This window comes from Accipiter gentilis, chromosome 28, assembly GCF_929443795.1.
Source record: "Accipiter gentilis chromosome 28, bAccGen1.1, whole genome shotgun sequence".
In the NCBI taxonomy this organism is placed as follows: Eukaryota; Metazoa; Chordata; class Aves; order Accipitriformes; family Accipitridae; genus Astur; species Astur gentilis.
The window spans coordinates 4695234-4828356 of record NC_064907.1 but is presented as its reverse complement, the minus strand read 5'-3'; the positions used below and the strand labels follow the sequence as shown (position 1 = coordinate 4828356).

At 42.3% G+C, this 133123-nt stretch overlaps 4 protein-coding genes and 1 pseudogene across 4 annotated transcripts; 3 read left to right on the top strand and 2 right to left on the bottom strand.

Moving 5' to 3' along the window:
• Nucleotides 1–13521: 13521 nt before the first annotated feature.
• LOC126051515 (protein ELYS-like) lies at nucleotides 13522–37022 on the bottom strand. Its single transcript, XM_049830831.1, has 24 exons — nucleotides 36902–37022; nucleotides 34803–35056; nucleotides 33700–33877; nucleotides 32721–32928; nucleotides 31279–31395; nucleotides 30250–30334; nucleotides 28033–28183; nucleotides 25372–25504; nucleotides 25103–25284; nucleotides 24564–24625; nucleotides 23519–23647; nucleotides 21320–21410; nucleotides 21143–21232; nucleotides 20840–20980; nucleotides 19958–20062; nucleotides 19114–19207; nucleotides 17469–17592; nucleotides 17300–17356; nucleotides 16379–16525; nucleotides 15455–15642; nucleotides 15138–15282; nucleotides 14913–15044; nucleotides 13756–13903; nucleotides 13522–13667 (listed from the first exon to the last, which is right to left on the bottom strand). Exons 1-24 carry the CDS (start codon nucleotides 37020–37022, stop codon nucleotides 13522–13524), a joined length of 3228 nt encoding a protein of 1075 aa, XP_049686788.1.
• A 3165-nt stretch (nucleotides 37023–40187) lies between these two features.
• LOC126051523 (translation initiation factor IF-2-like) lies at nucleotides 40188–45645 on the top strand. Its single transcript, XM_049830848.1, is given in 6 exon segments — nucleotides 40188–40423; nucleotides 40425–40583; nucleotides 40585–40857; nucleotides 40859–41839; nucleotides 42609–42898; nucleotides 45565–45645. Coding segments are annotated over 4 exon segments (1137 nt in total). The 5' UTR covers nucleotides 40188–40396; the 3' UTR covers nucleotides 41537–41839; nucleotides 42609–42898; nucleotides 45565–45645.
• Nucleotides 45646–49164: 3519 nt separating this feature from the next.
• On the top strand, nucleotides 49165–66575 carry LOC126051803 (saccharopine dehydrogenase-like oxidoreductase). Its single transcript, XM_049831494.1, has 10 exons — nucleotides 49165–49438; nucleotides 51023–51157; nucleotides 51408–51572; nucleotides 56206–56286; nucleotides 58008–58137; nucleotides 59695–59744; nucleotides 61360–61490; nucleotides 62036–62153; nucleotides 63532–63588; nucleotides 66561–66575. Exons 3-10 carry the CDS (start codon nucleotides 51531–51533, stop codon nucleotides 66573–66575), a joined length of 624 nt encoding a protein of 207 aa, XP_049687451.1. The 5' UTR covers nucleotides 49165–49438; nucleotides 51023–51157; nucleotides 51408–51530.
• A 179-nt stretch (nucleotides 66576–66754) lies between these two features.
• LOC126051802 (protein ELYS-like) lies at nucleotides 66755–111803 on the bottom strand (annotated as a pseudogene).
• An 11862-nt stretch (nucleotides 111804–123665) lies between these two features.
• On the top strand, nucleotides 123666–131166 carry LOC126051801 (saccharopine dehydrogenase-like oxidoreductase). Its single transcript, XM_049831493.1, has 7 exons — nucleotides 123666–123703; nucleotides 127062–127236; nucleotides 128398–128517; nucleotides 128615–128671; nucleotides 129213–129324; nucleotides 130162–130243; nucleotides 130975–131166. The coding sequence occupies exons 1-7, from the start codon at nucleotides 123666–123668 to the stop codon at nucleotides 131078–131080; spliced, it is 690 nt and encodes a 229-aa protein (XP_049687450.1). The 3' UTR covers nucleotides 131081–131166.
• The last annotated feature ends 1957 nt before the right edge of the window (nucleotides 131167–133123 follow it).

Sequence of the window (133123 nt, the reverse complement as noted above, 5' to 3'; positions counted from 1 at the left end):
CTTCCCCTCTTCAAGACTGTTCCCAACGTCCTGCTTCCAAAAGGATTCTACATATGCTTGTGCTGTTGGTGCTCATAGAAATCGCACACCTACCTCCTCACCTTTCTCTCTCTGTGTATTGAAGTTGCAGTCGTAGTACCAAAATACAAGCAATCAGTCATTCACTAAGAATTCACGATTTAGGCTGGATTGAAACCAAGTTCAACAGCAACGCGCACCACACCAATGACTGCTGTGGGATAAGCCTGCTCTTGGACCTTGCCAGGTCAGAGTCACAGCCAAGGAGTGAGTGACCTGAACGAACAAGCCACATCAGTGACTGTAACTTGCATTTTTCCCACTACCTCACAGATTGGTCATCCACACAGCACAGTGCATTGGAAAATGCATTGCATTTTAGGAACAGCTTTAATTCAAAAGGAACTGCAGTACATTTATCTCCAGGCATATCAAAGAGACTCATGATCTTGAATGCTTTGGTGAAAAAAAGCGTTCCTGGAATGGAAACCTGGAAGTTTTGCATAGAAGGCAAAAGTACAAAGAGAATAGGAAACAAATGCTGTCTTATTACTTGAAATCCTATTCTCTCTTTGTATTTTCAGATTGGCCTAGACTAATAGGTTACAAGGATTGCCTAACAACTCACAAGAAACTATGGACTGGTTTCTGCCTGTAACTTGTTTTTTTCCCCGCCAGAAATCAACACCTAGGCTATTTCTGATTAGTTACATGGGAACCGATGAAATTCCAGGAAATAAATGTATTGCACTGACAACCCTGAGAGTTATCTGCGCCTTTATTTACACACTAGGCATGTTCTTGTAATACGATCCATTACAGATCTTAATATTGCAGCACATTTTGATGGGTTTCACTCTTCAAGAATCATAGGACTGCCACCAGGTCTTTGGGGGAAGGCCTCCTCCCTGTGCTCTCCTGCAGTACTAATCATCTCTTTCTGCCCCGACGCCCTGTTCCTACTGTAGTCGTGGGTGTGCTTGATTCCTGGTTTGGCTGGGCAGCTCTTTGCTCAGGAGCATCCGTTTTTTTCTAGTTTAGCAGGTGGGACTCCTCTTATTCTCCTCTTAGGAGTATCAAGGATTCCCACTTTCCCACCTGCACACATGTCTTCCTGAGCAGAGAGAGATTCTGTGTCTGCCAGGAGATTTTGTGCCCACTTCCTGGCCCTTCTTCTCGGAGTGATGGGAAGTTTGAATTCTGTTTGAGGAAGCGATGATTTAGACAGATCAAGGTCAGAATTTTCTGAATCTTCTGATGAACTCATCTTTCTTCTTCTGCCTCTTTTAGCTGGCACCGGTAAAAGGAGTTGGGCACTAGGCTGCACCTCTTGATCTTTGACAATATTTTGCATAAATTGTAAATTAACGCTTTTCAGTTTTCTTGCACTTCTGCTGGGACTGACTGACGTTTTTATCTTATGACCAGTGTCAGTCTGGCCAGTTTCTTGACCTCCTGCTGAACTTTTCCCTCCTCTAGTCCTTTGGGAAGTAGCAGAAGCGATAATGCTACCTTCAGCAAGAGAAGTTTCCTCGTTAGCCTCTCCCAAGAGTTCAGCTGCAGCTTCCTTCGCTCTCCTTGATCTTCTTCTTGGAGTAGCGGCTACAGACTGTGTAGGGAGGGACAATGTTCGTCCATCAGAAAGACTGCTTTCTACTTTTTCTGCACTACTTGGTTTAGGCTTCCTGCCTTTCCTAGGAGTAACAGGCATCACAAGCATTTGCTCCTCTTGAGCATTTTCTTCTGTTTGAAGACTAGAAGTCTCAGGTGCTTCTTTTGTTCGCCTGGTACTTCTCCTAGGAGACAGTGCAAACAGACCTGGTTTGCCTGTCTTCAGTAGCTGCTGAGTGCCTGCCGATGGAGTACTTAGACTTCTACTCAGCTGTCCCCTTGCACGTGTTCTAGGAGCGATGCCGTACTCTACTTGACGTACGCTGGTTTCGTCTTCCACTCCTTCTGGCACAGTTCTTAAGGGAGCTTTTGCCTTCTGGAATCCAGTTACCTTTTTACCTGTGGTTTCATGAATAGATTGTTCTACAACTTCAGATGTAAATTCTTTACTTCTTGTGTCTTTGATTGCATCCAGTAAGTTCTCAGCAATAGCTGCCTTAATGGGTTCAGGCACATACGGGAGCGGCTCTGCAATATTTTGAGATGCCCGATCACTAGTTACAGTGGACACTGAGTTGGTAACATGCTCTTGGGTTTCAGTATTTCCTAAACTGTTGACAGGTTTTTCCTCTGTTGTTGTGCCAGCTGCTTTAGAAGCATCTACTAATGTAGGGTCTCCCACCTCTGCTTCACCTTCTTCTCCTTCCAAGACTAAAGTAGAATTACTCTGAGATGGAAAAAGCTCTCCATCTCCCTCAGCTGCATCACATTCACCATCTCTGTTATCAGGCAAATGACACGCAAGCTGTTGCTCTGTCGTATCATAGCTGTACTGAAGATTGCCTGAGGGATGTAGTTCACTATATGGTGATGTTTCAGGTGCTGCTTCCGAGGCTTGTGCCTTAACCGCACCATCTTCAATAACCTGAAGTTAAAAAATGTCTCTTAATGCATTATCAGTTACCAAACAGACTAACTTCAGGCTGAGCTAGATGAAGCTGAGGACAGTGAAATGCTGCTTTTCCTTTCAGATCGCCACCAAATGTAAAGTTAGAAACATACAAGGTACTCTCTACTACAGATAAAAGTTTATGCGTTTAAGGGACAGAGAACAGAGTATTCCGTGTATGGAATCACATGCTCCATTTCTGATACTTCTGTTCATGACTAATGATTTGCCACCACCCGTGAACAAAGTGAGCAGTTTTACAATACAAGCTGTATACCCAGCTGGCAGTAATCATCACATTGCAGTACTTTCCGGACTGACTACAAATCCACACAGAGTGACCGACCCTGCATCTAACGGGGTAAAGTACAATGATGTCCCCCAAGCTTAAAGTTTCGGTCATCATAGTTGTCACCGCAACACTTAGTCAAACTGGCCAGGTATCACATCGCACAACTCAACACCGCACTTTAAGGAATCACTTGGATTGCAGGAGACAACACATAGATTCTAAGTACCTCCCTCTCAGCCTTTGTAGCTCCCCATACTGAGCAATTATTCTCTCCTGCTAGAGCCACATGAGACACTCAAGCTTTTATGTTGAGAACAAAAGTAGTCTCTGTTATGTATTTCAAGTGACTCAGATGGCCAAGATAATTTAATCAACGCGTGAAGACCTTTGCCCAACCCTCTAAGTTACAGTGCTAGCCGAAGAGGGCAGAAGGAAGAAGCCACTCAGCGGGAGCCTCCATAGAATCTGCTTATTTTCTTGCCTCCTGCCTTGTCAAAAGTTGCTAAAGCATCATCTTTTATCGTATTCTTAAACAGTTGTTCAACCCTAAACAAGACCCGAACGACATGCAGGAGACCTCGCATAGGACCATGCTGGTTTCAGCAGCCCAAGGATATGCAAATTTTCAAAGTCCTCAAACACTATTGTAATTAGCCTGGCAGAGAAGGGGAAGATGCGGGCAGATTTCTCCTCCCTAGGCTGGCTCCCCAAGGAGAAAAGGTAAACAGTGTAATCATTAACAGTCTCCAGGCGATGGCACCCCAAGTACGGAGATGCCCCCCATAGGCGGGCTCGCCGAGGAAAAAAGCTAAAAGCTGTAATTACTAATAGTTTCCGATGGATGGCTCCCGAAGTATGAAGGTGACGGCAATACCGAGTACAAATACCAGACTAGTTTCACGACCACCAGCAATTCTACCCTGTCATAAGCCGGCGTTACGAAGTACAACAGGGTAACTCCAGCCCGGTTCCCACCGGCCATTAACAGCACGGCAGGGAGCACAGACCGCAAGCGAGGTATTAGCGCAAATTTGAGAACAAGTGCATGTAGTTGTGCAACACGCATCTAGCAACGTGCCACGCTTCAAAGCTAAATTCGAGAAACACTAGTCATAGAATTGTAGAATCGTAGAATCATTTAGGTTGGAAAAGACCTTCAAGATCATCGAGTCCAACCATTAACCATGCCCACTAAACCATGTCCTGAAGTACCCTGTCCACTCGCTTTTTGAATATCTCCAGGGATGGTGACTCAACCACTTCCCTGGGCAGCACATTTCAATGTTTGACAACCCTCTCAGTCTGCATAAACTTTCCTTTTATGCTTATAAATCTACGACCAAGACAGTAGGAAGTAGTTTGTCCTAAATTCAGTGAAGGTAGACAAGCCAAAAAGACACCTTTACGTATAGCTCAGTAAGAACCAGTCATAACGAAAACAGGAAAACCTTCACTCTACTGTTACAGGAATGGCTGCAGCAGCTTTGTGACCGTCTCACATGCCGGCTCCCTTCTTCCCATCACAAATTTTCCATTTACTCCCATAAGTGCGTGATTTATGTATTCCCAAGTCTATAATCATCTTCTCTAGAGCATTGTCCTAAACCCCAAAGCCGAGACGAGCTACGCAAGCGACTGCCTATTCAAGTTCATCTGAAATCTGGGACACCGAAAAGCATCTTCTGTTGCTTGAGACCAATCTAGTTGTGCTACGCCTACCTTTCAGTTTGTATTTCACTCTAACTATTACTAATTCCTGTGAGAACAACCCTACAGGAAATCGACAGCATACTCTATATGCTACTTAGAGGACATCCACAATGAATCCAAATCACTCCTCGGCCCCAGCAGAAGTGAGAACAATGGGGACAACCTGCGACAACTGAGGAATCTCTGGCTCTGATTTTCAGCCCTTGTGAACAACCTTTTAAAATTCATATTTTACAAAGTTGAGATATTAAAACCCCCACATTTTCACACACACACAAAAAGAGTTTTAGGTAGCTGGAAATATCTTGACACTGAAATTAACTCATTACTGGGAATTCTCTTTATGTTAATAAGGAACAAATAGCAAAGAACCTAAGCACCCAAATCATTCTGAAAATGAGTTTGGTTCCCACGTCATTTTGTCATTTGGTAAACGGCCTCCGGTATTGAAAAGCTGCGCTCCCCAACTTTTCTTATTGTCTTCAACATTAAAACTATTTCTTTTTTTAAGTCAAATAAGAAACATTTACAGTCTAGCAAACCAAATGACGGCACGGTGATTTTAAAGAATATTTAGGTGGGGTTTGGCACTCCTACAGCTCTCAAAGGCCCAAGTCTTGGCAGGTTCTATTCTGTGTTCTAGGTACAGCAAATGCATAGGAGAAAAACCTATCTGCCCTTACCCAACGAGGTTTGGACTTGTGTTACCCAGCTAAAGAAACTGAGACGGTTTTGCGTGCCTTCTAATTGTCAGTTAGACAGGACTGTCCTCAATTTGCAAGGTGTTTTCTCTTTTGTAGAAAATGGGAAAATAGTTTACTTACATTAATTTCCTCAGTTTTAGGAAGATTGTTACAAACAGTTACTTCTTCCTGTGGAAGAGGAACGTTTCCTTCATCTTCAGCTGCTTCTGGGTTACGTTCTTCAGGTAAATCCACACACTTCCCCTCAAGGCAATTTTCTGAATGAGTACTGACCACATCCTCGCTGTCAAGGGTACGTATCACAGCTGGAAGAGATTTATATGATTTTAACTTAACTGCTCTACAAATGAGATGCGTTTAAGCAACAGGAAGTAACAGAGGGAGCAGGAGCCAAGAATACAGTTCTCCATCCTGCCACATACATCGGGCTTTCCCCAAACGCTAGAAACCAGAACCATCTACCTGGCAGCTAGTTATTCTTCACAGCCTGAATACTGAGGCATGCATCATCTTTCAAAATAGTAACTCAAGCAGCAGATCCCATAGCACACAAGTTAGTAGTGGTGTACAACACCGAAATAAATACTGATCTCTCCTTCTAATATTTTACATTCTACCAGTTTTCTCAGTACCTTTATCCAGAACAGGAACATTGGCTATGCATTTTCTACAAGGACTTTCTCTGAGGAGGGTATTCTTCCCTCTACGGTTTAATGAAAGGTAGCAGTAACATGCTAGTACTACTTCAGTCTGAGACGCCTGTAGCGCTATGGCAAACTGCACGTTTTACTTGAGGCGTTCAGCTACCTTAACTCACATAACATCTCCCACATACTGTTACGTACATTCACCCTCTGCCTGCAGGGATTCAGAAAGCTGTGGGTTTGTTGCAACTGGTATGGCTTTTTCTGCTGATGAAGAGGACATTTTGGACTCCTGCTGGTTTGCTTCACTGCATGAACAGAAAGAGAGAAATCCATCATAAAGCTTCAAAACAAACCTTGAAGAGCTTTACAAATTACTTTCTCACTGTAAAGTCTTCAAGTTTCCAAACAGAAAAAAATTAAGAAAAATTAGAAATTCCTTTACCAACACATCGACATTCAATTCCCGACTCATCTTGTGCAACGAATCAAGTACTTAACATTCTTCCCAGCTATCTCACACTGGATAATAACATAACAACAGAGTTGTATTAAAGAATAATATATTATTTGTCTTCTGTAGAAAGAGTGCAGCTGCCATACTCGAGGTCTAGAAGCAACTGAACAAAAGTTTGTGCCACTGTAAGTTACCACGTGAAATTAAGGGTTATTTCATCGCTAACGTCTCTCACTAAGCAGTTGCAGCTTTTCAAGTACCTGGTGAGAAAACTGCTTCCCTTTCCAGAAACAAATAGATGCTAATTGACCACACACAGAAAATAGAAATTAAGTGTATAAAATACTGCCAGAAAGTATTCAAGCCCCACAATAAACCCACTAAAGTTACAGGAATCTCAGGTGTAATTTTCACCGACATAACATTCAGACAAAAGCAGGGCTTCTTTTCACAGTATCTGCTTAGTAGCCCCCTCAAACTGTAGAAAGGTGCGTACAGCCTGCTGAATGAAGTCCTCAGCCCACTACTTTGGGGTCTGCAATGATTTGAGAAAAAAGGCTCAAAGTGACAGCTCATCAACTTGACTTCTATTCATGCCACGTTAGTTCTGTCCACAGACAGAAAGGGACAGGAAACCTGTTGTATTTAAGAACACAGGAGAGAACCAATACCAGCTCAAAAATCATAGTTTTCAAACACAGGAAAGCCAGCAGTCACATGTTGTGTGAACCTAAAGGTGTTATCTATTTCCTAAACTTACCCTTCACTTGCAGTCCCAGAAGTAGCAGCCTCAGCAGCTTGAAACAACCATTTACCATCCTCAGGAAGGGTAAGACGTTCAGCATTTGATTCTTCCACAAATCCTACAAAAACAGACAGATGGGTGACTTCCCTGTTGCACTTAACATCATTTCTTTTAAAATGCTCATATGATTTTCAAGAGAGCTGTAACGCATTTCACCTAGGATGGTGACCTAACAAAACAACGCTACCAAGACTTCAAATGCACAGAAGGTCTGAATTCTTCTTTCCAGTAAAAGAAGAAGTCTGACGCATAATTTCCGTCAACAAAACAGCATGGCCATTGACATTCTGTTTACAAACTCAACTTGATATGTTACTGACCTAATACATGAAAACCTCACGAAACATCCCTCCTTCTTAAAATTGGGTCATAAGTTTTTCTTATTTCTTTTTGGAAAATCCCAGCAATGCTTCTTTCCTCTCTTGATTTCGTTTGCCCTCTTCTACAAGAATGCATCTAAGGTCGTCTCCTGTTCTTTTCTCTAGCGATTGACTGGTGCTGTTGAAACCCAACTGCTTGCTAGCCTGTTTTTCTCTCAACAGGCCAAATTTTAGAAACACCCTCCTCCTTTTCTTCTTTGTTTCTGCCGTCTGCTTCCTCCAGATCCAACAATTACCTTTGCAGACAGTACGCAGGACTGGGATAATTTTGCTAGCTCAGGCCAAACAAGAGCTATACTGACTGCCCTCTAACGCTTCCAGAGTACTGAAATTGTACAGAACTCTTTGTACCGTAGTCCGGCAATGACAAACTTTCTTCATAAGGTTATTCTTTAATGATTAGGACCTCATCACTGTTTTTAAGGAAAAGCACCCTTGATTTCTTGTCCAAACACAGGGCAGCTAAAATCAGACAGGCAAATGTTTTGACCTATCTTACTAGAAACACTCAGACCTGGAGAACCCCAGGTCTGAATTCCCATGTACACGGAGCCCCTGTCTGGGCACTCCTCTTATTGAAAAAGAAGAGGAGCTGAGGAACTTCAGTAGCAGCAGTCACTCTCCAGGATCCTCCAGAATCATCTCGGGCTTAGGACTGAATCAGGCTGCATATGATGCACTGATACCGGAGTACACGCTCCCCACTACAAACTGTTTCGAGACCTCGGACGCAGAACTCCGACACTTGCATACCTCTCCCAGGAATAGCAAACTTTTGTTATAAGGAGCTGAGCGGACTGAGCTCTGTTTGTCCAATCCTGACTGTAGCTGTGTTTACACATCTTCTCCCTGTTCCTGCACTACTGTCATTCCCAGCTCTTCATCACTGCTCACCACCTAGTGAGTGACATCTCTTCTAACCTGCCAGCAGACCTGCTCATATGAACACATCCTCAGCAGCCGCACTGGCTTGAATGAGTTGAATGGAGCTGAATTACCAAAGACCAGCTGAAATAGGTTTGGAAAAGGCTGCATAAGCTGTTGAGCCAGCAAAAGGAGCAAGCATAGCTGTAATGAGAAGCAGATACACAAGCAGACTCACTTCCCAAAGAAAACTATTTAACTGAGCACTAACGAGGGGGGTAGAAAACCAAAAGAACAACAAAAGATGACCTATCTAGTCAAAGCACACCATACGCTAAACGTGCTGTAAAAAAACCTGCAGCCTACAGAAGCACCCCTAAAACAGAACCAGAAGCCTAAGTTTTCAACTTGTACCCCTCTCAAAACTCCCACGACTCATTGCTGCCTCTCCGCTGCAATTACACACAAGAAATGCCAGCCAAAAGCAGTATACATTCAGAATGTCCACGAGACCTAAAAAAGGACTCAAAACACAGTGGCAATTTTAAAAGCCTAGGACAAGGAAGTGCCTCGGACATTTGTGAATGCTCATCACGGACTGTTGCACCCATCCGTAATTTAGACTTTTGAAGACATCTGAAAAATGCAGAAGCTTAGGTTATCGTAGCAGGAAACATACCAGCTGCTTTTCTTAGTTCTGAGGAATCTGGTTGTCCCATCGGGAAGGGTTTCTCTTCAGCTATTTCACTGTCTTCCTCCTTCTCCAGTTCTTCAAAATCGGCAGTTTCTTCAGTGGAAGAATTAGCTGGATTAGCAGCTATAAAGATGACTTCATCTTCAAAATCGCCAGGTGATTTTGCATCATGATACTCCAAAGCAGCTTGGTCCGACCTGGCAGAGAAGTTACTGTTTTCTTTGCTGACACCCTTTTTCTCCAAACCATCTCCACAGTCTTCCACTTCAGCACCATCTTCCTCGGGATTGCTCAGAGGAAACAGAGTTGGTTCATCTCTACTTTCAGACCAAGCATCCTCCACCACTCTGTGATGATGCTCAGATGAAACTCCAGATGGTGCTTTATTATCTTCCGTTACCTTTATTTTTTAAAAAGAAAGTTCACAATCAAGATCACACATATGCTTTTTGTCAAAGCAAGACAAAAAAAAAGAACAAATATATACCGATATTTGTCAGTTTTCCTTAAGCAGGGCGCTACAAAATTAGTTCTCATTCGAGCACTATCTTAGCTTTTAAAGCAGAGTGTAAAAACCAGTCACACTGTTGACTGCTTATTGAGTTTCCACAACCTTGGGGAATTAAGATGAAGTGGGCCTTGCAAGTGCTTGCTTACCCTGTCATCTCAAGGCTGTTCATTGGGTTCACTACTGTGTTTTCAAGAAGAGGGAGCTTTGCATACCTAAAATCGTAACTCCAAGATTTCTCTTTTTTTATGCTTGCCTTTTCAGCTTGTATGCACTACTAACATATTTTAGCGTTCACTATGCCTGTGGCGTGGAACAAGGAAATTAATCCGGCCACGCTGCACTATTACTAAGAACTTCCTACAGGAGAGAGAGCCTCTTCTTACAGTTGAGTAGCTCTTTCTAACAGGCAATAACAGGTACGATAAAAACAGGTTAAGACAGGAAAGCTCCTACAGGTAGATACTAGCACATGCCCCCATCCGTTTGGTACGTTACTTTGGCAACCGCATGACGAGCTGAATCAGGGAAGCCACCTGACAGAACAAAAGGAGGAGCAGAAGGGGGCAACTTCCAGGTGGACAGACTTCATTTGACAACTATACGAATGCTATCGCTGGTGCAAGGCAAGAAGCAAAACCGAGAACTTTAGGGCTAGAGAAGAGACAGCCATACAGCTCTCTTCATCGGCAGTCTATTTTTACCATAACTTAAGGAAACCCAGTCCTTGCAAAAAGAGAGACTGAAAGTAAATGCGGCTCATGACTTTTGCTGCTTTCAGAGGTGTTTCCTTCACAAAGCTTAACGAACCCAAACAACTGACTCAATCTGTATTCCTTACCTTCCTGCCATACCACCATTTCAAAAGGTATAGCGGGAAGCTGCACACATGCAATTTGGAACAACCACAGTGCCTAGCGATGCTGGAGTAAAAACCACCAAGGTCCCTGGTATTTGTTATGAATATGTTCCTGCAGGCAGGTGATGTTACAGAAGGTCTAACATAACCTTTTTTGACCAAATTCAAGTCTGCCGTTCTGATTTGCTATTCCAGTTCTCAATATAAGGAGTTTTGGAAAACTTGAAAAACACTAAATCAAATCACAGTCTCTAAAGCCTTTAACTATAAAGATCACTAACTACAGGCCAGCTTACCCCAACAGTCCATTTTGCATTCAAGTTCTCTTCCCTGAAAGATATTCTGTGCTCCTTTGCTTGTAGAGGAGGAGTAACTGATTGTCCTGGAGATGCAGAAGGAGTTGCTAGGGGTGTAGTGTGAAGGCTGGATCTGAGCATAGACTGAGGAGTAAACGCAGGAAAACCAGAAGCAGCTGTGGCCAAAACTTTAGCTCCCTATGAAAAAAAAATAATAATTTAAGACCTGCTAAATCTTCAAAAGAGAAGACTTCACTTGTCAAAAGTATTAGTTCAAATTAAACTGACTTTGTACCAGCAGAGAGGACAAAGATTAGCCTCTGCACTGCTCTTTTTCCAAAGGGACAAAAAACTTAATGGTATAAAAACCATGCGTTTTATGTTTCTTATGACTCTTTTGGCTTCTTTCTTCTTTTTTTTTTTCTTTTTTGTTAATGCAACATAAAATGTTAGTGTTCAAATTAATTTCCTGAAGAAACAAGAATATGGCATCTTGTCGTCTGCAATGCTATCTCCCATCCCAGTAATTTTTGCCATAGCTACACTGCTCTTCTGCAAGGCATACAACTTCAAATGCTACCCCAGATACAGCAACTGAAAACACTGCCATGAGAAATGGCAATTGGCAAAGCAACAGCGATACCTTCTTTCTTCTCTGATTAATCAATCCACGCACTGGACTGAATGAAGTGACACTGCTGTAAACATACCTACACATCTTCATCTAGAAGCATTCAGGTCTCCTTACCTCAGCTCAGAAAAGATTTTACAGTATTGAATGGGTTTAAAAGGAAGAGAATGAAACCAGCTTAACGATATGGACAATAGTTAGTAAGAAGAAAAAGGTTATAATTCAGAGAGATCACTACTATTCTGTTCAGGTAGGCAAAGGCAAAAAGAGCAGCACCAAGAAGATTGATTGGTCAGTTGTTATTTCCTTACATGAGGAGAGTTTGATGGCGGTGAATGGAAAGAGAGTTTAACACAAGCATCAATACGTAGAATCCCTGCAAAAAGCCATCACTGAATTTGACAGAGACTGACATCGCTTAACTGGCATCCCTTACGTTTTCATTCCCTTAAGTGGATTAAGAAACGGAAGCATATACATTCTTGCTTGTAGGCATGCAAGTCAAACTCCACAGAGCTATTGAGCACTTAAACAATGAGATGGTTAAGCTACAAATTGCATCTCTAAGGATCTATGTGTACTGAGAAGTCCAATTTATAACCTACACTCGTTTTTATTGCATGGAGCAAAGTATTTCACGAAGCTATGGGACAATGTGCGTACGGCAGTTAACTTAGAACTAAACTTTCCCTCTTCAAGACTGTTCCCAACTTTGTCCTGCTTCCAAAAGGATTCTACGTCCAATAACCACACGCATGCTGAAAATATTCAACAGTCTGAATCCAACCGGGTTTGTGTTAAATACTGTGGTGGTTTCAGGTTAAACAAAGCTTACAGGCTTTTGGTTCGGTTGGTTGATCCTGTTTTTTAAAACACAAACCTTAACCACAAGAGGTGTCTCCAGTAAATTCAGCTCCGATGCTCTTGAAAAATTCTTTTGTGAGATGGAACCAAGCATATTTGATTTCAGTGGGCTGGGTGCCATGAATGAAGTAGAAGCGCTGCATGGTGACTGCCAGCTACCACCCTGTGCTGCAGAACTTGAAGGAACAGGATAAACCAGCGAATCCAGCAATCTGTGAAGATACACAATTGAAAATATCAACATATAATAAAATAAATGAAATAAAATCACGCTGCGCTCAAGACATCTGAGGTGATACATAACAAAAACATTCAAGGAACAAGAAATACAGGTGAACCCTCACTGCTGGGCTGATGTATCAGGCCCATGAACAAGTTACAGGCCTTCTCTTGTTTTTTCATTATTTCGTGACATGTCACACTGAATTTCCTAAATCCCTGCCATCTGAGGCAAGAGTAATGCAATTTTACATGGCACAAGTGATGTAATTCTCATGTCAGAAGAAAATTCCTCTGCATTTCACTGCTGGGGCCACTTCAAATTCTCCACTTAGTTGTGTCCCCAAGCCGACCTTTTCTTTAACAGGTACAAAGCTAAATTTTGTTAACGGGTGTCCCAACAAATGCATCGGGCAGCTCTGCATCAGGGAGAGGACGTGCTATGACTGGTATGACTAGGCCTAGAATTGAAAGGAAAATGTAACTGACTTTCACTCTCCTCAAGTCCAAACGTACACGAATTCAAGTTTCACCTTGAATATACCACCTCTAGGAAAATCATCTGACAACTGCTAGCTTCTTTTTTGCTCTTTATAATTCTGCCTGGTTTTGAGTAAAAACAACCCAAAATGGCAGAAACGAAGCAGAAACTGGGCACAAAGTGGTAAAAGATTACTATTTGATCACACAATCAAGTCTACCAAAACCTGTACTCCAATAGCTTGTTGGCAATCACAGTTTTCATTTCAGCTACCTTAAATTCTGTAAACACATTTACTGTAATGTAAATAGACGTATTTGCACAAATGAGATTATCATAGCAGAAGAACTCTCGCTCCAAGTATTACTTACGATGAATTGATTCTTAAATGTTATATCTTGTAGGTGCAAAAAGGCCAAAGAAAGCTTTATTCAGGTGCCCCTTCCCTCCAAATCACTAACATAATTCAAGTGGATTTCTCTCTCACCCCCCCTCCAAACACGCAGCTCAAGACTAAACTTTGTTAAAAGGCTGCTTACCTATCACGGCGTGAGCAACTGGTTTTCTGCTCACTTCCTACCCCTACTTCTCTAATTTTTGCCAATACATTACTGATGAACGTATGCACATTTCCTGCACATGCTTGTTTTGTTACTGTTGATAATGGCTTTGGTCCTGCGACTGTAAAGCAAGAGAGGAAAAAATATCAGCCTTGTGTGATCAAAGTTGTGGTCAGTTGTCCATTGTATTTCCCTCCCCTAAAAATTACCTTCTCTTGAGACCGATGAAGGCAAGTGGTAAGGCTTGGCTCTCCCTACGGCCAGCTTCCTTTGAACTCTAGGAAGGATCTTGCCATATTGGTCCAATGTAGAATTTCTGGCAACTGCTCCCTCTCTCAAGCGAGGCTCACCATCATTCTGATGAACAAAAAGCATAAAGCAAGAAGGTAACTGATTACAAGAAGTTCATTGCACACAACTATCTCTGCTATTTTTAATTAGTGAGTACATTTCCTCCACAGATACTGTACAATACCGCCACTGCACAGAGGAGCAGCAAGTTCTACTCCTCGGCACACACCATTTCCACCCGGTAATTTCAGCAAAGGGCACGGCAGACTAGGATAAGAACAGAACCTACAACTTCAAGTTGAAACAATTCTGGCACTCGGCAGAACCTTACTCCGATCCTCTTGTTCTCACCTGCAATTTTCAAATGGCTTACGAAATAGCAGGCTTTCCCTTGTCTTTTTCCTGAAACACCAATGTCCGAGATGACTGAATACACAGGGCAACTGCAAATTAAGGCAGACGCAATGATGTGAATATTAAAACAAGTAAGAAAAGGCTACCTACACACACCTTCTGGCCGAAGGAAAGTTTTCAAATGCAGGACCTAAATCTTCCAAGACCACCTTATAAGCGCGATTCACTAGAAAACTATGTTTCCGGAAAACAGAAAACGTATCACAGATTCATAATAGAAGTTTGCAAAACGCAAAATTTAATCTGGCTGTTCTGAGAACACAGATTTTACCTGTGGATTGGCATCCAGACTGCTCTCAGCTAGAAAAATAAAGTTGTGTGCAAGATTCAAGAGATGACATACAACATACTCTTCAGGCCACAGAAAGGAGTGACACAAACAGCGTTCAGCATTCTAAACCATTATTCCTTAGATGCAAACAAACTATTCTAAGTGGAGTCGACAATGGTCTGCAACACTTAATTTATAACTTCACACAGTAGCTTTGGAGTAGTGAAATATTTTGTTCAACTTTTAGGTTCAGCTGTAACAGAAACTTATTCCTAGTATTTCAAAGAATGGTACAAAAACCAAAGCATTGATTTTTATTTTATTTACTACCAAAAATGGTCAGTAACACCCAACAGAAACCTGCACACTTGACAGAACTTTCATGCTTACCGTAAGATTAACGTTCATTGAACGATTCGACTGCAGCACTGGGATATAGTTGGCACGCTGCACATGGTGGTCTAAAGGAAATCTAGGATTCCGAACAGCAGCGTCGCTCTGTAAAATCTTCTCCAAATACTCCTATGCGAAATAACACATTTCAAAAATCTGTTATGATTCTGCCTCTTCTCTTTTCAAAGAGACCATTAAGATTTTTGTCGTGTCCACACTTACTTGTTCAGTGCCTGTGAAAGGTAGCTTCAGTAAGTCTTCCATTAGTCCCATCTCCTGACAGATTTCATACACGTGTTTTAACAGCTCTTCGATGTTTAACCTGGTGGCATGTTGCTGCAACAGACCCCAAGCCTCCACCACACACCTGTAATTAAATTTTTTGAGACGTAAAGGCTTACTAATAGTATAAACAAAAAGATGCCCCCAAACTACTGTCTTCAGAGTTTAAAGGGAAGTTAGGGGATGGTGATTCGTATTATTTGTTCTCCACCTTTCACAATATTTGAATGCCAAAACGGTGGGACAGGTTTCTTTACCTATTGGACAACAACACAGTGAGGAAAAGTCGCACTTCACTGCTGCTTGGCATTGCTGGCTTCATCATCTGTATGTATCTGAGGGCTCGCCTATGCTCTCCTTGGCACATCAGGGATTGAATAATTCTCCTGTGCTGCCATGACACAGTTTTGATTGTAGCTGGATGAAAGAGCAGGGCCAGTGAATTCTGTAGAGGTTAAAGGTCAGGTGTATTACGATATGCACATGCACGCACGCCACAAGAACATTCAAAAGTATCTTAAGTAAGGGTGGACGTGTCTTAAATAAACTTAGATGACTAACTACTGTAAATAAAAATTCTCAAGTATTTGCAAAAAAAAAATCCAGTTAGCCGTACAGAACAAAGTGAGTGTTTTAAAAGGAGTAATTCACACTTTTCCAGAGTAACCAAATCTCTGTGTACAAACACCACTTTTTATAAATACATTACCAAATAATAAGCTATTCTCCCAGACAAACAGATATATTAACTTCGTGACAGGCAAAGAACAACCTTCAGCATCAGAAAGAACATGAATTAGGTTGAACAGTCACTTCTGCAGTCTTCTGCCTCAAACCTTGCTGCTATGATCATCGTTTTAGTATTTAAAGTACCTAAAACACTGTCTTTGAGAAAGCGCTCCATCGGTCTGCTGAAAACAACCTAAATGGATGGCTTTGAAAATTCAAGTATCAAGCATTATTAAAGTTGATTTCTTCTTTGTTTTAATCAATTTCCTGTCAAAGTGGCTAAAAGAAAATTTCAGATTATAACTTATTGCTGAACATGTCGTAGCAGTATGACAAAAGGGCTTCTAATGTTGTAGCACCTGTTATCAGCTAAGCACCGATTTTTTAAAATCATTTTACAGATTACAGCTTTGGACTGTAAGGGATGTCTAACTGAACTGTAACGTACTTACTTCGTAATCATTGTGATCTAGAAGCCAAAAGCCTTCAACAAGCTTAACAAGTCCCCAAGGGATAGCAAAGGCAGTTGGGAAGGAGTTGACTGATGTCTCTGTTTTATTCGGAAAGGAATGCGTGATATCTAGCAGCAAGTAAATTGTCTGACATCAAGTATCTAGTTAAGGCTAACAAATTTGGAAGACCAAACATTTATCACATCACGTTTCGAAAAACACAGTGAAATCAGAATATACAAGTGGTAGGAAGCAGAAAATACTGCTGTATTAGTCTTGCCATTTTGAGCTATACAGAATTAAATGCAGTTTTGTGGTTAGGACCTGAGGACGGTCAGGTCCTAACCACAAAACTGCATGTAATTCTGTATATTTCAGCAGCTTAAAAAATAAGTTTCTGCCCAATGACTTTTCTCTTCTCTCTCTTTCTTATTCCGTGTGCCTGCACTTCTAACAGAACAAAAGCAAGCACTGCTATCTGGGCTGGAAGACGGAAGAATTGGGCAAAAATCAGGTACCGGTTAGAAATCCTTCTGCTCTCAAGCAGCACGTATTACTGCATCATCCTAGTAAGCGGCCATTTGCTACAGATACGGGTGCTTTAAAAAATTAAAAACTGTGCTAAGTTTTCAGAAAAACCAAGGGAGATTTTTATCTTTAACATTTCTTAGTAAACCTGTTTTCGCATGTCAGAAAAGACTTTGCAACAAAACATTAAAAAAAAAAAAAACATCAAGAATCCACAGTACAAAGAAATAAAACAATGCTCCTGTCCACATCTCCATTCTAAACTAAATGTTTTCACTTGCACTGTGTTGGAAGCATAAATTCAAAAACGTTATTAAACACGCAGGTGACAAACATTTAAGAACATTTATGTGCGTATACTGAAGGTGTAGTAAAAATAACGAGAAAGGATACAATTGCATGTTTGTAGCTTTCTTCAATGCCTTCTAGCAAATAGAGATCCAGCAGTGCCTGAAAATGAAAAATCAAAAGTTTTTTAAAAACTCCTGTCTTTCATCAATCATTGGCTTTTGGGTGGGGCTTTGGGGGGTTCGTTGCTGTTTTCAGTGAACATAACACTCACGTGTAAACTAGCAGGTGGGTATTTCCCAGTTCCTCCTTCATCTCTCCGCCACAACTTCTCAACTTGGTCTCCTAACTGGGAAACCATTCCATCAATCATCAAGCAGTCAGAATCCCATTTTCCTCTGGAACAAAAGGTAGCAAGGATTTGGAGAGTCAAACACTGATTCCAGCCTCTCAGTGTAACAGATCTCCTCCAGTCAAACCAAACAAAAAAAAGCTCCCACGAGGCAAAGAAAGTGACAAACACACAAAGGCATGATTATGACTTGAAACGGCACATGAAAGGAATGTCTGAGTCAGATGAAAGATCTTTGTTAGATCATACTGAATTATTAGAGGAATTCCAAATAGACATCCTGGAAAGCTCCCCTACTAAGGGACCTTTTCGTTTTCAGGTTTTCTCTTTTGTTGTCTTGTAGTACAAAGGAAGTGTGAACTAAGTTTTTTATGTGCCAGAAATAACCACTCTCCTACTGTCTAACAGAGGAAACGCGACAGTGTCAAAATACCAGGACTATTCTTTAACGCAAGTCTAATGCCTCCCGTTGGAGTGTTCCAATACACAGCTGTGAGAAGAAGACAACACCACGGAAAGTTCAGATTTTGTTCTCAGCATCTCACTTTTGTTACTGAAAAAAAGTTGTTTTCAGAAAGCTGAGCATACAGGTGAAGTTTAGTGTCATCTTAAGCAGCATTTATGTTTCTATGCACATCCCCATTATGTTTCTATGCACAGACCATTACAACCACGGATGGGTGAACCTTTAAAAATTGCTTTCTTCACAAGTCCATCGCAATCATTGGCTGACTGGGACACTACCCTTTCATTTCCCCATCATAAGAAGCAGAAAGAGCACACTGGAGCTTGTATGCTTCTAAGGAACACCTGAGCCGGTATGTAAGTTACTTGAGAAGTAAGCTAAGTAAGATGAACTTTAAAGTCAATAGCTACTACACCGCAGCTTGCACCTTAACTCATCTTGCAGCATCCTCTTCTTGTTTGCAGTGCCATAGCCTAAGCTTCTTTAGCTCTTTATTTAGTTTTCAGCACAATTTCCAAAGAAAAATCTATTATCGTCTAATCCAAGGCATATCACCTATATGCTAGTGAGCTAGCGCAGCAAAGAGACTTCACGTTCAGCAAGTGACTTTTATCCAACAGCCAGTAGAATGCTAGGTGTGCCAACTACATCGAACTCTATCTCATTAAATCACACAAATGTACTTGTGAATTAGGCCAATACAGTTATTAGCCTTGCTCACTAGTCAATAAACGAGATGAGGTTTGTTTTGTTTTTAAAACTTGCTTTCTTCTCTGTCCAAAGCACCTGTTCTGTGAATGCCGTGCTTTGCTGAACGGGAGATCGCTGACCCTATCCTGAACACATGACCTTTTTCAGTAGTACCAAATGATACAGATTGGCCGCTGGATTAAGTACGCTACCAAGAAACAAGGATGCCAACAAGTGGTACTAAGCAGAGGTATATACAAATATTGTAACACAGGAAAGTAACCTCTGTGTTCAAGAGAACGCATGCATCGCTGAAGTGAAGAGCAAATACCAACTGTCGATAGCAAAGCCACTCACTGCCACTTCTGATTTCACAGTGGAAGTGTTCTCGAGTTCTCCTGTAAGGCTTACCTTGATAAACGCTCAAGTTTCTGTCGATGACCAGTGTAGTAGCTCTGAATCAGAGGGTAATTGTAGAAAGGTCTACCCAAACGCGCATCATCATCTACAGGCAATAAAGTAAAAGCAAGTTAAAGAAGCAATATCACATTTTGAAACTGAAACGTTTGACTAAAAAGACAGACGATCATATGAGCTAAGCATCAAGAAGCACACAGGCAAGCCTCCAACTTTGAAAGAAGCCAATCCTCTTTCTGCCTTTGCTAAACGAGCGGTAAGACACAAGACTCAATTCCCTCTTCTGTCAAGTGCCATTTCAAGTTTACAATTGAGGTAGCATTCAGAACACGTACTGTAAGCGCAAGCTCACTACCGAAAGGACAATTCTCAAAGGGAATGGTTTCTTAAACATGTCCTGTGAGCATTTGTGAGACAATGAAGGCTGACAATAGACTTTATAATCCACCCAAATAAAGAAGTCTTGCTGAGGTGTATTTTTTTCCTCAAGCAATGAATAAAACGTTCCAAACACGCAGGTAATGCCTTTGCTGTAAAAACAAGCATTCCCGTATTTGTTGTGTAATAGTAATTTGTTTAAAATCCCAAGTCTTTCAAGCTGTGGACACAAGCAACTCCTTCAAGTCAGAGGCTTATTGCTCTTTCTAAGGAACATCCAAGAAAGAAACTGCTTGCATTATTCTACATTATGCATTTGAAAAAAACAGGAGAATCTCCGTTTCACCAACAGAACTTCAGCACTGGCAAAACATTTACAAAAACACGGCTAAGCATGTGTTCATTGGAATCACTTACTGGATAGTCTCCCGGTTACAAATGTATTACAGGTTATGCTTACCTAAACCCTCTGGAAGGAGACTGGATCGACAGAACCAGATGACCACTCGTGCATACAAAGAAAGGAGGCCAGTTACCACCTGCTTGTTTGTCAAGTCAGCAAAACCTGAAAAAAAGGCGTAAGATGATTTTTGTTATCCAATTCCTTTCATTTTTACAAAACCCCCTTCATCATCCCAAATAGAAAGTGTAAAAGCAACGCGGTAGAAATCGTGGTCTTTGCATTTCGCGCTCTGTAGCACCTTCTTATTTGAAGAAAAAAAACACATTCACCACCAAAACAAAAAAGCAACCCCTACAAAGAACCAGATTCGCTAAAGGTTAAAAGAAAAAAAACCTAAAGCTGGAACTATTAAATACACTCACGAATAAGACACTTGTTTTTCACATAGCGGGAATTTTTACCGTAGCAAAGGGACAGTCTTCTTTTCCCCTCAATATGCCAAGGACAAGTGATAACATAAAAAGCTACAGAAACTCAAGTAACTTATTTCACGAGTTACTCATTTGTGCTTCCTTTGTATTTTCTAGCAATTTGCAATACAATATTCGCATGCAATGCTAGCTAAGAATTAAAAGGAATCATTTGCAGCGCTACCACATCCGGTTGCTGGAATCTCCACCCAGCTGCTTACACAGCTTCTTGCTGAATGTAGCCTCCCCTACCCACTTGCATGAACTCCACAACCAACTATTTCCCTGAAATCAACGCATATTAAGTGGTAGTCCCAACTTCTCAGATTTAAGCCCCTTCTCCCAGCTAAATTTGGCTGTCTTCCAATCATCAAAACCAACAGAAGCTCATCTTTCCACACTTACAACTCAAGCATAATTCCAAATCTGAGTAAAACATACCAAAGATTTCATAGATACGATTACAAACCTTTTCCAGTAAGCTCTTGTGCTTCTGATAGAAAACAGGTTAAGACCGTGCTAAGGCTGCTCAAAAGCAACTGGCAGCGCTGAAGAGACTGTAACGTCTGCGGGTCAACAAATCTGCGAGAGCCATCAAACAGCGGAACACCTTTTCAAGAATAAATATTACATCATTAGCCTGCAGAGCAATTTCAGAGTTTCAAAGTACGCTTAAAGAACCCCGTGCAGTACCATATACCGCCACATTCCTGAATAAGCTCAATTAGAAAGAACCATTTTATGTTTGCAGAATGACTACACTAGTACTCACATATTTGGTCAAACTCATCTTTTGCATAGATCACTTTCTTCCATGTCCACTCAAGAACAAACTGTAAACTAGCAGCAGAACTTGGCTGCGCTTTAAAAAAAGAAAACAAAAAAGAAATGAATCGACAATTGCAAACTAGAAAAATAGATAACATAAGAACAACATAAGAAATATTACCTTCAGATGCCCAATGTTTAATGCATCCAGTCAGAAGTTCCGAAGAACCTGTCTGGACAGCAGCTGACAATACCGCTTCTAACCGCTCCTCCTAAACGTAACCGACAAAATAAACTGAGAATCTTACATGTTTTCAATATCTGAACCAGCAACAGCAAGCGTTTGTTTCTAACTGTACACTCATTCAGGCATCACACAGTCCGCTAGTACACACGCAGCTAATTCCACGTTCCTTTTCTTAACTCTAGCCACAGGCTGCACTGCTTGTTGGTCTGAGAAACACGTTAAACTTTTCCTCTAACATTGCAACTTACTGAAGGCTGATTCTAACCTTTATTTGCATGCCTCTGCAGTATAGTCTCAGTTTACCGAGTTCCAATTAACTGTTTCCGGTAACATCCTCTGCTAATACCCGTCACGCATTTTGCACGTAGAAGTTTGCCATCAGGAATGCGTGAAGGGGACAGAGCAAAGACAACGGTGCAACGCTTGCACGGAAACAGTGAAGCTAAGGTCAAGCAGCTTCCTAGACTCTGAAGACATGAAGCAGTTCAGACACCCAAAACTTTATCATTTTCTAAAATGACAGAAAAAGACGTGAAACATTTAAATTCTAATAGGTTTAAATTTTAGGCTGCTCAAATACTGTATTATAATGCAGTGGTAATCCTTGAGCAGGATAATGCACAGCTATGCACAGACGTGCGATTATTAAGTAGCAGCTAATTTCAGCTGGTGTTGTGATACTTCTTTCAGGTGAAATGACCCTTCATAAAATTTTACTTTTTTCTTTTTGTTTTTTTCTTTGTTTGTTTTTTTTTTTAATGTGTTTTTTAAAGACATTCAAAAGTAGCTTTCCCTTCTAGGCAAAATCATTACATTCAAAGCAATTTCCACCCATTAGAATACACATATGATATGTCCATCTTTTTCTGAAAATGGGTTTCACACGAGGAAACACACCAGATACTACTTATGGTGGCAAACAAAACTCCAAACCCAGCTTCTTGACCCTAACTCTGAAATTTGTTTTAGTAACTTTCAAAAGAAATCCCTGCTCAAATGCATAACAAGTCTCTGAATGATATGGCCACAATTCAGCAAAGGTTATTAAAACGCGTCTTGATTTCCCAAGCGATTTCCAGACCGGAGCTGACATCAGAACATCCCATTTGAATGCAAGAGTCTACGTCAGGCTTGCAAAATAAGCAGTCTGTGGGCTAGGGCAGCTTGCCAAGAAACTTATTTTAGCTACCACACTGTGCAGAAGTGTTATTTGCCTTAACGCATTTCCACAAATCTGGTGAACAATCCAGTAGACAGGAAGATGAGGGCAGTGAGAAGACCGCTCTCCCCTTCCTACCAATGGCTCCACTGTGTGACGACCAGCTAGCTAATCGTTTAGCTTGGATCCTGCCTGGGTGAAGAGGGGCTGTTCATCACAAAGGCTCCGTCTCTCATGAAACTCTTCAGATGAGAGAGAAAGGTTGGTGCACTGCAAATGGAAAACCTGTGACGAGGGGGGTGGAGTCCCTATGGGGGGACAAAGCAGAGAGAAGATAGTGGGTGTCATGAGATAAAGGCGATGCAGGTGTTGCAGCAACAAGGGGGCACTCTAAGCAGAGTAAATTGGGCTACGAGGCTACAGAGGTGAAGATCTGCTTTGAGAGGCTGCAGGAAAGCCTACTGATGAAGGGAAGATGAGGGGGAGCGGTGATGAAGTTGTCGGGCAGAGCTGACAAGAGTAATTGTTTACCACAGCCCAATTCCTTGGAAGCAAGTGATCACGTCTAGTGCAGCAAGCTGATGTTTGCAACAGCTCGCATCCGAGTGAGACACCCCCATAGTCAGCTACTGCATGAACATAATGCTTTGAGAAACCGATGGGGTGAAGGTTGTTGTGAGGGAAAGATGCTTTATGTTGCGCATGACCAGCACTGCCTGCACGCTTCCTTGTGCCCATCTGTGGCACGGAATTAAGAGATGGGTCTCTCAACGCAGATCTCTTAGGGCTGCCCCCACTCAAACTCGGTAGTTTGGATTGAAGAATACTGTAACTTCTGCTAACTCAAGTCAACACCTGCATTTCAATGCAACTTGCGAATAATAGGAAAATCAGATTATCATGTCTTGTAGCCTCTACAGCCCTGTCAGACAAGATGGATGTATTTCCCCCTTGATTCCCTGATACGCACTCACCTGACTCAAACTGGATGGCTGGACATCAACGCATCTTGGAGGCAGCAAGCCAGCTACAAGACACCTCTTGTAGCTATCATGAATGGCTTCACTTCTTAAAGGACCACATTTCTTTAAAAAATTCAAGGCCTGAAACATTAATCAAAAACTACGGATTAAGACAGCAGTGTTATCCAGTCACTAAGGTTCTGAATAATCGCTAAGAGAAATAATACAAATGTTCGCTTAAATTGTTAGAAAGCTTGCATCGGTAAGCACTACTACGTAGAGTCTTAAAGACGGCAGCCAAACTAACCGCTACGATTTATAAAAAATATCCTGTAAAACAAAAGGTCAGCCCTTGCAATGCTTAATTAAGTATTCTCTAGCTTCTCTGTCAATACACAGACCTTTTTTGACCCTGAACACTGACACAAAATATATTCTGTATAAGCTAAAGCTAGCACACAACTCCAAATCACGCTTTGGAAGACCCTTTCTGTGATTGTTTGTGCACAAGTCGATTTATGTTGGAAACACTTAGTGAGCTGAAATTTAATTCAAAATTATTTGTCACAAGCTGTGCAGTGGCTTGGAAGTTTTAATTCGGCCAAGTGTGGGAGAAAAAAAAAAAAATCATTTCTTCTCAAACAGTTAAGTAATATTTCATTTTCTCCATTCTGCCCTCCTTTTTCAAGTTAATCAGGCATCAAAACCCTAACTGAAGACTATGGACGCAGTTCCACTGATGGGTAATGCAGAAGTAACAGCTTTCCCCAACTTCCACAACATTTTTGTTCTTGCTCCTACAACAGCAACGTTGTATTCCGCTCTAGACATTCAATCCCTCAGCGTGCTTCAACAGGAGACAGTGGTAGTTTTACAGTCCCAAGAGTGGACCTAAAATGTTACCATTTGCATAAAACTGGCAGGACACAATTGCCGTCATGCGTGTGGATGGGCAGGATGGGCATAAAATGATCTCCGACACTGAAAGCAGTGCAATAGAAAACAGAGGAAAGGTTCATCTCTTGCCATTCTCAATAAAGATACAGTAAAAGATCACCTCCTTCTGGAAGCCGATGCAAGTCATATGAACAACTCCGGAGTTCAGCAAGCACGTACCACCTGCAGAGACAATGAACGTTTGACAGCCTTCCATACTCTCGCACTTAGCTTATGACCAGTTTACGTTTTGTAAATAGCAGTATCTGGAAAGCTGTAACTGAGTACCCATTTTCTTCGTCAGATCACTTCCAAACTTATTTTTTTGAAAATAATTACTGCGTGTAGAAATTTTATCTCTAGTGCTAGCGAGGTGCTCTGCTCTGAGCTTCAGTTCAACGTCATTTCATTTGATGACCATCACCACTTCACAGGCTACATTACAAAAGCACCAAAACCCAAACCTCAGCAGACTGTCAGGTATGTGTCACAGCATTAAACACCTTGTTAGTACAACGTAATCAAGGGTTGAGCTTGTGAGGGTTTGGGGCTTTTTGGTTTCGGATGGGTTTTGAGTGACAAACAATGAACAGGAGAACCAATAAATGGCATTTGACCTCACTTTAAGCTTATCACTATCAAAAGCAGTGAAATACCTACCAAAATTGTAGGAGCTTGGATGAAAAAACTGCTCAGGTAGTGGATGAGAAAGAGGAACTCCCCAACTTAGACTCCGCTCGTGTACCAGAATATCCAAAAGGGGGTTTGAAGAAGTCATGCTTATTACAGTATCCAGTGACCACAACGCAAAATAGGGGCAATGATGAAGGAGTTCTTCTGGCCTGAAAGCAAGCAAGTGCATGAGCTAAACACCGACTTTCAAATGATTGATTTGTAGGGATATTGAAAACAACTTAATAAAAATATACCTTAGTGAATCTGGCATGTGAGCATGATACCAGCAATTAATGTCAAATACACCCAAGTAAGCAGATGGTTTTCCCTGACCACATGTATTCACTTGCCAGCTGAAGATTGATACACTGGTGTCAGGCGATACTACTGTAAAAGACAAGACATTGTTTCTTGTTTGTAGAAAATAACGCTATAGCTGATATGTTTAAAACACCACTTCCTATTTTGGCTTAATTCTGTTATATCACTCACGAAGCACAACACTCACTGAGAATAACAAAAAAATGTACGGAATAGCAAACATCTCTGTGACAGGTTTCAGTCATACTGCCCCCTCTTCTTGTATCACTCAGCAGGCACTACTAATTTCCAGATTGGACTCAATTACAGGTTTTAAGAATAGCTCCTTTCCAGCACATTCAGAATGAACGAACACAATTATCACACAAAACAAATACAAAAACCCCAAACCCAACAAACGGGAAATTGGAATAAAGATTTTAACATAAAACATTCACAATGTTATACTCCACTTCTCTCAATAAGTGGAATGGTTTGTCTTCTCTGGGGAGAACGCATTCTCCAGATGGAAGCAAAGGATGTGGTATATCATTTACCCTAGTAGAGTAAGGAAGGGGGCGACAGTTTGTTTGGCAAAATGTTTCTCTGTTCTCTGCTGAATTCATCATTACGTTTAGGGATCCTCACACACTTTACTACGTTTCATTGTGAACACCTGTGCCGCTTCCGTTTTGTAGCTGCTGCAAGTGCCTTTGAAGATACCAATTAATTTCATAATTCAGAAGACAGCTTCGTTGCTAGCCTCAACCCACATCCAACAGCAGCTCCTGTGTGCCTAGAACTTCACTCAAACAGATTCTGAATAAGAGCTAATTAGAAACCATCAGAGAAATTACAGGTATTTCTCCATGCCTCATGCTTCATAAAAAGGAGACAGAAAGGGGCTTTGTTGTTCTTATTTTGGTTTGCGTTTTTTTTTGTCGGGTGTGGTGGAGTGGTGGTGTGTGTTTGTTTTTAACAAGCTTTTAGGAGGCACTCTCCTCAGAAACGTGACACGAGTGGAGAAAATCCAAAGGGGTTTTTGTTAGATTTGGACACACTGTTGACAGAGGGTGGCATCACAAAAGAGATGCAAGTTGCCGCTTCAGGACTAAGTCAAAGATGATAAACAGAAGTAGCCTAGAAAGATCATGCAAGTGTCTTCTTTGTAAACATCATACATCAGTAAAGGCCAGTAAGAAGAGAGGGAAGGTGAATAACGCAGTCAAAACAAAGGGCCATGAAAGTTATCACTGCAGCGGGCTCAAAAATATGGTCAGAGCATAAGAGAAGTTGTAAACCCAGAGACGGACATTTAATTATTGCAAGATAATGAAAGACGTCGTAGGAGTTTTAACTGTGCATATGGACAAGGAAAGCTATTGCTTTAAGAACTTGCAGGTGTAGGAACCTATTAGATTTAGAGAGGAAGAAATGGACAGGCAGATCATAGAATCATAGAGTTGCTTAGGTTGGAAAAGACCTTTATGCTCATTGAGCCCAACCCTAAACCCAACTGCCAAGTCCGCCACCAAACCACGTCCCTAAGCGCCACGTCTCCCTGTCTTTTACATACCTCCAGGGATGGCGACTCACCCCCGGGCAGCCTGTTCCAATGCTTCGTAACCCAGTCAGTGAAGAAATTTTTCCTAATATCCAACCTGAACCTCCCCAGGCGCAACTTGAGGCCATTTCCTCTCGTCCTATCACTTGCTACCTGGGAGAAGAGACCAACACTACACCTCGCTACAACCTCCTTTCAGGTACTCGTAGGGAGCGGTAAGGTCTCCCCTCAGCCTCCTCTTCTCCAGGCTAAACAACCCCAGTTGCCTCAGCTGCCCCCCGTAAGACTTGTTCTCCAGACCCTTCACCAGCTCTGTTGCCCTTCTTTGGATGCACTCCAGCACCTCAATGTCTTTCTTGTAGCGAGGGGCCCAAAGCCAGGCAGCTTTCCAGCCACTCCTTCCCAAGCCTGTAGTGTTGCATGGGGTTCTTGTGACCCAAGAGCAGGACCTGGCACTTAGCCTTGATGAACCTCATACAGTTGGCCTTGGCCCATTGAGCCAGCCTGTCCAGATCCCTCCACAGAGCCTCTGTAGACCCTCAAGCAGATCAACACTCCCACCCAACTTGGTGTCATCTGCAAACTTACTGAGGGTGCACTCAATCCCCTCGTCCAGATCATTGACAGAGATATTAAACAGAACTGGCCCCAATACCCAGCCCTGGGGAACACCACTTGTGACCGGCCACCAGCTGGATGCAGATGCAGACATAGGTTGGAACAGGGAAAGAAAAATTCAGGTAACACTCCTAAGCAATGGGGAGCATCATCTTATTGTTCAAAGATGACAGCTGGAGGAATAAAACGACTGGCAAGCATCATGCAGGTGACTCCACCATACATTGCTATAGCATGTCAGCAAGCATAAAATACAACTTATTTTTTCCTTTGAAGAAGTCCCATATAACTTAAGCACCCATTTTAAATAAGCCCAACAAGCTAGTCTGTAAAGGTATTCAAGACTCACAGACTGGGGTACAGAACAGCATTCATTGCTTAGATTCCAAAACTACTTATTTTAGAATAACCAAACAGGGACATTAGAACAAACCTGCATTAACGCTATCCTCTCTGTCGACACGTTTGGTAAGTTTTTCTACAGTCTGACAGCTAAGTAATTTAATATCGCTGGCCCGCCCGCTCAAGGGAAAGACTCCACCTGTGAGACCTAAACTGTATCTTTCGACACAGTATTCCAGACCCTGGGGAAAAAATAAAAGGAGAGAGAAAAGGTCATTTTGAGATAAAAACATACATTACAGCTAAATATGAAAGAATGTGGATATGTATAATATAATATGCCTATTGTACTGTATATTTCCCATGAGCTTATTTCTGATGGCAAATAGAAACTACACCTGACATGCAAGAGAATGAAGCGTCAAATAGTAACGGGCTTTGCACACTTTCAAAATTTAGCATTTCCCTAGCTAAAATTTGCTCTGAAGTATGCACAGTTCCTTCTCCTTTATCAAGTAACTTTGGAAATAACAGACATGTGCAGAGTAGATAGGAAAAATCTAAACCATCTCTTCGAAAAACTAGCATGAAGCCTAAGCAAAGAATCCCATTTTTATTGCAGAAGGAATAATCACCAAACACAGTTTATCATAAAAGATGTCCTGAACAGGTCCACCATGCCAAAAGACCCTTTCGTCGGATAAAGTACTACAACTCCATCAACCTCTTGGAGACGAATTTTAACCGCTAGAAATTTCAACTTTTATTCATCTAGGAAGAGCCAGTCCCCCCCAAAGTTAGGGCTGAGGGGAAGGGAAAAAAGATATCAAACCATTCCTGCCTAAGACAACTTCTGAAGCAAAACAGTGTATTTTAAGCTCTCCACTGGGGCAAGCAAATCTAAGTTAAGGAACTCCACTGCGTGGAAGATGTCAAATAATGACTTTATTGACCTGTAAAATCTGAAGACAGTTTTCAAATGAGATGCACTCGTCAGACTCTGATGTGGAAGTGGAGGCTGTATACTCTATCCACCTGCAAGCATCACGTAGGACAAACGTAAAGGTGCGCTCCACGACCGTGCCTGGATGCACTAGATTTCAAGCTTTCTTTCAAGCCTCTGTGCACCCTCTTCAACGAACAAGGGTCAACAGGAGATTCCTCCTCCTTTACTCAAATTTGGCCTGGCAACTGGGAACAACTCTGAAATTTTCTGCCACGGAAGACGGACAAGAAACTTGACTCAGCCAGTCACGCAGGCAGACAGTCACGTAGTACTGACCAATCTGTGACTACAGGGAAGTATTCCGACACTCCAAGTGTCCTCTGTAGAACACAGATCCTGTACTAATGCTTCTTTTGTTGTTTTTTTTTTCCAGGGGGGGAGTTGTTTGGGGCGGGGTTTGGCAGTAGGTGTTAGCAAGACTTGGTATGAAGCTACATGTGTTAAGTGGCTCATCTGGAAGCTAGCTGAAGAACCTGACTTTTCCCCCCAGAGGTCCAGCTGTTTAGTTCTCTCTTCAACTACCTTGTGAGATTGGTTCCTGTTTCAACCTTGCACAACGCTCATCACAGGAACGCAGGAACAGCAGGGGAGTAAAATATCTCAAAGCCAGAAACTGGTGCCTGACACCTCTTAGAAGCCTGTGAATGTATTACTGGTTGCACCGTCTGTAGAGGGTTAAAAGTCTTACACTAACGACACCACAGCCTTCTCAGGTCACAAACGCAAACCACATAATTTAATCACTTTGTGTGCTTTTTTTAAAACTGGAGTTTTTAGTAGACCCATTTTTCAAAGCTGCTGAAACATTTCAACCCTCTGAGGTGAAATCTGACACTCGTCACACCTTATTCAGGAAAATAAGATGACCGAGACAAAGCATTGCCAAATAGTAAAAGGTCCCCCATTTTAACATTAAAGCCTTGAGACAGAACAAAGTAGCCACGTGAGGAATGGCTATCGACGTCTGGGTTTTCTTCCAAAGCAGCACACAGGACAAGGTATTGTCTTTGCCACTGCTAAGACTGTAGCTACAAATAACTTTTACAAGAGGATAAAGCAAAGCAGAAGTTCAAAAGTGAAACTGGAGAACGATTAAAGCATCTTTCTCCAGTCGACCTGCCCAAGTGCTTAGAGCACTACAAGAGATGCAGCAGTATAAAACATGCCCAAGAAGACTCAGCAAAAGATTGGGTTTTCAGTCACCGCTGAATTTTGATGGTAAAAATCACCCCTGACAACTTAACTGATACTCACATAGACAAAATCACTATTTTCATCTTTTCACATACATGCACGCCTTACCTCATACATGACTTGTCCTGGGGCCAAGCGTTTTCTGTCACCAAATGCTAACTGCAACAGACGTAAACTCACAACGTCACCTTCACTGAAAAAGGTAGAAATTATGACATTTGATTACAAAGCTGCTTCAGAGGCCTTGTTATCATTTTATTAGATCTAGACTGGTGTTTTCTTGCTGAAAAGAAAAACACCACTTCCCAAACCATCAGATAACTGGTCATGTGTAGCCGCTATAACACCAAGGAGGACATTTGGACACTAACAGCTTCAGGGGCAAATGCTAACCACACAATCTGAAAGCTTTAATATGTTGTATGGACTACAAATTGCTGCTTTAAAGTCAAACTTAAGAAGACTGCCACTCTGTGAACAGCTGAGCTGATTAAATAGCTTGCTGATGCTGAAAGAGAGAGATCTTTCTCCCCTTCCCTTCCCTTCCCACCAAAGTTCCAGCCCCTCTCTTGCATACACACACTGCACCCTTCCACATACGGATTTGGGTCATTAGCCCAGCAGGAAACCATTGACTTTGCTGCTGAACAGTGATCGGTCTCTGCCAGGTGAGCTGACCTGGCTCACAAAGGCTCCAAAGACCGCGCAAGTTGGCACAAGGTAATCCGCAATACTGTCACCTCCCTCCTTTAGGGGCAGCCGGCTGTCACATTGGCACGTTTAGCGCTCGGGATCTGCAGCCCCAACTACTTGTAATGGTATTTTAATCCCATGGTGCGAGTACCAAACAAATCGTGAAGCAGTCCTCAAGAAACAAAGGAAATCGTTTCAGAATGCAAGCACAAAAATATAGCCACTGTTGCTCTGCCTTCTTTCAGAAGGTAGGCACTAGTAGGTCCCTCTTCACATCTGTTAAATCCTTTAAAAATTGCATTGTAAGCTTAACACCTTCCATACCTGAGAGAATCTCCTGCACAGCTACATAAACAAAACAAATATACATGTATCAACTGTATGTGAACAAAGATACAAAAAAATTTAAATGCATTCCGTGGCTTATCGTAACTTTTTATTCACCTTTCTTGTGTAGACTGAACAGCCCACAAGTAGCAACAATGGCGAGGATCATTCTCAGGCTCCTGAAAAGTAACAGCATAGACAGGAATCCTTCCTCCTTCAAGCTGAGAGTGGTGCCTACGTGTTTGGGGGGGGCGGGGGGGGGGGGGAAGAAGAAAGAAAAAAAATGAAAAAAAGAAAAAGGAAAAGGGGAAAAGGTAGGAAATAAAACCCCTGTGAGCCTACGATGGGCCCTAACTGTTTGTGGAAGGGTAGAAGCATCTTCTGAGAAAAGAGCTTATCCTTCCATGCTTATCCTCAAAGTACAGAAGGTCACACTTCCATCTCAGACAAGTGAGTCAGGGAAGCGACTGCTTTTTATGCAACAGTCAAGAGCTGAGGAAATTACTGTCCATCAAGTGCAATAACCTGGGTTTATATCCTCCTCTGCCTAGGGAGGAAGAACATAAATGATTACTTCAGCTGCCAGGCAAAAGACTGTTCCTCCTGTTCCGGCCGACTTCAATATTGAACTTAAAATGCAGCCTATCTTCTGAACAAATCTAGGACAGTGCCAAACACAAGTACTTTCTCATTTCTTCACTCGGATGCTACGTAAAGCATTTTTCCTCCAGACTTCTGAACCTTACGTGTGTCTTCACATTCTATTCTTGCCACCCAATTAGTCCTCCACTGTCTATTTATGCATCCAACAGTTTCTGGTGAGTCACTGCACGTTTGCTTAAGCCAATCCCTATCTGAATTTGGTCACATATTTCACGTGCGATTGCTCTTTGGCAGATATAAAATCGTCTCTTAATTTTTCTATTGCTTATAGATTTACATGCCCCTTATCCTCATCGTGTTCCAAGCAAATTTTCATTCACACACAATGTTGCCTCCTAGTTTGGACAAGGCTGACATGTAGGAAAGAATATCTTGTCAGGCACAGATCAGCTATTGATATTTCGTGTCTCACTAGTTTCATCCTGGACACTTTAAAGAATATTACCACCAAACCCACATTATTAACATACTTAAGCTTCACAATGTATGCCCTAATTGCAGTAACTGGTTCTGCAAAATCATTCCTAAAACCTGGTTCATCAAAATACACACATTTCCTGGCTTCCCTGAACACTACTGATCGGACAAAGCGTCTTAGAAAAATGAGCTCTACCGCATCCTAAACTGCTTGACGTAACCCAAAGAAGCATGCTTTCCACAATCCCTCGAGCCACAGGCACAAGAAGGAAAACAATCCCAGCCCACTGGGGAGAAGGCGGTCCACTTAATCCATGTTTGACTTTTCATAGTCATTTCAGAAGAGGATTTCTAAACATTCCAAGATTATACCCAAAATTTCAGTCCCTAAAATGTTCTCTTTCGTGAACATGCTTCCGTAAGCAAACAATTGAGACCCCTGCACCTCCAGGCATGGCCAGGTGTAAAGGCCTACTTACTCCCTCTTCAAAGTTTTCATATTCCACAGTGACAGGCAGCCATCTGAAAAACCCACAACGAGCTGATTGCTTCTGCTTATGTAGTACAGGGTTGATATTGCTGTTCCTGAAGGATTTTGTAGTTGAAAGCAGAGATGTCTCCCTTCTCTGGTCACAGCTTCTCTTCTTTGTGGAACTTCAGCAGGAATTCTAGTGGCAACTTCTAGACCTACACACACAAAACCACGCCATGAATTAATGTGTTAGGCCATTTAGGCTGCATTTTGAACACTGATGTGACAACACATCTCATCCAATTCTACCGCCCCGGGCAAAATACCCATTTATGCAACGCTTTCTTTTGCATGTTTCCAAAGAACAGAGGAACTCTCTGATCGGACAGGTATTCTCAATCGTATTATAAAACCAGGTAAAAGCGTAACCTTCGTAGACAAATTCTTCCTGGACTCTATAATAATCACGCGTTTGGGCCTCATGATGAAGCTGTCTGAAGCGACACCAACTCCTGAAGCCACTCTTGTAATAGCCAAAACAGCGCATGCAATCCGAATATGCAAATTAGAGAATCCCGTCATCCAAAGGCACGATTTTTGACAAGTCGGATTCATTTTAACAAGCAAGCCTAAAATTTGCCCCAAGTCAATTCACAGAAGCAGAAGAACATTCCCAAGAAATAGGGCGCCTCTGACACCACTTCCTCTCAGGCAGCTGCATTGACAAAACGTGGTAAAATTCCTACACCTCACCGGCAAGCATCATAGTGACATACGGATCTTGGTGGCAGGGGGGCATTTATCACATTAGAAGGAGTATTAAGTCACTCCCGTTTTTAAGCAGGTCAGGACTACACCAAGTCAAACCGCCACCTGTAATCAGCAGTCAGAAATGCCTGCACACTAGTGTCTTCCAAGTGGGATGCATATTGTTTATACACAAGTTTTCTCACTCTCAAATTCAAGTTTAAAAACTGCAGGCTTACCCGAGGCTTGTGTTTCATTCTGATTGCAAGAGAAATCCAAACAAAGGTCCACCAGAAGTAGATGACCAACATCTGTAGCCACTGCTGCCACTCCAAAGAACCATCGCAGACTCTGATGTAGGTGCCGAGTGCTCACGCTGGGTCCTCCGTGATTAGTTATGGGTTCTATAGCAGTTACCTACAGGAAAACTGCAAGCTAGCATTTAAGCTCTTTGACAAGCTAAACAGAAATCATTCAAAAGTGAAGCCAGAATTAGCACATCAGAAACAAGAAAGTAACTACAGAGGACCATAAGACTTAAAACCAAAGCATTGTTTCCAGTTATATCAAGAAAAAAACAATATAGTGAATCTTGATGTTCTATTAACTTGCACTGATCCTTGTTTACATTCAGATAATGAGACTAGGGGACATTACATCATTGGACTTCCTGGGTTATAGAAGACAGAAAAAAAGGAGTAACATTCCACCAGCCTCTCCCATCTACACAAACACAATATTCAATAAGCAGAGATTCAAGGACTGCAAGCTGAAAGTCAATCTTTCGACAGTCCATCAGTAACTCCCTAACGGCTCTTCTTTCCTATCCTAAGTCAACATAAAAATCTGTTCTGCTCTAAAGCCACCTGCTTGCTAGTCCGAGATTCTGGGGAATGTGTCTAAGTCATTTACAGCACAACTATGGAAGTTTCAGATATTTTAAAGACACTATTTCTATCATATATAGAAATCAAGCATTTAGGAAATGTATGTTACAGACACTGGGAACAGGGGGTTTTGGTTTTTTTCTTTTTCACTCTGGCCAAAAAAAGATAGTTCTCAATGCCTTTTTGTGGCAGTGGAGAATTAGGTAACTATGTGCTCTACCATAAACCCAGAAAACTTGTTTTACCATCAGTAAGCTCAAAAGATAATGGTATCGTTAAGCCCAAGAGTTCGCACCAAGGCTCTCTCGACTGGATACTCTCAAGTGACAGTCTGCACTAATGCAAGATAGAAGAAAAACCGCCTGCAAAGAGACGCTCCAAAGCTTCTCCTGAAACAGGATTACGCAGCACCTGACAACGCAAAAGCTTCGTTCCTCCGATTAAAGAGTACGTACCCTTCCTGGGAGAACAACTGCTTTAACCACTCTCGATATTCCAAGGTCGTACAGACAGAGAACACTTCCCTCTGCTTCTTCCAACCCAACCAGCAGTCCCGTTCTCTTCTGCCAGGAAAAATCCTTCACCACACGAATGGTGGGAGGCTCTTTCTTTACTCCACGGAAACGGTAAGCAGAGCGCCGCTCTCCCGTCACATAGTTCACTACCTCCAGTTGAGGACCACACGCCAACCATGCCAAGCCACTTCTCCCTGTAAGAGAAAAGAAAGCTAACTAAAGCAAATTTCCAACACAAGATTGCAAACAACGGAAAAATTGCAGCCACTGCCCCTTTCCTTCAATTAAAGTACCCCAAAGGGAAGACCGACTTCCCTAGTTGTGGTCAATTATTTAAAATCACCCATGGAGATCCGCCAGCACTACCTCTTAATGTTAACAACCTCATTATTTTGCACTTCTACTTGTCATTCCCGCACTGAAGGATTTTGACTGTTCGGGATGAAGATGACAACATATTGATCTAGAGTCTTCATCCCATATTCGGCTTGTTTTGGCTAGAAATCGTCTAAATACATACGGGAATACGAGTCTTAAAGCATACTTCAAAGATAACAAATCTAAACCAATTCATTTCTAGTTTATTAATTTTACTTGACACACGCCTGCTTGGGGCAGGGATTTGGACGGCAGCAAGAAATTATTGTAAAATGGGCACTGCATGAGTAAATCTAATCTTTTACATGGGCTGATGACAGAAAGAATTTAACACATTTTCTTTCACTGAACAAACTCAGAGGAAGTATTAACTCAATTACTGCACTTTCAGTCAGGTAGATGGATTCTACCTGGTCTAACAGAAGCCTAGTGTCGTGGTTTAACCCAGCCAGCAATTAAGCACCACGCAGCCGCTCACTCACTCCCCCCCTTCCAGTGGGATGGGGGAGGAAATCGGGAAAAAAGTAAAACTCCTGGGCTGAGATAAGAATGGTTTAATAGAACAGAAGAGAAGACACTAATAATGATAATGATAACACCAATAAAATGACAACAGTAGTAATAAAAGGATTGGAATGCACAAATGATGCACAGGGCAATTGCTCACCACCCGCCGACCGACACCCCGCCAGTCCCCGAGCGGCGATTTCCTGCCCCCCCACTTCCCAGTTCCTAAACTAGATGGGATGTCACATGGTATGGAATACACCGTTGGCCAGTTTGGGTCAGGTGCCTTGGTTGTGTCCTGTGTCAACTTCTTGTGTCCTGGCTGGGCATGAGAAGCTGAAAAATCCTTGACATTAGTCTAAACACTACTGAGCAACAACTGAAAACATCAGTGTTATTAATATTCTTCGCATGCTGAACTCAAAACATAGCACTGTACCAGCTATTAGGAAGACAGTTAGCTCTATCCCAGCTGAAACCAGGACACCTAGACAACCAGACAGGTACCCAGCTAGCTCTACTTGCGGATCGCCTAGAAAGTCAACTACCTAATCTGCTTAGCCACTTTCAGCAGCTCTCCCTGGGTACTCATCTGCACCCTGTTAAATACGTTGGAAATATGGCTGCAGCGCTTAACAGTCTTATCCTCTTCCTTTGCTGTTTGTATTCACATTAGGAAAAGAAAAAGCCTCTGTAACGGGGGGGTGCCTCTGTAACGGGGGGGTGCCTCTGTAACGTTGTAGAAGAACTAGTTCAGCATGTGGTGTTATGATGGTCATAGAGCTGGAGCTGGTACAAATAAATAGGGCCCAAAACAACACTATTACTTTTTTGAAAACTGCCTTTTATTTAATTAAAAATTGAGTGACCACGACATTGAGGAAGGCCTGCTGACTCAGCATGCTTAAGTAAATTATTTGAATAGCACAAGACTGGTGAAGGTTGCTGTAATTTCAAAGTTTAACTCTACTAGTTGTAAAGTTTTAACATTAGCATTTTTAATAGTTAAAACTTCCTTCCTTTCTGTTCTCTCGAAACCTGATGCATCTTAATGGCACCAGCCTGACACAGTCGATACTGTGACCCTGTGCTTCAGGTAACCTCCAGGCAACAAGAACTTCAGACCGAGACCAAATTTAAAGGAGAATGCTCACCTCCAGAAAACTTCCCACGCAGCACAGAACCTAGGGTTATCTCATCTTCCCCAAGTGCCTGAGTAGTCACCTCTGGAAACTGCAGCAGACTGCTCGTTACCTGAGCAGACAGGTGTTGCATTCTTCACTGTAAATAAAGAAAAAAATGCAAAAATAGACTCATGTCAGCCATAACTGAGATTTGCTTTCTGAGATTGACAGAAGTTTCATCAGTATGCCGCAAATAATCCCTATACAGCTCCTGTAGCTCTTTTCCTTCAAAAAATGGCACTCAGGACAGTTTTTGATCTCACAGCAGAGCAAAAGGACAATGCTTTTACTTTTCTAATGCCTATGAGATCACCAACAAAAAGTGACACAGGGGTATTGATAAGGTCAATAACAGGAAAAAAAACAATACACCGAGTTCAAGTCTACTCAGACATGTAAGTCTGTAGTAAGATGCGGTCCGAGAAAAAGCGTATTTCAATTAGCGCTGCAGTAAGAGGTATCAGGTTCCATTTGTCCTTGCTCTTGATTTTGTACTTCATTATTTATTGCCAATTGTCTTCTAGTAGATTTCAGGCATCATTTGTGTCTTGTTCACTTCTTGTGTGTTTATTTTGCACTTTAAGGAATACTAAGTCCTTAACTACCTTCACTCTCAAACTCTTCCAGATAATGTACTGTTGATGTTTCCACATCACAAGCAATACAGACTTTCATAGCTCATCAGCTGGAAAGTAGTTTTCCGTACACTTATCACCTGAACGTAACACAGCACCTTAAAACATGGATTCTTTTCTACACTTAAATCCCCATATTCCTTATTCCAGTCCTTTCCTTCCTATTGCCAGTCCTTATCACATCTCTGCAGTATTTTACAAAAACTTCGAGGCCTTTCAGTTTCCACACCTCTATCGGTGCTCCACAGACAGTTCACATTTCACCATGTCAAGACAGATTTGGGGGGGACACACACACTTAAAAGCTCAGGTGACTTACAAGATTGAATAGGAGGCTAAAGAAGAGATATGCCACACACGTGGAAATACAAACTACTTTAGCTCACTACGTCTTGCAAGTTCTATGGGTTATCGAAAAAGCCTCCGGAAGACAAGACAGGTTCAAGCATCTCTTCAAATAGCACTGCTTTCTCCATGGAGTCTCAGAAGGAAGATATTCTACGTAGCTCGCTGTTCCTGGGTGTTACACATGCCGACCAATTCGGGCATCAAACAGAACCCTTACCCTATGCCACAAACCAGTACAGCCAGCCACTTCAATGGGCACACAAAGCCCACTGCATTAACTGTAGCACACATGTTCTCCCGCAAACAAAGTTTTATGGTTGCTCCTTGCAGCGTGCACTAATAACCTATTTTCCTTACGGCATAGGAGGTTACAGCTAGTTCTGAAGACCAGACTCTGGGAGCAACACAGTTATTCAAGGGAAACGCTTATAAACAATACCATTTACACAAATTGTACTTCTGTGGAGAAAGGTTATGCTCTAAAGCCTGGGCACTGGAATCTACTATATTTCAGGCCACAAGCACTCTACCTGAGAACACGTTCCAGTATCTTCTGCCAGCATGAAAACAACGAGCGCGTGAAATACAGGCAGTGTGAGCCAGGGTCCCGCACTAAGTGCAAGTCAACCCTCGGAAAAAAAGGTTGCCGATGGCAAAGCCAGTATCGCAGGGTGCTGCTGCAGCCAGCCAGCCTGACCGCCCTGCCAGCATTCACAACTAGCACAGGTCAAGTTCCAAGTGGGACAACTCATTTGCAGCACTTTTCTCGCGTTTGCTTTTTGGTACTTGTCATCCTTCCACAGTGACAGCCGGATGAACTTTTGCACTGCATCCAGGGGCTCCAGAGAGTAAAAAGCCCCACAGTTTGACCAGCCTTCTGGCTCAGTTTAATTGTAATGATTTAATCAATATGGTTTATGAGTAACCCATAATACCAAATACAAATACAGATCTATTGGGGTGGTGAATAGCATCTCTCAAAGGCCTTCAACGTCCAACTGTTTTGATAGGTGCCTTCAGCAATACCGTGATGCTGAATAAGAAAGGAGGAATGACCAGAGAAGATTATCACGGGAAGAAATTTCAGAAGAGGAAGAACAAGAGTCACCCTGCGTCACCCTGCCTTTGCCACTGCCTACCTGGACAGGCCAAGAGCACAGAACCTTGCGTGGCCAAATTGCACATCAAATTTTAAGATACTCTACTGGGGAGAGTTGAGCGTAAAAACAAACTACTCGCCACCCCAAACTCCCCACCAAATCAGAAAGAATTCTTCTCTGGTGGAAAGCTCGCACCTTGACACAGTGTACTCCTGCCTACAGTACACATCAAATGTGCTTATCAGGCCCATACCACCGCTAAGAACCACCAAATATGTAGCACTCCAACGCCCAGACCATTCATGGAACTTTAAATCTAATTCCGCCGCAGTTATTAACTGCGTAGAAAAGCACGTGAAAACGCTACACCATCAGGCATGCCCAGGTTTCCTCCAGTATGCCAATGGGCATTTGAAACATTTTGTTCCTAGGCATCTGGCTTGGCAATATGGAACTAGGAAGATAAACTCCATAATAAAGCCTGAACTGTATATACAGTGACCTGGCTATTAGGATGTTTGACTTGCATCATTCTGCTAAGTTAAACCAAGGATTACTGGCAAATCCACACAGTGGGAAAATAGTTAGAACCAGGTTAAAAGCATGAAGCCTCTCCTTTAAGAGAGATATCCAACGCTAACTGCACTTCTGCTCCTTCTGCGGCCTTGCTGCCGCCTCCCATCTCTCCATCTGCTCCTTTGTTCTCCTGCTGTATTCCTGTGGCTTACCTTGCACTGACTTGAGCACTTTTTAGAGCACTTTACGAGCCAGGTTAACTGCCTAAGCAGACGGGAAACGAACCCAGAAGAGGAGCTAGTTTTCCACCAGCTTAGAGAGTTAAACTGGCTGGCAGAGAGAACGAGCAAGCATGAAAGTTGGCACAAGGAAGGAGGCAGGACAGCGCGCTGGGAAGAAGGAGAGGGAATTCGTCCGTCTCCATTTGGTGGCAGTAAGCCGTTATGCTAGCTCATACACGTGCGAAACTACGCACGCAGTTTGCAAGGAGAGCTGCAGAACCCTTTCCTTTTAGAAAGGACACCACCCGAGACACAGCCAGTCAACTTTTAACTCCCTCGTGCGCGTAGAGACTCACTGTCTCACTGAGAAAGGCTGCAGCTGACAGGCGTCATTCTTTCATTCAGCCAGATGTGGAAGCTAAAGCGATTTCAGGGAAGTGCTACCTGGCGATCAGAGAACGGACAACACAAATATTTCCTGTAGTTCGGGGGGCAACAGAGTATTTCATTTTACTTCTGGGTAATTAAGGTAATTTTGATTAGTAACAGCCCTCGGTTCATCTCTACTACCTATGCTGAAATGCTTACGGCAGCAGCGAGCTGTGCTCTTCAGGAGAAAGAGTGTCTGCTGTGGGACCAGTGAGGATGGCCTCTCCCTACAAACCGTTGTTGCCTATGCTGCTGGGCTCCAAAGCCTCTCGGCCGTATCGTGGTATACTTTTAGTCGTTCACGGTACGCCAAAGGTCCCGTGAGAGAGAGCACCTCTCCCTCCTTCCTAGCTGCTGCAACGAGACCAAAGGTTACCTCTCCCCCGGCGGGGGCCGAGGGCTGAGCCCCCGCTGTCACCGGCGCTACGCGGCAGCGGCCGACTGCCTGCCTCGGGAGCGGGGCAGGGCTGGGCGCCGCCGGGGCCCGGCAGGCCCGGAGCCCGGCCCGCCGCTCGGCACCGCAAGCCCCAGCCGCCGCAAGGGCCGTAACGCCCGCCCCGCGGGCCGGCCTCCCGTCCCGCCCCCGCCGGCAACGGGCGCGGACCTGGGCGGGACGGCGCGATACCGGCCGCTGCCTGGCGCCGGCAGGCAGCGCGGCGGTCGCTCTCCTCACGGCGGCCGGCGGCCGGCGGCGGCGGCGGCGGCGGCGGCGGGGCGCCCGAGCGGCCCGACGAGCTGGTGGTGTTCGGGGCCTCGGGCTTCACCGGCCAGGTCGTGGTGGAGGAGGTGGCGCGGGCGGCGGCCGGCGGGGAGCTGCGCGGCGCCCTGCGCTGGGCCGTGGCCGGGCGCAGCCGGGAGAAGCTGCAGGCGGTGCTCGAGCGGGCGGCCGAGAGGCTGGGTACGGGCCGCGGCGGGGGGGGTCGTGCTGGCGCCGCGCCGCCGCCCGGCCCCCGTGCCCCGGCCCCCTCCGTGGGGAGCCGCCGGCGGGCGGCTGCGAAGGGAAGGGCTGAGGGGGCGACGCGGGGCGAGCCCCCCCGCCCCCGCCCCCTGCCGATTTTTTTCTTTTGGGCAGTGTATTCCCCAGAACTGCCTTGTTTGTTGCACCATTTCCCAAGGCACTTGCACTCAGCCGATTATCTTTCTGCAGGGGTGAGCAAGATCAAGGCTAAACGGGTCTTCAGAGCTCATGCAGTAATCTCTACAGCTAGCATGTTCCATCAGGGACAAAAGAGTTCACAGCCCTTTTCCTTGCCTCCTGCTTTGGCTCTGGCCAATTTCAGCTATTATTTAGACTTGTGCTTCAATCTGATCGTAACCGTATCACCAGAGATATTTTGCAGGCATATATTCTTGTAGGGTTGACGCGTGAGCACGTGATATAGTTACGTACAGATGCAGAGGATGAGGTGTATTTGTTGTGTTAAGATACTCAAGAACATTTTGAGAACAGCGAGCAGTGTTCTGTGACTGGCAAATTGAGGTCTTGCTGTCATTCTTGCAAGACTGATTATCCTGTGTTGGGAAGAGAAGAAAATCCAGTCCCCTTCCAATGTGTTCAGGTGATAGAAGAGAGGGAAAAACTGAAGAACGAGCGAGAAGCACGGCAGAAGCAGCTTTACTCTCTCAGGACTGAGTTGGACAGGCTTCGTAGACAGCAAGGTATGGTGCGTGTCCCCCCCCCCCCGCTTTTTTTTTTTTCCCCACTGGGGTGTTTCTCAAGTCCTAGTACCTGCTAGGAGAAGTGAATACCAAAATATTAATAATAGTCTGTAGTTTAATATTGTCATACTCCGGGCAATGCAGAACTCTTGAGAAAGCAGTGACCTAATTACTATATTAAAATTAATTATGTCAAAATTTGGCTGTTACACTGAAGCAAATAGTAGCTTTTGCATCTTCTTCGGCAGCTTGATAAGTTAAATGAATTGTACTTCATGTGTTTTAGCACTTCTTTCGAAGAAGTGAGAAATAGTGACTGAAGACAAGTCATCGTGCCTTTTAATTTTTCATTAATCTTATTTGGAGAAGGAAAAGTCCTCTCTAGACAGAGCTAACTTTTTTTATTTTTAAAACTTCTGTTTGGTCCAAGTAAATACTAATTTCCCTCACCTTTGGAAAGTGATACTTTCAGGGTAGAACGTACGATTAACTCTTGCTTGTTTGGTCACACAGGGAAATAGTGATTATTAAATTGATTCTCTCTCTTGAGGATTATGGTGCCTCTGTTAGGGGTGTATATTAAGGCGATCCTTATAGAGGTGGATCGTGCAGATTTAGCGATGCTGTACCTGAGAGTCAGGTCTGTCTTTACAAATCCCTAGTCAAGATATAGCTGTAGTATTTTATATTAGTATTTTACTTGTTGCTGGAATAGTTGTACAGATCTTAAGACAATTTTCCAACTCCTCTACTTCCTTGATTGGCTCAGGAGAGATGTTGAGGAAAAAAGCGTCGTGAGAAGGATGGACACAAAGACCCCATACTGGGGTTGAGGTGAACAGATTACAAGAGAATATTATGAAGGAGATTTCAGAGCTGCATAAAGAATCTGATGCAGCTGACAAGAAGCAGTCTGAGCTTGACAAAGTGGCACAAATCCTGGGGACTAACATATTTGAAAAACCCTGGAAACCAGCCGTGGAAACAAAAGATTCCTTGGAAAAGAACAGCGAGTCAGCAAATGCAAAAGGTCTGGAGAAAACATCTTCCTCCAACAAGGTAAAGTCTTCTGGCTTCTATGCTAATGATTTTCCCACTAAGAGAAGAGGGCACTGGGGAGGCAGCTGCTCCCAAACCTTTACTAGAAGATCATTTGATGTCATTTGTTATCACATCTCATATGCTGGTTTTGATCGTGCATGCAGGTGAGAGTCAATGCATCCGTGCTTATAATTTATCTCAAGGTTTGTGCAGTTCAATACCACTTACTGGTTTTGATCTTGGTTTTGCTGAGGTGTTGGATTGAACAGTATCATGAGTGTTTGCAGCTGTTTGGTCTCAGTGCCATACCAGGAGGACAGACTTTTTTTCTCTACAACATTTCTGGCGTGGCCTATCAGGGAGGAATGTTTGTAGCAGCAAAGCTCTCTGCAAGTTTGGAGCATGTTGGTCTTCTCACTGGGTGAATATACTAACAAATCGCAAGACTTGCATATGATTGTAAGCTTAAAATGATTATTATGTACATGCTATGTGTTTTCTCTTAAGAAATGTCAGTATGCATCGGTATGGTCTCTCTGACGTGGTCTATACTACTGAGTGCTGGATATACTAACGCAGGTTTATTGCATTCCAGAAGATAGTTTTTGCTTTGGAAGTAGTGTATGATAGTAATGTCTGAAGGGTTATGCATGTATTCAGAAGATTAATTATTCTGCTTTTCAGATGTTTATTCAAATATTTAACAGAAATAGCTGATGGGAGATGGTAGATGCTTTTTTGTGTAGACCTTACTGTATATTTTTTGCAGAGAGGGAAATGTTAGTAGGATAAGAGGTATAAACTACAAGGTCACTCGGATCAGTGTATCCTGTAAACTTTTCCTTATGCTTCATCCCGGTCTGGTTCAGAGAACTCATTAGGTGCCGTTCATTTTAAGACTTGCTTTTGCGTTTTGTTTTTTACTGTTTCTTGAAACATCACTGAAGTTTAGTATCCACTTAATTTTACAAATCATTTGCTTCAGTCACCACATTGTAAAGCTAAAGTAGGTAACAATGTCTGTTAAATCCTACGTTGCAGTGTTATATTGCTTTCTTTTCTTGCAATATGGTGTGTGTGAATATATTTTTCATTATTTTAACTTCCATTGTTTGTATTGTCCAAGCCCATAATGACTTGATCCCCTTTTCATAGTTCCGTATTTTAACATGGAAAATTCTGAGTTCTAGCCAGGAACATTTAATAATTTCAGATATCTGTAGACACGTAGGACACTGCCTTTAGTCTCTAAGATTCACCTTGTAATTCTGATTGTTAACTTTTTTTTTTTAATGAAGAGAAAGATGGTGCGGGCCTATTGACACTGAGGTTGGTTGACTGCCAACCTAAGGGCAGAAACGTGTGCCTTTCTGCTGATTTGCAAGCTCCTTTGTAGTCCCTTGCTGCTGAACCTGTGTCTGTGTATTGCAGTTACATAGTCGTTGCAGAGGTGAGCCTTGTTGTACTAAACAGACAGATTGTCCCTTGTGGGCTCTGAAGAGCAGCCAATTATAAAGGCATCTTTGAGCTGGGGTTAAGCACAAACTGGGTTTAAGAGTTGGCTATCACCTATCTATGTGAGAAGCATTGTCTTTTTAAAGTTCTGATTGAGATAGTATTTTTATAGGATATGTTGGGTGGGTGTATGTCTGTAAATAACACAAACAGTGACACTTCTCAGACATCATGAACATCCTTCCATGCACCTCCTGCAGATTGTAAGTTGATCTTCTCATTGTTTAAGAGAATGTCAGCTTTGTGGTGTTCTTGCAGACAGAATATATGCAACTATTTACTTGGTCACTTCCTACTCTGCTATCAAGAACTAGGTTGTATTGGGATAGTGCTATCTGTGGGGTGCATGGTAGCCTGGGTGTCTCTTCATTGTTTGATTTACAATGTATGTTGTGTGGGTTGGTGTTAATAGGAGAGAATCTATCCCTGATTATCAAATGGAATTTCAAGTAAGGCAGATGCTATTTAATAGTTTTGAATCTGCTTAAGTAAATTTGTTCAACACCAGTAGTGAATAACTTGGAAATCATGCAACCAACTCGGGTCTAAGTTAATATGCTATTCTTTCCAGACTGCCATGCAGATTAGAAATGATAACATAATGGGCTTTCAGCCATTGAAAATGTAACTCAAAACTCAAAATACATCTAGTACTATTGTAATCTAAATTAGCAGGGCTCATTCAGATCTGTTTCAGGGATTATTTGTTTTGCTACTCTGCAGTGTTAGTATAGTATTAATTTTGGCTAGAGTCCTGAAATGTATGATGTCTTTCTGTACAACTCAATGTAAGTGCAAATATCACATGCTTAAATCACAAGATGCTTCACCTTATATACTTAGGTAGTTAACAAAACACCATCTTTCTATTAATGCTAAGCAACGAGTCTCCTGGAGAATTCAGGAACTCTCAAATAATCTGATAAATCTGAGTTAAATACATTTAGTCACCTAATTCTTACTTCTTTTTTCATTCTGCTTTCATCCAAGCTACTTTACAGTAATTTCTGAACGCTTCCAGGGGAACCATTTTAGGTCTTCTGGGCACTGTTTGGCTAGTATGGTAAATTGGAACTATTCAGATCTTTATGTGAAACCCATAAAGTGGGAAGGGTGCATGCCATAGGGAATTTGTTCATTTGCTTCCTTGATTACCTACAACCATCCAGCCATTACATCTGGGAACCTTATTGGAAGCTCTTCACTGAGGCCATGCAGCGTCTTAGTTGGCAATACCAGCTCTCTGAAACAGTGGAATTAGCCTGGGTGCTGAAAAGCAGGTGATAAATTTTTTTTTTTTTTTTTTTTTTTTTTTTTTTTTTTTGGCGTGTGTGGCTACTGCTGGAGGCAGGTTCTGATTTCTAGAGCATTATGTCTGTCCTGCCTTGTCTTAGAGAAGTGTTTCCTTCTGTTCAATTTAGGAATCAAAACCTGCTAATGAAAAATCCAGAGGTAGAAGCCCGAAGCCAGCAGAATCCTCTTCACAGTCCTCCAAACATCCTTTCCAGTTGGCCAATATTTATGAGTATTATGATGCAGGGAACCACTGGTGCAAAGACTGCAATACCATCTGCGGGACCACATTTGACTTTTTCACACACACGCATGATAAGAAACACAGACAGGTATGTTGCAGGCTTCCTTCACTAAGTGCATTTCATATCGCTATAAACGTTAACACCAAAATACACATCACAGAACTACATTTTACAAGCGAACCTGAAGTAATAATGAACCCAAGAAGTTGCTTGTCAAATTCTTTTTCCCTAATGTTGGACTTGAGCAGTTTGTACAGGTACCGGTGTGTTCTGACTAGTGTAAATGGGGCCTGTGTCCAGTTCACTCGGAAACTAGCATTTGATATTTGTGTTTCTTATGTTTACCTGTTCTTTGCTATCATTTACATTTTACCCTTTTCACAGGTTATTTTCTCCTTATAAATTGCAAAATGGGAGGGGAAGGAGAGGAAAACATAGTTCCTGTAAATATTTGCAAGTTGATTCTGATGTTCAGTGTTCTGAAAGGATGTTAAAAAGGAAAAAGACAAGTGTACTTGCCTTGCTAGTGTAATATATGAGCCTGTATACCTCTGTCACTGTGCAAATAGACCCTGGATCCTTACAACAGACCTTGGGCTTCGAAGACCCAGAGTGAGACCAAACAAGACTCCATAAAACGCATCGATAACTGTTCCTGCCAAAGGTACGTTAATTTTTTTTAGCTTGGGTGTCATCTCCCTTTGCCCTCCAGCAGGTTCCAGTTGCTCAGAGAAAGGAATTTCAAAACTTTACCTTGTTAGAGGAACACATATAGATGCTGTATTATTAGGTAAAAGACAAATAATTTAATTTCCTGGTTGTTCTTGTGGAAAAAGGTCATGAAGCAAGAATGCAGGAAAACATAGTGTGGTTCCTTCTCTTCTTTTTAGAGTTTAGTTTTTTCTTTTGCATACCACATGACTTTTTCTTTCTCCAGTATAGTTCTGAAGTGATTTTTGCTAACATATTAGAATTCAGAACACGACCACAAGAGCTTGCTGTGTTTGGGCAGAACTTGTGCAATACTCCACACAGTCTTGCAACAGACTCTTCCATTCAATACATTTTTAGTAGATGTGTCCTTGAAAAGTCACTGATAAGTACTTGGTTGTTTCGGAGGATCCACAGGGGACATCACACACAGACCAATGTGATCAAGTGAAGCCCATTTACTACAACTTTTAGCCCAGTTATATACCTTATGCGCTTGTGCATGTGCCTTATACAATACTCTAATGGGTACAATACCCTGTCTCACGCGACGCTATCTTATCCTCTGTTGGCTGTGCAAGCTTCTTCACGAGGTGTCCAGCAGTTACTTATCTCGTTCTTCGGCATCCAGGAGTTGTTTGTCAGGCTCTTCTTATCTTCCTTTTTCCCAGCGTACAAGGACACAGCGTCCTTGTCGGCTTCAGCACTTTGTAAACTTATGCTTCGTTCCCAGCTAACGGCTGGATTGCTCACGTGCCCTCGCCCAGCCAAGAAATCCTCAACAGGGAGATACTAAGGTAAAACGTGAATGCTTCAGCATCCGTACAGCTGGACATTTAAATAAGAGTACGGAAGAAGTCTCAAAACTAGAAACTATTGCATCCATTAGGTTGGAGTCCAATAAACTTAAGAAGATGGGCATTGAAAAAACAGTGGATAAAACAGAGATTACTGATTTTGCTACATGGACTTCTGGTAGTCAGGAAGATAAATTTTGCACACGGATTTCTCAAAAAGATATGCCACAGCTTGGATTGCAGTCCTCAAATGCCTTGTAAGTCAGTCTGTTGAACTATTGAAAAAGTAAACAAACTGGAGATCATAATGTTACCAAAAGAGAAGTGTAGCTCTAGAACATGTGCCATTGGCAGGAATGGAAGGAAAAAGCTACTTGCAGCCAGGAATCTGCAAGTTGGATTACGGGCCAGGTAGATGTGTAGCTGAAGTCATAATTATCAGAGATAACACAGTAAAGATGTCATATCTGTCAAAGAAAAATTCTAGAAAAGGGGCCTCTGATGTGACCAGTGACTTAAATCCAGATCCTGCCAAAGCAAAAGGCTTGTCATCGCTTCCTTTCTACTTTGATCTATAACTGGATGTTTCTATTCCGAGTCCCAGATGTTCCTATACAAGTGTAGGTCTGAAACATCTGTGGGGTAGGACTTAGGCTTGCTCTAATTAGCCTGTTGGACTTGTCTAGCCTACTGTGGTAATATAGTAGGGTTGTAATACATCAAATTACAGTTTCCCACCAGCTGCTAGTAGATGAACTCTGTGTGGCTAATTGAGCTGCTCTGTGAGGTAAAAGTTATTTTTGAGTGTGGCTTCTTCATTTTGGTTGGATGGAGTAACAGGCTGTTACAGTAAAGACCAAATCCTTTATACGTGATGTTAAGCACAAGAACAAAGTATGGGGATTAACATATTAATTTGCTCTTTGAGAGATTTTTTTTTTTTTTTTTTTTAAATTCTGAGGTTTGCCAAGAGTTGACTGGACTGACTGGGTTGCTGTGACATAGCGGGTGACTATACCTGGAAGTTCAAAAGAGGGAGTTCAGTCTTTCTGTTTTGGGTGCAGTGTATCAAAATAATACTGTGCATTTTTTCTTAAATACTCTGGCAAGCTCTGACTTTGTGCTTCTACCTGGTTAATAAGGCAGCCTTCTCCCTACTATTCCTCCTCCCCCTGACAGAGTATCAGTACACAGATGTCCTGAAAACTGTGTCTACTAAGACCTGATCTGTAGACTCATGCTTTCTTACACTAGGCCTGATCTTGGCTTGTTTACAGAAAGAGCTAATTCTGGTTTTTTTTCTTGTGCCCGCTTAAGAAGGTAATTTTTCAAGAGAGGATATTGTTTTGCAGATCACTTTTGTAACATTTGTATCGAAGGCTTTGTTTTGTGTGGCAACCTTTTGATACGAGATAAGAAATGACAGAAAAGATGCACTAGTTCAGCAGTAATTATTCAATGTACTGTAAAGCAGTGCTCAAGAATGATACTTTGAAACTGCAGTTGCTCTAGATAGCTATATTGTAAGTAACATATTAAGGAGATAGACGCAGAGAATTTGCCACTGCATGTGATAACATTCTCCAGGATGAAACCTTTGATGATGATATTTTGTGACACAGTCTCTTTGTCAGTAAGCTAATGTGCATGGAAATGCTGATTTCACTCAGATGTTTTCAGTGTGCTTTTCCTTACAGTTCAGTGCGGGAATCTTATCAGTTTAGATGTTCAGCATTGCAGATGTGATGAGGGTGTGTTTCTCAATATGCACACAGCATAAAGTAAATCTATCGCAGGACATCAGTCATAGCAAAAGTTAATAAACTGTGCTTTTGTTTTACTTGTCAGTTACAAAGGTCCATTGTTAGATGACGGAGCGCTGGCTCAGGCAGTCTCTCGTGGAGCCAGTTCCCCTGAATTCACCAAACTCTGTGCTTGGTTGGTATCTGAGTTACGGCTATTCTGTAAACTAGAGGAAAATGTGCAGGCAACTAACAGTAAGTAGCCATAACTCTAGCACAAACGTGCACTTAATGTATGTTCTTGCATGCCATAAAGATTTGGGCTGACAATTGCCAAATTTGTTGTACCAGGGAGCACTGTCTGTGCGCTGTCAGATTTTGGTTATTTTCCACCTGAAACTTGCCTCATGAACAGCCAGTAGAGATTGAAATAATAGTGAGGCTCAAACAGTCTTTGTTCTGAAATTAGCTTTTTCTTTTAATTGTTCAACCATAGAACTTTTTTTTAAAATTCTTGGATGGATTTAACAAAACATTAGGTTTTTTGGGTTTTTTTAATTAGATCATGAGAATACTTGTATTTCAATGCTCCTGTTTGTAATTTTGATGTAAGAAATACCTACTACTGTTCAAGGAAATGTTCTCATGACTACAGTAACGATATTTTCTTTTTATTTTTGGTTACCTTAACTCTGTGATTACTATGTATTTTTCCCCCTTTATGAAATACTCTGGGAGAAGGAGCCTGAAAATGTTCGTTTGTTTATTATTTTGGCGGAGGAAGCAAACCTTAGTTTTCAAAAAATGTTGGTTTTGGTCAACTGGTCATGACATTCTACAGATTAAATTGGTGTGATAACCTGTACTTCTGAGTATCTAATGTATTAACTTGTAATGCTTTTATGAACTTAACTTTCAGTCTACTCGATGGCCAAAGATTGCTGCATTTCACCTCAATATCTGTTCTTTTCCTCTTTCTCTCTGTTTTTGACATGTCCATCCTTTCTTATTTGAGTGTATTTGACTCCCTAGCTCTGTAACAATACAGCATTTCACCTCTTCTAGCAGTATAAGGTTCCTACTATGTTTTGTGTAAAAATACAATCCAGAAGTACTCTAGCACCTATTTCAAATTCTTTAAACGCAGTGATAGAAACATTTTATCTGTAGTACCATCAAGCCCTACCTTCATTTTGTGGGACTTGAGTTTATAAATAACAGACATTTTGGGTTGAAGTCCCTTTTAAAATGAAGGAAAACTGTTACCTCTCATTGATCGCTATTTTTTGCATAACTTGGCTTAACAAATTCAGATTAGTTTCACTAATTTCTGACACAAATATCAGTCTAAGCTTTGATTTACATGACCTGATTATGAAGTAAGATCATTTGACAAATGTGAGCTTACAGGGAGAAGTGGTAAAAGCGTGAGAGCTCATAAACCATGTTATTTGTGACTTTGTCAGAACTACCTAATACATTTGTAGTGGGAAAAGTTAGTTGATACTTAAAATACCCCTGTAAAATTTGCGATGTTTTTAATGTCACTTCATTGTAGAAGTTGCCAGTGGCTCTCTGTTGTAGCTGGGGAAAGCTGCCAGTGAAACATAATTTTACAATAATGAGGAATATCATGGCTCCAAGTAGGTTGTGCTGTGTCTTTGAGAAACTCAAAGAACACATTTGGCTTCCATTAAAAGCAGGGTTTTAATGTTAAATAGCAACTGGAGCAAAGCATAATTTTTTATAATTTTTTTTTTTAAGTATCCAATTCATTCTACTCACAGCCAGAGATATATGTATTAGGTGTAAAGAAATTACTATTCTTTTCCTTCTAAGGTCCAAATGAAGCAGAAGAATTTCAACTCGAAATGAGTGGGTTGCTGGCTGAAATGAACTGTCCATATGCATCATTAACATCAGGAGATGTGACAAAACGCCTTCATAATCAAAAGAACTGTCTCCTGCTGCTTAGTAAGTTAAAGGGGTGCTTGCAAGCAAATCTGTTTTTGTGCAAGAATCATAGTATTGTTTCTTATACTTAATGATATACTGTTTTGTTTACCACAATGTATAAACAGTTACCTAAAATGATGAATTATTTCCCCCTGTAATTTATACTGTCAGAATGTTATACTTTTGGGTGTAATAAACTTACCAGTCATTCTGTAGCCAGTATAGGATGGAAGATACTCTGAATATTAACATTTTTCACATTCACTAGCAACAGGCCTGTCCTGTTACTTCTCAGGAGGTACTCTGAAGAGGGAATAATTTGAAGACTTCTGCCAGGATTTAGCCACTGAACTTTGTTTAGAAGGGTTGTAAAAAAGACAGCTAACACCAGATGCATCATCGTTTTGGAGTCCCCACCATGATGACTTGCAAGGTGCAATAAGACTTGCATTTTCCTACACTCCGACAACAACTGGAATTGTTGTGAAGAAGAGAAAATGTTTTATCCCAACTCCTAGTTCTTTTGATCATCTCCCTGAGTAAATAGCTTCAATGTTGCTTTCTGCTGATTGAAAATAAATTAGCAGTAGCAATGGTGATGTCTTCCCTTTACTTTTCCACCCAGCAGATCTCAATACCTAAATTGGTTTTATTCCTGCTTAGGAAATGTTAGAGGAGAAGAAATAGTACTTCAGTTTGGAAAAAGTGTGTGATGTTGATTCACATTTAAAAAAAAATAATAAAATTTACAAGTGTCAGAGTTAGAAATTGTAATACTAATTTTAATCTGATCTTAAATTCAACATAATGTTTTATTTGCTTCCTCAGTTGCTGCCAGTTCTTTTAACTTTTCAAAACAGAAATTTAGTTCTGCCCTCAGCTGCGATGTAAGAAATTAATTACAGAGTAGGTTCTAGTATTTCAACAGTAGGAGAGAGATGAGTAGTAAGACTTAATCTGAATTTGTTTTGATAGCATGTTCAAAAATGTCAGGTGAAGTGAGGTAATAATTGCGTTTAAAATATTTTGTAGCTCCAACAGTCTGCCCTTCAGCTTATTCTCTGTAAGCCAAGCCATTTAGTAAATTTGGCTTGCCTGTGACACACAGTTTATTCCAGAGGTCCTCTGTGATGTACATTTTGGTAATAAAAGGCCTTGTCCAGAAGCTGGCAGGAACACTGTGTTTACTGTCAAATATGGAATTGAAATAGATGCCAAACTCCTTTTATGTGTACTGTGATAGTTGCATAGCTTGCTTTACCTACATTAAGCTAACTTATTAGGTATCCTGTTGTACGGGAACCATAAACCCAGATTTTTTTCAGAAGAAACAGAATAACCCTCTTTAATTGAATGCCAGGTTATTTTATATTTTAACAAAATGCAGCACAGTTTATGTCAGTTGGAAGATGTAACAGTATTGCTGCGAGAGGAAAGCGCCAAATAAACATAAATAGTTAGATTGCCTTGGTGTTCAGCATCACTAGAATACAATATTAAGTACTGGCATCAGCAAAAATAAAAAGTACAAGAGTTTCAGGTTGGTTCAGAAAAGGTCTGCAAAAAAGAATCACTATCTGGAGAACATCTGTGTCTTACAGTGATACACTTAAAAATTTCAGTGTTTGTCAGAGGAGGTTGAAGGTAGCTTGAATATAGTCTCTGAATTCTTGAAACAAAATGCTGCTGCTAGTTTCTTTTTCAGGAGGTCCTAATGGGGTGTAAATAATTGAAAGTTGAATATAAGAAAAATCTATATAAAGTACCATTGAAAGAACTTAGAAAGGATTCTTCACTGCTTTGCATATTAAGAATGTTATAATTCATAAGGTGTTCTGTGTCTTTAGCAGAAGACATTCTAGAGATCTAGAAGAAATTCTAGAGATCATTAAAATGCTTTGTTCTTTTCTTAATCTTTTGATCTGTCCCAATTTCATAGGTGGCAAGCTGCTTTTGTATAGCCATGGGTTTATAGCCCTGCTCACAAGTCTGCCTTTATCAGTGCAGTATCTATTTTTCAATCCTTATTTTTAGAAATAATTATTTACGTTACTGTTATGGTCACACAGTATGATTCATGATAAAAGTGTTGTTAAACCTGTGCATTTCTTTCAGTTCAGACCTTGAAGTTGTGACAATCACAAGCAAAGGCTGTGTGCTAAGTTTATATATCACTGTAACCAACACCTAATGCTGAAATTTTGGGTGTGTACCGTGTTCAGAAATTGTCATTTTAATATTTTTTGTTTGTTTGATAAAGGAGTTCTAATGTGGTGGTAGGCTCTTGCAGTTCTGATATTGAAGAGCCCTGCAGGCATTCTAGCTTTTATTTCATCAGTTACTGCCTTCCTTTCTGGAATTATTATAAACCTGAATTCTCAATAGTACTTTTAAAAGCGGGGGGGTTTTTCCACTCTGCATCTTGCCTGGTGAAGTAGAGGAGATTCATCCAACACTTCACTTCTCTCTACTCATTTCCTTGCTTTGTTTCCTAGAGCCTCAAGGAGTGCTTGCTTGTCTAGCTTAAAGTGCACATCCAAGTCTCTCATCCTGCTTACTTCCATGTTCCTAGTCTCCTGTCTTTGCTGGGCGAAGCCCGAGGAAAAGAGCTGTGCTCTGTTGAACTTTGTGATTAATACCGGTTGGAATCATAAGGATTTTTTCCAGGATTTAATTGGTTGTATTAAACCTTTCCCCTGTTTGTTGTGTTCCTAGCATTGAGCTCAGTGCTTGTTAGAAATAGGAGCGTTCTGTGGATACCAAAATTGTAGCCCTGACTCTTTCTAAAACAGTCCATTTGCACACTCATTGGTTGTAAGCGCTTGAGTTCTCGCTGGTTCTAAAATAATTCTAACTCGGCTGTATCTGATGCCAAAATCTAGTTTTTCTTGCCCAGCATACCTCACCTCAGACCTGGAAGCTGCCGGAATGCTGTGTGTGAATGCCCCTCCTTAAAAAGCACAGGAAGGAGGTGGCAGTGAAGTCTTTCAGGAGCTAAAAGGCGTAAGTATTGCTTTAGGCACGTCCAAGCCTCCAGCCAACATAACGATGTTCCAGTTCTTCAGTGGAATTGGAAAAAAAAAGATCCAGAGGAACAAAACTAGAATATTTATGATGTTACTGTTTTGATGGAAAATAGTTCTGCTACCAGGGAGATAGTTACCTCTTGCGAAACTCCAGTGTTTGAACTGTGAAGGAGGGTTAACGTGCTTTACTGAGTATGCCAAGAGTCAGGATCCTGAAAATGCGTTTAAAGGCTTTTTCCATGCCAAGGCACGAGGTCAGGGACTACTGCTATCATTGTGCCTTACGGGGTGAGGTATTTCTTACTCTGCTGTAGGTTTTAATGTCATCCCCTGTTGCAGAAGACACGGAAGCTGCTGCGCTTAAGCCTCAGGAAGAACATTAAGGAGAAACACATTCCAAGAAATACACCTAAACAAATTTTTACAGGAACCTACTGTTTTAAAAATGTTTAGGTTAACAGCTGTTGTAGCTCAAGTCAAGTTTACACCTTTTCCCTAAGGCTTCTTTGGTTCTGTTTATTTTTGTTCCTTTACATATATGTGTTCTCTAGGTTGTTGTGGGGGTTTTTAAAAGACATTTACTTCTGTCTGAGTAATTTTTATAAAACAGAAAATTGAAGTGTAACGGACTGTCCAGTGCACAGACCAAAGGTGGAGGACAGAAAGTTTTTAAGTTAAGTAAGTTAACTTGCAGAGTAGAGGAGAGAGAAGAGAACCTTTGTGGACTTTAAAGAACAGATATGATTACAAAGCTCCCCAAAATATTTCAGAGAGTTTTTTTGACTAACCTTTTAGTTGCATTGTACTTAAATAAATCCAAGCCACTGAAACTAGTGCTTCACTTCTTTGCAAGAAATCGGTTTGGATTGACTTGTTTAAGAAGAGGAGGATGGTCTTCCAGCAGAAGTCCAACGAGTAGAATGGAAGCAGTTTGTTTTCTGATTTTGGCATTGTCATGGGCATCAAATAGTTAGATAAGAAAACTGTGCTTCCATTTTCTAGAAAAGGTAGAAAATATACATAACAGTGAACAATGCTAGCAAGGTTCGCTGGTGAAAGAGACTCTATAAAAATACAGACTACAAAGTAGATCAAGATCTTTTTAGTCTGGGAATTCTGTTATGCTTTACTAATTGACTTTTACACTGTCTTGCTTTAAAGTCGAATTTGCGTACACCTTGCAAAATCGTTAAGGTTAAATTACCGTTACCTCATTGCTTTATATCCATAGGTGGTTATACTAAAAAAACCCAACTGAACAGTCCTTATAGCATAATAAAATACATCAGCAATTTCTAACCTACAGGGTTTTTTAGAAATCATATATAGCTGTGGTGCTTGCAGTCTGAACACTTCAGATGTTGGTAGTATCTGAGAAGGAAAAAGAAAATCTGACAACTGAAAAACTTAATTTACTTTGAAGTGAAAGTACATCACAAAGTCGAGCAAAATGTGAAAAATAACATAGAGTGAAAATTTTACTTGACTGTAAGATGGTCCAAGCTTTTGTCACTGCTACTCCATTTCTTCCCCCTGAAGTCCTCAGAAATTTTAAGATGGGAAAGATAACCTAAGTTGTGCCCAAACTTTTAAAATGCAAGTTAAATTTAAATTTTCATATTGAAGATTTTCTCCTTTGGATTGTAAAGAGGGGTCCTTCTTTAGATTGTGTTACATTTCACATAGTCTTAGTCCCTTTTTGATACAAGTGTGGGGTGTTTTTCTGAACTAAAGAGATGACGTGTAGAATAATACTGCTGTCTTCAAGGGGAGCTGTACCTCATGGAATCTGTCTATTTTAACTGTAGATCTACTCTATAGCCCCTTCTCTTAAATAATTATAACTGAGACTCCCAGAAATATAAAAATACTTGCCTTCCAAAAGAAGTGTGCTTGGTTCTCTGTCCCAGAGAAAACAACTTGATATTGGAGGTTGCTCTGTCAAGGCTGTGATCGTCCAAGAGTCCTCTTCTGTAATTTCAATCTTGAAAAGCTTATTTTTTTTAGCCAATGCTTATATTTTGATACGTCTCCTAACAGCTGAAGGAAGCCCTAGCAAAGGTTCCACCTAATCACGTTGGAAAACCTTTACTGAAGAAACAACTGGGACCAGCTCACTGGGTCAGTAGTTGCAGGTGTTAGAGCCCGTTTCCCTTTTTCAGGTACATAAAAGTATTGATCTTGATTCTGTGTGTAATGTTGCAAGATGATTTTTCTCATCTCTTTCTGAAGATAAGACAATTTCTTGCAGTATTTTACCTATATGTTGGTACAGTAAGTGTTCAGCAACTGACAAGATCTTGGGTTCGTTAATCTGTATGTCCAGATGCAGGCAAAAGTTTTCCAAAATAAAGGAGATTTACGGTGGTGGTGCTGACCTGCATGCTTGTGCAGTAGCTTAAGCCTTCCTCTCCTGCTCCTTGCCAGCACTGTCTGTGTGACCTAGCCTTGCTGAGATGGTGTCACATCCCCTCCTGTGGCTTCTTTCCAGCTAACCTGTGGGTCTCCCCATTGGTTCCTCGTCTCTTTCTGTCCTGCTGGAGTAGCCTGCTTCCTTCATAGCCTCTTCTCCAAGAAGCAGTGAGTGTGCAGGTGGAAGGGGGAGAGGCTGTACACCCAGGTGGCAGAGGCACAATCATCTCCAGCTGGGTTTTGTCACCTGCTCTTCTAGAATGATGGTGCCTGGGTTAGATACTGCTGCTGCACCAGCACAAAGCTATGGCTACTGCTGTGAGACTGCGAGTCTCTCTTGTGTCTCTTGCTTAAGGTTGAAGCTCTTCTGCTCCCAACAGTCGGCTTCCTTCAGTGCTTGTATTGAGGCTGAAAGTGGGCCCTGTTCTAAGTTCTTGGCCCCTTTAAAACTTTCGGTGGCGATACTTGCAGCGCGCTTGGAGGGGATCAAAGTACAAGAGCTGGAAGTTGGGTCGTGACGACGTCTTGGAAATTGGGGGTACTTAAGTAGAGAATATGCTGATAACAGGAGCGCAAAAAGCATACCTTGAGATTAGACACGTTGAGTTGGCCTTGGTGGTCTTACCTTTGGAGAGAAACAGGGTGCAGCAGTCTGTGCAGCAAACTGCATCATCAGTGATGAAGGTTGTTGTGCTGCTCCTTCTCCCGAGCCCCCCAAAACCCACAAGTACTATTACATTTTGGCCCCACGTAGCAAACCCAGTACCCACCAAGGGCTTACTTCTCTTGTGGGTGGCTCTGTCAGATGAAGCACGCTGGGTGAGTTGTGGTGGGTGGGTTTTATTTTTTGTAACGTGGGGTGGTCTTTCCTTCTATAGTGTAGATTCTTTGGAGAGCCTGTGGTAGAAGCTGGTGTTGAAAACGGTGCGAGCCGCATTGACGTCTGTGGAGAACCCCAGGTACGTGACCGTAGAAAAATGCTACCTTCTATCAAAGAGCTGTTAAAGGGGTATTTGTGTAGTATTTTTTCTGCTAACGTTGCTGAGCGTGAAGACAAATTTTGCCTCCTGCTCTGCTGGTTTACGATGCATTACTTGTTTTTAAGTACATTAATGTGTATTAGTTGGATAGTTTTCTTACTTGGAGACAAGAGCCTCTCGGGTTCTCTCTGGAAATCCAAAATGCTTGAGTTCTGCTTCGAGTCTGGGTTGTGATTCTACATGGGAATTTTGTGCAGGCCACCTTTCTTTGCACTGCTGTGATACTTTCATGCCGTAAAACAGGAGTAGTATGTATCTGTCTTAAAGATGCTTGTAAGTGTTTTGAAGTATGCGGGGTGCTGTGATAAGACAGTAAAGCGCTGATGGCTCATATTGGGTGTGGCCGAGTACAGAGTTCTGCTTAAAATACTTGTTCTGACTGTGTTTTAGTTTCTGGAAGGAATGTGCCTGAAATACAATGAAAAAGCTGCGGAAAAGGGAGCGTATGTCATTGGAAGCTGTGGCTTTGACTCTATACCAGCTGATATGGGAGTACTGTGCACCAGAGACAAGTTGAAAGGTGACTTATTTAAGTGTGACCTTATGCGGAAAAAGAAGTGCAGACCATGCTTTCATCTGGCTTCCCAAAGCAGCAATGCTTATGTGGAGACTCCTTCAGTCTCTCTTTTTGCCTGCCTTTACCAGCTGATCAGTTTCGACCAAACCTGGTAAATAAAAATTGAGAAGTAAATCATATTCCCATTAGCTTGGAGAAGATTGGTCATTAGGTGAAGGAGGGATTCAAGGTAATGCTGCTCGCTGAGAGAACAGAACCTGCAGCTGTCAGCAGCAGGCTGTTGAGCCAGGCTGTGGACATCCCTAGGCAAGGCTCAGCGCACTGCCCCTTGTGCAGTGCGGATCTTGTAGGGAAAAGACAGTGGGGACAGGAAGGCTGCGGGAGAGGGATTGGAAATTAGTGGGTGATCCGGTTTCCTAGGTTTTCTTTCTCTACTGGAAGCCCTGAGAAGCCATTGTCTGAGTGTAAGTAGACAGCCAGTGCCGTGCCGTGCCTTTGTCTTAAAGAGCAGCCAGACAGTAACTGAAAGAGGATAAATATATTTGAGGGAAGATGCGAGATGATTCCATTCTGTGCAAATAGTACTTGCTCCCAATCTCAAATGCGGATACTTCGTTCGTCAGGTCTGACTTGCAGTTGGAAGGGCTGATGAAAGCATCCGAATGTTTTGCTTTTATGTACCGTTAGAAGTGCTATGAAGTGGGATTGCTTTACGTTGGAGCGTGTCATCAGCTTTCAGTTTAATAAAACTCAATCTGGATCTGATTGAAGGGAGAGGAGAGGCGTGGAAATGAGGATCTGGTTGTTCGCGGGGTTATAATTTGATGTCGGATACTTGATTTGAAGAAAGATGTCTTTTATATCTTCCTGTTTGGCCTTTAGGGTATTACCAACTGTCTGTCCAGTTGCTTGCTATATTGACATTTGCCCCCACAAGTACAGTCTTAATGCTCTCAGAAGGAACTGAGCAAAGCAAAACAAAGCGGAATTTGGAGGAGTTGTTTTGTTTTGCTATTCATCACAACTAAGCATGCTTTGCAAAACACAAGCTATGCTAAACTTAAAGGTTTTAGGCTATCTTGTGTGTTTGGAGGTTTGGGGGAGGGGGTTGGGGGGGTGGTTTGTTTGGTTTGGGTTTTTTTGTAGTTAAGGTCTACCAAAATCTGTAAGTCCATCTCAGTTTTCACAGCCTACGTCATCCTTAATTTTGAAACTTGGAGGAAAACTGAATATGGCTCTTAATATTCCTTTCCTTTATTTTTTTTTTTGGTGTGTATTATTTTTATTATGTCATTAAGTGGATAAGACAAATGAAAAATGTAGCGAGTAAAGCTAATATTGGTGACGCTTCTTGAAGTACTTTACGTAAGAAGTTTGATACTTGCTAACTAAAAGAGCTGTGGAACTTAATCGTAGTTTATTTTACTTTGAGGTAAAGATGTGACTCTGCCTTTTCAACTAACAGTGTCAGTGGCCTGCTGTTTGAGTCTACCAGAGTGTACTCTGGCTTTGTGAACTAATGACTGTATATGCCAAGTCATGTTTTCTCCTCCCTTAAAGGTACCTTAACTGCTGTTGAAAGTTTCCTGAAGGTGAAATCTGGGCCTGAGGTTGGTTGGTTTACGCCTTCTTGGAAACTGAGAGGTATTTGTGGTGACTTCACTGTAGCCCATTAGAATAACTGTTGTTACATTAATTCAGACCAAGGAACAAGCTGGCAGGTCTTTGGTGATGGCTCTAAGAACTTTAGGAGCTAACAGAAGTATGCCGAGCAAACACGCTTTTGTAAGGTTCGTTTGCATAGGCTGTCTACCTAAAGTTTGCTGTGTTAAGCCATTTCAGGAAATAATATTTGCAGAGATGTCGGAAGGATTCATACATAAATAAACTGTAACAGATACATAGTGTGTTGCCAGTAATCCTAGTGTTTGGCCGTTTGGTGGGTTTTTTTGCTTGCTTGCTTGTTTTGTTTGGGGGGTATGTTTCAAGGTACATGTATTAGCATTACAGGCATTAAAGTATAATAATTGCAACAAGGTGTAATGTATGTAATAACTGTAAGGTCATTATTGAAATAATGCAACGATGACCCAAACCAAGACAGTGTTGGTGCCCAGCAATGGAACATACTGCTTCTCCTGTCCTGTCCTGAGCACCCATATTGCCAGATGGGGCCCAAGTCATAGCCTGTTCTTATGAGCATTGGGAGGAGAGGAGGAAGTGCGTGGATTGGGAGAGTAATATCTGTCTGTTAAAGGACAGGGAATAGTAGTTAATGAGAGTGTATAAATCTGTATGTTGGGTATAAAGGTGGTTTAAGTATGTAGGATAAGTTGTAAGTGCTGGTAAGAAGGGATTTAGTAACGAGAATTAAATACAATGGGGCAGTTTTTTATATATATAGAAAAATAAATATAAAATCTTCTCTGTATTAACTTCCGTGGGACCTGAGCATGACACAAATGGTATGGCGTAAGGGGTGGAGATTGCATTGGGTCTGGCTGAGATGGAGTTAATTTTCCCCGTAGCAGCCCTCATCGTGCTGTGCTCTGTACTGGTGCTAGAAAGGTGCTGATAACACACCAGCGTTCTGGCTGCTGCTAAGCAGTGCTCGCACAGCATCAAGGCTGGCTCTCCAATATTTCCCCCCGCCCTCACCCAGTAGTCTGGGGGTGGGCAAGATTCTGGGAGGGGACACAGCCAGGGTAGTGACCCAAACTGACGAAAGGCGTATTCCGTACCATATGATGTCTGCTCGGTGATAAAAGCTACGAGAAAGGAGGAGGGGTGGGGGGCATGTGTTAGTACAAGGTTTGCCTCCTGGAGCAACTGCTCTGTGTCCTGAAGCCCTGCTTCCCGGGAAGTGGCTGGACATCGCCTGCTGATGGGAAGTAGAGAATAAAGCTTTTGTTTTCCTTTGCTTCTGCATGCGGCCTTTGCTTTTGCTTTAGTAAACCGCCTTGATCTTGACCTATGAGGGGTTTTTTCCCATATGATTTTCTCCTCTCCCTGTCCTACTGAGGAGGGAAGTGATAGAGCGGCTTGGTGGGCACCTGGCATTCAGCCAAGGTCAATCCACCGCATTTCAATGTACTTTTATGCGTGTAATCGTAATACATCTATGTAATAATGTGTAATATATGTAATAATTGTAAGGTCATTATTAAAATAATACATGAAACCTTCAGATGCTGAATTAACTACGGTTTCATGGTATGTTGCCAGGGCTCTTGTGCACATGATGGGACCTGGAAGTCAGCGGTTTATGGCCTTGCGGATCAAGACAACCTGAGGAAGCTTCGAAAAAAGATAGGATATGCCCCTGTTCCAGTAGTTGGTGCAAAACTTAGAAGCAGGTATAAGAAGCGTAAGACGTGAAACACGCTGTCTTCTAACAGCTCCAGTATTCACTACATAGGTTGGCAACATATTGCTTTGCTAAATACTAAAAAGATGCATTTAGGACTTCAGTGTAATATGAATGGATAGATACTCATCTAGTAGAATTGAAGATAAGTTCAGTTTTACTGATTTGTTCCTATTTTACTGAAAAAAAAGAGAACATGTCCCAGCATTTACGGGCTCTCAAAGTTAACTTGTTCTAAGAGACTTTTGTTGACATGGCAAACTTTTGTGTTTGATTTCAGAAGCGATTGGTAGGAGGAAAAAAGAAATGTGAGGAGAGTATTATTTTGATTATCAAATTCATCCTCGCTGTAGTGCATGGGATTTTGAGTTGAGCCAGGGATAAATTTGGAATGGTTTGCTTTCAGTGGAAGGAGGTGAAGTCATAGAAATGCTTGAGGAAAAAGCCAGTATGGGTAGGGCTGTTATGATCTGTTTCTTTCAGCACGCGTGAACATGTGAACATTTTTTCTGACTTTCTTTTTTCCATTGGCAGAGGACTTGTGTTTTACAATCAGGAATTCAAAGAGTACTCCATTCGATTCATGGGATCTGATGGTTCCGTTGTGAAACGGTCTCAGTGTTACTTGCACACAGAGTTGCAGGAAACACCTGTAAGTTACTGGTTTTGGTATACTATGTCCTTAGTAGCATTTTCAGCGCATCTTTCCTTTATGTGATAACTGTTCTTAGTGCAGATCTGCGTAGTAGGGCTTCTGCAGTTAGGTAAATAGTAACGAACTGCGATGTGCTTCTGCTTCTGTAAAGAAGGAGGCTGGTGCTGTTGGTCTCCTTTGCAAGCTGTTTGACCTGATGTGGTCCAGGTTCTTCTGGGTGCACGGGCCTCTTTCATACTACTCGATGCTCTGCCTGATGAGCTTGCTTATTGCTGCTAGCATAATAGATACGAGAGTCTCTCGTAGGGTTCTTATGCTATCTGATTTCTGGGCCTGTATTTGTAGGGAATGGAAGCCTTGAGTCACGGAAATATTTGAAAGGTAGGCTTCCTTATTTTGGGGAATGATGAATACGTTAAATTCTGTTCCTGTGCAGAGGCTTTTCTTGTTTTAATCAGTGGAGCTTCTAAAAGCATTGTAATTGTAGTCTGTGCAACTATGGTCAGGTCAGGTCAGTGTAGTAAACATTCTGATAAAGAATTCGTATGCTGCTCATTTGTATCTGGAGACGTCTTTGATGCTTGGGTCTCTGGTGTGCAGAGTAAAGGCAAGGTGAAGCGGTGGTCGTGTTTAGTTTTTGTTTTCCATGGTTTCCTGAGAGGAGACCAGCCCCAACAACGTATAGAACAGCTGTGCAGAATCACAGGCATCAGTTAAGAGATGAAGGTGAGACAGTGCTCTGAAAATATACTTGGAAACTACTCATGAGAAAGGCTTCCCATTGCTATTCCAAAATTCTAAAGGAAGGCGTCAGTTTGTCTTAAACTAAAGCAGTAAGGGGAGGAAAGGAAGATCTTGGGAAAGCAGCCTGGAATTGGATACCAAAATGCACCTTTCTTTAAAGTGTTCCACTCTTGTTTACCATGCTCGCTCCCTCGCCATTCTGTAGTTACACTGTCTTCTCATAATGAATTACAAAGTGAAGCATTATTCAGAGAGTTGCTTAGAACCAAGACAATTGTCTAAGGCCCGATTTAAACAGCTATCTATTGTATCAAGCAGTTGCATCCTAATGTGGGGGTAGATTCATTTTTACAAATGAACTGATGCAAAAATTTTAATGTAAATTCTACCACTGGAAATATGGTTTTGCCTCAGGTGCAGTATGGCGCTTATGTGAACATAGGTGGTCTTGGCTCTGTTATCAAGCTGATGTTTGCTGGCATTTTATTTCTTCTTCTTGTGAAGTTGAGCTTTGGAAGAAAACTTCTGACAAAAGTAAGTGTTCAGAACACAAAAGAATTAAGTGTTTGGATATTTTTTCCCCCTCTAGTTTACTGTTGTTTGTTTGGTTTTTTCCCCTGTTCTTATATAGTACCCGGAATTTTTCTCTGCTGGATTCTTCACAAAGAAAGGACCAACCCAGAAACAGGTAGCTGACTGTTTTCCATCACAATTACTGAATAGATTTGTTATGATAATGGTGGACTAGTAATCTAGAGTCAGCTGCTTAGTCCCAAAGAAATAATTTCTAAATGCACATTGTGTGTGCCTGTTCAGTTAGCTTTGAATATTTAAATCATCATGCCTTCTGCTATTAGACATCAGAGTATGTGCAACTCATACCAGGAGAAAATGTCCACCGCATTTCAGTATACTTCTATGCGTGTAATCGTAATACACCTATGTAATAACGTGTAATATATGTAATAATTGTAAGGTCATTATAAAAATAATACGTGAAACCTTCAGATACTGATTCACAGCCATTTACTCTTCATCTGCCTTTCAGTTTGAAAAGATGTAGTCATACATAGAAATGCTTTTGCTGCATCTGTTGCATCAGTGTCTGCATTTCCAGTTAATGGAATGGTTTCTCTTGAGTTTGCTGGCTGCAGAAACGAACCTATGAATATAACCAGCTTGCTAAATTCTGCACACGCTCTCCTGTGGGAGAGAGTGGCTTTTTCTTTCTCAGGCAGTGAAATACATCCTTGACTTAAAAATAAATAAAAGGTCTCACTCACTCACTGTACCACTACTGTTTTTCTCTTTTGATTTTCATTAACAGGGGTGGTGTATATTCTCCAGGAGCTGCTTTCTCCAAAACAAAACCGATCGATCGCCTCAACAAACGTGGTGTTGAGTTCTCTGTTATTAGCAAGCCTGAACTCTGAAGTCAAAACATAACTGTATGAACTAACCCCTTTCCTGGGTCTAACTCCAATAAAACTCATTTGGCTGTAAAAGCCTAATCATAAAATGGTTTCAGTGTGCTATTGTTTACAGCAGAAACAGAAGAAAAATGGAGTTAAAAGTTACAGTACTATTTGCTATAGCGAGCAAGCCCATGAAGGGGCTTGAGTTTTAGTTCCCAAGCATATTAAATCAGTGACTTATTGGGTACTAGTTCTAGAATTTTCTTTGATCTCTTCTAGCTAAATTTTAAGCTACTACTTAAGAGAACCACTATGGCATCTGCTTCACAATCAGCCACAGCCTTCTTGCTTGGCCCCAGTCTGCAACTATTAAAAGCAGGCAGGCCCTGGATAACAAGTGCCTTAGCAGATGAAACAACTAGTTACTCCTCATGCCTGTTTGGGAGGGGCGCTATTGCTTTGTGGTGTTCTTGCTTTCAAAGCCTTAGTGCCCATAGTGAAATAAAAGAGTAGTTGTTGTTTCTCAGAGCTTAAGGAACAGTTTTGTCTCCTTTTTCCCCCTGGGTTATTATAGAGACCAGGTGACTCTGTACTGTTGTCATAAGGTATGTTGACTTTCATTCTTACTAGCTTGCCTGTAGTGACTTGCACTAAAATAGAAGAGAAAGCACAAAGAGTAGGGTTTGTCAATGAGACCGTCATCAGCAACACGGCAGTTCTTCTCCCCATGGTGGCCAGCGGTGCCAGGGCTGGGAGGCCTGAGTGGCCCTACAAGCTGGTGGTGGTTCAGGGTTTTTCTGGGTGGGGTGTTTGGTGGTGGTGGTTGTTGGGGGTGTTTTTGTTGTTGTAGCTAAGGTCTACCAAAACCGGTTAAGTCCATCTCGGTTTTTACATTCTACATCATCCTTTATTTTGAAACTTGGAGGAAAACGGAATATGGCTCTTAATAGTATTTTCCTTTTGGTTGATTACTTGCATTATGTCATTAACTAGGTAAGACAAATGAAAACTGTAATGAGTAAAGCTAATATTGGTGACCCTTACTGAAGTACTTTACATAAGAAATTTTCCTCCTAAAGTTCTGAAAATTACTCTTTTGAGATAGAAAAAATCTCTTCATCTCCCACAGCTGCATCACATTCACCATCTCTATTACCAGGCAAATCCCATGCAACTGTTGCTCTGTAGTATCACAGCTGTATTGAAGATTGAGATCACAACTATTCTGTTCAGGTAGGCAAAGCCAAAAAGATCAGCACCAAGAAGATTGGTCAGTTATGTCCTTACATGAGAAGAGTCTGATGGCAGTGAATGGAAAGACAGTTTAAGACAAGTAAAATTCCTACAAAAAGCCATCACTGAATTTGATGGAGACTGAGATTGCTTAACTGGCCTCGCTTAGGTTGTCATTCCCTTAAATGGATTAAGAAACATATACATTCTTGCTTGTGGGCACGCAAGTCAAACTCTACAGAGCCATTGAGCACTTAAATAATGAGACGGTTAAGCTACAAATTGCATCTCTAACGGCTTAAGTATATTGAGAAGTCCAATGTTAACTTACTTTGTTCCCTGCAATAAACACGAGTGTATTTCAGAAAGCTATGGGACAATGTGCGTACTGCAGTTAACTTAGAACTAAACTTCCCCTCTTCAAGACTGTTCCCAACGTCCTGCTTCCAAAAGGATTCTACATACGCTTGTGCTGTTGGTGCTCATACAAATCACACACCTACCTCCTCACCTTTCTCTCTCTGTGTATTGAAGTTGCAGTCGTAGTACCAAAATACAAGCAATCAGTCATTCACTAAGAATTCACGATTTAGGCTGGATTGAAACCAAGTTCAACAGCAACGCGCACCACACCAATGACTGCTGTGGGATAAGCCTGCTCTTGGACCTTGCCAGGTCAGAGTCACAGCCAAGGAGTGAGTGACCTGAACGAACAAGCCACATCAGTGACCGTAACTTGCATTTTTCCCACTACCTCACAGATTGGTCATCCACACAGCACAGTGCATTGGAAAATGCATTGCATTTTAGGAACAGCTTTAATTCAAAAGGAACTGCGGTACATTTATCTCCAGGCTTATCAAAGAGACTCATGATCTTGACTGCTTTGGTGAAAACAAGCATTCCTGGAATGGAAACCTGGAAGTTTTGCATAGAAGACAAAAGTACAAAGAGAATAGGAAACAAATGCTGTCTTATTACTTGAAATCCTATTCTCTCTTCATATTTTCAGATTGGCCTAGACTAATAGGTTACAAGTATTGCCTAACAACTCACAAGAAACTATGGACCGGTTTCTGCCTGTAGCTTGGTTTTTTCCCCACCAGAAATCAACACCTAGGCTATTTCTGATTAGTTACATGGGAACCGATGAAATTCCAGGAAATAAATGTATTGCACTGACAACCCTGAGAGTTATCTGCGCCTTTATTTACACACTAGGCATGTTCTTGTAATACGATCCATTACAGATCTTATTATTGCAGCACATTTTGATGGGTTTCTCTCTTCTAGCATCAAAGGACTGCCAGCAGGTCCTTGGGGGAAGGCCTCCTCCCCTGTGCTCTCCTCCAATACTAATCGTCTCTTTCTGCCCCGACGTCCTGTTCCTACTGTAGTCCTGGGTGTGCTTGATTCCTCGTTTGGCTGGGCAGCTCTTTGCTCAGGAGCATCCGTTTTTTCTAGTTTAGCATGTGGGACTCCTCTTATTCTTCTCTCAGGAGTATCAAGGATTCCCACTTTCCCACCTGCACACATGTCTTCCTGAGCAGAGGGAGATTCTGTGTCTGCCAGGAGATTTTGTGCCTGCTTCCTGGCCCTTCTTCCCGGAGTGACGGGAAGTTTGAATTCTGTTTGAGGAAGCGATGATTTAGACAGATCAAGGTCAGAATTTTCTGAATCTTCTGATGAACTCATCTTTCTTCTTCTGCCTCTTTTAGCTGGCACCGGTAAAAGGTGTTGCGCACTAGGCTGCACCTCTTGATCCTTGACAATATTTTGCATAAATTGTAAATTAACGCTTTTCAGTTTTCTTGTACTTCTGCTGGGACTGACTGACGTTTTTATCTTATGACCAGTGTCAATCTGGCCAGTGTCTTGACCTCCCGCTGAACTTTTCCCTCCTCTAGTCCTTTGGGAAGTAGCAGAAGCGATAATGCTACCTTCAGCAAGAGAAGTTTCCTCATTAGCCTCTCCCAAGAGTTCAGCTGCAGCTTCCTTTGCTCTCCTTAATCTTCTTCTTGGAGTAGCGGCTACGGACTGTGTAGGGAGGGACAATGTTCGTCCATCAGAAAGACTGCTTTCTACTTTTTCTGCACTACTTGGTTTAGGCTTCCTGCCTTTCCTAGGAGTAACAGGTATCACAAGCATTTGCTCCTCTTGAGCATTTTCTTCTGTTTGAAGACTAGAAGTCTCAGGCGCTTCTTTTGTTTGCCTGGTATTTCTCCTAGGAGACAGTGCAAACAGACCTGGTTTGCCTGTCTTCAGTAGCTGCTGAGTGCCTGCCGATGGAGCACTTAGACTTCTACTCAGCTGTCCCCTTGTACGTGTTCTAGGAGCGATGCCGTGCTCTACTTGACGTACGCTGGTTTCGTCTTCCACTCCTTCTGGCACAGTTCTTAAGGGAGCTTTTGCCTTCTGGAATCCAGTTACCTTTTTACCTGTGGTTTCATGAATAGATTGTTCTACAACTTCAGATGTAAATTCTTTACTTCTTGTGTCTTTGATTGCATCCAGTAAGTTCTCAGCAATAGCTGCCTTAATGGGTTCAGGCACATACGGGAGCGACTCTGCCATATTTTGAGATGCCTGATAACTAGTTACAGTGGACACCGAGTTGGTAACATGTTCTTGGGTTTCAGTATTTCCTAAACTGTTGACAGGTTTTTCCTCTGTTGTTGTGCCAGCTGCTTTAGAAGCATCTACTAATGTAGGGTCTCCCATCTCTGCTTCACCTTCTTCTCCTTCCAAGACTAAAGTAGAATTACTCTGGGATAGAAAAAGCTCTCCATCTCCCTCAGCTGCATCACATTCGCCATCTCTGTTATCAGGCAAATGACATGCAAGCTGTTGCTCTGTAGTATCATGGCTGTACTGAAGATTGCCTGAGGGATGTATTTCACTATATGGTGATGTTTCAGGTGCTGCTTCTGAGGTTTGTGCCTTAACCGCACCATCTTCAATAACCTAAAGTTAAAAAATGTCTCTTAATGCATTATCAGTTACCAAACAGACTAACTTCAGGCTGAGCTAGATGAAGCTGAGGACAGTGAAATGCTGCTTTTCCTTTCAGATCGCCACCAAACGTAAAGTTAGAAACATACAAGGTACTCTCTACTACAGATAAAAGTTTATGCGTCTAAGGGACAGAGAACAGAGTATTCCGTGTATACAATCACATGCTCCATTTCTGATACTTCTGTTCCTGACTAACGATTTGCCACCCCCCGTGAACAAAGTGAGCAGTTTTACAATACAAGCTGTATACCCAGCTGGCAGCAATCATCACATTGCAGTACTTTCCGGACTGACTACAAATCCACACAGAGTGACCGACTCTGCATCTAACGAACGGGGCAAAGTACAACGATGTCCCCCAAGCTTAAAGTTTCGGTCATCATAGTTGTCACCGCAACACTTGTAGTCAAACTGGCCAGGTATCACATCGCACAACTCAACACCGCACTTTAAGGAATCACTTGGATTGCAGGAGACAACACATAGATTCTAAGTACCTCCCTCTCAGCCTTTGTAGCTCCCCATACTGAGCAATTATTCTCTCCTGCTAGAGCCACATGAGACACTCAAGCTTTTATGTTGAGAACAAAAGTAGTCTCTGTTATGTATTTCAAGTGACTCAGATGGCCAAGATAATTTAATCAACGCGTGAAGACCTTTGCCCAACCCTCTAAGTTACAGTGCTAGCCGAAGAGGGCAGAAGGAAGAAGCCACTCAGCGGGAGCCTCCATAGAATCTGCTTATTTTCTTGCCTCCTGCCTTGTCAAAAGTTGCTAAAGCATCATCTTTTATCGTATTCTTAAACAGTTGTTCAACCCTAAACAAGACCCGAACGACATGCAGGAGACCTCGCATAGGACCATGCTGGTTTCAGCAGCCCAAGGATATGCAAATTTTCAAAGTCCTCAAACACTATTGTAATTAGCCTGGCAGAGAAGGGGAAGATGCGGGCAGATTTCTCCTCCCTAGGCTGGCTCCCCAAGGAGAAAAGGTAAACAGTGTAATCATTAACAGTCTCCAGGCGATGGCACCCCAAGTACGGAGATGCCCCCCATAGGCGGGCTCGCCGAGGAAAAAAGCTAAAAGCTGTAATTACTAATAGTTTCCGATGGATGGCTCCCGAAGTATGAAGGTGACGGCAATACCGAGTACAAATACCAGACTAGTTTCACGACCACCAGCAATTCTACCCTGTCATAAGCCGGCGTTACGAAGTACAACAGGGTAACTCCAGCCCGGTTCCCACCGGCCATTAACAGCACGGCAGGGAGCACAGACCGCAAGCGAGGTATTAGCGCAAATTTGAGAACAAGTGCATGTAGTTGCGCAACACGCATCTAGCAACGTGCCACGCTTCAAAGCTAAATTCGAGAAACACTAGTCATAGAATCGTAGAATCGTAGAATCATTTAGGTTGGAAAAGACCATCAAGATCATCGAGTCCAACCATTAACCATGCCCACTAAACCATGTCCTGAAGTACCCTGTCCACTCGCTTTTTGAATATCTCCAGGGATGGTGACTCAACCACTTCCCTGGGCAGCACAGTTCAATGTTTGACAACCCTCTCAGTCTGCATAAACTTTCCTTTTATGCTTATAAATCTACGACCAAGACAGTAGGAAGTAGTTTGTCCTAAATTCAGTGAAGGTAGACAAGCCAAAAAGACACCTTTACGTATAGCTCAGTAAGAACCAGTCATAACGAAAACAGGAAAACCTTCACTCTACTGCTACAGGAATGGCTGCAGCAGCTTTGTGACCGTCTCACATGCCGGCTCCCTTCTTCCCATCACAAATTTTCCATTTACTCCCATAAGTGCGTGATTTATGTATTCCCAAGTCTATAATCATCTTCTCTAGAGCATTGTCCTAAACCCCAAAGCCGAGACGAGCTACGCAAGCGACTGCCTATTCAACTTCATCTGAAATCTGGGACACTGAAAAGCATCTTCTGTTGCTTGAGACCAATCTAGTTGTGCTATGCCTACCTTTCAGTTTGTATTTCACTCTAACTATTACTAATTCCTGTGAGAACAACCCTACAGGAAATCGACAGCATACTCTATATGCTACTTAGAGGACATCCACAATGAATCCAAATCACTCCTCGGCCCCAGCAGAAGTGAGAACAATGGGGACAACCTGCGACAACTGAGGAATCTCCGGCTCTGATTTTCAGCCCTTGTGAACAACCTTTTAAAATTCATATTTTACAAAGTTGAGATGTTAAAACCCCCACATTTTCACACACACACAAAAAGAGTTTTAGGTAGCTGGAAATATCTTGACACTGAAATTAACTCATTACTGGGAATTCTCTTTATGTTAATAAGGAACAAATAGCAAAGGACCTAAGCACCCAAATCATTCTGAAAATGAGTTTGGTTCCCACGTCATTTTGTCATTTGCTAAACGGCCTCCGGTATTGAAAAGCTGCGCTCCCCAACTTTTCTTATTGTCTTCAACATTAAAACTATTTCTTTTTTTAAGTCAAATAAGAAACATTTACATTCTAGCAAACCAAATGAAGGCATGGTGATTTTAAAGAATATTTAGGCGGGTTTTAGCACTCCTACAGCTCTCAAAGGCCCAAGTCTTGGCAGGTTCTATTCTGTGTTCTAGGTACAGCAAATGCATAGGAGAAAAACCTATCTGCCCTTACCCAACGAGGTTTGGACTTGTGTTACCCAGCTAAAGAAACTGAGACGGTTTTGCGTGCCTTCTAATTGTCAGTTAGACAGGACTGTCCTCAATTTGCAAGGTGTTTTCTCTTTTGTAGAAAATGGGAAAATAGTTTACTTACATTAATTTCCTCAGTTTTAGGAAGATTGTTACAAACAGTTACTTCTTCCTGTGGAAGAGGAACGTTTCCTTCATCTTCAGCTGCTTCTGGGTTACGTTCTTCAGGTAAATCCACACACTTCCCCTCAAGGCAATTTTCTGAATGAGTACTGACCACATCCTCGCTGTCAAGGGTACGTATCACAGCTGGAAGAGATTTATATGATTTTAACTTAACTGCTCTACAAATGAGATGCGTTTAAGCAACAGGAAGTAACAGAGGGAGCAGGAGCCAAGAATACAGTTCTCCATCCTGCCACATACATCGGGCTTTCCCCAAACGCTAGAAACCAGAACCATCTACCTGGTAGCTAGTTATTCTTCACAGCCGGAATAGTGAGGGATGCATCATCTTTCAAAATAGTAACTCAAGCAGCAGATCCCATAGCACACAAATTAGTAGTGGTGTACAACACCGAAATAAACACTGATCTCTCCTTCTAATATTTTACATTCTACCAGTGTTCTCAGTACCTTTATCCAGAACAGGAACATTGGCTATGCATTTTCTACAAGGACTTTCTCTGAGGAGGGTATTCTTCTCTCTACGGTTTAATGAAAGGTAGCAGTAACATGCTAGTACTACTTCAGTCTGAGACGCCTGTAGCGCTATGGCAAACTGCACGTTTTACTTGAGGCGTTCAGCTACCTTAACTCACATAACATCTCCCACATACTGTTACGTACATTCACCCTCTGCCTGCAGGGATTCAGAAAGCTGTGGGTTTGTTGCAACTGGTATGGCTTTTTCTGCTGATGAAGAGGACATTTTGGACTCCTGCTGGTTTGCTTCACTGCATGAACAGAAAGAGAGAAATCCATCATAAAGCTTCAAAACAAACCTTGAAGAGCTTTACAAATTACTTTCTCACTGTAAAGTCTTCAAGTTTCCAAACAGAAAAAAATTAAGAAAAATTAGAAATTCCTTTACCAACACATCGACATTCAATTCCCGACTCATCTTGTGCAACGAATCAAGTACTTAACATTCTTCCCAGCTATCTCACACTGGATAATAACATAACAACAGAGTTGTATTAAAGAATAATATATTATTTGTCTTCTGTAGAAAGAGTGCAGCTGCCATACTCGAGGTCTAGAAGCAACTGAACAAAAGTGTGTGCCACTGTAAGTTACCACGTGAAATTAAGGGTTATTTCATCGCTAACGTCTCTCACTAAGCAGTTGCAGCTTTTCAAGTACCTGGTGAGAAAACTGCTTCCCTTTCCAGAAACAAATAGATGCTAATTGACCACACACAGAAAATAGAAATTAAGTGTATAAAATACTGCCAGAAAGTATTCAAGCCGCACAATAAACCCACTAAAGTTACAGGAATCTCAGGTGTAATTTTCACCGACATAACATTCCGACAAAAGCAGGGCTTCTCTTCACAGTATCTGCTTAGTAGCCCCCTCAAACTGTAGAAAGGTGCATACAGCCTGCTGAATGAAGTCCTCAGCCCACTACTTTGGGGTCTGCAATGATTTGAGAAAAAAGGCTCAAAGTGACAGCTCGTCAATTTCACTTCTATTCACACCACATTAGTTCTGTCCACAGACAGAAAGGGACAGGAAACCTGTTGTATTTAAGAACACAGGACAGAACCAATACCAGCTCAAAAATCATAGTTTTCAAACACAGGAAAGCCAGCAGTCACACGTTGTGTGAACCTAAAGGTGTCTCGATTTCATAAACTTACCCTTCACTTGCAGTCCCAGAAGTAGCAGCCTCAGCAGCTTGAAACAACCATTTACCATCCTCAGGAAGGGTAAGACGTTCAGCATTTGATTCTTCCACAAATCCTACAAAAACAGACAGATGGGTGACTTCCCTGTTGCACTTAACATCATTTCTTTTAAAATGCTCATATGATTTTCAAGAGAGCCGGCAACGCATTTCACCTAGGATGGTGACCTAACAAAATAACGCTACCAAGACTTCAAATGCACAGAAGGTCTGAATTCTTCTTTCCAGTAAAAGAAGAAGTCTGACGCGTAATTTCCGTCAAGAAAACAGCATGGCCATTGACATTCTGTTTACAAACTCAACTTGATATGTTACTGACCTAATACATAAAAACCTCAGGAAACATCCCTCCTTCTTAAAATCGGGTCATAAGTTTTTCTTATTTCTCTTTGGATATTTAACTCATCCCAGCAATGCTTCTTTCCTCTCTTGATTTCGTTTGCCCTCTTCTACAAGAATGCATCTAAGGTCGTCTCCCGTTCTTTTCTCTAGCGATTGACTGGTGCTGTTGAAACCCAACTGCTTGCTAGCCTGTTTTTCTCTCAACAGGCCAAATTTTAGAAACACCCTCCTCCTTTTCTTCTTTGTTTCTGCCGTCTGCTTCCTCCAGATCCAACAATTACCTTTGCAGACAGTACGCAGGACTGGGATAATTTTGCTAGCTCAGGCCAAACAAGAGCTATACTGACTGCCCTCTAACGCTTCCAGAGTACTGAAATTGTACAGAACTCTTTGTACCATAGTCCGGCAATGACAAACTTTCTTCATAAGGTTATTCTTTAATGATTAGGACCTCATCATTGTTTTTAAGGAAAAGCACCCTTGATTTCTTGTCCAAACACAGGGCAGCTAAAATCAGACAGGCAAATGTTTTGACCTGTCTTACTAGAAACACTCAGACCTGGAGAACCCCAGGTCTGAATTCCCATATACACGGAGCCCCTGTCTGGGCACTCCTCTTATTGAAAAAGAAGAGGAGCTGAGGAACTTCAGGAGCAGCAGTCACTCTCCAGGATCCTCCGGAATCATCTCGGGCTTAGGACTGAATCAGGCTGCATATGATGCACTGATACCGGAGTACACGCTCCCCACTACAAACTGTTTCGAGACCTCGGACGCAGAACTCCGACACTTGCATACCTCTCCCAGGAATAGCAAACTTCTGTTATAAGGAGCTGAGCGGACTGAGCTCTGTTTGTCCAATCCTGACTGTAGCTGTGTTTACACATCTTCTCCCTGTTCCTGCACTACTGTCATTCCCAGCTCTTCATCACTGCTCACCACCTAGTGAGTGACATCTCTTCTAACCTGCCAGCAGACCTGCTCATATGAACACATCCTCAGCAGCTGCACTGGCTTGAATGAGTTGAATGGAGCTCAATTACCAAAGACCAGCTGAAATAGGTTTGGAAAAGGCTGCATAAGCTGTTGAGCCAGCAAAAGGAGCAAGCATAGCTGTAATGAGAAGCAGATACACAAGCAGACTCACTTCCCAAAGAAAACTATTTAACTGAGCACTAACGAGGGGGGTAAAAAAACAAAAGAACAACAAAAAATTACCTATCTAGTCAAAGCACGCCATACGCTAAACGTGCTGTAAAAAAACCTGCAGCCTACAGAAGTACCCCTAAAACAGAACCAGAAGCCTAAGTTTTCAACTTGTACCCCTCTCAAAACTCCCACAAGTCACTGCTGCCTCTCCGCTGCAATTACACACAAGAAGTGCCCGCCAAAAGCAGTATACATTCAGAATGTCCACGAGACCTAAAAAAGGACTCAAAACACAGTGGCAAGTTTAAAAGCCTAGGACAAGGAAGTGCCTGGGACATTTGTGAATGCTCATCATGGACTGTTGCACCCATCAGTAATTTAGCCTTTTGAAGACATCTGAGAAATGCAGAAGCTTAGGTTATCATACCAGGAAACATACCAGCTGCTTTTCTTAGTTCTGATGAATCTGGTTGTTCCATCGGGAAGGGTTTCTCTTCAACTATTTCACTGTCTTCCTCCTTCTCCAGTTCTTCAAAATCGGCAGTTTCTTCAGTGGAAGAATTAGCTGGATTAACAGCTATAAAGATGACTTCATCTTCAAAATCGCCAGGTGATTTTGCATCATGATACTCCAAAGCAGCTTGGTCTGACCTGGCAGAGAAGTTACTCTTTTCTTTGCTGACATCCATTTTCTCCAAACCATCTCCAGACTCTTCTACTTCAGCACCATCTTCCTCGGGATTGCTCAGAGGAAACAGAGTTGGTTCATCTCTACTTTCCTCCACCACTCCGTGATGATGCTCAGATGAAACTCCAGATGGTGCTTTATTATCTTCCGTCACCTTTATTTTTTAAAAAGAAAGTTCACAATCAAGATCACACATATACTTTTTGTCAAAGCCAGACAAAAAAAAGAACAAATATATACCAATATTTGTCAGTTTTACAAGTGTCACCTCAAGCAAGGTGCTACAAAATTAGTTCTCCTTCTAGCGCTATCTTGGCTTTTAAAGCGGAGTGTAAAAACCAATCACACTGTTGACTGCTTATTGAGTTTCCACAGCCTTGGAGAATTAAGATGAAGTGGGCCTTGTAAGTGCGTGCTTACCCTGTCATCTCAAGGCTGTTCATTGGGTTCACTACTGTGTTTTCAAGAAGAGGGAGCTTTGCATACCTAAAATCGTAACTCCAAGATTTCTCTTTTTTTATGCTTGCCTTTTCAGCTTGTATGCACTACTAACATATTTTAGCGTTCACTATGCCTGTGGCGTGGAACAAGGAAATTAATCCGGCCACGCTGCACTATTACTAAGAACTTCCTACAGGAGAGAGAGCCTCTTCTTACAGTTGAGTAGCTCTTTCTAACAGGCAATAACAGGTACGATAAAAACAGGTTAAGACAATTTGTTAGCACAGGTGCGGAAAGCTCCTACAGGTAGATACTAGCACATGCCCCCATCCGTTTGGTACGTTACTCTGGCAACTCCATGACGAGCTGAATCAGGGAAGCCACCCGACAGAACAAAAGGAGGAGCAGAAGGGGGCAACTTCCAGGTGGACAGACTTCATTTGACAACTATACGAATGCTATCGCTGGTGCAAGGCAAGAAGCAAAACCGAGAACTTTAGGGCTAGAGAAGAGACAGCCATACAGCTCTCTTCATCGGCAGTCTATTTTTACCATAACTTAAGGAAACCCAGTCCTTGCAAAAAGAGAGACTGAAAGTAAATGCAGCTCATGACTTTTGTTGCTTTCAGAGGTGTTTCGTTCACAAAGCTTAACGAACCCAAACAACTGACTCAATCTGTATTCCTTACCTTCCTGCCATACCACCGTTTCGAAAGGTATAGCGGGAAGCTGCACACATGCAATCTGGAACAACCACAGCGCCTAGCGATGCTGCAGTAAAAACCACCAAGGTCCCTGGTATTTGTTATGAATATGTTCCTGCAGGCAGGTGATGTTACAGAAGGTCTAACATAACCTTTTTTGACCAAATTCAAGTCTGCCGTTCTGATTTGCTATTCCAGTTCTCAATATAAGGAGTTTTGGAAAACTTGAAAAAACCTAAATCAAATCACAGTCTGTAAAGCCTTTAACTATAAAGATCACTAACTACAGGCCAGCTTACCCCAACAGTCCATTTTGCATTCAAGTTCTCTTCCCTGAAAGATATTCTGTGCTCCTTTGCTTGTAGAGGAGGAGTAACTGATTGTCCTGGAGATGCAGAAGGAGTTGCTAGGGGTGTAGTGTGAAGGCTGGATCTGAGCATAGACTGAGGAGTAAACGCAGGAAAACCAGAAGCAGCTGTGGCCAAAACTTTAGCTCCCTATGAAAAAAAATAATAATTTAAGACCTGCTAAATCTTCAAAAGAGAAGACTTCACTTGTCAAAAGTATTAGTTCAAATTAAACTGACTTTGTACCAGCAGAGAGGACAAAGATTAGCCTCTGCACTGCTCTTTTTCCAAAGGGACAAAAAACTTAATGGTATAAAACCCATGCGTTTTATGTTTCTTATGACTCTTTTGGCTTCTTTCTTCTTCTTTTTTTTTTTAATTAATGCAACATAAAATGTTAGTGTTCAAATTAATTTTCTGAAGAAACAAGGATATGGCATCTTCTTGTCTGCAATGCTATCTCCCATCCCAGTAACTTTTGCCATATCTACACTGCTCTTCTACAAGGCATACAGCTTCAAATGCTACCCCAGATACAGCAACTGAAAACACTGCCATGAGAAATGGCAATCGGCAAAGCAACAGCGATACCTTCTTTCTTCTCTGATTAATCAATCCACGCACTGGACTGAATGAAGTGACACTGCTGTAAACATACCTACACATCTTCATCTAGAAGCGTTCAGGTCTCCTTACGTCAGCTCAGAAAAGATTTTACAGTATTGAATGGGTTTAAAAGGAAGAGAATGAAACCAGCTTAACGATATGGACAATAGTTAGTAAGAAGAAAAAGGTTATAATTCAGAGAGATCACTACTATTCTGTTCAGGTAGGCAAAGGCAAAAAGAGCAGCACCAAGAAGATTGATTGGTCAGTTGTTATTTCCTTACATGAGGAGAGTTTGATGGCGGTGAATGGAAAGAGAGTTTAACACAAGCATCAATACGTAGAATCCCTGCAAAAAGCCATCACTGAATTTGACAGAGACTGACATCGCTTAACTGGCATCACTTACGTTGTCATTCCCTTAAGTGGATTAAGAAACGGAAGCATATACATTCTTGCTTGTTAGGCATGCAAGTCAAACTCCACAGAGCTATTGAGCACTTAAACAATGAGATGGTTAAGCTACAAATTGCATCTCTAAGGATCTATGTGTACTGAGAAGTCCAATTTATAACCTACACTCGTTTTTATTGCATGGAGCAAAGTATTTCACGAAGCTATGGGACAATGTGCGTACGGCAGTTAACTTAGAACTAAACTTTCCCTCTTCAAGACTGTTCCCAACTTTGTCCTGCTTCCAAAAGGATTCTACGTCCAATAACCACACGCATGCTGAAAATATTCCACAGTCTGAATCCAACAGGGTCTGTGTTAAATACTGTGGTGGTTTCATGTGAAACAAAGTTTACAGGCTTTTGGTTCGGTTGGTTGATCCTGTTTTTTAAAACACAAACCTTAACCACAAGAGGTGTCTCCAGTAAATTCAGCTCTGATGCTCCTGAAAAATTCTTTTGTGAGATGGAACCAAGCATATTTGGTTTCAGCGGGCTGGGTGCCATGAATGAAGTAGAAGCGCTGCATGGTGACTGCCAGCTATCACCCTGTGCTGCAGAACTTGAAGGAACAGGACGAACCACCAAATCCAGCGATCTGTGAAGAGACACAATTGAAACTGTGAACATAAATAAATACCTGAAATAAAATCATGCTGCGCTCAAGACATCTGAGGTGATACTTAACAAAGACATTCAAGGAACAAGAAATACAGGTGAACCCTCACTGCTGGGCTGATGTATCAGGCCCATGAACAAGTTACAGGCCTTCTCTTGTTTTTTCATTATTTCGTGACATGTCACACTTAATTTCCTAAATCCCTGCCATCTGAGGCAAGAGTAATGCAATTTTACGTGGCACAAGTGATGTGTAATTCTCATGTCAGAAGAAAATTCCTCTGCATTTCACTGCTGGGGCCACTTCAAATTCTCCACTTAGTTGTGTCCCCAAGCTGACCTTTTCTTTAACAGGTACAAAGCTAAATTTTGTTAACGGGTGTCCCAACAAATGCATCGGGCAGCTCCGCATCAGGGAGAGGACGTGCTATGACTGGTGGTTCTGTAGCTCTAGGCCTAGAATTAGACGGAAAATGTAACTGACTTTCACTCCCCTCAAGTCCAAACGTACCAGAATTCAAGTTTCACCTTGAATATACCACCGCTAGGAAAATCATCTGACAACTGCTAGCTTCTTTTTTGCTCTTTATAATTCTGCCTGGTTTTGAGTAAAAAAAAACAAAACAAAAGGCAGAAACGAAGCAGAAACTGGGCCCAAAGTGGTAAAAGATTACTATTTGATCACACAATCAAGTCTACCAAAACCTGTACACCAACAGCTTGTTGGCAACCATGGTTTTCGTTTCAGCTACCTTAAATTCTGTAAACACATTTACTGTAATGTAAATAGATGTATTTGCACAAATGAGATTATCATAGCAGAAGAACTCTCGCTCCAAGTATTACTTACGATGAATTGATTCTCAAATGTTATATCTTGTAGGTGCAAAAAAGCCAAAGGAAGCTTTATTCAGGTGCCCCTTCCCTCCAAATCACTAACATAATTCAAGTGGATTTCTCTCTCTCTCTCTCTCTCTCCAGACACGCAGCTCAAGACTAAACTTTCTTAAAAGGCTGCTTACCTATCACGGCGTGAGCAACTGGTTTTCTGCTCATTTCCTACCCCTACTTCTCCACTTTTGGACAATATATTACTGATGAATGTTGCACTTGTATGCACATTTCCTGCATTTGCTTGTTTTGTTACTGTTGATAACGGCTTTGGTCTTGCGACTGTAAAGCAAGAGGGGAAAAAATATCAGCCTTGTGTGATCAAAGTCGTGGTCAGTTGTCCATTGTATTTCCCTCCCCTAAAAATTACCTTCTCTTGAGACCGATGAAGGCAAGTGGTAAGGCTTGGCTCTCTCTCTGGCCAGCTTCCTTTGAACTCTAGGAAGGATCTTGCCACACTGGTCCAATCTAGAACTTCTGGCAACTGCTCTCTCTCTCAAGCGAGGCTCACCATCATTCTGATGAACAAAAAGCATAAAGCAGGAAGGTAACTGATTACAAGAAGTTCATTGCACACAACTAAAGTATTAGCTCAAATTAAACTGACTTTGTACCAGCAGAGAGGACAAAGATTAGCCTCTGCACTGCTCTTTTTCCAAAGGGACAAAAAACTTAATGGTATAAAACCCATGCGTTTTATGTTTCTTATGACTCTTTTGGCTTCTTTCTTCTTCTTTTTTTTTTTAATTAATGCAACATAAAATGTTAGTGTTCAAATTAATTTTCTGAAGAAACAAGGATATGGCATCTTCTTGTCTGCAATGCTATCTCCCATCCCAGTAACTTTTGCCATATCTACACTGCTCTTCTACAAGGCATACAGCTTCAAATGCTACCCCAGATACAGCAACTGAAAACACTGCCATGAGAAATGGCAATCGGCAAAGCAACAGCGATACCTTCTTTCTTCTCTGATTAATCAATCCACGCACTGGACTGAATGAAGTGACACTGCTGTAAACATACCTACACATCTTCATCTAGAAGCGTTCAGGTCTCCTTACGTCAGCTCAGAAAAGATTTTACAGTATTGAATGGGTTTAAAAGGAAGAGAATGAAACCAGCTTAACGATATGGACAATAGTTAGTAAGAAGAAAAAGGTTATAATTCAGAGAGATCACTACTATTCTGTTCAGGTAGGCAAAGGCAAAAAGAGCAGCACCAAGAAGATTGATTGGTCAGTTGTTATTTCCTTACATGAGGAGAGTTTGATGGCGGTGAATGGAAAGAGAGTTTAACACAAGCATCAATACGTAGAATCCCTGCAAAAAGCCATCACTGAATTTGACAGAGACTGACATCGCTTAACTGGCATCCCTTACGTTGTCATTCCCTTAAGTGGATTAAGAAACGGAAGCATATACATTCTTGCTTGTAGGCATGCAAGTCAAACTCCACAGAGCTATTGAGCACTTAAACAATGAGATGGTTAAGCTACAAATTGCATCTCTAAGGATCTATGTGTACTGAGAAGTCCAATTTATAACCTACACTCGTTTTTATTGCATGGAGCAAAGTATTTCACGAAGCTATGGGACAATGTGCGTACGGCAGTTAACTTAGAACTAAACTTTCCCTCTTCAAGACTGTTCCCAACTTTGTCCTGCTTCCAAAAGGATTCTACGTCCAATAACCACACGCATGCTGAAAATATTCCACAGTCTGAATCCAACAGGGTCTGTGTTAAATACTGTGGTGGTTTCATGTGAAACAAAGTTTACAGGCTTTTGGTTCGGTTGGTTGATCCTGTTTTTTAAAACACAAACCTTAACCACAAGAGGTGTCTCCAGTAAATTCAGCTCTGATGCTCCTGAAAAATTCTTTTGTGAGATGGAACCAAGCATATTTGGTTTCAGCGGGCTGGGTGCCATGAATGAAGTAGAAGCGCTGCATGGTGACTGCCAGCTATCACCCTGTGCTGCAGAACTTGAAGGAACAGGACGAACCACCAAATCCAGCGATCTGTGAAGAGACACAATTGAAACTGTGAACATAAATAAATACCTGAAATAAAATCATGCTGCGCTCAAGACATCTGAGGTGATACTTAACAAAGACATTCAAGGAACAAGAAATACAGGTGAACCCTCACTGCTGGGCTGATGTATCAGGCCCATGAACAAGTTACAGGCCTTCTCTTGTTTTTTCATTATTTCGTGACATGTCACACTTAATTTCCTAAATCCCTGCCATCTGAGGCAAGAGTAATGCAATTTTACGTGGCACAAGTGATGTGTAATTCTCATGTCAGAAGAAAATTCCTCTGCATTTCACTGCTGGGGCCACTTCAAATTCTCCACTTAGTTGTGTCCCCAAGCTGACCTTTTCTTTAACAGGTACAAAGCTAAATTTTGTTAACGGGTGTCCCAACAAATGCATCGGGCAGCTCCGCATCAGGGAGAGGACGTGCTATGACTGGTGGTTCTGTAGCTCTAGGCCTAGAATTAGACGGAAAATGTAACTGACTTTCACTCCCCTCAAGTCCAAACGTACCAGAATTCAAGTTTCACCTTGAATATACCACCTCTAGGAAAATCATCTGACAACTGCTAGCTTCTTTTTTGCTCTTTATAATTCTGCCTGGTTTTGAGTAAAAAAAAACAAAACAAAAGGCAGAAACGAAGCAGAAACTGGGCCCAAAGTGGTAAAAGATTACTATTTGATCACACAATCAAGTCTACCAAAACCTGTACACCAACAGCTTGTTGGCAACCATGGTTTTCGTTTCAGCTACCTTAAATTCTGTAAACACATTTACTGTAATGTAAATAGATGTATTTGCACAAATGAGATTATCATAGCAGAAGAACTCTCGCTCCAAGTATTACTTACGATGAATTGATTCTCAAATGTTATATCTTGTAGGTGCAAAAAAGCCAAAGGAAGCTTTATTCAGGTGCCCCTTCCCTCCAAAACACTAACATAATTCAAGTGGATTTCTCTCTCTCTCTCTCTCTCTCTCTCCAGACACGCAGCTCAAGACTAAACTTTCTTAAAAGGCTGCTTACCTATCACGGCGTGAGCAACTGGTTTTCTGCTCATTTCCTACCCCTACTTCTCCACTTTTGGACAATATATTACTGATGAATGTTGCACTTGTATGCACATTTCCTGCATTTGCTTGTTTTGTTACTGTTGATAACGGCTTTGGTCTTGCGACTGTAAAGCAAGAGGGGAAAAAATATCAGCCTTGTGTGATCAAAGTCGTGGTCAGTTGTCCATTGTATTTCCCTCCCCTAAAAATTACCTTCTCTTGAGACCGATGAAGGCAAGTGGTAAGGCTTGGCTCTCTCTCTGGCCAGCTTCCTTTGAACTCTAGGAAGGATCTTGCCACACTGGTCCAATCTAGAACTTCTGGCAACTGCTCTCTCTCTCAAGCGAGGCTCACCATCATTCTGATGAACAAAAAGCATAAAGCAGGAAGGTAACTGATTACAAGAAGTTCATTGCACACAACTAAAGTATTAGCTCAAATTAAACTGACTTTGTACCAGCAGAGAGGACAAAGATTAGCCTCTGCACTGCTCTTTTTCCAAAGGGACAAAAAACTTAATGGTATAAAACCCATGCGTTTTATGTTTCTTATGACTCTTTTGGCTTCTTTCTTCTTCTTTTTTTTTTTAATTAATGCAACATAAAATGTTAGTGTTCAAATTAATTTTCTGAAGAAACAAGGATATGGCATCTTCTTGTCTGCAATGCTATCTCCCATCCCAGTAACTTTTGCCATATCTACACTGCTCTTCTACAAGGCATACAGCTTCAAATGCTACCCCAGATACAGCAACTGAAAACACTGCCATGAGAAATGGCAATCGGCAAAGCAACAGCGATACCTTCTTTCTTCTCTGATTAATCAATCCACGCACTGGACTGAATGGAGTGACACTGCTGTAAACATACCTACACATCTTCATCTAGAAGCGTTCAGGTCTCCTTACGTCAGCTCAGAAAAGATTTTACAGTATTGAATGGGTTTAAAAGGAAGAGAATGAAACCAGCTTAACGATATGGACAATAGTTAGTAAGAAGAAAAAGGTTATAATTCAGAGAGATCACTACTATTCTGTTCAGGTAGGCAAAGGCAAAAAGAGCAGCACCAAGAAGATTGATTGGTCAGTTGTTATTTCCTTACATGAGGAGAGTTTGATGGCGGTGAATGGAAAGAGAGTTTAACACAAGCATCAATACGTAGAATCCCTGCAAAAAGCCATCACTGAATTTGACAGAGACTGACATCGCTTAACTGGCATCACTTACGTTGTCATTCCCTTAAGTGGATTAAGAAACGGAAGCATATACATTCTTGCTTGTAGGCATGCAAGTCAAACTCCACAGAGCTATTGAGCACTTAAACAATGAGATGGTTAAGCTACAAATTGCATCTCTAAGGATCTATGTGTACTGAGAAGTCCAATTTATAACCTACACTCGTTTTTATTGCATGGAGCAAAGTATTTCACGAAGCTATGGGACAATGTGCGTACGGCAGTTAACTTAGAACTAAACTTTCCCTCTTCAAGACTGTTCCCAACTTTGTCCTGCTTCCAAAAGGATTCTACGTCCAATAACCACACGCATGCTGAAAATATTCCACAGTCTGAATCCAACAGGGTCTGTGTTAAATACTGTGGTGGTTTCATGTGAAACAAAGTTTACAGGCTTTTGGTTCGGTTGGTTGATCCTGTTTTTTAAAACACAAACCTTAACCACAAGAGGTGTCTCCAGTAAATTCAGCTCTGATGCTCCTGAAAAATTCTTTTGTGAGATGGAACCAAGCATATTTGGTTTCAGCGGGCTGGGTGCCATGAATGAAGTAGAAGCGCTGCATGGTGACTGCCAGCTATCACCCTGTGCTGCAGAACTTGAAGGAACAGGACGAACCACCAAATCCAGCGATCTGTGAAGAGACACAATTGAAACTGTGAACATAAATAAATACCTGAAATAAAATCATGCTGCGCTCAAGACATCTGAGGTGATACTTAACAAAGACATTCAAGGAACAAGAAATACAGGTGAACCCTCACTGCTGGGCTGATGTATCAGGCCCATGAACAAGTTACAGGCCTTCTCTTGTTTTTTCATTATTTCGTGACATGTCACACTTAATTTCCTAAATCCCTGCCATCTGAGGCAAGAGTAATGCAATTTTACGTGGCACAAGTGATGTGTAATTCTCATGTCAGAAGAAAATTCCTCTGCATTTCACTGCTGGGGCCACTTCAAATTCTCCACTTAGTTGTGTCCCCAAGCTGACCTTTTCTTTAACAGGTACAAAGCTAAATTTTGTTAACGGGTGTCCCAACAAATGCATCGGGCAGCTCCGCATCAGGGAGAGGACGTGCTATGACTGGTGGTTCTGTAGCTCTAGGCCTAGAATTAGACGGAAAATGTAACTGACTTTCACTCCCCTCAAGTCCAAACGTACCAGAATTCAAGTTTCACCTTGAATATACCACCGCTAGGAAAATCATCTGACAACTGCTAGCTTCTTTTTTGCTCTTTATAATTCTGCCTGGTTTTGAGTAAAAAAAAAACAAAACAAAAGGCAGAAACGAAGCAGAAACTGGGCCCAAAGTGGTAAAAGATTACTATTTGATCACACAATCAAGTCTACCAAAACCTGTACACCAACAGCTTGTTGGCAACCATGGTTTTCGTTTCAGCTACCTTAAATTCTGTAAACACATTTACTGTAATGTAAATAGATGTATTTGCACAAATGAGATTATCATAGCAGAAGAACTCTCGCTCCAAGTATTACTTACGATGAATTGATTCTCAAATGTTATATCTTGTAGGTGCAAAAAAGCCAAAGGAAGCTTTATTCAGGTGCCCCTTCCCTCCAAATCACTAACATAATTCAAGTGGATTTCTCTCTCTCTCTCTCTCTCTCCAGACACGCAGCTCAAGACTAAACTTTCTTAAAAGGCTGCTTACCTATCACGGCGTGAGCAACTGGTTTTCTGCTCATTTCCTACCCCTACTTCTCCACTTTTGGACAATATATTACTGATGAATGTTGCACTTGTATGCACATTTCCTGCATTTGCTTGTTTTGTTACTGTTGATAACGGCTTTGGTCTTGCGACTGTAAAGCAAGAGGGGAAAAAATATCAGCCTTGTGTGATCAAAGTCGTGGTCAGTTGTCCATTGTATTTCCCTCCCCTAAAAATTACCTTCTCTTGAGACCGATGAAGGCAAGTGGTAAGGCTTGGCTCTCTCTCTGGCCAGCTTCCTTTGAACTCTAGGAAGGATCTTGCCACACTGGTCCAATCTAGAACTTCTGGCAACTGCTCTCTCTCTCAAGCGAGGCTCACCATCATTCTGATGAACAAAAAGCATAAAGCAGGAAGGTAACTGATTACAAGAAGTTCATTGCACACAACTAAAGTATTAGCTCAAATTAAACTGACTTTGTACCAGCAGAGAGGACAAAGATTAGCCTCTGCACTGCTCTTTTTCCAAAGGGACAAAAAACTTAATGGTATAAAACCCATGCGTTTTATGTTTCTTATGACTCTTTTGGCTTCTTTCTTCTTCTTTTTTTTTTTAATTAATGCAACATAAAATGTTAGTGTTCAAATTAATTTTCTGAAGAAACAAGGATATGGCATCTTCTTGTCTGCAATGCTATCTCCCATCCCAGTAACTTTTGCCATATCTACACTGCTCTTCTACAAGGCATACAGCTTCAAATGCTACCCCAGATACAGCAACTGAAAACACTGCCATGAGAAATGGCAATCGGCAAAGCAACAGCGATACCTTCTTTCTTCTCTGATTAATCAATCCACGCACTGGACTGAATGAAGTGACACTGCTGTAAACATACCTACACATCTTCATCTAGAAGCGTTCAGGTCTCCTTACGTCAGCTCAGAAAAGATTTTACAGTATTGAATGGGTTTAAAAGGAAGAGAATGAAACCAGCTTAACGATATGGACAATAGTTAGTAAGAAGAAAAAGGTTATAATTCAGAGAGATCACTACTATTCTGTTCAGGTAGGCAAAGGCAAAAAGAGCAGCACCAAGAAGATTGATTGGTCAGTTGTTATTTCCTTACATGAGGAGAGTTTGATGGCGGTGAATGGAAAGAGAGTTTAACACAAGCATCAATACGTAGAATCCCTGCAAAAAGCCATCACTGAATTTGACAGAGACTGACATCGCTTAACTGGCATCCCTTACGTTGTCATTTCCTTAAGTGGATTAAGAAACGGAAGCATATACATTCTTGCTTGTAGGCATGCAAGTCAAACTCCACAGAGCTATTGAGCACTTAAACAATGAGATGGTTAAGCTACAAATTGCATCTCTAAGGATCTATGTGTACTGAGAAGTCCAATTTATAACCTACACTCGTTTTTATTGCATGGAGCAAAGTATTTCACGAAGCTATGGGACAATGTGCGTACGGCAGTTAACTTAGAACTAAACTTTCCCTCTTCAAGACTGTTCCCAACTTTGTCCTGCTTCCAAAAGGATTCTACGTCCAATAACCACACGCATGCTGAAAATATTCCACAGTCTGAATCCAACAGGGTCTGTGTTAAATACTGTGGTGGTTTCATGTGAAACAAAGTTTACAGGCTTTTGGTTCGGTTGGTTGATCCTGTTTTTTAAAACACAAACCTTAACCACAAGAGGTGTCTCCAGTAAATTCAGCTCTGATGCTCCTGAAAAATTCTTTTGTGAGATGGAACCAAGCATATTTGGTTTCAGCGGGCTGGGTGCCATGAATGAAGTAGAAGCGCTGCATGGTGACTGCCAGCTATCACCCTGTGCTGCAGAACTTGAAGGAACAGGACGAACCACCAAATCCAGCGATCTGTGAAGAGACACAATTGAAACTGTGAACATAAATAAATACCTGAAATAAAATCATGCTGCGCTCAAGACATCTGAGGTGATACTTAACAAAGACATTCAAGGAACAAGAAATACAGGTGAACCCTCACTGCTGGGCTGATGTATCAGGCCCATGAACAAGTTACAGGCCTTCTCTTGTTTTTTCATTATTTCGTGACATGTCACACTGAATTTCCTAAATCCCTGCCATCTGAGGCAAGAGTAATGCAATTTTACGTGGCACAAGTGATGTGTAATTCTCATGTCAGAAGAAAATTCCTCTGCATTTCACTGCTGGGGCCACTTCAAATTCTCCACTTTAGTTGTGTCCCCAAGCTGACCTTTTCTTTAACAGGTACAAAGCTAAATTTTGTTAACGGGTGTCCCAACAAATGCATCGGGCAGCTCCGCATCAGGGAGAGGACGTGCTATGACTGGTGGTTCTGTAGCTCTAGGCCTAGAATTAGACGGAAAATGTAACTGACTTTCACTCCCCTCAAGTCCAAACGTACCAGAATTCAAGTTTCACCTTGAATATACCACCTCTAGGAAAATCATCTGACAACTGCTAGCTTCTTTTTTGCTCTTTATAATTCTGCCTGGTTTTGAGTAAAAAAAAACAAAACAAAAGGCAGAAACGAAGCAGAAACTGGGCCCAAAGTGGTAAAAGATTACTATTTGATCACACAATCAAGTCTACCAAAACCTGTACACCAACAGCTTGTTGGCAACCATGGTTTTCGTTTCAGCTACCTTAAATTCTGTAAACACATTTACTGTAATGTAAATAGATGTATTTGCACAAATGAGATTATCATAGCAGAAGAACTCTCGCTCCAAGTATTACTTACGATGCATTGATTCTCAAATGTTATATCTTGTAGGTGCAAAAAAGCCAAAGGAAGCTTTATTCAGGTGCCCCTTCCCTCCAAAACACTAACATAATTCAAGTGGATTTCTCTCTCTCTCTCTCTCTCTCTCTCCAGACACGCAGCTCAAGACTAAACTTTCTTAAAAGGCTGCTTACCTATCACGGCGTGAGCAACTGGTTTTCTGCTCATTTCCTACCCCTACTTCATCACTTTTGGACAATATATTACTGATGAACGTTGCACTTGTACGCACATTTCCTGCATTTGCTTGTTTTGTTACTGTTGATAACGGCTTTGGTCTTGCGACTGTAAAGCAAGAGGGGAAAAAATATCAGCCTTGTGTGATCAAAGTCGTGGTCAGTTGTCCATTGTATTTCCCTCCCCTAAAAATTACCTTCTCTTGAGACCGATGAAGGCAAGTGGTAAGGCTTGGCTCTCTCTCTGGCCAGCTTCCTTTGAACTCTAGGAAGGATCTTGCCACACTGGTCCAATCTAGAACTTCTGGCAACTGCTCTCTCTCTCAAGCGAGGCTCACCATCATTCTGATGAACAAAAAGCATAAAGCAAGAAGGCAACTGATTACAAGAAGTTCATTGCACACAACTATCTCTGCTATTTCTAATTAGTGAATACATTTCCTCCACAGATACTGTACAATACCGCCACTGCACAGAGGAGCAGCAAGTTCTACTCCTCGGCACACACCAATTCCACCCGGTAATTTCAGCAAAGGGCAAGGCAGACTAGGATAAGAACAGAACCTACAACTTCTGGTTGAAACAATTCCGGCACTCGGCAGAACCTTACTCCGATCCTCTTGTTCTCACCTGCAATTTTCAAATGCCTTACGAAATAGCAGGCTTTCCCTTGTTTTTCCTGTAACACCAATGTCCGAGATGACTGAATATTCAGGACAACTGCAAATTACAGTGGACGCAATGATGTGAATATTAAAACAGGTAAGAAAAGGCTACCTACACACACCTTCTGCCTGAAGTAAAGTTTTCAAATGCAGGACCTAAACCTTCCAAGACCACTTTATAAGTGCGATCCACTGGAAAACTATGGTTCCGGAAAACAGAACATGTATCACAGATTCATAACAGAAGTTCGCCAAACGCAAAATTTGTTCTGGCTGTTTTGAGAAATAGAAGTTAGATAGGAATTTCTGTCATCAAAGGGGTAAACCAGAAGTTGCGGATTCGCAGAGCTCATGCTATACCTGGAGGAAATAAAAAGAAAACCAAACCAGCACACAGATTTTACCTGTGGATTGGCATCCAGACTGCTGTCAGCTAGAAAAATAAAGTTGTGTGCAAGATTCAAGAGATGACATACAACATACTCTTCAGGCCACAGAAAGGAGTGACACAAACAGCGTTCAGCATTCTAAACCATTATTCCTTAGATGCAAACAAACTATGTTAAGTGGAGTTGACAATGGTCTGCAACACTTAATTTATAACTTCACGCAGTAGCTTTGGAGTAGTGAAATATTTTGTTCAACTTTTAGGTTCAGCTGTAACGGAAAGTGTAGAAACTTATTCCTAGTATTTCAAAGAATGGTATAGAAAACAAAGCATTGATTTTTATTTTATTTACTACCAAAAATGGTTAGTAACACCCAACAGAAACCTGCACACTTGACAGAACTTTCATGCTTACCGTAAGATTAACGTTCATTGAACGATTCGACTGCAGCGCTGGGATATAGTTGGCACGCTGCACATGGTGGTCTAAAGGAAATCTAGGATTCCGAACAGCAGCGTCGCTCTGTAAAATCTTCTCCAAACACTCCTATGCGAAATAACACATTTCAAAAATCTGTTATGATTCTGCCTCTTCTCTTTTCAAAGAGACCATTAAGATTTTTGTCGTGTCCACACTTACTTGTTCAGTGCCTGTGAAAGGTAGCTTCAGTAAGTCTTCCATTAGTCCCATCTCCTGACAGATTTCATACACGTGTTTTAACAGCTCTTCGATGTTTAACCTGGTGGCATGTTGCTGCAACAGACCCCAGGCCTCCACCACACACCTGTAATTAAATTTTTTGAGACGTAAAGGCTTATTACTAGTATAACCAAAAAGATGCCCCCAAACTACTGTCTTCAGAGTTTAAAGGGAATTTAGGGGATGGTGATTCGTATTATTTGTTCTCCACCTTTCACAATATTTGAATGCCAAAACGGTGGGACAGGTTTCTTTACCTATTGGACAACAACACAGCGAGGAAAAGCCGCACTTCACTGCTGCTTGGCATTGCTGGCTTCATCATCTGTAGGTATCTGAGGGCTCGCCTATGCTCTCCTTGGCACATCAGGGATTGAATAATTCTCCTGTGCTGCCATGACACAGTTTTGATTGTAGCTGGATGAAAGAGCAGGGCCAGTGAATTCTGTAGAGGTTAGAGGTCAGGTGTATTACGATATGCACATGCACGCACACCACAAGAACATTCAAAAGTACCTTAAGTAAGGGTGGACGTGTCTTAAATAAACTGAGATGACTAACTACTGTAAATAAAAATTCTCAAGTATTTGCAAAAAAGAAATCCAGTTAGCCGTACAGAACAAAGCGAGTGTTTTAAAAGGAGTAGTTCACACTTTTCCAGAGTAACCAAATCTCTGTGTACAAACACCACTTTTTATAAATACATTACCAAATAATAAGCTGTTCTCCCAGACAAACAGATATATTAACTTCGTGACAGGCAAAGAACAACCTTCAGCATCAGAAAGAACATGAATTAGGTTGAACAGTCACTTCTGCAGTCTTCTGCCTCAAACCTTGCTGCTATGATCGTCGTTTTAGTATTTAAAGTACCTAAAACACTGTCTTTGAGAAAGCGCTCCATCGGTCTGCTGAAAACAACCTAAATGGATGGCTTTGAAAATTCAAGTATCAAGCATTATTAAAGTTGATTTCTTCTTTGTTTTAATCAATTTCCTGTCAAAGTGGCTAAAAGAAAATTTCAGATTATAACTTATTGCTGAACATGTCGTAGCAGTATGACAAAAGGGCTTCTAATGTTGTAGCACCTGTTATTAGCTAAGCACCGATTTTTTTAAAATCATTTTACAGATTACAGCTTTGGACTGTAGGGGATGTCTAACTGAACTGTAACGTACTTACTTCGTAATCATTGTGATCTAGAAGCCAAAAGCCTTCAACAAGCTTAACAAGTCCCCAGGGGATAGCAAAGGCAGTTGGGAAGGAGTCGATTGAAGTCTCTGTTTTATTCGGAAAGGAATGCGTGATATCTAGCAGCAAGTAAATTGTCTGACATCAAGTATCTAGTTAAGGCTAATAAATTTGGAAGACCAAACATTTATCACATCACATTTTGAAAAACACAGTGAAATCAGAATATACAAGTGGTAGGAAGCAGAAAATACTGCCGTATTAGTCTGGCCATTTTGAGCTATTATAACCTGAGGACGGTCAGGTCCTAACCACAAAACTGCATTCTGAATAAATAGCCAGAAAGAAATACTCTTTGATTTCTGTAAGGCATTCAGAAAGGTTAATTTTAGATACTTAAATACTTCCGTTGTTACAAACTCAGGCTCCCTCTTTAGTCACTGGAGCTACCAGCTGGACATTAAAAACACCTGAACATCCAATGCTTAATTATTAAAGCAAACAATTTCTACCGTTGGTTTTTTCCCTCATTTCCAGAGTATATAGGACAATGGAAATTAAGGTGTCCTTACAAGAGAACCTAGCACTGAATGATTGACACTGGATTTAAAACAGTATGCGGATCACTCATCAGTAGTGTCATTTTCTCTTTCTGACATCCGTTTTTAGGGACATATTCTAACAAGACAGCTCTGGGGTACAACCCTTTTTAAACCCCTTGCTCTCTAGGCTCCCCTCTCGGGTTAGGCAGCAAACAACAAAAAGTAATTCTGTATATTTCAGCAGCTTAAAAATTAAGTTTCTGCCCAATGACTTTTCTCTTCTCTCTCTTTCTTATTCCGTGTGCCTGCACTTCTAACAGAACAAAAGCAAGCACTGCTATCTGGGCAGGAAGACAGAAGACTTGGGCAAAAATCAGGTACCGGTCAGAAATCCTTCTGCTCTCAAGCAGCACGTATTACTGCATCATCCTAGTAAGCAGTCATTTGCTACAGACACGGGTGCTTTAAAAAATTAAAAACTGTGCTAAGTTTTGAGAAAAACCAAGGGAGATTTTTAGCTTTAACATTTCTTAGTAAACCTGTTTTCGCATGTCAGAAAAGACTTTGCAACAAATAAATCATAAAGAATCCACAGTACAAAGAAATAAAACAACGCTCCTGTCCACATCTCCATTCTAAACTAAACGTGTTCACTTGCACTGTGTTGGAAGCATAAATTCAAAAACGTTATTAAACACGCAGGTGACAAACATTTAAGAACATTTATGTGCGTATACTGAAGGTGTAGTAAAAATAACGAGAAAGGATACAATTGCATGTTTGTAGCTTTCTTCAATGCCTTCTAGCAAATAGAGATCCAGCAGTGCCTGAAAATGAAAAATCAAAAGTTTTTTAAAAACTCCTGTCTTTCATCAATCATTGGCTTTTGGGTGGGGCTTTGGGGGGTTCGTTGCTGTTTACAGTGAACATAACACTCACGTGTAAACTAGCAGGTGGGTATTTCCCAGTTCCTCCTTCATCTCTCCGCCACAACTTCTCAACTTGGTCTCCTAACTGGGAAACCATTCCATCAATCATCAAGCAGTCAGAATCCCATTTTCCTCTGGAACAAAAGGTAGCAAGGATTTGGAGAGTCAAACACTGATTCCAGCCTCTCAGTGTAACAGATCTCCTCCAGTCAAACCAAACAAAAAAAAGCTCCCACGAGGCAAAGAAAGTGACAAACACACAAAGGCATGATTATGACTTGAAACGGCACATGAAAGGAATGTCTGAGTCAGATGAAAGATCTTTGTTAGATCATACTGAATTATTAGAGGAATTCCAAATAGACATCCTGGAAAGCTCTCCTACTAAGGGACCTTTTCGTTTTCAGGTTTTCTCTTTTGTTGTCTTGTAGTACAAAGGAAGTGTGAACTAAGTTTTTTATGTGCCAGAAATAACCACTCTCCTACTGTCTAACAGAGGAAACGCAACAGTGTCAAAATACCAGGACTATTCTTTAACGCAAGTCTAATGCCTCCCGTTGGAGTGTTCCAATACACAGCTGTGAGAAGAAGACAACACCACGGAAAGTTCAGATTTTGTTCTCAGCATCTCACTTTTCTTACTGAAAAAAAGTTGTTTTCAGAAAGCTGAGCATACAGGTGAAGTTTAGTGTCATCTTAAGCAGCATTTATGTTTCTATGCACATCCCCATTATGTTTCTATGCACAGACCATTACAACCACGGATGGGTGAACCTTTAAAAATTGCTTTCTTCACAAGTCCATCGCAATCTTTGGCTGACTGGGACACTACCCTTTCATTTCCCCATCATAAGAAGCAGAAAGAGCACACTGGAGGTTGTATGCTTCTAAGGAACACCTGAGCCGGTATGTAAGTTACTTGAGAAGTAAGCTAAGTAAGATGAACTTTAAAGTCAATAGCTACTACGCCGCAGCTTGCACCTTAACTCATCTTGCAGCATCCTCTTCTTGTTTGCAGTGCCATAGCCTAAGCTTCTTTAGCTCTTTATTTAGTTTTCAGCACAATTTCCAAAGAAAAATCTATTATCGTCTAATCCAAGGCATATCACCTATATGCTAGTGAGCTAGCGCAGCAAAGAGACTTCACGTTCAGCAAGTGACTTTTATCCAACAGCCAGTAGAATGCTAGGTGTGCCAACTACATCGAACTCTATCTCATTAAATCACACAAATGTACTTGTGAATTAGGCCAATACAGTTATTAGCCTTGCTCACTAGTCAATAAACGAGATGAGGTTTGTTTTGTTTTTAAAACTTGCTTTCTTCTCTGTCCAAAGCACCTGTTCTGTGAATGCCGTGCTTTGCTGAACGGGAGATCGCTGACCCTATCCTGAACACATGACCTTTTTCAGTAGTACCAAATGATACAGATTGGCCGCTGGATTAAGTACGCTACCAAGAAACAAGGATGCCAACAAATGGTACTAAGCAGAGGTATATACAAATATTGTAACACAGGAAAGTAACCTCTGTGTTCAAGAGAACGCATGCATCGCTGAAGTGAAGAGCAAATACCAACTGTCGATAGCAAAGCCACTCACTGCCACTTCTGATTTCACAGTGGAAGTGTTCTCGAGTTCTCCTGTAAGGCTTACCTTGATAAACGCTCAAGTTTCTGTCGATGACCAGCGTAGTAGCTCTGAATCAGAGGGTAATTGTAGAAAGGTCTACCCAAACGCGCATCATCATCTACAGGCAATAAAGTAAAAGCAAGTTAAAGAAGCAATATCACATTTTGAAACTGAAACGTTTGACTAAAAAGACAGACGATCATACGAGCTAAGCATCAAGAAGCACACAGGCAAGCCTCCAACTTTGAAAGAAGCCAATCCTCTTTCTGCCTTTGCTAAAGGAGCGGTAAGACACAAGACTCAATTCCCTCTTCTCTCAAGTGCCATTTCAAGTTTACAATTGAGGTAGCATTCAGAACACGTACTGTAAGCGCAAGCTCACTACCGAAAGGACAATTCTCAAAGGGAATGGTTTCTTAAACATGTCCTGTGAGCATTTGTGAGACAATGAAGGCTGACGATAGACTTTATAATCCACCCAAATAAAGAAGTCTTGCTGAGGTGTATTTTTTCCTCAAGCAATGAATAAAAAGTTCCAAACACGCAGGTAATGCCTTTGCTGTAAAAACAAGCATTCCCGTATTTGTTGTGTAACAGTAATTTGTTTAAAATCCCAAGTCTTTCAAGCTGTGGACACAAGCAACTCCTTCAAGTCAGAGGCTTATTGCTCTTTCTAAGGAACATCCAAGAAAGAAACTGCTTGCATTATTCTACATTATGCATTTGAAAAAAACAGGAGAATCTCCGTTTCACCAACAGAACTTCAGCACTGGCAAAACATTTACAAAAACACGGCTAAGCATGTGTTCATCGGAATCACTTACTGGATAGTCTCCCGGTTACAAATGTATTACAGGTTATGCTTACCTAAACCCTCTGGAAGGAGACTGGATCGACAGAACCAGATGACCACTCGTGCATACAAAGAAAGGAGGCCAGTTACCACCTGCTTGTTTGTCAAGTCAGCAAAACCTGAAAAAAAGGCATAAGATGATTTTTGTTATCCAGTTCCTTTCATTTTTACAAAACCCCCTTCATCATCCCAAATAGAAATTGTAAAAGCAATGCGGTAGAAATCGTGGTCTTTGCATTTCGCGCTCTGTAGCACCTTCTTATTTGAAGAAAAAAAACACATTCACCACCAAAACAAAAAAGCAACCCCTACAAAGAACCAGATTCACTAAAGGTTAAAAGAAAAAAACCCTAAAGCCGGAACTATTAAAAACACTCACGAATAAGACACTTGTTTTTCACATAGCGGGAATTTTTACCGTAGCAAAGGGACAGTCTTCTTTTCCCCTCAATATGCCAAGGACAAGTGATAACATAAAAAGCTACAGAAACTCAAGTAACTTATTTCACAAGTTACTCATTTGTGCTTCCTTTGTATTTTCTAGCAATTTGCAATACAATATTCACATGCAATTATAAATTGCTAGCTAAGAATTAAAAGGAATCATTTGCAGGGCTACCACATCCGGTTGCTGGAATCTCCACCCAGCTGCTTACACAGCTTCTTGCTGAATGTAGCCTCCCCTACCCACTTGCATGAACTCCACAACCAACTATTTCCCTGAAATCAACGCATATTAAGTGGTAGTCCCAACTTCTCAGATTTAAGCCCCTTCTCCCAGCTAAATTTGGCTGTCTTCCAATCATCAAAACCAACAGAAGCTCATCTTTCCACACTTACAACTCAAGCATAATTCCAAATCTTAGTAAAACGTACCAAAGATTTCATAGATAGGATTACAAACCTTTTCCAGTAAGCTCTTGTGCTTCTGTTAGAAAACGGGTTAAGACCACGCTAAGGTTGCTCAAAAGCAACTGGCAGTGCTGAAGAGACTGTAACGTCTGCGGGTCAACAAAGTTGCGAGAGCCATCAAACAGCGGAACACCTTTTCAAGAATAAATATTACATCATTAGCCTGCAGAGCAATTTCAGAGTTTCAAAGTACGCTTAAAGAACCCCATGCAGTACCATATACCGCCACATTCCTGAATAAGCTCAACTAGAAAGAACCATTTTATGTTTGCAGAATGACTACACTAGTACTCACATATTTGGTCAAACTCATCTTTTGCATAGATCACTTTCTTCCATGTCCACTCAAGAACAAACCGTAAATTAGCAGCAGAACTTGGCTGCGCTTTAAAAAAAGAAAACAAAAAAGAAATGAATCGACAATTGCAAACTAGAAAAATAGATAACATAAGAACAACGTAAGAAATATTACCTTCAGATGCCCAATGTTTAATGCATCCAGTCAGAAGTTCTAAAGAACCTGTCTGGACAGCAGCTGACAATACCGCTTCTAACTGCTCCTCCTAAACGTAACCGACAAAATAAACTGAGAATCTTACATGTTTTCAATATCTGAACCAGCAACAGCAAGCGTTTGTTTCTAACTGTACACTCATTCAGGCATCACACAGTCCGCTAGTACACACGCAGCTAATTCCACGTTCCTTTTCTTGACTCTAGCCACAGGCTGCACTGCTTGTTGGTCTGAGAAACACGTTAAACTCTTCCTCTAACATTGCAACTTACTGAAGGCTGATTCTAACCTTTATTTGCATGCCTCTGCAGCATAGTCTCAGTTTACCGAGTTCCAATTAACTGTTTCCGGTAACATCCTCTGCTAATACCCGTCACGCATTTTGCACGTAGAAGTTTGCCATCAGGAATGCGTGAAGGGGACAGAGCAAAGACAACGGTGCAACGCTTGCACGGAAACAGTGAAGCTAAGGTCAAGCAGCTTCCTAGACTCTGAAGACATGAAGCAGTTCAGACACCCAAAACTTTATCATTTTCTAAAATGACAGAAAAAGACGTGAAACATTTAAATTCTAATAGGTTTAAATTTTAGGCTGCTCAAATACTGTATTATAATGCAGTGGTAATCCTTGAGCAGGATAATGCACAGCTATGCACAGACGTGCGATTATTAAGTAGCAGCTAATTTCAGCTGGTGTTGTGATACTTCTTTCAGGTGAAATGAGCCTTCATAAAATTTTACTTTTTTCTTTTTGTTTTTTTCTTTGTTTGTTTTTTTTTTAATGTGTTTTTTTTAAAGACATTCAAAAGTAGCTTTCCCTTCTAGGCAAAATCATTACATTCAAAGCAATTTCTACCCATTAGAATACACATATGATATGTCCATCTTTTTCTGAAAATGGGTTTCAGACGAGGAAACACACCAGATACTACTTATGGTGGCAAACAAAACTCCAAACCCAGCTTCTTGACCCTAACTCTGAAATTTGTCTTACTAACTTTCAAAAGAAATCCCTGCTCAAATGCATAACAAGTCTCTGAATGATATGGCCACAATTCAGCAAAGGTTCTTAAAACGCGTCTTGATTTCCCAAGCTATTTCCAGACCGGAGCTGACATCAGAACATCCCATTTGAATGCAAGAGTCTACGTCAGGCTTGCAAAATAAGCAGTCTGTGGGCTAGGGCAGCTTGCCAAGAAACTTATTTTAGCTACCACACTGTGCAGAAGTGTTATTTGCCTTAACGCATTTCCACAAATCTGGTGAACAATCCAGTAGACAGGAAGATGAGGGCAGTGAGAAGACCGCTCTCCCCTTCCTACCAATGGCTCCACTGTGTGACGACCAGCTAGCTAATCGTTTAGCTTGGATCCTGCCTGGGTGAAGAGGGGCTGTTCATCACAAAGGCTCCGTCTCTCATGAAACTCTTCAGATGAGAGAGAAAGGTTGGTGCACTGCAAATGGAAAACCTGTGACGAGGGGGGTGGAGTCCCTATGGGGGGACAAAGCAGAGAGAAGATAGTGGGTGTCATGAGATAAAGGCGATGCAGGTGTTGCAGCAACAAGGGGGCACTCTAAGCAGAGTAAATTGGGCTACGAGGCTACAGAGGTGAAGATCTGCTTTGAGAGGCTGCAGGAAAGCCTACTGATGAAGGGAAGATGAGGGGGAGCGGTGATGAAGTTGTCGGGCAGAGCTGACAAGAGTAATTGTTTACCACAGCCCAATTCCTTGGAAGCAAGTGATCACGTCTAGTGCAGCAAGCTGATGTTTGCAACAGCTCGCATCCGAGTGAGACACCCCCATAGTCAGCTACTGCATGAACATAATGCTTTGAGAAACCGATGGGGTGAAGGTTGTTGTGAGGGAAAGATGCTTTATGTTGCGCATGACCAGCACTGCCTGCACGCTTCCTTGTGCCCATCTGTGGCACGGAATTAAGAGATGGGTCTCTCAACGCAGATCTCTTAGGGCTGCCCCCACTCAAACTCGGTAGTTTGGATTGAAGAATACTGTAACTTCTGCTAACTCAAGTCAACACCTGCATTTCAATGCAACTTGCGAATAATAGGAAAATCAGATTATCATGTCTTGTAGCCTCTACAGCCCTGTCAGACAAGATGGATGTATTTCCCCCTTGATTCCCTGATACGCACTCACCTGACTCAAACTGGATGGCTGGACATCAACGCGTCTTGGAGGCAGCAAGCCAGCTACAAGACACCTCTTGTAGCTATCATGAATGGCTTCACTTCTTAAAGGACCACATTTCTTTAAAAAATTCAAGGCCTGAAACATTAATCAAAAACTACGGATTAAGACAGCAGTGTTATCCAGTCACTAAGGTTCTGAATAATCGCTAAGAGAAATAATACAAATGTTCGCTTAAATTGTTAGAAAGCTTGCATCGGTAAGCACTACTAGGTAGAGTCTTAAAGACGGCAGCCAAACTAACCGCTACGGTTTATAAAAAATATCCTGTAAAACAAAAGGTCAGCCCTTGCAATGCTTAATTAAGTATTCTCTAGCTTCTCTGTCAATACACAGACCTTTTTTGACCCTGAACACTGACACAAAATATATTCTGTATAAGCTAAAGCTAGCACACAACTCCAAATCACGCTTTGGAAGACCCTTTCTGTGCTTGTTTGTGCACAAGTCGATTTATGTTGGAAACACTTAGTGAGCTGAAATTTAATTCAAAATTATTTGTCACAAGCTGTGCAGTGGCTTGGAAGTTTCAGTTTGGCCAAGTGCGGGAGAAAAAAAAATCATTTTTCTCAAACAGTTAAGTAATATTTCATTTTCTCCATTCTGCCCTCCTTTTTCAAGTTAATCAGGCATCAAAACCCTAACTCAAGACTATGGACGCAGTTCCACTGATGGGTAATGCAGAAGTAACAGCTTTCCCCAACTTCCACAACATTTTTGTTCTTGCTCCTACAACAGCAACGTTGTATTCCGCTCTAGACATTCAATCCCTCAGCGTGCTTCAACAGGAGACAGTGGTAGTTTTACAGTCCCAAGAGTGGACCTAAAATGTTACCATTTGCATAAAACTGGCAGGACACAATTGCCGTCATGCGTGTGGATGGGCAGGATGGGCATAAAATGATCTCCGACACTGAAAGCAGTGCAATAGAAAACAGAGGAAAGGTTCATCTCTTGCCATTCTCAATAGAGATACAGTAAAAGATCACCTCCTTCTGGAAGCCAATGCAAGTCATATGAACAACTCCGGAGTTCAGCAAGCACGTACCACCTGCAGAGACAATGAACGTTTGACAGCCTTCCATACTCTCGCACTTAGCTTATGACCAGTTTACGTTTTGTAAATAGCAGTATCTGGAAAGCTGTAACTGAGTACCCATTTTCTTCGTCAGATCACTTCCAAACTTATTTTTTTGAAAATAATTACTGCGTGTAGAAATTTTATCTCTAGTGCTAGCGAGGTGCTCTGCTCTGAGCTTCAGTTCAACCTCATTTCATTTGATGACCATCACCACTTCACAGGCTACATTACAAAAGCACCATAACCCAAACCTCAGCAGACTGTCAGGTATGTGTCACAGCATTAAACACCTTGTTAGTACAACGTAATCAAGGGTTGAGCTTGTGAGGGTTTGGGGCTTTTTGGTTTCGGATGGGTTTTGAGTGACAAACAATGAACAGGAGAACCAATAAATGGCATTTGACCTCACTTTAAGCTTATCACTATCAAAAGCAGTGAAATACCTACCAAAATTGTAGGAGCTTGGATGAAAAAACTGCTCAGGTAGTGGATGAGAAAGAGGAACTCCCCGACTTAGACTCCGCTCGTGTACCAGAATATCCAAAAGGGGGTTTGGAGAAGTCATGCTTATTACAGTATCCAGTGACCACAACGCAAAATAGGGGCAATGATGAAGGAGTTCTTCTGGCCTGAAAGCAAGCAAGTGCATGAGCTAAACACCGACTTTCAAATGATCGATTTGTAGGGATATTGAAAACAACTTAATAAAAATATACCTTAGTGAATCTGGCATGTGAGCATGATACCAGCAATTAATGTCAAATACACCCAAGTAAGCAGATGGTTTTCCCTGACCACATGTATTCACTTGCCAGCTGAAGACTGATACACTGGTGTCAGGCGATACTACTGTAAAAGACAAGACATTGTTTCTTGTTTGTAGAAAATAACGCTATAGCTGATATGTTTAAAACACCACTTCCTATTTTGGCTTAATTCTGTTATATCACTCACGAAGCACAACACTCACTGAGAATAACAAAAAAATGTACGGAATAGCAAACATCTCTGTGACAGGTTTCAGTCATACTGCCCCCTCTTCTTGTATCACTCAGCAGGCACTATTAATTTCCAGATTGGACTCAATTACAGGTTTTAAGAATAGCTCCTTTCCAGCACATTCAGAATGAACGAACACAATTATCACACAAAACAAGTACAAAAACCCCAAACCCAACAAACGGGAAATTGGAATAAAGATTTTAACATAAAACATTCACAATGTTATACTCCACTTCTCTCAATAAGTGGAATGGTTTGTCTTCTCTGGGGAGAACGCATTCTCCAGATGGAAGCAAAGGATGTGGTATATCATTTACCCTAGTAGAGTAAGGAAGGGGGCGACAGTTTGTTTGGCAAAATGTTTCTCTGTTCTCTGCTGAATTCATCATTACGTTTAGGGATCCTCACACACTTTACTACGTTTCATTGTGAACACCTGTGCCGCTTCCGTTTTGTAGCTGCTGCAAGTGCCTTTGAAGATACCAATTAATTTCATAATTCAGAAGACAGCTTCGTTGCTAGCCTCAACCCACATCCAACAGCAGCTCCTGTGTGCCTAGAACTTCACTTGAACAGATTCTGAATAAGAGCTAATTAGAAACCATCAGAGAAATTACAGGTATTTCTCCATGCCTCATGCTTCATAAAAAGGAGACAGAAAGGGGCTTTGTTGTTCTTATTTTGGTTTGGGTTTTTTTTTGTCGGGTGTGGTGGAGTGGTGGTGTGTGTTTGTTTTTAACAAGCTTTTAGGAGGCACTCTCCTCAGAAACGTGACACGAGTGGAGAAAATCCAAAGGGGTTTTTGTTAGATTTGGACACACTGTTGACAGAGGGTGGCATCACAAAAGAGATGCAAGTTGCCGCTTCAGGACTAAGTCAAAGATGATAAACAGAAGTAGCCTAGAAAGATCATGCAAGTGTCTTCTTTGTAAACATCATACATCAGTAAAGGCCAGTAAGAAGAGAGGGAAGGTGAATAATGCAGTCAAAACAAAGGGCCATGAAAGTTATCACTGCAGCGGGCTCAAAAATATGGTCAGAGCATAAGAGAAGTTGTAAACCCAGAGATGGACATTTAATTATTGCAAGATAATGAAAGACGTCGTAGGAGTTTTAACTGTGCATATGGACAAGGAAAGCTATTGCTTTAAGAACTTGCAGGTGTAGGAACCTATTAGATTTAGAGAGGAAGAAATGGACAGGCAGATCATAGAATCATAGAGTTGCTTAGGTTGGAAAAGACCTTTATGCTCATTGAGCCCAACCCTAAACCCAACTGCCAAGTCCGCCACCAAACCACGTCCCTAAGCGCCACGTCTCCCTGTCTTTTACATACCTCCAGGGATGGCGACTCACCCCCGGGCAGCCTGTTCCAATGCTTCGTAACCCAGTCAGTGAAGAAATTTTTCCTAATATCCAACCTGAACCTCCCCAGGCGCAACTTGAGGCCATTTCCTCTCGTCCTATCACTTGCTACCTGGGAGAAGAGACCAACACTACACCTCGCTACAACCTCCTTTCAGGTACTCGTAGGGAGCGGTAAGGTCTCCCCTCAGCCTCCTCTTCTCCAGGCTAAACAACCCCAGTTGCCTCAGCTGCCCCCCGTAAGACTTGTTCTCCAGACCCTTCACCAGCTCTGTTGCCCTTCTTTGGATGCACTCCAGCACCTCAATGTCTTTCTTGTAGCGAGGGGCCCAAAGCCAGGCAGCTTTCCAGCCACTCCTTCCCAAGCCTGTAGTGTTGCATGGGGTTCTTGTGACCCAAGAGCAGGACCTGGCACTTAGCCTTGATGAACCTCATACAGTTGGCCTTGGCCCATTGAGCCAGCCTGTCCAGATCCCTCCACAGAGCCTCTGTAGACCCTCAAGCAGATCAACACTCCCACCCAACTTGGTGTCATCTGCAAACTTACTGAGGGTGCACTCAATCCCCTCGTCCAGATCATTGACAGAGATATTAAACAGAACTGGCCCCAATACCCAGCCCTGGGGAACACCACTTGTGACCGGCCACCAGCTGGATGCAGATGCAGACATAGGTTGGAACAGGGAAAGAAAAATTCAGGTAACACTCCTAAGCAATGGGGAGCATCATCTTATTGTTCAAAGATGACAGCTGGAGGAATAAAACGACTGGCAAGCATCATGCAGGTGACTCCACCATACATTGCTATAGCATGTCAGCAAGCATAAAATACAACTTATTTTTTCCTTTGAAGAAGTCCCATATAACTTAAGCACCCATTTTAAATAAGCCCAACAAGCTAGTCTGTAAAGGTATTCAAGACTCACAGACTGGGGTACAGAACAGCATTCATTGCTTAGATTCCAAAACTACTTATTTTAGAATAACCAAACAGGGACATTAGAACAAACCTGCATTAACGCTATCCTCTCCGTCGACACATTTGGGAAGTTTTTCTACAGTCTGACAGCTAAGTAATTTAATATCGCTGGCCCGCCCGCTCAAGGGAAAGACTCCACCTGTGAGACCTAAACTGTATCTTTCGACACAGTATTCCAGACCCTGGGGAAAAAATAAAAGGAGAGAGAAAAGGTCATTTTGAGATAAAAACATACATTACAACTAAATACGAAAGAATGTGGATATGTATAATATAATATGCCTATTGTACTGTATATTTCCCACGAGCTTATTTCTGACGGCAAATAGAAACTATACCTGGCATGCAAGAGAATGAAGCGTCAAATAGTAACGGGCTTTGCACATTTTCAAAATTTAGCATTTCCCTAGCTAAAATTTGCTCTGAAGTATGCACAGTTCATTCTACTTTATCAAGTAACTTTGGAAATAACAGACATGTGCAGAGTAGATAGGAAAAATCTAAACCATCTCTTCGAAAAACTAGCATGAAGCCTAAGCAAAGAATCCCATTTTTATTGCAGAAGGAATAATCACCAAACACAGTTTATCATAAAAGATGTCCTGAACAGGTCCACCATGCCAAAAGACCCTTTCGTCGGATAAAGTACTACAACTCCATCAACCTCTTGGAGATGAATTTTAACCGCTAGAAATTTCAACTTTTATTCATCTAGGAAGAGCCAGTCCCTCCCAAAGTTAGGGCTGAGGGGAAGGGAAAAAAGATATCAAACCATTCCTGCCTAAGACAACTTCTGAAGCAAAACAGTGTATTTTAAGCTCTCCACTGGGGCAAGCAAATCTAAGTTAAGGAACTCCACTGCATGGAAGATGTTAAATAATGACTTTATTGACCCGTAAAATCTGAAGACAGTTTTCAAATGAGATGCACTCGTCAGACTCTGATGTGGAAGTGGAGGCTGTATACTCTATCCACCTGCAAGCATCACGTAGGACAAACGTAAAGGTGCGCTCCACGACCGTGCCTGGATGCACTAGATTTCAAGCTTTCTTTCAAGCTTCTGTGCACCCTCTTCAACGAACAAGGGTCAACAGGAGATTCCTCCTCCTTTACTCAAATTTGGCCTGGCAACTGGGAACAACTCTTAAATTTTCTGCCACGGAAGACGGACAAGAAACTTGACTCAGCCAGTCACGCAGGCAGACAGTCACGTAGTACTGACCAATCTGTGACTACAGGGAAGTATTCCGACACTCCAAGTGTCCTCTGTAGAACACAGATCCTGTACTAATGCTTCTTTTATGTTTTTTTTCCGGGGGGGGGGGGGGGGGGGGGTTGTTTGGGGCGGGGTTTGGCAGTAGGTGTTAGCAAGACTTGGTATGAAGCTACATGTGTTAAGTGGCTCATCTGGAAGCTAGCTGAAGAACCTGACTTTTCCCCCCAGAGGTCCAGCTGTTTAGTTCTCTCTTCAACTACCTTGTGAGATTGGTTCCTGTTTCAACCTTGCACAATGCTCATCACAGGAACGCAGGAACAGCAGGGGAGTAAAATATCTCAAAGCCAGAAACTGGTGCCTGACACCTCTTAGAAGCCTGTGAATGTATTACTGGTTGCACCGTCTGTAGAGGGTTAAAAGTCTTACACTAACGACACCACAGCCTTCTCAGGTCACAAACGCAAACCACATAATTTAATCACTTTGTGTGCTTTTTTTAAAACTGGAGTTTTTAGTAGACCCATTTTTCAAAGCTGCTGAAACATTTCAACCCTCTGAGGTGAAATCTGACACTCGTCACACCTTATTCAGGAAAATAAGATGACCGAGACAAAGCATTGCCAAATAGTAAAAGGTCCCCCATTTTAACATTAAAGCGTTGAGACAGAACAAAGTAGCCACGTGAGGAATGGCTATCGACGTCTGGGTGTTCTTCCAAAGCAGCACACAGGACAAGGTATTGTCTTTGCCACTGCTAAGACTGTAGCTACAAATAACTTTTACAAGAGGATAAAGCAAAGCAGAAGTTCAAAAGTGAAACTGGAGAACGATTAAAGCATCTTTCTCCAGTCGACCTGCCCAAGTGCTTAGAGCACTACAAGAGATGCAGCAGTATAAAACATGCCCAAGAAGACTCAGCAAAAGATTGGGTTTTCAGTCACCGCTGAATTTTGATGGTAAAAATCACCCCTGACAACTTAACTGATACTCACATAGACAAAATCACTATTTTCATCTTTTCACATACATGCACGCCTTACCTCATACATGACTTGTCCTGGGGCCAAGCGTTTTCTGTCACCAAATGCTAACTGCAACAGACGTAAACTCACAACGTCACCTTCACTGAAAAAGGTAGAAATTATGACATTTGATTACAAAGCTGCTTCAGAGGCCTTGTTATCATTTTATTAGATCTAGACTGGTGTTTTCTTGCTGAAAAGAAAAACACCACTTCCCAAACCATCAGATAACTGGTCATGTGTAGCCGCTATAACACCAAGGAGGACATTTGGACACTAACAGCTTCAGGGGCAAATGCTAACCACACAATCTGAAAGCTTTAATATGTTGTATGGACTACAAATTGCTGCTTTAAAGTCAAACTTAAGAAGACTGCCACTCTGTGAACAGCTGAGCTGATTAAATAGCTTGCTGATGCTGAAAGAGAGAGATCTTTCTCCCCTTCCCTTCCCTTCCCACCAAAGTTCCAGCCCCTCTCTTGCATACACACACTGCACCCTTCCACATACGGATTTGGGTCATTAGCCCAGCAGGAAACCATTGACTTTGCTGCTGAACAGTGATCGGTCTCCGCCAGGTGAGCTGACCTGGCTCACAAAGGCTCCAAAGACCGCGCAAGTTGGCACAAGGTAATCCGCAATACTGTCACCTCCCTCCTTTAGGGGCAGCCGGCTGTCACATTGGCACGTTTAGCGCTCGGGATCTGCAGCCCCAACTACTTGTAATGGTATTTTAATCCCATGGTGCGAGTACCAAACAAATCGTGAAGCAGTCCTCAAGAAACAAAGGAAATCGTTTCAGAATGCAAGCACAAAAATATAGCCACTGTTGCTCTGCCTTCTTTCAGAAGGTAGGCACTAGTAGGTCCCTCTTCACATCTGTTAAATCCTTTAAAAATTGCATTGTAAGCTTAACACCTTCCATACCTGAGAGAATCTCCTGCACAGCTACATAAACAAAACAAATATACATGTATCAACTGTATGTGAACAAAGATACAAAAAAATTTAAATGCAGTCCGTGGCTTATCGTAACTTTTTATTCACCTTTCTTGTGTAGACTGAACAGCCCACAAGTAGCAACAATGGCGAGGATCATTCTCAGGCTCCTGAAAAGTAACAGCATAGACAGGAATCCTTCCTCCTTCAAGCTGAGAGTGGTGCCTACGTGTTTGGGGGGGGCGGGGGGGGGGAAGAAGAAAGAAAAAAAATGAAAAAAAGAAAAAGGAAAAGGGGAAAAGGTAGGAAATAAAACCCCTGTGAGCCTACGATGGGCCCTAACTGTTTGTGGAAGGGTAGAAGCATCTTCTGAGAAAAGAGCTTATCCTTCCATGCTTATCCTCAAAGTACAGAAGGTCACACTTCCATCTCAAGACAGGTGAGTCAGGGAAGCGACTGCTTTTTATGCAACAGTCAAGAGCTGAGGAAATTACTGTCCATCAAGTGCAATAACCTGGGTTTATATCCTCCTCTGCCTAGGGAGGAAGAACATAAATGATTACTTCAGCTGCCAGGCAAAAGATTGTTCCTCCTGTTCCAGCCGACTTCAATATTGAACTTAAAATGCAGCCTATCTTCTGAACAAATCTAGGACAGTGCCAAACACAAGTACTTTCTCATTTCTTCACTCGGATGCTACGTAAAGCATTTTTCCTCCAGACTTCTGAAACTTACGTGTATCTTCACAATCTATTCTTGCCACCCAATTAGTCCTCCACTGTCTATTTATGCATCCAACAGTTTCTGGTGAGTCACTGCACGTTTGCTTAAGCCAATCCCTATCTGAATTTGGTCACATATTTCACGTGCGATTGCTCCTTGGCAGATATAAAATCGTCTCTTAATTTTTCTATTGCTTATAGATTTACATGCCCCTTATCCTCATCTCCAAGTGTTCCAAGCAAATTTTCATTCACACACAACGTTGCCTCCTAGTTTGGACAAGGCTGACATGTAGGAAAGAATATCTTGTCAGGCACAGATCAGCTATTGATATTTCGTGTCTCACTAGTTTCATCCTGGACACTTTAAAGAATATTACCACCAAACCCACATTATTAACATACTTAAGCTTCACAATGTATGCCCTAATTGCAGTAACTGGTTCTGCAAAATCATTCCGAAAATCTGGTTCATCAAAATACACACATTTCCTGGCTTCCCTGAACACTACTGATCGGACAAAGCGTCTTAGAAAAATGAGCTCTACCGCATCCTAAACTGCTTGACGTAACCCAAAGAAGCATGCTTTCCACAATCCCTCGAGCCACAGGCACAAGAAGGAAAACAATCCTAGTCCACTGGGGAGAAGGCGGTCCATTTAATCCATGTTTGACTTTTCATAGTTATTTCAGAAGAGGATTTCTAAACATTCCAAGATTATACCCAAAATTTCAGTCCCTAAAATGTTCTCTTTCGTGAACATGCTTCCGTAAGCAAACAATTGAGACCCCTGCACCTCCAGGCATGGCCAGGTGTAAAGGCCTACTTACTCCCTCTTCAAAGTTTTCATATTCCACAGTGACAGGCAGCCATCTGAAAAACCCACAACGAGCTGATTGCTTCTGCTTATGTAGTACAGGGTTGATATTGCTGTTCCTGAAGGATTTTGTAGTTGAAAGCAGAGATGTCTCCCTTCTCTGGTCACAGCTTCTCTTCTTTGTGGAACTTCAGCAGGAATTCTAGTGGCAACTTCTAGACCTACACACACAAAACCACGCCATGAATTAATGTGTTAGGCCATTTAGGCTGCATTTTGAACACTGATGTGACAACACATCTCATCCAATTCTACCGCCCCGGGCAAAATACCCATTTATGCAACGCTTTCTTTTGCATGTTTCCAAAGAACAGAGGAACTCTCTGATCGGACAGGTATTCTCAATCGTATTATAAAACCAGGTAAAAGCGTAACCTTCGTAGACAAATTCTTCCTGGACTCTATAATAATCACGCGTTTGGGCCTCATGATGAAGCTGTCTGAAGCGACACCAACTCCTGAAGCCACTCTTGTAATAGCCAAAACAGCGCATGCAATCCGAATATGCAAATTAGAGAATCCCGTCATCCAAAGGCACGATTTTTGACAAGTCGGATTCATTTTAACAAGCAAGCCTAAAATTTGCCCCAAGTCAATTCACAGAAGCAGAAGAACATTCCCAAGAAATAGGGCGCCTCTGACACCACTTCCTCTCAGGCAGCTGCATTGACAAAACGTGGTAAAATTCCTACACCTCACCGGCAAGCATCATAGTGACATACGGATCTTGGTGGCAGGGGGGCATTTATCACATTAGAAGGAGTATTAAGTCACTCCCGTTTTTAAGCAGGTCAGGACTACACCAAGTCAAACCGCCACCTGTAATCAGCAGTCAGAAATGCCTGCACACTAGTGTCTTCCAAGTGGGATGCATATTGTTTATACACAAGTTTTCTCACTCTCAAATTCAAGTTTAAAAACTGCAGGCTTACCCGAGGCTTGTGTTTCATTCTGATTGCAAGAGAAATCCAAACAAAGGTCCACCAGAAGTAGATGACCAACATCTGTAGCCACTGCTGCCACTCCAAAGAACCATCGCAGACTCTGATGTAGGTGCCGAGTGCTCACGCTGGGTCCTCCGTGATTAGTTATGGGTTCTATAGCAGTTACCTACAGGAAAACTGCAAGCTAGCATTTAAGCTCTTTGACAAGCTAAACAGAAATCATTCAAAAGTGAAGCCAGAATTAGCACATCAGAAACAAGAAAGTAACTACAGAGGACCATAAGACTTAAAACCAAAGCATTGTTTCCAGTTATATCAAGAAAAAAACAATATAGTGAATCTTGATGTTCTATTAACTTGCACTGATCCTTGTTTACATTCAGATAATGAGACTAGGGGACATTACATCATTGGACTTCCTGGGTTATAGAAGACAGAAAAAAAGGAGTAACATTCCACCAGCCTCTCCCATCTACACAAACACAATATTCAATAAGCAGAGATTCAAGGACTGCAAGCTGAAAGTCAATCTTTCGACAGTCCATCAGTAACTCCCTAACGGCTCTTCTTTCCTATCCTAAGTCAACATAAAAATCTGTTCTGCTCTAAAGCCACCTGCTTGCTAGTCCGAGATTCTGGGGAATGTGTCTAAGTCATTTACAGCACAACTATGGAAGTTTCAGATATTTTAAAGACACTATTTCTATCATATATAGAAATCAAGCATTTAGGAAATGTATGTTACAAACACTGGGAACAGGGGGTTTTGGTTTTTTTCTTTTTCACTCTGGCCAAAAAAAGATAGTTCTCAATGCCTTTTTGTGGCAGTGGAGAATTAGGTAACTATGTGCTCTACCATAAACTCAGAAAACTTGTTTTACCATCAGTAAGCTCAAAAGATAATGGTACCATTAAGCCCAAGAGTTCGCACCAAGGCTCTCTCGACTGGATACTCTGAAGTGACAGTCTGCACTAATGCAAGATAGAAGAAATACCGCCTGCAAAGAGACGCTCCAAAGCTTCTCCTGAAACAGGATTACGCAGCACCTGACAACGCAAAAGCTTCGTTCCTCCGATTAAAGAGTACATACCCTTCCTGGGAGAACAACTGCTTTAACCACTCTCGATATTCCAAGGTCGTACAGACAGAGAACACTTCCCTCTGCTTCTTCCAACCCAACCAGCAGTCCCGTTCTCTTCTGCCAGGAAAAATCCTTCACCACACGAATGGTGGGAGGCTTTTTCTTTACTCCACGGAAACGGTAAGCAGAGCGCCGCTCTCCCGTCACATAGTTCACTACCTCCAGTTGAGGACCACACGCCAACCATGCCAAGCCACTTCTCCCTGTAAGAGAAAAGAAAGCTAACTAAAGCAAATTTCCAACACAAGATTGCAAACAACGGAAAAATTGCAGCCACTGCCCCTTTCCTTCAATTAAAGTACCCCAAAGGGAAGACCGACTTCCCTAGTTGTGGTCAATTATTTAAAATCACCCATGGAGATCCGCCAGCACTACCTCTTAATGTTAACAACCTCATTATTTTGCACTTCTACTTGTCATTCCCGCACTGAAGGATTTTGACTGTTTGGGATGAAGATGACAACATATTGATCTAGAGTCTTCATCCCATATTCGGCTTGTTTTGGCTAGAAATCGTCTAAATACATACGGGAATACGAGTCTTAAAGCATACTTCAAAGTTAACAAATCTAAACCAATTCATTTCTAGTTTATTAATTTTACTTGACACACGCCTACTTGGGGCAGGGATTTGGATGGCAGCAAGAAATTATTGTAAAATGGGCACTGCATGAGTAAATCTAATCTTTTACACGGGCTGATGGCAGAAAGAATTTAACACATTTTCTTTCACTGAACAAACTCGGAGGAAGTATTAACTCAATTACTGCACTTTCAGTCAGGTAGATGGATTCCACCTGGTCTAACAGAAGCCTAGACAACCAGACAGGTACCCAGCTAGCTCTACTTGCGGATCGCCTAGAAAGTCAACTACCTAATCTGCTTAGCCACTTTCAGCAGCTCTCCCTGGGTACTCATCTGCACCCTGTTAAATACGTTGGAAATATGGCTGCAGCGCTTAACAGTGTTATTCTCTTCCTTTGCTGTTTGTATTCACACTAGGAAAAGACAAAGCCTCTGTAACGGGGGGGTGCCTCTGTAACGGGGGGGTGCCTCTGTAACGTTGTAGAAGAACTAGTTCAGCATGTGGTGTTACGATGGTAATAGAGCTTGAGCTGGTACAAATAAATAGGGCCCAAACCAACACTATTACTTTTTTGAAAACTGCCTTTTATTTAATTAAAAATTGAGTGACCACGACATTGAGGAAGGCCTGCTGACTCAGCATGCTTAAGTAAATTATTTGAGTAGCACAAGACTGGTGAAGGTTGCTGTAATTTCAAAGTTTAACTCTACTAGTTGTAAAGTTTTAACATCAGCATTTTTAATAGTTAAAACTTCCTTCCTTGCTGTTCTCTCGAAACCTGATGCATCTTAACAGCACCAGCCTGACACAGTCGATACTGTGACCCTGTGCTTCAGGTAACCTCCAGGCAACAAGAACTTCAGACCGAGACCAAATTTAAAGGAGAATGCTCACCTCCAGAAAACTTCCCGCGCAGCACAGAACCTAGGGTTATCTCATCTTCCCCAAGTGCCTGAGTAGTCACCTCTGGAAATTGCAGCAGACTGCTCGTTACCTGAGCAGATAGGTGTTGCATTCTTCACTGTAAATAAAGAAAAAAATGCAAAAATAGACTCATGTCAGCCATAACTGAGATTTGCTTTCTGAGATTGACAGAAGTTTCATCAGTATGCCGCAAATAATCCCTATACAGCTCCTGTAGCTCTTTTCCTTCAAAAAATGGCACTCAGGACAGTTTTTGATCTCACAGCAGAGCAAAAGGACAATGCTTTTACTTTTCTAATGCCTATGAGATCACCAACAAAAAGTGACACAGGGGTATTGATAAGGTCAATAACAGGAAAAAAACCAATACACCGAGTTCAAGTCTACTCAGATATGTAAGTCTGTAGTAAGATGCGGTCCGAGAAAAAGCGTATTTCAATTAGCGCTGCAGTAAGAGGTATGAGTTTCCATTTGTCCTTGCTCTTGATTTTGTACTTCATTATTTATTGCCAATTGTCTTCTAGTAGATTTCAGGCATCATTTGTGTCTTGTTCACTTCTTGTGTGTTTATTTTGAACTTTAAGGAATACTAAGTCCTTAACTACTTTCACTCTCAAACTCTTCCAGATAATGTACTGTTGATGTTTCCACATCACAAGCAATACAGACTTTCATAGCTCATCAGCTGGAAAGTAGTTTTCCGTACACTTATCACCTGAACGTAACACAGCACCTTAAAACACGGATTCTTTTCTACACTTAAATCCCCATATTCCTTATTCCAGTCCTTTCCTTCCTATTGCCAGTCCTTATCACATCTCTGCAGTATTTTACAAAAACTTCGAGGCCTTTCAGTTTCCACACCTCTATCGGTGCTCCACAGACAGTTCACATTTCACCATGTCAAGACAGATTTGGGGGGGACACACACACTTAAAAGCTCAGGTGACTTACAAGATTGAATAGGAGGCTAAAGAAGAGATATGCCACACACGTGGAAATACAAACTACTTTAGCTCACTACGTCTTGCAAGTTCTGTGGGTTATCGAAAAAGCCTCCGGAAGACAAGACAGGTTCAAGCATCTCTTCAAATAGCACTGCTTTCTCCATGGAGTCTCAGAAGGAAGATATTCTACGTAGCTCGCTGTTCCTGGGCGTTACACGTGCCGACCAATTCGGGCATCAAACAGAACCCTTACCCTATGCCACAAACCAGTACAGCCAGCCACTTCAATGGGCACACAAAGCCCACTGCATTAACTGTAGCACACACGTTCTCCCGCAAACAAAGTTTTATGGTTGCTCCTTGCAGCGTGCACTAATAACCTATTTTCCTTACGGCATAGGAGGTTACAGCTAGTTCTGAAGACCAGACTCTGGGAGCAACACAAAGTTATTCAAGGGAAACGCTTATAAATAATACCATTTACACAAATTGTACTTCTGTGGAGAAAGGTTATGCTCTAAAGCCTGGGCACTGGAATCTACTATATTTCAGGCCACAAGCACTCTACCTGAGAACACGTTCCAGTATCTTCTGCCAGCATGAAAACAACGAGCGCGTGAAACACAGGCAGTGTGAGCCAGGGTCCTGCACTAAGCGCAAGTCAACCCTCGGAAAAAAAGGTTGCCGATGGCAAAGCCAGTATCGCAGGGTGCTGCTGCAGCCAGCCAGCCTGACCGCCCTGCCAGCATTCACAACTAGCACAGGTCAAGTTCCAAGTGGGACAACTCATTTGCAGCACTTTTCTCGCATTTGCTTTTTGGTACTTGCCATCCTTCCACAGTGACAGCGCGATGAACTTTTGCACTGCATCCAGGGGCTCCAGAGAGTAAAAAGCCCCACAGTTTGACCAGCCTTCTGGCTCAGTTTAATTGTAATGATTTAATCAATATGTTTTATGAGTAACCCATAATACCAAATACAAATACAGATCTATTGGGGTGGTGAATAGCATCTCTCAAAGGCCTTCAACGTCCAACTGTTTTGATAGGTGCCTTCAGCAATACCGTGATGCTGAATAAGAAAGGAGGAATGACCAGAGAAGATTATCACGGGAAGAAATTTCAGAAGAGGAAGAACAAGAGTCACCCTGCGTCACCCTGCCTTTGCCACTGCCTACCTGGACAGGCCAAGAGCACAGAACCTTGCGTGGCCAAATTGCACATCAAATTTTAAGATACTCTACTGGGGAGAGTTGAGCGTAAAAACAAACTACTCGCCACCCCAAACTCCCCACCAAATCAGAAAGAATTCTTCTCTGGTGGAAAGCTCGCACCTTGACACAGTGTACTCCTGCCTACAGTACACATCAAATGTGCTTATCAGGCCCATACCACCGCTAAGAACCACCAAATATGTAGCACTCCAATGCCCGGACCGTTCATGGAACTTTAAATTTAATTCCACTGCAGTTATTAACTGCGTAGAAAAGCACGTGAAAACGCTACACCATCAGGCATGCCCAGGTTTCCTCCAGTATGCCAATGGGCATTTGAAACATTTTGTTCCTAGGCATCTGGCTTGGCAATATGGAACTAGGAAGATAAACTCCATAATAAAGCCTGAACTGTATATACAGTGACCTGGCTATTAGGATGTTTGACTTGCATCATTCTGCTAAGTTAAACCAAGGATTACTGGCAAATCCACACAGTGGGAAAATAGTTAGATAGAACCAGGTTAAAGGCATGAAGCCTCTCCTTTAAGAGAGATATCCAACGCTAACTGCACCTCTGCTCTCTTTGAAAACAACAACTACAGTCACATTCCTCCTTCTGTCTGGTAGAAAACGGACCAGTGTAAAACGCCACAGGCCTACTCCATGTTCAGGAGGAAGCCAGAATCCAACCTCCCAGCTGTATCCGACACCAAAGTGGTCTGCGCACAAGTTGCCAAAATTACCGTTCTTCTTCACCCTTGCTACTTATGACCTCTAAACACCATGAACTGTTTCCAAAGAAAGGAACATGCCACAAGTCATAGACTGATGACAGACTTCTGGATTAAAAATCCCCAGGAAAAAAAAAAAAAAAAAAAAAAGAGAGAAATTACATGTTCAAGTGGAATCACATACAGCCAAGTCAGAGTTCTGCGATGTCAGTTCTGACTGACGGTAGTCCAGGAAAATCAAAGGCCAACAATGTTACAGGCTTACTGAAGAAAAAGCTAAAAACACGCTCAGTCGCAGCTGAAGATACGGCTTCACAAGACACGTTGCCTTCACTGCCGCCGGAAGAGAGGCCTTGCTGCCGCCTCCCATCTCTCCATCTGCTCCTTTGTTCTCCTGCTGTATTCCTGTGGCTTACCTTGCACTGACTTGAGCACTTTTTAGAGCACTTTACGAGCCAGGTTAACTGCCTAAGCAGACGGGAAACGAACCCAGAAGAGGAGCTAGTTTTCCACCAGCTTAGAGAGTTAAACTGGCTGGCAGAGAGAACGAGCAAGCATGAAAGTTGGCACAAGGAAGGAGGCAGGACAGCGCGCTGGGAAGAAGGAGAGGGAATTCGTCCGTCTCCATTTGGTGGCAGTAAGCCGTTATGCTAGCTCATACACGTGTGAAACTACGCACGCAGTTTGCAAGGAGAGCTGCAGAACCCTTTCCTTTTAGAAAGGACACCACCCGAGACACAGCCAGTCAACTTTTAACTCCCTCGTGCGCGTAGAGACTCACTGTCTCACTGAGAAAGGCTGCAGCTGACAGGCGTCATTCTTTCATTCAGCCAGATGTGGAAGCTAAAGCGATTTCAGGGAAGTGCTACCTGCCGATCAGAGAACGGACAACAGTGTGCGACACGATTCAGGTCACATTTTCCAAGGAAACAGGACAAAGAGTGGGACGAAGCCAAAGAAGAAGAAACGGAAGAAAAACTAAGTTCTTTTGAGAAAAACAGCATCCACTTTGTTGAATAACGCGTAAAGATGACAATGACAGAATTTTCTGAATTATAATTAACGACTGGTTCAATGACATTTTCCCCAGAAAAGCAGGAGGCAGCTCACAAGTGCTGGAGGAGCAGTGGACGGAAAAGACACTTTCTGCACCTTAGTAGTCGGGTTCAGTGAATTTGTGCTTTGCCATATTTTACTCCTGCCGAAAGAGGATTTAGTGAGTGAGTTAGCAGGTGACTTTGTGAGTACCACAGGGTCATTTCTTTCCCACTTAGGCAGAAACACCCCCCCGCCCCGATGCTTTAGGCAACAACCCTACATTTAATCCAAGGCCTAAGTTCTAGTCTAAAAAGCCACCAGCGAAACAGAGACGGTCTGTATCGGAACTCCACAACCAGGCTTATTTCACTCAAGTGCAGCCTACAGATTCTCCTGCAGAGTTTGTGCGGATGCTCCACAAGCCCAAACCTACAGCAGAAGGCCAGGAGAAGGAAGAATTTCAGCTCTCTATCCCAACAACCCCCAACAGCTAAGACCATAGATTTGACTTCCCCTCAAATGAAAACACAAACAAAACCAACACAGCTCAGAGTTTGACACTGGAGCCAGTTTACCCAGCCACCTCCTATGGTTATTCTCTAACACGACCATACTTGCATTCAAGAGTCGAAGCCCCTGTCTAACGTGGCTAAGCTAGCAAAAGTTCCTAAAGCCCCTCCTGAACTTACGCTCTTTTTACATTGCTTGGCGTACCTGGACAGACATTGGTGCCAAGTGTCTCAGTAAAGAACACAGGCGCAGCCTTCCTAAGAGAGGGAGACAGCAGCTGACGTTTCCAGCATACCACACCGGTGTGCCATCGCCCTGGTGCTTGCCCCTCCCAGCACAAATTCTAGAATCACAGAATCACAAGGAAGAGAACTTCCAGAAGTTCTCTTCTGGAAGAAGAAGGCCTTCCAGAATCACTGGAGGCCATCTGTTCCAAGCCCCTGCTCAAGCAGGGTCACCTAGAGCAGCCTGCCCAGCACCACATCCAGACGGCTTCTGAGTATCTAGCTCTGAAACGTACTTGGACAAACAGCAACCTGACAAGCTGAACCGCAGAAACATTGGCAACACGTGCAACAGGCCCAGGCTTTTCGTGACTCTCTCCTACCAATTTAAGTATTCTCTCCACCACACAGGTGAAAAAATACCACACCAGCAAAGGCTTGTCACCATTACTTCTCTAAAACTATATCCAACAGCTTGCTAGGGAGAAGACACAGAACTAATAAGAAGCCCAATTAAGTTCATTTCACCGTCTTCAAAAAGCAAACCCTAGGCAAATCAATGCAGGAAAACGAGCTGATGCAGCAAGTGGATGAGGAGCTGTCCTCAGCAGAACAGGGTACTGCCCTGTGTGCCCAAACACCTGTGACAGCTGCCAGGCAAGACTGATGCCATCACCCAGACCGATGGGCCTAAGGCGGCACTTGAACTACCACGTTTAGCCGTACACCCTACACGGGGTTCAGCATTCCCGACAGAATGCAGCCCCTGAATTTCCCCTAGTTTTACCAAACACCATCAGCAAGCAATTACTAGAGCTGAAAGACTGACTCCACGCTTCCTTCTATTGGCAGAAGCTCCAGACCTCGAGGCCAGAAGAAATCAAGCACTTTTGTTTAAGTCAGCAACTTTGCCGCGTGATGCAGGCTTCATGCAAAAATCAAGAGACCCCCACAAAACGCTCTGGATTCCTGTAAAGCTCTGCTCCCCCCATTAAACCCAGCCCTCTTCCCACAATCAATCGCCGCTCTATGCAGAGAGCCAATTTCCCAGCTCCTCTGTTTGGCAGTTACCCATGTTGAAGCAATAAAATGGTTCGTGAAAAGCAGCTGGGAGGGGAGCAGCGTATGGCCTTTCAGTGAAGGTGTGCCTTGAACGACTTATTCATCAAGTCACCACCAGGCCCCTTCTTTCCCAGAGCAGCCCGTCATGCACTCCTTGGCTCTTACACACCGCCACAGCCTCCTACTGAGATGCTTCTCTCTGGCTAAGTCATGTGAACTTTGGTTGCTTTCAGAAACATGCCCAAAACTAAAAGGGGGGGAGGGGGTGTTGGGTTTGGGGGGTTTGGTTTTGGGGGTTTTGGTTTGTTGTTGCATTTGGTTTTTTCTTTCAGAAAGTGCAAAGAACACATCTGCCCCAAGTTCTAGGGTGTTCATCTCATGACTGGTTTTAAAGTGAAAACCTCTGGTTCTGCCTGTCAAGGACTTTGAAGCGACCCAAGCCTGAGCTGCTTTGACATGGCTCGGTACATTCACTGGCATCTTTTATTTCAGTCATGATTTCTCACAACTACAAAATGAAACCAAGAAACCGTAAGGTACTTAGAAGTAGACAGAATATTCTGTTATCTGAACTCATGCGAGATTTGCTATTATATTGTGGACCCTTAACCCAGGACTACGTTATTGCCAGTTTACCCAGGCTGAAAAGCCCCTGGAGGGTCTCGTCGGGGCATTGCTGGCAGAGAAGCGTGTGAGTAACGAGTCTTAAAATGACAAGAAGGGGAAAACATCGGAAGCAGAAGAGCAGAGGTTAAGGTATCTGGCCACGATGCCCATTACTGGGAAACTCGCCTGAGCCACTGCAGCGTGCTGGTGCTCCCACTCCTTCTGGGCTTCCTCCAGCCGGGACTCCCACGTCGCCTGCGTGCTCCAGATCTGCCATTTGTTCTCAGCCAGCAAAAACCACACCTCTTGTGAACAGCAAGACAGCTTTAACCAGAGTACCTACGTGTAAAATATCAAACCCCGTGAGAGACGAGGACCAGCAGCGAGGAAGCCATGCAGTGGGAGGCGGTCTGGCCTCTTGCAGAGCAAGCCCTTCCAACCCAAACCTCCTGGGGACCGTATGGCACGTGGGGACACAAACTCACCTCGCTGCGGAACAGCGGAGATGTTTGTTGCTGCTGTCAGCATCCTGAACTGAAAATGAAAGCTGCCATCTTCCTTGTCCTCTTCTAACCAGAAGGTGATCAACAAAACACGGCGCCCAGAGCGTGCACAGGAGCCAACCCCGGCGAATCCTCCTCAGCTCCATGCCCACCATACTTCTTCAGCGTTACAGATTACCAAAAATGCCTCCTGATAATGTTTTGGGAAGTCAAAATCTGCTTGCTATTCATAGCTGTATTTATGCTGAAATACGTACGTGTTCCATCGGCTGTTGGTCGCCCTGTGCTCCCGAGCCCAGCCAGTCTGGACAACAGTTTGTTATTTTCAGCCTGCGGTTGGTTCTCTTAGAAGCTTCTCACTGGGACTTGCATTTACCACTGCTTTGTTCCTCACCCGTTTTGCCCTTTTAAATATGGAAATACATAAAAGACAAAAAAGAAGCTGTTACCCAGACAATCCCAGCAAACGACAACGTTTCCAACCAAACGTGACTTTGGGGTTTGTTTTGTTTTGTTCTTTTCCCTGTTCGGAAATTTCCCATGTAGCTCTGGAACTTCACAAGCGAAAAAGTCTCACAGCCACTTTGCTCCTTCGGTGGAAACACCCGATGCCCTCTCTTGTACCGCTACCAGCAATCACAGCCTGGTTTGGTTTTGCCCCTGCCAGCCCACGAAAGCCCTTCTCTTCTCCAGCTAACCCTAACTTGCAGCAATGTAGCCATAGCCGCTCTGCCTCTAGTATGCGGGGCAAGATGGGATGGGATACTTCAAAACCACACCTCACCCACTCTAAGCGTGGGTACAGCAGGGAGGCAGGCAAAGCACAACTCCAGCTGCCCCTGCACGGAGCTGGCTCAGGCGTGGGGAGTTTGCTGGTCTGCGTTCATATCGGCACATGAAAGCAGTTCAGCTCTCCGCAGGACTGAACTGCTGCTGGAGACATTAAACCTTCTGCTCCTGACACCTGCGAACAGCCAGGCTGCTGCGGCTACAAGGTCACTGAGCCCTCATCCGCTTTGGGATAACGGACTGGGGTGTAAGTGCCTGACCTCTTTTTATGGGAGAGGGAATAAGAAGGCATTAGTGCTGGCGTCCCAGCAAAAGCCTGACTGAAAGGACTGCAAAGAGAGCGGTTTTCAGTCCTGAGGCCCAGGAAGCGCAGGAGGAGAGCAAAGGGGAGCAGAGAGGGAACCTTCTCCTCCAGAAGGAGCTGACGGACTGGGAAAGTGGCCGGGAAAGCAAGCTGCTCCTGGGCAGGAAGGAATAGCTCTGTGTGGTACTGTCGCTGGGCTCTGGGATTGGGAAGCAGAGGCGACAAATGCCTGGCAGCAGGCTTCACTTCTACGTTCTACGTTTCAACCACGGTTGGGCTGTGGGACCCCAAACCTCAGCTTAGTTTTAGAGGTGCTGTGTTCCTGGGAGAGGAAGGGGAGGAAAGAAGCTCAATTAAGTCACACATATGAGGGAGACCTGGAATTCTGAGGAAATAGAGTTACCTCTGTCGCACAACTTAGGTGTAAAAACATATGCCGTTCGTTAATAAGGGTAAAGAATAAGCTCTTAATGTGCCGCCCCTGCCTATGGACAGATTCACCCTTTCTTCCTTCCAAGCTGTCAGTCCCGTTGAACTGGTATCCTCTGTCATTTTGCCCAGCACCTGACCGCAATGTGCACCAAGACCAGAAAGGGGAAACTTATGAAAGCGTACCTTTCAGCATATCGTAAGGTTGACAAAGTTTCTTCGTAACAGATGTCTGCTGGACTCAACGGCCGCAATCTCTAAGCAGATGAAAAGTATTAACTGACATTAGATTTTGAAGGAGGGTTTTTAAAATAGTTTTAAACACTACCAAAAACCAGATAGGGATTAACGTGGAAAGATAGACCATTAAGTGCTCAAATAGAAAAGGAGAACCCAGGTATCTTAGCAATCTGGCCATATATTAACTCTTTCTAACACTTGTGCCAGAAGAGAAATGAGACAGAAAGGAAGATGAGAAGACAGAGGTGGTTTTTGCAAAAATTGATACTGAAGGCGCTCGAATCCTGCTAACTCTGCCTTAATGCTAGCACCAACGCAAAAAAAAAAAAAAAAAAAAAAAAAAAGGCGCAAAACCACTTTGATGGTATTTGTACAAGTAGTAATTGAGGAATCTGTCCTTCAATTTGTTCAAAACATCTTCGATGAATTACGCAAGTTAGCATTTGAAGAAACCCAGGTAAGCTGTTTTGAGAGTATCAGCATTTACAGTCAACCTTTTCACATGTGCACATTTTCTGTTCATATTCTTCCATCTTTCATTTAATTGCACTTCCTATTTAAAAACTACCTCTTCAAAGATGCTGGAGCATACAGTTAATTCACCTGAGACAAGGAAGAACCTAGGGGAGTTTCATCTCATTTAGGCATGCAACCGCTGGTGCACAGCACAAACAATAATCTCAGAATTCAGGGAAAAAAGGACTTGTTTCATAATGCTGCCTAGTTTTAGGTAGGTAAAGAACACGGCTTTTATATAAAACAGGTGCTTCTGAGTTTTATAGCTACATTTACCTAGATGTCGATAAATTTTCACAGATGTGCAGAAAACTCTTTCAGAAGAAACGGAGGTTGTATCTCTAACGTAGACAGAGATATCTCTTTTGTGCCAGCCACATTTCTGTTCCGAAAACAGAAGTGCTCTCCATTTGAGTAACGCGTTTAGTAGTGGCTAGAAGCTTTTGAGACCAGCAGAGGGGATCTCCCCTTTATGTTGCACAGGAAGCAAGGTCAACTTTTAAACTACACTCCCTTTCACCAATGTCCGAGCCGCACAATTCTATTTCAATGGGCAAAGCGGGTTATAAATTCAAGAATCAATTTACCATGATGGTCCTGCTGCTTCCCCCCTGAGCAGACTGCAGGAGTCTCGTCAGGACCAAGTCCCTGTATGGGATATGCACCGCCCTCTTTCCTGCAGCGACCTCAGCCAGAGCACTAAGGGAAAATAAAGTGAAAAGTAGAAGCATGACTATGAAAAGCAAATCTGGGGGGCTGGCGGCGGGGAAGAGGCTACCAGATTAGAAACTTCCGTATATTCATGCTTAGGCACATGCTTCAGTATGTTTGCGCTTATGGACATCTCAGGCTTTATTCATTTAAGTAACTTCATTAGCCAGACGGCAAGGAATCCTGAAAGGAGGGAAAACTATTTTTCACCTGCAGGAATTTAATTTTTACTTCACAGGAAAGGATTTTAAAAACAAACAAACAAACAAACAAACAACAAACAAAAAAGAGGAAGAAAAATACCTGGTGACATTTCCTAATGTGGTTAGACTTAGATTTACCCACCTGCCTTCCTTCAGCCTGTCTCCTGCAGGTCCTTCAGAGGATTTCTGCCTTTCGCTTCCTGCCAAGTCCGCCAGATTTGTAACTGGCTGTTTGGCGATTGCTCCATCGAGAAAAATCTGTTACAATACGGTATCAACAGCAGGAAAAATTACCAAATCCGTCGCTCAGACATTATGAAGGAAGATACAGAAAACGGTACTCCGCAGAAACGCAGAGGAAATAGGTTGTGACAGTTACCGCTATCGGAACACCTGACATACGACGAATTGCTTTAAATACGAGGACCACAAAGCAAACGACCTACCGTCTCTCAGGATTAAGCAGCAGACAAAGCCGCTCATCCCCTGCACCCGCGGAAAGGGGGTATGGAAGCACCGCTGGCTCCCAACCTCCCCCGGCTGCAAAGACGACGTCTCCCTCCCATCCCCGTCCCAGAGGAGCCCAGGACTGGCCGGGCCTGCCAGGGCTGAGCAGCTTTCGGAGCTGCCTGCGCCAGCAGCCGTGGGGAGCTGAGCTCGCGTGTGCTCCAGAGACGGGTCACGCACGTCCGGGCCAGCCGGAGCCCCCTCCTCCTCAACCAGCCCCAGCCCGGGCTCGTCCTGCGTAAGCGGCTCTGCAGACCCCTCTCCAGCTCTGTCGACAGGGGACTTCAGCGAAAACGGTAGTTCCGGTGTCAGTCTCCCGAGGAGAAGCGTTGGGGGAGCGACGACAGCAGCAAGGCCCGCTGTCCGGAGCAGAGCCGCGAGCAGTCGCCTCCCCCGGCCCGGCTGCTCTGAGGTGGTTCAGCCGCCCGTCAGCAGCAGCACCAGGCTCACCCAGCACCCCTCCGCCTGGCCGGGGGCACACACAGCGAGGACAGCAGGATTCGGGCCACGGCGACCCTCTGGGGTCACGTCTTTGCCACCGCCGCGCTGCGGCCTTCCCTCACGCGGGCTCGGGGCGGTGCCGCAGACTGCCCCGCCCTTGTGCCGTGCCCTGTGAGCTTGCTCCCTGCAGGGCTGCTGGTTAGCGCGAGCCCAGGAGTTCTGCCGAGCGCTCACGGGCAAGCAGCAGCTGCCAGAGAGAAACAGGGACCACCGTAGGTTATTTCTGGACACCAGCGAGAGATTTTCAAAGACCGCCTGTAATCTCTGGCACACAGAGGATCTTAAAGACGGAGCCAACCTGCAGGCAGGCAGTGGTTTCGGACACCTCTGCCTTCGGCGATCCCCGCTCCGAGAGCAGCAGTGGCGGGCAGCGTGCAAGCGCCGAAAAGGTGGGCTGGCAAGGCTGGCCCTGCAGCCCGGGGTGAGGCAACCCGACAGGCTCTCACCTGCTCGCTGTCGTGGAGGTGCCAATAAACAAGGGTGGGTCTAGGTAAAACAGAGCCACCCTGCGTTTTGCGTCTGCACGAACTTCCACGAGTTCCTCTGACGGTGCATCTAAGAGGACCGAGTTCATTCAGAGTGCTAAACAGCTATCCTGAACGGTGGAAACAGTGCCTGCACACTACACCTCTTCCAACTGGATGGTGACGACCCCCTGAGGCCGACGGCTGGTGGCATTCACGGTAGTCGTAGCTGCTCTTCTCATCTTATTCCCGTGTTCCATTAACCTCTCCACCTGTGCGTAAATAGCCCAGGGCACCAGCTTCAAACCGTCCACTTAAAAACCTCGCTGCTGCTCTTCTCTTACCTTGAGCCCACCAGGCTTCCTGGTTTTAGAGAGCCAAAATGTGTGACCAGCACAAGAAAAAAAACCACGTTACGCTTAGTAAGGATAGAACAAAAATTAAGATCGACTATGGCGGAGCACGGGGGAGTTGTTGGGGCTTTACCATGGTGAGAAGTTCATTCCCGGAGAGTTCCACTTGCCAGGCAAATTTAATCTGCACTGAGAGCTCACATCTGTAGACTTAAGACGTTTGCAACGTTCAGGATAAAGGCGTCATTTGCCTCTGCTTCTGTCATCGCCATTAGACAAGGAGTTTAAACAAGCTTATTCCATGAGCCGCTAAAGTGAATGAGGTCTGTCTTCCCCTGTGCTCATTTTTTTCCTATTTTTTTCCTGCCCATTGCATCAAACCTGTCTGAAATTGGCCACGTGGCTCCAGACCAATGAGGAGGAAGGTACAGGGGAAAGTAGTTCGCAGGCAAGTGGCAAACTGCATAAACCTTAGAAGGAAAGCTAAAAATTCAGTGCTCTGACACATACACCATCTTCAAAATCCCCTCCCAGCTCAAGAGAAACAGATTACCCATTTCCAATTAGCAACGAGTCCCGTGTCTGCCAACATCAGAGACTAACGAGACGAGGAGCAGCGGGGAAAGAGAGCAGATAAAAATGCTAACTTTCTTCTTAACCCCTTTCTTCTTCACCAAGGAGCAAAATACAGAAAGAAGAGAAGTACTACAAGGGATGAAACAGCTTGGCCAGTGGCACGGCAGAGCAGCCGGGCAGCAAAAAGCAGCACAAAGGTGCTGGTTTGGGTTTTTTTGTAGTTAAGGTCTACCAAAATCTGTAAGTCCATCTCAGTTTTCACAGCCTACGTCATCCTTAATTTTGAAACTTGGAGGAAAACTGAATATGGCTCTTAATATTCCTTTCCTTTATTTTTTTTTTTGGTGTGTATTATTTTTATTATGTCATTAAGTGGATAAGACAAATGAAAAATGTAGCGAGTAAAGCTAATATTGGTGACGCTTCTTGAAGTACTTTACGTAAGAAGTTTGATACTTGCTAACTAAAAGAGCTGTGGAACTTAATCGTAGTTTATTTTACTTTGAGGTAAAGATGTGACTCTGCCTTTTCAACTAACAGTGTCAGTGGCCTGCTGTTTGAGTCTACCAGAGTGTACTCTGGCTTTGTGAACTAATGACTGTATATGCCAAGTCATGTTTTCTCCTCCCTTAAAGGTACCCTAACTGCTGTTGAAAGTTTCCTGAAGGTGAAATCTGGGCCTGAGGTTGGTTGGTTTACGCCTTCTTGGAAACTGAGAGGTATTTGTGGTGACTTCACTGTAGCCCATTAGAATAACTGTTGTTACATTAATTCAGACCAAGGAACAAGCTGGCAGTTCTTTGGTGATGGCTCTAAGAACTTTAGGAGCTAACAGAAGTATGCCGAGCAAACACGCTTTTGTAAGGTTCGTTTGCATAGGCTGTCTACCTAAAGTTTGCTGTGTTAAGCCATTTCAGGAAATAATATTTGCAGAGATGTCGGAAGGATTCATACATAAATAAACTGTAACAGATACATAGTGTGTTGCCAGTAATCCTAGTGTTTGGCCGTTTGGTGGGTTTTTTTGCTTGCTTGCTTGTTTTGTTTGGGGGGTATGTTTCAAGGTACATGTATTAGCATTACAGGCATTAAAGTATAATAATTGCAACAAGGTGTAATGTATGTAATAACTGTAAGGTCATTATTGAAATAATGCAACGATGACCCAAACCAAGACAGTGTTGGTGCCCAGCAATGGAACATACTGCTTCTCCTGTCCTGTCCTGAGCACCCATATTGCCAGATGGGGCCCAAGTCATAGCCTGTTCTTATGAGCATTGGGAGGAGAGGAGGAAGTGCGTGGATTGGGAGAGTAATATCTGTCTGTTAAAGGACAGGGAATAGTAGTTAATGAGAGTGTATAAATCTGTATGTTGGGTATAAAGGTGGTTTAAGTATGTAGGATAAGTTGTAAGTGCTGGTAAGAAGGGATTTAGTAACGAGAATTAAATACAATGGGGCAGTTTTTTATATATATAGAAAAATAAATATAAAATCTTCTCTGTATTAACTTCCGTGGGACCTGAGCATGACACAAATGGTATGGCGTAAGGGGTGGAGATTGCATTGGGTCTGGCTGAGATGGAGTTAATTTTCCCCGTAGCAGCCCTCATCGTGCTGTGCTCTGTACTGGTGCTAGAAAGGTGCTGATAACACACCAGCGTTCTGGCTGCTGCTAAGCAGTGCTCGCACAGCATCAAGGCTGGCTCTCCAATATTTCCCCCCGCCCTCACCCAGTAGTCTGGGGGTGGGCAAGATTCTGGGAGGGGACACAGCCAGGGTAGTGACCCAAACTGACGAAAGGCGTATTCCGTACCATATGATGTCTGCTCGGTGATAAAAGCTACGAGAAAGGAGGAGGGGTGGGGGGCATGTGTTAGTACAAGGTTTGCCTCCTGGAGCAACTGCTCTGTGTCCTGAAGCCCTGCTTCCCGGGAAGTGGCTGGACATCGCCTGCTGATGGGAAGTAGAGAATAAAGCTTTTGTTTTCCTTTGCTTCTGCATGCGGCCTTTGCTTTTGCTTTAGTAAACCGCCTTGATCTTGACCTATGAGGGGTTTTTTCCCATATGATTTTCTCCTCTCCCTGTCCTACTGAGGAGGGAAGTGATAGAGCGGCTTGGTGGGCACCTGGCATTCAGCCAAGGTCAATCCACCGCATTTCAATGTACTTTTATGCGTGTAATCGTAATACATCTATGTAATAATGTGTAATATATGTAATAATTGTAAGGTCATTATTAAAATAATACATGAAACCTTCAGATGCTGAATTAACTACGGTTTCATGGTATGTTGCCAGGGCTCTTGTGCACATGATGGGACCTGGAAGTCAGCGGTTTATGGCCTTGCGGATCAAGACAACCTGAGGAAGCTTCGAAAAAAGATAGGATATGCCCCTGTTCCAGTAGTTGGTGCAAAACTTAGAAGCAGGTATAAGAAGCGTAAGACGTGAAACACGCTGTCTTCTAACAGCTCCAGTATTCACTACATAGGTTGGCAACATATTGCTTTGCTAAATACTAAAAAGATGCATTTAGGACTTCAGTGTAATATGAATGGATAGATACTCATCTAGTAGAATTGAAGATAAGTTCAGTTTTACTGATTTGTTCCTATTTTACTGAAAAAAAAGAGAACATGTCCCAGCATTTACGGGCTCTCAAAGTTAACTTGTTCTAAGAGACTTTTGTTGACATGGCAAACTTTTGTGTTTGATTTCAGAAGCGATTGGTAGGAGGAAAAAAGAAATGTGAGGAGAGTATTATTTTGATTATCAAATTCATCCTCGCTGTAGTGCATGGGATTTTGAGTTGAGCCAGGGATAAATTTGGAATGGTTTGCTTTCAGTGGAAGGAGGTGAAGTCATAGAAATGCTTGAGGAAAAAGCCAGTATGGGTAGGGCTGTTATGATCTGTTTCTTTCAGCACGCGTGAACATGTGAACATTTTTTCTGACTTTCTTTTTTCCATTGGCAGAGGACTTGTGTTTTACAATCAGGAATTCAAAGAGTACTCCATTCGATTCATGGGATCTGATGGTTCCGTTGTGAAACGGTCTCAGTGTTACTTGCACACAGAGTTGCAGGAAACACCTGTAAGTTACTGGTTTTGGTATACTATGTCCTTAGTAGCATTTTCAGCGCATCTTTCCTTTATGTGATAACTGTTCTTAGTGCAGATCTGCGTAGTAGGGCTTCTGCAGTTAGGTAAATAGTAACGAACTGCGATGTGCTTCTGCTTCTGTAAAGAAGGAGGCTGGTGCTGTTGGTCTCCTTTGCAAGCTGTTTGACCTGATGTGGTCCAGGTTCTTCTGGGTGCACGGGCCTCTTTCATACTACTCGATGCTCTGCCTGATGAGCTTGCTTATTGCTGCTAGCATAATAGATACGAGAGTCTCTCGTAGGGTTCTTATGCTATCTGATTTCTGGGCCTGTATTTGTAGGGAATGGAAGCCTTGAGTCACGGAAATATTTGAAAGGTAGGCTTCCTTATTTTGGGGAATGATGAATACGTTAAATTCTGTTCCTGTGCAGAGGCTTTTCTTGTTTTAATCAGTGGAGCTTCTAAAAGCATTGTAATTGTAGTCTGTGCAACTATGGTCAGGTCAGGTCAGTGTAGTAAACATTCTGATAAAGAATTCGTATGCTGCTCATTTGTATCTGGAGACGTCTTTGATGCTTGGGTCTCTGGTGTGCAGAGTAAAGGCAAGGTGAAGCGGTGGTCGTGTTTAGTTTTTGTTTTCCATGGTTTCCTGAGAGGAGACCAGCCCCAACAACGTATAGAACAGCTGTGCAGAATCACAGGCATCAGTTAAGAGATGAAGGTGAGACAGTGCTCTGAAAATATACTTGGAAACTACTCATGAGAAAGGCTTCCCATTGCTATTCCAAAATTCTAAAGGAAGGCGTCAGTTTGTCTTAAACTAAAGCAGTAAGGGGAGGAAAGGAAGATCTTGGGAAAGCAGCCTGGAATTGGATACCAAAATGCACCTTTCTTTAAAGTGTTCCACTCTTGTTTACCATGCTCGCTCCCTCGCCATTCTGTAGTTACACTGTCTTCTCATAATGAATTACAAAGTGAAGCATTATTCAGAGAGTTGCTTAGAACCAAGACAATTGTCTAAGGCCCGATTTAAACAGCTATCTATTGTATCAAGCAGTTGCATCCTAATGTGGGGGTAGATTCATTTTTACAAATGAACTGATGCAAAAATTTTAATGTAAATTCTACCACTGGAAATATGGTTTTGCCTCAGGTGCAGTATGGCGCTTATGTGAACATAGGTGGTCTTGGCTCTGTTATCAAGCTGATGTTTGCTGGCATTTTATTTCTTCTTCTTGTGAAGTTGAGCTTTGGAAGAAAACTTCTGACAAAAGTAAGTGTTCAGAACACAAAAGAATTAAGTGTTTGGATATTTTTTCCCCCTCTAGTTTACTGTTGTTTGGTTGGTTTTTTCCCCTGTTCTTATATAGTACCCGGAATTTTTCTCTGCTGGATTCTTCACAAAGAAAGGACCAACCCAGAAACAGGTAGCTGACTGTTTTCCATCACAATTACTGAATAGATTTGTTATGATAATGGTGGAATAGTAATCTAGAGTCAGCTGCTTAGTCCCAAAGAAATAATTTCTAAATGCACATTGTGTGTGCCTGTTCAGTTAGCTTTGAATATTTAAATCATCATGCCTTCTGCTATTAGACATCAGAGTATGTGCAACTCATACCAGGAGAAAATGGGTCATGTTGCTGGGTCTGATGTATTTACAGGGATGGCTCACAGCACTCACATCTGTCAACGGTGATGACAGGGGGAGACTGAGTAGTACAAACCCAGGACTGAAAGCCCTGAGAGAATAAATGGACTTTAGGACAGTAACAGTTCCAACAAAGGGGAAGTGATTACAAATTTAGATGAGATTGTACCTTTTAAGCAATAACTCCCAATAACTCTTCTCATATTTAGATAGATGATAGTATTTGTGGCATAATAGACACCTGTATTTACTACTTGTGCTTGCCTGATAGAAGTGAGTTACTGTTTTGGTGGCCACGTTTGTCTTGTCCACTACAGATGGATGGAACCTCTTTTACAATGACTTTTTTTGGCGAGGGTTACAGTGAGGGGCAAGACCCCCAGTATGGCAAACCAAATGTCAAGATCTGCACTGAAGTGAAAGGACCAGGTATGTATGTCAGTAGCAGCTTACTGCTTTTGCCTTACATTCCCTGCTTGAAAAGAAGTTTATGGTTCCACTGCTACTCACCCTTGAGGAGCGCTTGCAGCATGGACAAAGTCAGCAGCCTTTACAGAGTATTACCTTGGATAGTAGCATTCACAGCCACTTCATTTGCTGCCTTGTCATTCGCTTTCCTTCTGACTTTCCCTGTTCCAATTTTTCATTTTTGCAGAGTAGAGCAGTTAAAGGGAGAGTGCTTTAAGGTTAGTTTTCAGTTGTTGCAGCCTGGACTTACTACTTGTTTATTTCCAGTCCCCTGTGAGTGAACGGAAGCAGATCTGGCATAGTATCATTTCTAGCCATAACATACCTGTGTTCAGGTCATTCCTTTGAGGGGAGGTGACACCTGAAGTCAAGTTTGGAGACAGCAAGAATGTGCATTCAGAAAGGAGTTAATGAAGCATAGCTTCTTTAAATAACTGCTGAATGCAACAGTCTCACAGCAAAAGTCTGAATTTAAGCACAGAATGGGGAAAGCTCTTGCTGTAATGGAGAGCCCTCTCTCACCTGTGAGGTGATCGCTCATGCTTGTTGTGTGGTTATAGGCCTGTAGTTGAAGCAGTATTTGTCCAGATTAGATCTTAAGGACTTCACCAGCTACTTGGGATGGTTACAAGGTAAAAAAGCTGTTCTTAAATGGGGAAGGCTGTTTTGTTGCCAAAGAGATTATTCTTCAGCACGCTGTGGGTAAGAGCGAGATTACATTCTACATTTCAACACGCTGTACATTGTTTGTTTGGGGTTTTTTGTTTTGTTTTTTTTGTTTGTTTGTTTGTTTGTCAGAGCCTGGCTATGTTGCTATACCAATTGCAATGGTTCAAGCAGCTGTATCTCTTCTGGAGGATGCAGCTTGTCTGCCTAAACGGTAAGTACTTTCCCATGCAGAACAGCTTGATCTCCCCTAAAACTACTATATGTGTATGTTTCTCTTGGAAACTACAGATCTCATAACCCTGTGGATTTTTGTCTTGCCTCACCCAAATGGCTGTGCAAGGGAGATAACTTCACACACTTTGCTTTTGCTTTATTAAACCACCTTGATCTTGACCTATGAGGGGTTTTTTTCCATAGGATTTTCTCCTCTCCCTGTCCTACTGAGGAGGGAAGTGATAGAGCGGCTTGGTGGGCACCTGGCATTCAGCCAAGGTCAGTCCACCGCATTTCAGTATACTTCTATGCGTGTAATCGTAATACACCTATGTAATAACGTGTAATATATGTAATAATTGTAAGGTCATTATAAAAATAATACGTGAAACCTTCAGATACTGATTCACAGCCATTTACTCTTCATCTGCCTTTCAGTTTGAAAAGATGTAGTCATACGTCTTTAGAAATGCTTTTGCTGCATCTGTTGCATCAGTGTCTGCATTTCCAGTTAATGGAATGGTTTCTCTTGAGTTTGCTGGCTGCAGAAACAAACCTATGAATATAACCAGCTTGCTAAATTCTGCACACGCTCTCCTGTGGGAGAGAGTGGCTTTTTCTTTCTCAGGCAGTTATATACATCCTTGACTTATAAATAAATAAATAAATAAATGAAAGGTCTCACTCACTGTACCACTACTGTTTTTCTCTCTTGCTTTTCATTAACAGGGGTGGTGTATATTCTCCAGGAGCTGCTTTCTCCAAAACAAAACCGATCGATCGCCTCAACAAACGTGGTGTTGAGTTCTCTGTTATTAGCAAGCCTGAACTCTGAAGTCAAAACATAACTGTATGAACTAACCCCTTTCCTGGGTCTAACTCCAATAAAACTCATTTGGCTGTAAAAGCCTAATCATAAAATGGTTTCAGTGTGCTATTGTTTACAGCAGAAACAGAAGAAAAATGGAGTTAAAAGTTACAGTACTATTTGCTATAGCGAGCAAGCCCATGAAGGGGCTTGAGTTTTAGTTCCCAAGCATATTAAATCAGTGACTTATTGGGTACTAGTTCTAGAATTTTCTTTGATCTCTTCTAGCTAAGTTTTAAGCTACTACTTAAGAGAACCACTATGGCATCTGCTTCACAATCAGCCACAGCCTTCTTGCTTGGCCCCAGTCTGCAACTATTAAAAGCAGGCAGGCCCTGGATAACAAGTGCCTTAGCAGATGAAACAACTAGTTACTCCTCATGCCTGTTTGGGAGGGGCGCTATTGCTTTGTGGTGTTCTTGCTTTCAAAGCCCTAGTGCCCATAGTGAAATAAAAGAGTAGTTGTTCTTTCTCAGAGCTTAAGGAACGGTTTTGTCTCTTTTTTCCCCCTGGGTTATTATAGAGACCAGGTGACTCTGTACTGTTGTCATAAGGTATGTTGACTTTCATTCTTACTAGCTTGCCTGTAGTGACTTGCACTAAAATAGAAGAGAAAGCACAAAGAGTAGGGTTTGTCAATGAGACCGTCATCAGCAACACGGCAGTTCTTCTCCCCATGGTGGCCAGCGGTGCCAGGGCTGGGAGGCCTGAGTGGCCCTACAAGCTGGTGGTGGTTCAGGGTTTTTCTGGGTGGGGTGTTTGGTGGTGGTGGTTGTTGGGGGTGTTTTTGTTGTTGTAGCTAAGGTCTACCAAAACTGGTTAAGTCCATCTCGGTTTTTACATTCTACATCATCCTTTATTTTGAAACTTGGAGGAAAACGGAATATGGCTCTTAATAGTATTTTCCTTTTGGTTGATCACTTGCATTATGTCATTAACTAGGTAAGACAAATGAAAAATGTAATGAGTAAAGCTAATATTGGTGACCCTTACTGAAGTACTTTACATAAGAAATTTTCCTCCTAAAGTTCTGAAAATTACTCTTTTGAGATAGAAAAAATCTCTTCATCTCCCACAGCTGCATCACATTCACCATCTCTATTACCAGGCAAATCCCATGCAACTGTTGCTCTGTAGTATCACAGCTGTATTGAAGATTGAGATCACAACTATTCTGTTCAGGTAGGCAAAGCCAAAAAGATCAGCACCAAGAAGATTGGTCAGTTATGTCCTTACATGAGAAGAGTCTGATGGCAGTGAATGGAAAGACCGTTTAAGACAAGTAAAATTCCTACAAAAAGCCATCACTGAATTTGATGGAGACTGAGATTGCTTAACTGGCCTCGCTTAGGTTGTCATTCCCTTAAGTGGATTAAGAAACATATACATTCTTGCTTGTGGGCACGCAAGTCAAACTCTACAGAGCCATTGAGCACTTAAATAATGAGATGGTTAAGCTACAAATTGCATCTCTAACGGCTTAAGTATATTGAGAAGTCCAATGTTAACTTACTTTGTTCCCTGCAATAAACACGAGTGTATTTCAGAAAGCTATGGGACAATGTGCGTACTGCAGTTAACTTAGAACTAAACTTCCCCTCTTCAAGACTGTTCCCAACGTCCTGCTTCCAGAAGGATTCTACATATGCTTGTGCTGTTGGTGCTCATAGAAATCGCACACCTACCTCCTCACCTTTCTCTCTCTGTGTATTGAAGTTGCAGTCGTAGTACCAAAATACAAGCAATCAGTCATTCACTAAGAATTCACGATTTAGGCTGGATTGAAACCAAGTTCAACAGCAACGCGCACCACACCAATGACTGCTGTGGGATAAGCCTGCTCTTGGACCTTGCCAGGTCAGAGTCACAGCCAAGGAGTGAGTGACCTGAACGAACAAGCCACATCAGTGACTGTAACTTGCATTTTTCCCACTACCTCACAGATTGGTCATCCGCACAGCACAGTGCATTGGAAAATGCATTGCATTTTAGGAACAGCTTTAATTCAAA

What these genes read in the sequence shown, in the direction of transcription:
- LOC126051515 (XM_049830831.1), bottom strand. Translation starts at nt 37,022, where the DNA reads ATGCAACACCTGTCTGCTCAGGTAACGAGCAGTCTGCTGCAGTTTCCA. An exon ending in CAGGACAAGTCATGTATGAG is followed by an intron (nt 28,184 to 30,249) that starts GTAAGGCGTGCA and finishes TTTTTTCCCCAG; the next exon opens with GGTCTGGAATACTGTGTCGA. An exon ending in TTCATCGGTCTCAAGAGAAG is followed by an intron (nt 13,668 to 13,755) that starts GTAATTTTTAGG and finishes CTTGCTTTACAG; the next exon opens with TCGCAGGACCAAAGCCATTA.
- LOC126051803 (XM_049831494.1), top strand. Translation starts at nt 51,531, where the DNA reads ATGCATCATCGTTTTGGAGTCCCCACCATGATGACTTGCAAG. An exon ending in AACTGGGACCAGCTCACTGG is followed by an intron (nt 56,287 to 58,007) that starts GTCAGTAGTTGC and finishes ACTGTGTTTTAG; the next exon opens with TTTCTGGAAGGAATGTGCCT. An exon ending in CACCAGAGACAAGTTGAAAG is followed by an intron (nt 58,138 to 59,694) that starts GTGACTTATTTA and finishes CCTCCCTTAAAG; the next exon opens with GTACCTTAACTGCTGTTGAA.
- LOC126051801 (XM_049831493.1), top strand. Translation starts at nt 123,666, where the DNA reads ATGGCGGAGCACGGGGGAGTTGTTGGGGCTTTACCATG. An exon ending in GTTGTTGGGGCTTTACCATG is followed by an intron (nt 123,704 to 127,061) that starts GTGAGAAGTTCA and finishes ATGATCTGTTTC; the next exon opens with TTTCAGCACGCGTGAACATG. An exon ending in GAAGAAAACTTCTGACAAAA is followed by an intron (nt 128,518 to 128,614) that starts GTAAGTGTTCAG and finishes GTTCTTATATAG; the next exon opens with TACCCGGAATTTTTCTCTGC.